Source organism: Cavia porcellus, unplaced genomic scaffold (genome assembly GCF_034190915.1).
Source record: "Cavia porcellus strain 051 isolate PalLab524CR breed Dunkin Hartley unplaced genomic scaffold, mCavPor4.1 scaffold_1, whole genome shotgun sequence".
NCBI classification, from domain to species: domain Eukaryota; kingdom Metazoa; phylum Chordata; class Mammalia; order Rodentia; family Caviidae; genus Cavia; species Cavia porcellus.
This window is the reverse complement of record NW_026947484.1, coordinates 214,580,143-214,724,321: the sequence shown is the minus strand read 5'-3', so window position 1 is coordinate 214,724,321 and position 144,179 is coordinate 214,580,143. Positions and strand designations below refer to the sequence as shown.

The 144,179-nt window shown below is 37.9% G+C and overlaps 2 protein-coding genes across 4 annotated transcripts in view; both read left to right on the top strand.

Annotated features, from left to right (window-relative positions):
• Nucleotides 1–32,736: 32,736 nt before the first annotated feature.
• Nucleotides 32,737–126,761, top strand: Ppm1b (protein phosphatase, Mg2+/Mn2+ dependent 1B). Of its 3 annotated transcripts, XM_063229186.1 has the most exons (7): nt 32,737–33,124; nt 77,372–78,231; nt 88,117–88,234; nt 91,308–91,419; nt 91,912–91,969; nt 115,378–115,426; nt 116,508–126,761. In XM_063229186.1, exons 2-7 carry the CDS (start codon nt 77,386–77,388, stop codon nt 116,543–116,545), a joined length of 1,221 nt encoding a protein of 406 aa, XP_063085256.1. In that variant the 5' UTR covers nt 32,737–33,124; nt 77,372–77,385; the 3' UTR covers nt 116,546–126,761. The 3 variants fall into 3 exon arrangements, with proteins under 3 accessions (XP_063085256.1, XP_003473104.1, XP_005005117.1); XM_003473056.5 differs by lacking the exons at nt 115,378–115,426; nt 116,508–126,761 and adding an exon at nt 101,764–102,793 and having other exon boundaries at nt 32,738–33,124; XM_005005060.4 differs by lacking the exons at nt 115,378–115,426; nt 116,508–126,761 and adding an exon at nt 103,752–105,500 and having other exon boundaries at nt 32,739–33,124.
• Nucleotides 126,762–138,747: 11,986 nt separating this feature from the next.
• The window catches only part of Slc3a1 (solute carrier family 3 member 1), a 49,669-nt gene continuing 44,237 nt past the window's right edge, over nt 138,748–144,179 (top strand). The window contains exon 1 of the mRNA XM_003472929.5: nt 138,748–138,763. The gene's annotated coding sequence lies outside the window, so the exon portion shown is untranslated. The remainder of the gene's footprint in view (nt 138,764–144,179) is intronic.

The window sequence follows — 144,179 nt, the reverse complement described above, 5'->3', positions numbered from 1 at the left end:
GGGATAAACAATAATTTGAGTTTACATTGTAATTAGCACCACCTGGCCGAGTGAGTCCAGATAGGTGTCAGTTGCCCAGGTAGATGGTCACAGCTTCTGGACCCATCCCTTCCCAAATGTCTTTGTTTTTTACATGTACTCTTGCAAGGTAGCCCACTTCCCTACTGGATCCCTACTAAGCATTTAAACAGAACTTGTAATCTTATAGGCTGACTGTGGTTTGACCTACCTTGTACCCACACTGTGACTTTGCTGGATAAATTATCTCTAACAAAGGGCCTCAGTGACAGCATACTTTCAAGACCCCTTCTGGAAATACAGGAGCTATTCTTCTCTTCTTATTTCCATTAAAACTCTCCTGACTTCTTCTGGTTCACGACTTCATTCTTTGATTTTGTGGGATCATAACACACATCTGACATCTAGCAGGTTGGGAGTTACATTTCTCCTGTATCATTATCCTGGAAAAAAATTTCAGAACATGCTAGTAAGGGGTATGGTAAATGTGTATTAGGCAGAGAGGTTGGGACATACTTGAGTGGAATGTGGGCACTCAGAGAAAGGAGGTCACTACAAGGGAAGCGGAGTATTTGTGTGGTTTTGGCAGTGATCTGGGTGTTGGTTTGGAGGGTAGCGGTAGTATTTATGGCCTAATCCCGGGTAAAGAGGTGGTCCAGCCACAGGTGAAAAGGGAATGGCTCCGTGTTCTTGCAGGTGGAAAGGAACTGCACAGGCTCACGTTCTGGAAGAGTGAGAGGAAAAACAATTAAACTGGGGTTGTGCCCTGAAGCTGCAGTTTTCACTCTTTAAATTATGATTTTCTTTGTCTCTTTTCAGCCTACTTTTTATGCTAGCTTACATCATTCTTAGCCACTATCTCAGGTCCTTGTCCTAGGCCTTGGCTATGGCTTGAATGTGGCTCAGTTTATCTCCCAAGGGCTCCAGTGCATGATGATGATGGGTTGTGGTGTGTATTATCAGGTCTCAGGGTGCTGGGGTCTCCCTAGAGGTGGTTTCTAGATTCTTTGTGTCCTGAACAAACAGTTGGTCAGTAGTGGCACACACCTGTAGTCTGAATTGAAGGAGAGCCCAAACTACATAGCAAGGTCCTATTTCAACCCCCAACCCATCATCTCCCCAAAAAAGAACTGGCCAAGGCAAGCCCATAAAGGTAACAAGGTTTTACATTTTATTAAAGGTAGGAAAAGAAATGTCCCGCAGAGTGAGACTGGGCCAAGCAAAAGCAGGAAAAGAAGTTTACCCTATGGCGGGAGGGCGGACTACTGGACAGGACGCAGTGGCAGAGGACTCTACGGCCACTCTGGTTTCAGCTCTCCCATGCCGCAGGCTGACTTAGTCTAGGCCATCCTCTTCAGAGTGAGAAGTCTGCGAGCAGAGCTTAGGGAACTGTCCTGAGCAGGTGTCAGGGGATTTTGCAATTAACACATCAGGCCCACTGGCCCAGCCAGTCTGCCATGCCCTCATGTCCACTCTCAGCAGGAACTTTATGAGGTAGAGGCTAGTGCTGAGCCCTCCTGACGCAGTGATCTCGGGTAGTAACATCTCAAAGATCCTTCAACACGGTTACCAATGTTGCAGTGGAGATTAAACTTCCAACACACGAACTTCGGAGAACACACATCAATCCTGGATTTTATGTACACATACACACAAATAATGATTTATATATATATATATATATATATATATATATATATATATATAATCTGTGCTGGGGTTCAAACTCAGGGTCTTACACCTCACGCACGCCAGGTAAGCACTATGCCACTGAGACACATGGCTGATCTAACATTAATTATAAGTAAATGGAGAGAAACAGCAATGAAGTCTGAGATACTGACCGCACTTTCATATTAGAAGAATTGGAAAGGCCAATATAAACTTTTTCTCTACTGAAAATAAGGGAAGAGACTTTCCCTCTGCCCCTCCACTTTTACCTTTTCCTTTAGGATTTCTTCCCCTGTCCTCAGGAGAATGTAAATCTTCGTACTGGCTCACTAAACCTCTGGTTAGTCTCAAGCTTAGGAGTATTTCTTCCTTGGACGCAAAGCTGTCTCTTTAAAGTATAATCATCAAGGAAGACATTCTCCACCCTGCTCAACCCCTTCTCCCGTTTCCAGGGAGATGATGGGGCCTGCCTGCTTCCTCACCTGATTCCAAACTGCAAAGCTTACCTAACACTTTGCTTGGGTTGTGTCTACTTAACTACAGAAAGTGTCACATTTCTTTTTGACTTCACAAATTGTTTGTGTATTAAATTCCGCAGTAACACTTACTCAGTATTAGAATTGTTTTCCTTCTCTTCTATCTTTGGGGAGAGATTTTCTGAGTGGAAGAGAGATTTATTTTTAATTTTGTTTTCCCAGTACGACTACAGGCTGAGCTGCTCTGGCAGCTGAGATGGTCGTTCCAGGTAGTTTTCAAGCACACCTTTAATCTACCTTCCTTCCTTAAGTAGCAATAGAGAGTGCAGCGCATGAACTCTGGAGTTAAAAGCCTTGCCTTCAAATGCTGGCTGTCATGTCTTGATTTTTACCTTGATTTGCTCGAGACACTGGAGAGATCAAACACCACACTTCCGGTGCATCTTGGTGGGTCATGAGAGGCATAATTTGGGGGATTAAATATGGCCCCCGGCCCCTTCCTCTCTGGCTGTCCTCCAGCTCTGTTTTCCAGATGCCTTCAGATTAGCCACTTTTTTCAGGCTCGCCAGCTTTTGCTATAATGTTTCTACTTTAGGGCCAGCCAATGTGGACTGAAACCTCAGAAACCATAAGCAAAATAAACCTTCTCTATTTTAAATTTTACATGTCAAGTATTTTGTCCCAGCAAGGAAGCTGACAGTTTGCTAGTAACCTGCCTTTTTGCCAGTCATGGAAACCGGCACTGAAGTGTCCTCAGTCTAAATGTTCTCATCAACATTTCTCCTATTTAAAACGGTGAATTATGAATAATACTCACTCTATTGCATTGTAAAACTTGGGTGAAACAATATGTGTGTGGCATAGAACCTGGTACACAGTAAGAAGTTAAAAGAAAGTTAACTATTCAATTTTGACAAGGAAATGTAGTAATCAAATTAGAGTATCAAAAGGACATTGTTCTCATTTCTAAGAAAGTGTTCAAACATCAGTTTAGTCTTCTTAGATTTTAATTTTTGGGCATGGCATAGTGGTGCACACATATAATCCCAGCACTGAGGCAGGACTGCCACAAGTTTGAGACCAAACTGGGCTATTTAGTGAGTTCAAAGCCAGTCTGAACTACACAGCAAGACCCTGACTCCAAAAACAAACAAACAAAACTTTAATTTTCAACGCTGACCAGAGTCATAAGTGATGTAACTGGAACCAGATGCAGTAGTACATAGCTATAAGCCCAACACCATGGGAGGCTGAAGCAGGAACAACATGAGTTCAAGGCCAGTCTGGTCAAACTGAAAGAAAAAAGAAAAGGAAAAGAAAGGAAAAGAAAGAAAAAGAAAATTGCTAATATGAATAGTGTGATCATATGGGAGGAGACCCTAAGCTTCTTTCCAGAAAGACACAGACCAAAGCTTAACTGTCACATCTAGAACTCAGATTAACAGCATCACTGCTTTAAGAATAAACTATAAATGGAGAAAAAAATTATAAAAATGTGCTTCTTCTTATATGGTACTGTGCATTAAACCCAGGGCCTTCACCTGAGCTACACCCAGAGAGTCCCCTTAACCCTTTTCTGAGACAAGGACTCTCTAAATCACTGGGTCATGGGAGTGCACCACCATGCTTTTAAGATGTAACGTTATGTCACTGATGTGTCTGATTGTGTGGATCTTTGGCTATAGGGTATGCAGTAATTCAAGTGTGCTTTGATTGGTTTAGCCATTTCCTATCGATGGGTCTTTAGCTTATCTCCAAACTTTCAGTATTTTACACCATGCTGTTATGTGTCCTTAGAGGAGCATTCCCAGCATTAAGTCTATCAGGAGGAGCGTCTCCATGTTTACACACCCACATCCCCAGCCCTCCATACTATTTCACAGTTGCCAATTGGAAAAGCCAACATTCTAATTTTAAAATTTGCATTTATTTAAATTTTCTGTAATCTAAAATCTGTAAAAATGCCTTTGGACACCTTCATTTTGTGACTTTCCTATTTATATCCTTTCCTTTCCTTTCATTCGCCTATTTTGTGATCACTTCTAGATTCTTCACATAAAATATCTAATGTTTTCTCCATGCTTTAGCTCTGTTTATAGAATCTTTAGTTCCACGGACTTTGGACTTGTTCTCAGCTCCAAAACTGCAGACTGCCTCTGGTTTCCATTCAGTTTTGCCCTTGACTGTGGTTTCCTGACCTTTCCCTCTTAGCTTGTTTAGGGCACTGCTTGTGGATTTCTACTGTTTCTTTCTTATTTTACTCTCAATTTCGCTGTCTCTGTCTCTCTTTCTCTTTCTGGTTCTCATTCTTGGTGCTGTGGGTGCTAGACAGCCAAGGCCCGGTCCATGCTAGACCACTGAGCTATGACCCTTAGGCCCAGAACACATAAATCCTAACTGAAAATACTTTGATGGAGTGCTGTGCTGAGAGGATACTAGAGGAATAAGGAAAAGTCATTTATTTTTTAATTTAACAAATATATGTTGAGAGCTCAAAGAAGATGCTGGGAAATTAAGAGGCTTTTTTCCCAACTTCCAGCTCCAGAATCACACTACTATTGCAACAGTGACAGTAATCTAGGGATCTGAGATCGGGAAGTAGATGGTCCCACAAACACACCACATTAGCTGTGAGTTAGGGCACCAAAAAGCCACCTCCAGGGTTTGTAGAAGAGATGAGGCCAATAATCAATGAATAAAGCAGAGGAGGAGCTTACAGTCTTTTTTTTTTTTTTTTTGAGACAAGGTCTCACTATGTAATTCTGGCTTTGAAGTTGCAGGCGATCCTCCTGCCTCAGCCTCCTGAGTGCTGGGATTATAGGCTTTCGCCCTATACTCTGCCTTGATGAGTTTACATTCTAAAGGAGAAGAAAATATACATTGATAGAGGAGGTTTTATATTAGGTAGGGTGGTCAGGGAAGACCTCAGTGAGGAGGGACCATGCGTCAGATGTCTAGATGGAAAGAAATGAGGAAATAAATCTCATTTGAGGGAATGTGTCTGGAACAGGATTCTAGGCAATGCAAACAGCAAAGCGGAATGTCTAAGAGTGCCCTTGGCAAGTTCAAGGAATGGCAAGGAGGCTGTGAAACGGAGCAGGGTGAAAAGGGGGTAAAAAGCAGGGCAGATAAGAGCGGCCTGCTCACTTGGAACTCATTTGGTGATGGTGGGTGCTGCAGATTGGATGGTTCAGCATCTTCTTTCTCCTGCCACCCCGTGTTTTAAAAATTTCCTTGTGTTTAGATCTTACTGCACCTTTTTCAGTCTATATTACTCTTTTTTTTTTTTTTTAAACAGGTTTTTTTTTTTTTTTCCCCTTTTTTGGTACCGGGGCTCGAACTCACGACCTCATGCTTGCCAGGCAGTGCTTATGCTGCTGAGCTGCTGAGCTAAACTCAGCCCAGTTTATTTTTTTCAAGTCCATTTTATTTCAAGGATAAAAGGGGGAAAAGGAGGAGAAGGAGGAGGGGGAAGAAGAGAAGAAGAAAAAGCACAACAAAATTTCTAAACACATCAATCTGGGGGCAACAATGGTACATATATTGCACATTGTCATCCCCAAATCAACCCACAGCACAAGACATCTGCATTCAATTTTCTGAACAACACCAACATAAATCTTTCTCTTCAGGGAACTCAGAGAAATCAGTAGTATAACTATCTTAACTATTTTTATATACATATACATATATATATATATATATATGTATACATACACATATACATGTGTTTCCTTTCAGCTTCTCACACTAATGGAGCAATATGATATTTACACATGTGTGTCTTATTTCACTCATGAGTATGTTCTCAGGTTGCATCCATTTACCTATAAAAGTCTCCAGTTTATCCTTGTTTTTGGCTGAGTGGTACTCCATTGTATAAAAATACAATCTTTAAAATCTAGAAAAATTAGAAACTGAATTTCCCAAGTCTTTGAAGTTTGGGGTCAGCTATGGTTTTAGTTTCACCAATCAGACACAGTCTTACCAAACTTGAATTTAGAGCTGAGTTGTGTGGACAGCGAGGTGACATAACAGGCAACCGGTTTGGTGCAGATCATAACAGAAACAAAGGAGATGTAGCCACTTGCTATAACTGCCCTAATAACACATCACAGACTGCTTTGCACAAGCAGAAATATATCCAGGCATAGTTCTGAGAGATGGAAATCAAAAGGCCAGGATGTTTGGAGGGTTAGTTCCTTCTGAGAGCTGCAAGGGAAAGATCTCTTCCAGACTGCCTCATTAGGTTTTAGAAGATTCCTTTCTCCCCATGCACTTTTTAAATGTTTGTTTGTTTTGAGACAGGGTCTCACTAAATTGCTAAGTTGTCTAGGCTGGACTGGAACTTATGATCCCCCTTAACTCAGTTTCCCAAAGTTCTGGGGTTACAGTCATGCACCACCATGCATGGCTTCCCTGTGTCTCTTCACACCATCTTCTCTATGTGTCTTGTACAAATTCTCTCTTCTTACAAAGCACCACCATGCTTCATTATGGCTCACTCTCATGACCTCTTTTTAACTTGACTGTCTCTGTAATCCCTCTCTTGAAATAAGGTCACATTATGAGATAATTGAAAAACAGAAAGTACAGTAGAAAATATGACTGAGATGTAGGTTAGGGCCATGTAGGCAGTGGGAAAGCTTAAATGCTAAGCTGAGGAATGTGTGCATGATCCTACAGCAAACCACTAAAATTTTATGATCTGTACAAATAATATGGTCAAAGAAAACATCTGAAGACTAAACCCACAGAATGTCTGGAATGAATTGGTGATACAGGCTGTAATTGAAGGGAAGTTCATTCTAAAGAATACTATGGGTCTGGCAGTGAACTCAGTGGTAAAGCATTTGTGTACCAATGAAGAAGCCTTAGGTTGGATCCCTAGAACCACACACATGCATGCATGCACGCATGCACTATGGTAATCATTTGATTACAGCATTAGTTCGCAACTGGGGGTGATTTTGTCCTGCAAGACATTTGATAGTACTAGGAGACCTAACCTGATTACACCATAGGATGTGTGGGCGGATGTGTGCCATTAAACAGTGGGTAGAGACCAGAGACGCTGCTGAACATTCTGTAGTGTACAAGACAGTCCCCACTACAGAGTTAGGAGTTATCCTGTCCAAAATGTCAATCTACTCTGTGTGAGCAAGCTTGGATTAGAGATAATCAGAACTGGTAAGAAAAGAAAGGATGGGTAGGCCTGAGCAGTACCATGGAAGTAGAATACACAGAATTGTGAAAAGGGATGGGGACGAGAAGGCAGGATTAAAACAATTCCCTTCCACGGGTTAAGGTCGTGCATGCCTATAATCCCAGGGACTTGAGAGGCTGAGTGGGAGAATTGAAGGGTCAAGGCTGGCCCGGGCAACTTTGTGAGACCCTGTTTCCGCACAAACTTAAAAAGGGCTGGGGATATAGTTCTGTAGTAAAGTGCCCCGATAATGTAAGCAGCGAACAAACAAGTAAAACAAAGTAAGTCTGGAGAGCGGATGAATGGGAAGACGGTGGTCCAGAGGAGCAAAAAAGATAGGCGGAGGCGTAAGGAATTTATTCTGAGTTTGAGGTATTAACTGATATGACAGTTTAGCTCTAAAGTGTCCTTTAAAATTTCATGTGTTCAGAGATGGGGCTTTCAGAAAGTTATTGGATTTTAGGGGTTCTAACCTGGTCAATGGATCAATCACTGATGAGCTCATAGCTGAATGGGTTATTAGGAGGTAACGGCCTACTAGGACCTGCGGAGCCCAGTTGGAGCAGTAGGTACTGAGGGCTTGCCTTTGAGGGGTTGAGCTTTTCTCCACTCTTTCTTTGTTTTTGGATGCCACGAAATGAGTAGCTTTGCTCTGCCGTGTCCTTCTACCATGTTATTTTATCTTATTGTATTTTTACTTTTATTTTTATTTTTTTTGGTTCCGGAGATCGAATTCACAATCTCACACTTGTCAGGCAGGTGCTTATGCCGCTGAGCTAAATCCCCAGCCCTTATTTTTTTTATTTTAAAGATAGTAAAATCCAACCAAACAAAACAGAACAAAGCAATCAAAACAAAGCAGAAAAATTGGTACAGAACTTCAAAGCAGGATACTAAGAAAACAACAATAGCTACCATTAGTATATTTTGTTATCTTCACAATAGTTGTCCATTCCATCAGGTATAACAAAATCAAACCAAAAACAAAACAGAATAAAACCAATCAAAACAGAATATTGAGTAAGGCAAAATAATCAGAACAAAGCAAAATAGTGAGAACAATATTGGACTTCAAAAACAAGCTAGAAGGAAATCGCCCATATTTGCTATATTGCATACTGTCATCCTCTCAAGAGATGCTCAGATCTCTCGCCCCAGGCCTGCAAAACCAACCAAACAATACAAGCATTTAGTTGCTATCAACTCAGCCAGTCCTCTGCACCAGCGGTTGCTTAAGGGGCAGGGGAGGGAGGGGGTGGGAAGGTTGATTCTTAGCCTGCCTGCCTGTAGGCAAACAGGGAGGCACTTACTCTTCTGGAAGTTGTCTGGCTTGCAGAACTTACCAGAAAGGCTGGCTGGTTGGCATCTTGTTGGATTCTTCCCCCTTCTACCATGTTTCTGCCCGGGAGCCAGCTAACTATGCACTGAAACCTCTGACACCATGAACCAAATAAACTTCTGTTAAATTGTGCACGTCAGGTATTTTGTCCCAGCAAAGGAAAGCTAATACCACTGGATAGCCTAGTGCAGCTTCTGAGTAACTGAAAATATGCTCAAAGAGTCACAAGAGAAATACAGCAGAGACATAGAGTTTAAGAAACATTAGTACTGAGTTTTTTGTTAAAGAAAGGGAATCTGAATAGGAAATGATGGCACACACCTATAATCTCAGCACTCAGGAGGCTCAGGCAGGATTGCCACAAATTCATGGCCAGCCTGGTCTACACAGTGAGTTCAAGGCCAGCCTGAATTACAGAGGGAGGTCTTGTCTCAAAAAGCCAAAAAGGGAGAGGGATCAGATGAAAATTTTGAAAAAGGTCAAAGAGGGAAATAGGTCTGAGAATAGAATTTGGAAAGACTGGGAGAGAAGTGCAAAAGTCTATTATTGTAAGGTAGTAGCTTTTATAAAATAATATTAGTTTTCAGACTATTTCTCCACTTTAACAATTAATATCTGCCCACGAGTTATCCTATCAGACTACCTGGAAGCATTTCTTAACTGTCCTAAACTCTTGCTAAATTCATATCAAAGAAACTCTTGTTCTCTTGCTTTTAAATTATTGTTTTATTTATTTATTTTTGTCTTTTTCCTTTTTTATCGGTACTGAGGATCGAACTCATGACCACACATTTGCAAGGCAGGTGCCAAATCATTGCTTTATTAAATCCTCAAATCTTATGAATCCCAAACATGTTCTCAAGCTAGACTCCATGGAACAGTGGTGTTTCAAAGCATTCTTCTCCTTTCATTCTCTGACTAGTCTCAACATTTAAGAATCATGGGGCTGGGGATTTAGCTCAGCGGCATAAGCACCTGCCTTGCAAGCAGGCAGTTGTGAGTTCGATCCCTGGTACCGATAAAAAACGAAAAAAGACCAAAAAAAAAAAAAAGAATCATTTAGAAATTATTGCCAAGGTCAGCCCTCTGCAAAATTGGGAAGTAGGTTATTTGATTCCAGAGCATAGTCAGCCTATGGCTCTCTTCCAGTCCTACAAGAAAGGAGTATGCACGAGAGTTTCTATCTCAGCTCCCTTCCTAGTAAGTGGGGTGTAATCTTTGGTGATTTTCTTTCTGTTTTTTGCAGTTTTCATTTAATTTGGTTCTGGGGTAGAGCTCAGTGGTATAATGCTTGCTAGGATGTGTTAGGCTGTAAATTCAATCCCCAGCACTTGAAAAAAGGTTATTGAATTATAGTACTCTTCTAAAACAAACAAAGCTTACATGAGTTTGTTTAACGTAAACATCTAACATGACTCTTGTCCCCATTGTGATATCATTGACCATACGTAGAGTGTAAGTTTCTAACCACAATTCAAAACATTGTTTTAAATATTCTGGAGTGCTTTATTTTTATTTTAAAGAGAATAAAATCAAACAAACCAAAACAGAATACTGCTAGTCAGAACAGAACAATGAAAGTGACACACAATTTCAAAACAAGATAATAGGAAATTAACAATGGCTACCATAATTTCTCTTGTTTTCTTCAAAATAGCTGTCTGAATCACCAGACATAATAAAGTTAAACAAAACAAATCAAAACAAAAGAATGAAAGCATTGTGGGGGGGGGGGGAGAAAGCATATTTTAAAGAGAATAAAACCAAACCAAACCAAACAGAATAAAGCCAATCAAAACAAAACATTGAAAGTGATACAAGATTTCAAAACAGGGTAACAGGAAATCAACAATGGCTACCATAACGCAGCTTGTTATTTCTACAACTGTACCACACCCTAGCTCCAAAATTTTCTGAAGTTTTTATTTTGAATAGTATTGTTACAGGCAGCTGAGCTAATTAGAAATACTATAGGCAGTCAGACAGGGCAAGGCCCTCGAAGAAGAAGCCAGCACAGAGGACCAGATGTCTGATGACCTTGGAGGGGACACATACCTCTTGCTGTGAGCCATATCTTGGGACAGAAAGCAAAACAAATGCAGCCACACCCTTAAGTATAATCCTTAGGGATTAAGTCTGGATGACTTTGAGAAGTCAGGAGTCACCATTCCAATCCCTAGGGAAGAATCACTGCTCTCTAAGAATGTCTGCTGTCTATGGACTCACTTCCCCATTTGTTCCCAATTTAATCAATTTTATCTGTCATTAATCTTATTGACTAAACATAGCTCTGTCCCACCTCATTCCTGTCTACTCAGGAATTCCCAGTTTTCTCCAATTTTAGACCTGCCTTACCTCATGATTTTACTCTATAAACATCCCAAGAAAATATAGAATCTTTGGCAACCCACTCAGGACCTCTTCTGTCTCTCTCTCAGACAGAAGCTTTCTTTCTATCAATGAATATTTCTGCCCTTAGCCTCTGTTGTTTCTAAAATTCCTTCTTTGATTTTAAAGAACATGAACTCATTCTGGACATAGTAGGTTGGGAGCTTCATCCTCCTATATCAATATAAACTACAAACCTTGAAAAAAAAGTACAACAAACCATATACTCTTCCATAATTTTTGCTTTGTTTGTCTTCTTTTTTAAGTCACTTAAAAAGGAGGTTGCAGGTATCATGACTTTGTCCTTAACTACTTTTACTTTCTTAAGAACAAGGACATTCTGAGATATAACCACAATACTAATATGTCACACAAGAAACAGTGATAGAATCAAATTATGTAATACATATTCAAACCTCTTAAATTCTTCAAGCAACCTTTAAAACTCTTTTGTAAATTCCATTCCAACCTGGGATCTAATCAAAGTTCATATTTTTCTATGTGCTTGAATTTAGAAAAGTCCTTTACTTTTTTTGTGTGGGGAGAGAGAATTGATGACATTAGCGCTTCTTGAAGTTTATGAGCTTGTTGTCTTATAAACAGTCCCACAATGTAAATTTGTGCTGATTGTTTCTCTCTGATTAGTTTCGGGTTAAACACTATCACAAATACACCACACAGAGGAAAACTCTGCAGGAGGTTTTTGTGAACCAAATTGCAAGTACTGCCTATCTCTTCTGCCCACATTCTGTTCACCAAAACCATGCCTCTCTGTAAGCGAGGCTAGAAATATGGTCAGGGGACCATACAACACGCCCTTGATGAGCAGCTGTAATCCTCTCTCACAGAGGCTGTGAGAGCTCTTCGAAAGCTCACTTGGGACCACGTGCAGTATTACAGGTTCTAGAGAAGTCTCAGGCGCTCATCCACGCAGCCTCGAATTCCCTGTTGCCCTTGGCTGCTTTTGGCTTTGCAGCTGCGGCCAACTTTCACTTGTATTGAGCCTGTCCTGAGGAGGGCTTCAGTTCACCGTGGCCCCGGCATTCACTGCTCTGCAACACTACTTCAGTCACCCAGAAGTATTCTTGGGGCTGGGGTGCAGCTTAGTGGTAGAGTGCTTGCCCCCCTTGAATGAGGCTCTGGGTTTGATCTCAGCACCGTGAAGAGCAGGTTAAAAGACAGAAAGATGGTGTCATTTCCACTTCCTTTGTAATATTCCTTTAGAAGCAGCCGGGTGTGGTGATAGGAGTCCCAAGTCTGAGATCAGCTTGTGCAATTTAGCAAGACCTTTTCTCAAAACAAAATTTAGTTAAAGGGCTGGGGATATAGCTCAGTGGTGGAGCTACCAGGTACGTGTGAGGCCCTGGGTTTAATATTTAGTACCACAAAAGAAAGAGAGAAAAGAAAGAAATACTACAGGCATTTTAGAGCTAATCACTTAATTGTGAAATGTGTGGTAGGCCTTTGGAAGGAGCTGAGCTGAGCTGAGCTACATGCAAGTAGGGAAGTAACTTCATTTGCTGTCACCAGTTTCAGTTAAATGTCCCTGCTTTTATGAAACTCATATTGAACCCAGTCAGCTCTCAGGGAACCAAAAATCTGGGTGGTTTCTTTTTGAGACAGGGTCTTGCTATGCATTTCAGGCTGGCCTTGAACTTGCAGCAATCCTCCTGCCTCAGCCTCCGGAGTGATGGGATTACAGGTACATGCCACCACATCTGTTTTCTGTTTACTTGTTTTGTCTCCAATGCTTTCAAACAAAAAAGACTCTAACCCAGATCTGCAGAAGCTGTTTCCGAGGAGTATAAGGACACAGGTTTGATGTGTATCTACAGTCTATAAGAGGTTTTGTAAACACTACCCACTTGGTGGTCCCCTTAGGGTAAGTTATTGAAAATAAATTTTTTAAAGGTCTTGCTCACTGGCACATTTATGAAGTGCCAACAGGAATGCTAAGAGACAGCATAAGTTTAGTTCTAAGGTTTCTGAAGAACTCTGGGGAGTTAAGAGCTTCTGCTCTGACATCTGCATGGAGTACATAGGACAGAAAACAGTACCTGTGGACTGTAGAACACAGTCCACTACAGGACACTCTTGGAACCACTACAGAGCCCAAAAGAAGCAAACTTGTCTCTCAGAAGTCAACAGCAGTAAGTCTTGCCTACCCTCAACTTGATCCTAAGTAAAGACAGTGAGATAGAATTTTTTTTTTTTTTTTTTGTCTTTTTGAGTCAGGGTCTCTCTACACAGTTCAGGCTGACCTTGGGCTCACTTTGTAGCCCAGCCAGGTCTCGAACTTGCAAGGATCCGCCTGCCTCAGGCCTCCCCCCCGAGTGCTGGGATTACAGGAGTGCGCCACCACACCTGGTTGAGATAGAAGAATTTCCCCAGGGCATGCTTTGAAAACTGGTCTCCAGGTTGTCGTTCAGTCCAAAAGCATGTTCCCTGTGAATACAGAAACCTTGAATGATGTATAACTTGAAGTAGATGGTAGTTCCCTTTGACAATAAGCAAGAGAACTATAGTTTTAACCTGGACTTTGATTTAGAAAAAAAATCCCACAGATAAAATGCCAAGGCAGTGATTCAGCTTTCAGAACAAAACCAAACTAAAAACACAAAACAGGACGAGGGATTTAGCTCAGCGGCATAAGCGCCTGTCTTGTAAGCGTGTGGTCGTGAGTTCAATCCCTGGTACCTACAAAAAAAAAAAAAAAAAAACACAAAACACACACACACACAAAAACACAGTAAAGTGCTAACAGAAACTGGGCATAAACTAGCAGAAATAAACAGTAGCCTCAAATCTGCTAGGACCTCATTAATTACAACTGTCATACCCAATACACAAAAACCATGTTTAGGGGTTGTAGAGGTGTACCTCAGTAGGAAAATACTTGTGCAGCACATATATAAGGCTCTTGGTTCAATCTCCAGTGTGGTAAAAATTATTGGGGCTTGGAGTTTAGCTCAGTGGCACAAGTGCCTGCCTGGCAAGAGTGAGGTAAAAAAACAACCTGGGCACAGTGGTATATGTCTCTAATCACAGCTATTCAGGAGGCCGAAGTAGCAGGATTACAAATTTTGAGGCTAGCCTGGTAATTTATCAAGATTCGATCTCAAAATAACTTTATTATTATTATTTTTACAAAAAAGAATGAGGGGAAAAAAGGGGATGATGATATAACTCAGTGTCTCCTGGATTCATTCCCTAGAAAACAGAAAATAAAAACAGTGAAAAAAAGACTTGAAAATATGAGCAAAGAATCCAAGACTATTAAAACAGGTTGAAAATGTGATCGAACCAAACAAAATTTCTAGAGATAAAATTGTTATCATTGAAATTAAAAATCTAATAGATGTCTCATGCATTAGAAGAGAAGTAGCCCAGGAGAGATACTTGAAGAATCCAGTCCAGACTTATCACTGATCACACCTGTCTTACGGAGAAGGGCAGATTCAAAATTCCCAGCGATCTCCACGCCAAGCCTTCTCCTGCCCTTCTCTCCTGCCACCTCCCCAACTTGCTGACAGCAGTTTCTGACCTCTCCGTCCTGTGCTGGGGGAAAGAGGATTAGAGGGAAAGGGAAATCATCCCACAGCTTCCTGCTGTCATCTGGCACCGGTGCCTTCTGGGAATGGAGAATGTCCAAGCTGATTTTCTCTTCCAAGATTTGATATCAGAGGTTGTCTTTCCTTTCCCTCTACCCTGGCTATTACTTCCCACACAGATACCACTTTGCTAGCTGCCAGATTTTGAGGGCTTGCTGCTCATCCTTGGCTCCTGTGGATCTCTTACCTACAAGATTCCTTTCAGATGATCCCAGGCAAGTACTGGGGGCGCATTCCACTTTGTTCCCTGGAACACTGTCTCCTTTGGGCACCCTATGTGGCTGCCTGCTCAGGAGAAGCTTCAGTTGCACCCCTAGTCCTCAGGCAAGGTGACACTCAGGTCTCAGTTCTACCTGAAACTCCAGGCAGTAAATTTGGAGAAATCCCCTTAAGGCAACTTTCATCAGCTTGGGAGCGGGAAAGGAGCCCCTCCTCCCTGACCTCAAGTGATGGTGGGCAGAGAAAGCACTTTCCAAACATCCACAGTCAGTGCTTTTTACCTCACCCTCTCTGCACTCTCATGGTCAATTTTGGCTCCAGAAATCCAGAAGTTGCCTGGCATGGTGGTGCACACCTGTAATCCCAACACTTGGTAAGCTGAGACAGGAGGATTACTGCAAGGTGAAGGCCAGCCTGGGCTACATAGTGAGTTCAAGACTGGTCTGAACTGCATGGCAAGACTTTGTTTTGAAAGATTGGAGGGAAGAGACAGAGAAAGCGAGAGAAACAAGATTTGTTGCTCTTAGCAGAGCAGCGTGACCAGAAGTATGGAATTCATTTTAGCTTTTGAGGCCTGGTCAAAGCAGACAGGCCATTTGGGTATCTTGTTTCATTGGATTTTATTCCAAATAATTGAAATCGTCATTTTTTAAAGGAGATAAAGTACAAATAAGATATTACAATTTTTTTTTCTATGTCAAAAAGTCAAAGCCTACAGTGCTAACCACAAAATTGAGAAGACACTGACAACGCATAGTGCTAAGGGCTGACATTCAGAATACGTGAGGAATTCCTACAAACCAATTTAAAATGGCCCAAATCTCCATCCTGAAAGAAGATATCCCAGTGATCAGTAAAAACGTGATCAAGCTCATTAGTTACCTGAGGAAAGCAGATTAAAAGCAGAGGGCTAAAATGAAAAACAGAAACCATGGAGTGTTGGTGAGATGATGGAGCAGCTGGAATGTCCTGTGTCAGCGAGGCAGAAATGTAAACGGACAATATCATGTTGAAAAACTCCACTAGAGATAGCTATTAACTCTGAGATTTTGGATTGGGGTATAGCTCAGTGGTAGAGCACTTGCTGGGAATGTGCAAAACCTAGGACTCTATACCAGCACTGCAAAAACAACCACAAAACAGTCAATGACAAAACCAAACCAAACCAAACCACTTGAACTTTTGACCCAGCAGTTTCATTCCCAGGTATTTACTCAATGCATATGGTGGCACAATAAGCAATATATTCATGAAAGTGCAAAGTTATATCATGCTTTGTAGCTCCAAACTGAAAATAATCCAAACATCTAGAGATGACACAATGGATACATAAATAGTGGTATATTCCAAACAGGAAGACGCTTGAACGTGCCACTGCTACACACAGCAGTGTAGATGAATCTCACATGAATAAAACAAGTTGAACACAAACATATTCATAATACATGGTTACATTTACATAAACTTTGTGTCGTTTCGGCTTTTTTTTTTTTTTTTTTAAGCCAGTCAAATTTAGCAGTGGGGGGTGGTATACCAACTTTAGTGACACTAATGTTAATAAGTTCTCGTTTCGGCTTTTTGAGACAGGGTCTTGCTATGTATTTCAGGCTGGACTTGAACTCACAATGTAGCCAATGCTGGCCTGGGACTTAGGGTAATCCTCCTGCCTCAACCTCCTGAGTGCTGAGACATATACATGAAACTTTGAAGATAGGCAGATCTATGGTATTAAAAGTTGAGAGATTAGCTGGGTGCACATCTGTAATCCCAGTATTCTGGGAGGTTGAGGTAGGAAGATTGCAAGTTCTTGCCCGGCCAGTGCAATTTAGTAGCTTTGTAAGACTCTATGTCAAAATAAAAAAATGAAACAAAAAGGGCTGGGAATATAGCTTAGTGAGAAGTTCCTGGGTTTCAACCCAGGTTCTGCTAGAAAAAAAAGTTAAGAATATGATTTCTAGCCAGGTATGATGACACCCACCTTTAATCCCAGAACTCTGAGAGACTGAGGCAGAGGGATTATAAATTTAAACCCAATCTGGGCAATCTAGTGACTTAGTGAGAACTTGTTTTAAAAAATAAAAATAAGCAGTGAGGATGCAGCTCCATGCAAAGTCCCTAGGCTCAATCCCCAGCAACCCCCTCCCACGCATGATTTACTTTGGAGAAGGGGGAAGGAGTGACACCGAATAAGTCACTTGATCTCTCTGAGTCTCCGTTTCTTCATTCGTGAAATGGAAATGATGTTACGATACTTCCTTAGAGAATTATAACGAAGGTGAAATAAGAGAATATGTGTAAATGCTTTTCGGGAACTGTAACAAACATCAGTTGTAATAACAAATGACTACATGACAACAAATTTCAAGGCCAATTTTTCTCCATAAATTGCTCTCTTTCAAGAAACTGTTTAACCTCCAACTGAGAGCCAGGAAATGGAGGCCTCCTATACTATTTAATGCACATGAGTCACCAACAGATGTGTCGTATCACCCCACAGATATGTGAGTCTGCAAGATAAATTTAGATTTTCATGGCACTGAAAGAAACATTGGCATCTTAATATGACTGGCTTATCTCAATGGACAAGTATAGGAAGGCTCTTTCTTACTTTAATCTGGATGTCTCAGTTACACTTATTTTGGTTGCAAACAGAAACCAACTCAAGCTAATTTAAGGGAAAAAAAAGTGTTTCACAGAACTCAAAAGCAGTGAAGTAGCTGGGTTTCTGGAATCAGAATCTGCTCAGCCTCAAAGGGCCCGGACTTCGGTCTCTATTCTGGTCCATCCATTTCTCTCCCTGTGTCTGCTGTACTCTTTCCTCAGGACTGATCCATGCTGTCTTCTTCCTTGGGCACAGCATGGGGCACACTGGCTTGAACTCTTTCCGAGTTGACAAATTTTTCCTCCCACAAGACCAGTCCATCCTGCTGGGCATTTAATCAAATTTCCCAAGAGAAAACTAGGTTGGTCTGACTTGGGAAGAGTGAGCATGCTGGCCTCATTAAATGCTAGCAGTACAGTGTGCATTAATATGTTGCAGTGTGTATGTTGAGATATATCCCAATAGGCAAGGGGGTCTATTTCTTGGAGAAAGTGGGTTATGAGCTGCGAAGATTTTTTTTTTTTTTTTGTCTTTTTGAGACAGGGTCTCACTATACAGTTCAGGATGGCCTTGAGCTCACTTTGTAGCCCAGGCTGGTCTCGAACTCACAATGATTCTCCTGCCTCAGCCTCCCGAGTGCTGGGATTATAGGCATGAGCCACCACGCCCTGCTGCGAAGATTTTTTTTTTTAACTAGGAGTTTCACTGTATTGCCCAGGATGCACCTGAGCAATCCTCCTGCCCCAGGCTCCTGGGTAGCTGGAACTACAGGCATGAACCACCTCACCTGGCTTCTTTCTACAGATTTTAAACTATAGTAGTTGCAGCAGTCATTTGCTTTCTGTATCTTTGTATTTTTTTCAGTACTTGGAATTGAACCTAGAGCCTCTCACGTGCTAGGCAAATACTCTGCCATTAAGCCACATTCCCCAGTCCTTTTTCTAAATTTTATTTGGAAACGAGGTCTTGCTAAATTGCCCATCTGCCTCAGCCTCCAAAATAGCTGGGATTACGATTGTGCATCACCATGCCTGGCTCTTCTATGTCTTCTCTTTCGTTTGTCGGTTTTTGTTTCTTGAGAAAGAGTCTCACTACATAGCCCAGTCTGGTCTCAAGCTCACAGCAATCCTCCTGCCTCAGCTTTCGAGAATACTGGGATTATAGGTATGTGCCACCAGGCCCAGCTTCTGTCTTTCCTTTTAGAGTTACTCCCAGATCCCTGCTCAGGATGGATGTCAAACCACATACCCTTGATATTCGGGTGACAGCTGATTATCTATCCCATTATAGGCCAGTCACATATTTTCTGCCAGAAACTTGAAGGCTGGGTCAGTTACCCTTGAGCCTGAGGCTGATGCTGCAGGAGCCCTGGAAATGCACACCAGCCACAGGAAACTTGGCTTCATTAACACACCAAGGCACAGGAAGCTGGAGAGAGGGATGGAGAAGTGAAAGATCACGCTGTCCTTTAGAAAGAGCCCTGGTCCCTGGTTTTCCAGTTCCCAGTTCCAGCCCTACTCAGTCTTCATGGCCAACACGCAGCTGGGTTGCATGAACTCTTCCTGTTTGGTTATTAGAGATCTAGCTAAAATGAAAAGTAGTTTTGTGTCCCTTGTAAAGAAATAATGTGAATGAATTTGAAAACATCAGTGCCCCGTGAGAGCCCTTTCTATTCCACACAGACCTGAAGTCAGGTGCTTGGAATTCTAGTCACAGTTGTGCAAAACCAATTGCTCTTCTGGGATGTCCTATAAGTAATAAACAAGACTCAACGGTGCCTAGCAGGTTAGCATAAAAGCAGTACCAGAAATATGACACATAGTCCTAGCTTCTGGGACTAAAATTTAGTTAAGAAGAAAATACGTAGCATGCGTAAAACAATTAGACACTAGCACAAAACAGCATATAATTAAGTATTAAATTGCAAGGCGCAAAAAAAAAAAATTGCAAGGTGCAGAAAGGGGGCTCCTGCAGTTTGGGGAAACAGAACAGGTCGAGGCATCAGTGGGCAGATGTGGGGGAGGAGGGAGACTGGAAACCAGTGCAGACCAGAGAAAGCACTCTGCTCACTGCCTTGTAGCACACTGGCTTCCAAACAGTTATCTTATTTCTGATTACTATTCTAGCTCAGGTTGAGCTGTAACGTTGTGAAATAACAAAAGCTTGCTGCTTTCATTGAATTTGTTCTTCTCTACAATCTTACAGCATTTTCAGTGCAGTCTCTTAGCACAGGGGGCAGTTTGATGTTAGCAGATTAGGGCTCCCTGTGGCAAATCAGCTCCTGATAAAGTATTTTGAAATGAACATTAACAATCACATCTAATTCTTCATGTTGGTTATTCTATGTAGTCCTGAATAATGGTGATGAATAGAAAACAAATCTTAACACAGTTACCCAAATATGAATAAGCACGTGTATTCATGCAGCAACTGAAATCCATAAAAGTGCTTAACTTTATAATATAATCAATCACCTTATACTAAGCAAATAAGAGCAATGCTATAAAATTACAGTAAAAGAAAATTGCTACAATAGTGCTACATAATCTTCTAAAATACACACAAAAAATATAGCCAGGAGAAAGAAACAAAAATATACATACATTCTTTTATGACTTGTTATTATGAAATTATTGTTGTAATTCTAGAATCGACATATATAATTATGAATAATGACATTTATTTGGTGTTACCTTGCTGTAGACCGACTCTATGAATTTAGTGTTAATAAAAAAAAAATCACCAAAATGCTTGTCCGTTGTGGATAAATGACTACTCTGATAGTTTGAAAATTATTTTATTGTTGGTAAATAATTGTATTATAAAATCATACAATAAAATTATACTTTAAAAGATGGCTGCCAAGTGTGGTGGCACATGTTTATAATCCCAGTACTGGGGAGGCTGAGGTAGGAGGTTTGCTGTGAGTTTGAAGCCAGCCTGGGCGACATAGTGAATTCAAAGGCAGCCTGAACCACAGTGGGACCCTGTCTCAAAAAAATAAAATAAAATAAGGCTGATCCCTCCTACTCTATAGCTATTTCCTGCCTCAAATTTAGTCTTAAAGTATAGTGATGAATACAAGGGGAGTCAAGTAGAGAGTTTTCATAATGAATTTTATCCATTTTGCATGCCTTTTAAAATGGCACTTGGAAAAAGAATAATTTTCTTTTAATCTTTAGTGTCTTACTTGATCCTTTTACTTCAAAGATAACCAATTAGCTTTTAATTGTTTTTCAGAAAATTAGAATGTTATGCCTTCTGTATCTCTTCAATTTCTTTTTAGAGTTAACACATATCAAAGACTTTTTTATTCATGAGTGACAGAACCAGAAATACATAAAGCTTGTTCAGAATACAGCTGTTTAACTTTCTTTTTCTTTTTGAGACAAGGTCTTGCTGTGTAACCCATCTTGCCTCAGCTTCCCGAGTTCTGGCATTACAGTGTGCAGCATCATGCCTGGCCTTTGTTTAATTTTTAAAAGTAGTTCTAGAGGCTAAAAGAATAGCTAAGTGGTCGAGTGCACCCCTCAAATGTGCCAGGTCCGGGTTCAATCTTCAGTACTTAAGAAAAGAAAAAATGGGGCTGGGGATTTAGCTCAGTGGCATAAGCGCCTCCCTTGCAAGCGCGTGGTCATGAGTTTGATCCCCAGTACCGATTTTAAAAAAAGGAAACAAGGAAATGAGTAATTTTAATATAATGAACCCAAGATGGAAATACACAGAAACTGCTTTTAAAAATGCAACTTCAAAGCAAAGCAAGATAAAAAATAATGTAAAACACCACCTTGGACTTTAAAACATAATGTTTTACAACGACTTGGCAACAAAATATTTAAAAAAAGAATCAAACTTGGAAAGTTTACCAGTCTGGAAGCTGCCCTATTCTTAAACCAAAAAACGACCAAAATAAAACAAAAAAAGGTGCGGTACCTAGAGGACAGAAACCAGCATTTACTGTGTTTCTCTTTTATGTTGGGCATCTTCATGATGGTCTCAATCCACTTATCCCACAAAGTGAGATCAGCCTCTCTTATATGTAGCAGAAAATAAGCTCATAGCAGCTAAATAACTTGCTCAAGGAGTTGTAGCTTATGTTGTTGGAATCTACTTATTACTGCAAATTCCTGCTTCTTTTCCGACCCTCCAATGCCAATTTTATTTGGAACTCTATCAGCTGATGATTAAGTTAAACTTCAATATCCTACAAAATGAACTTTTTTTGTAAAAAGAGGCAGTAAATATGTCTTCTCTCTCTCTCTCTCTCTCTCTCTTTGTCTTTTTGAGACAGGATCTTGCTATGCAGTTCAGGCTGGCCTTGAGCTCACTTTGTAGCCTAGGCTGGTCTCGAACTCACAATGATGCTTCTGCCTCAGTCTCCTGAGTGCTGGGATTACAGGTGTGAGCCACCACGCCTGGCCATGTCTTTTCTATTTCTATAGTATTATTTAACATCATTAACTGCCCCCTTCTCCATTTTTGCTGCTGGGGATGAAACACCTTCATACATGCTGGCAAATGCTCTACTATGAAGTTACATCCTTAGTCTTGCCTGTCTCTATGAAAGCTGGGAGGTGAATCAGGCTAGGTCGTCCATTCCAGCAATTAGGAGACTGAGGCAGGAGGATAGGAAGTAAAGAGACCAGTCTGGGCTACATAGAAGTCCTTGTATCAAAACAACAACAACAACAACAACAACAACAAAAATGGAGTGGAATGATTTTAGGTTAAAAGCACACAAAGATACATAAAAAGCACAACATAAAACTTTTTGGATCCAGTTAGGAAATACACACATAAACACATACACAGTCACTTATGAAACAGATCTGAGACAAGTTAAAAAGAATTGGATAGCAAATAACACTGTTGACTTATAAACTAGTTTTATTGAGAATGGTAATGGCATTATAACTGTGTAGGAGATGCTCCTTATTTTTAGAGATGCATGTTGAAATATCTAGGGACTAAGTGTTATGATGTCAACTTATATTTAAGTGCTTCACGAATGATACAAACGTATATAGATAATTGGAGAACAGTGAAATAAAAAAGGCACTATTAATCGCAGGTCCGAGGTAGAACATGTATGGATTTTCACAGTAATTTTCTTTCAACTTTGCTCAATGTATACACACATAAATGTTCATAATAAAAAGTTTGAAGGGAAGGGAGTATAGCTCTGTGGTAAAGTGCAGTATATACATAATTTAGGCTTTTTGTTTTGTTTTGTGGTCTTTCTTTATAGTGCTGGGGACTGAATCCCCAGGACTTATGGTGCATTATCACTGAGTTACATCCCCAATTCCTGATTTTTTTTTCTTTTTTTTGAGACATGGTCTCACTATGTAGCCCAAGCTGGCTTTGAACTCTCAGTGATCCTCCTACCTCAGCCTTCTGAGTGCTAGGATTACAGGTGTGCCACATGGAGTATTTTGAAGATTCTGGAAAGTTTTGACTTGGTTGAATAATTAATTGCAAGTGAACAAATGAGGAAAGTGTTTCTTTCTCTGAAAAGGTATTCCTTGAAAACTCTTCTTCTGGAAAATCCCTCATGCATCCCTCCATCTCTCCATCCATTCATTTAATAGATCTGTGTTAGGGTTTACTCTATGCAGGATTCTGAATGACAGAGAAATGGCCATGACCAATACGTTTAAATTACCCGAGTCCCTCATCTATCACATTGACTAGTTTAGTTGTCCTGTTTTAATTTTTGCAACTAATGATAATTTTATTAATGAAAAAATAAGAAGAAACCATTGAAAAGGCTCGATTAGGATGCTTTTGGTTACAAGTAATAGAAAATTCAACCAAAAGAGGCACAAAAGAAAATTATTGTTTGACTTAATGTGAAGCTCAGTAGAGAGGTTTCAGGGTTGTTTAATTTAGCCATTTGACGATATCATCAAGGTCCTTTCCTAATTTCTATTCCCTCATGCATAGTAATTTGGTCTTTTTTCTCAAGCTATCTTTATGGTCACAGAATGGCTGCCGTAACTCCACACATCACATTCTTACAGGATAATACAGTTAGCTAAAGTTTGCAAAGCACCTTTGAGAGACCTGACATGGCTTTACGCATTAATTCCTTTGGCTCTCATCTTGTTTTGTTTTGTTTTTGTTGCTGTTGCTGTGGTTTTTTTTGAGACAGAGTCTCTCTGTGCAGTTCAGGATGGCCTTGAGCTCACTTTATAGCCCAGATTGGTCTCAGTCTCACAACAGTCGTCCTGCTTCAGCCTCCCGAGTGCTGGAATTACAGGCATGTGCCACTGTGCCCAGCACTGGTTCTCCTCTTATGAGTAGGTTTTATTACCTCCATTTTACACCTGAGGAAACTGAGTTACAGAGAAGTTAAACAACTTTCCCATAGTGACATGATTCACATTCCACTGCTAGAATCTAGCTCCAGACAGGGAGTGAGAAATATTTTCACATTTTGTAAGAACAAGGAAAACTTGTCAGAACCCTGTTATCTCCTACAACTGCCATTACATGTACATTCCTGAGGCAATCATCCCAAGGAGGTAGGGGATGGAATGACAGGGACAACCTAGACTAATCAAGATTAATCTCTGGGCCTGGGAGGAAGCCCAGCTTGCCCCAAACCATGTGTGTGCCCTTTCACACCTCAATCTGGCCAAGCCTCAAGTTAGCTATAGCAAACTACAGACTCAAGGTAGGAAGGCTGCCAAGGGGCAGCCATGGACTCTGTCATGACACAAATGCCAGGGGACACTGAATGGGAGACATCCAGGAGGGCTGTGGACACACCACAAAGATAGGTCTGGGGCTCTACATGGGAGCGTCAGGTGCATTGCAACAGCAGCTGGACTTGTGAGAATATGGTATATTTTCAAGGAAGATGACAGAAATTGGAGGGCTAAAATCTGAACCTTAAAATAATTGGTGGCAGGGGCAAATGGTGCAGCTCAGTGCAGAGGGCGTGTCTAAAATGTGAAGGCCGTAGGTTTGATCACTGGCAAATCTTTCAGCAAAAGAAAAACAAATTGGTCATGCTTGGTGGCACACACCTGTAATTGCAGCACTCAGGAGGCTAAAACAGGATGATTGTGAGTTCCAGGCCAGCTTGCAGTATATTTTTGGAGTTCAAGGTCAGCCTGGATTTTACAGTATGGACTTGTCTTAAAAACAACAACAAAAAAAAATTAAAAAAGAAAAAAGAAAGAAAGACAGACAGAAAGAAAAAGAAACTAATGAGACGGTGGGTGAAGCAATATAACAAAAATATTGAGACTTGTTTATACAATATGATAGGTGTATAAGGTTCATTATATTACCATCTCTAATTTTATGTGCTTGAAGTTTTACTAATAAAATAGTTCGAGCCAGGTGTAATAGGCTGTACCTATAGTTCTAGCTACATGGGAGGCTAAAGTGATAGGACTGCTGAGATCCTGAGTTCTAAGACCAGGAGTTTGAGATTCCATTAGAAATTTAAAAAAAGACCCAAAAGTATGAAAAACTAAAATAAAAAACTAACCATGAAGCCTTGAAAACTCTGAAAGAACTCTCTGTTTTTTGGTCCCCAGTCCCTAGACAGTGATATAACTTAATCCTTGTGTAAGATTTGGGTCCATCCTCTTTGACTGTTTGTTTGAGACAGGGACTAACCATGTAGCCGGGGCTGGCCTTAAACTTGTGGCAATCCTCCTGCCTCAGCCTTCCAACCTATAGGTGTGGGGCCCCAAGCCCAGATCATCCTCTTTGAAACAAATTCTATGAGTATATAAGAAGCCTTACTGTGGCTTCCCATTGGCTCATTTTCCACCCATTTCTGCTAACATCTTGTCTATTCTGGAAGCCTCTGGTGTCTTCTCCAGTCACCATTTTTACTTGGCCTCAGAGCCTGAATTGTTCAGCCTTAATCTCCAATCTTCCTGTGGCCAGGTCCTGATGAGATACCTCTCTCCAGTTATCTAACTGGTAGGCCTCTGCTATTTGCCAGAGATAGTAGGCCTTTGTCTAAAAGACATTAAATGAGGGCTTTATTGTGAAACCATTTAGGCTTGTGTCTAAATATTACTGCAAAGCCTCATGCGCTCATAGCTGGGGCTTTTCAGAGCTGGGATTAAGGTGTGTGATGCTGAATTAGTCCACTAACTGGAATTAGCATAGTTCTGGGTATAGATAATGGAAGCCTACCCTGAGTGTGGGTAACACCAATCATAGGTTTATAGCCTGGATGGAATATGAAGGGAGAGAGGGAGGGCAGGCTTGCTGCTGCTGGTGCTTCACTGTCTCCTGCCTGCTTTGCCATGGACAGTTTCTCCTCTGTGATATCCCTCTGCCATGCCACCCTGCCTTGAAACCATCCAACTATGGACTGAATCCTCTATAAACTGTGAACTGAAATAAATCTTTCCTCCTTTAAATGTCAAATATTTTGTCCCACCAACAAGATAAGTAACTAAGAAAGAAACCTTTTAAACTAATAGCACTCAAGTCCTGCATTCTCATTTTATCATGAATTTTTCATTTGTACATTTTCTCACAACCATTTTCCTGAATGCCTATGCCTAGAATAATCCATCTGTGACTCAGTATCTATGTTCACCTCCTTGGTATCTGTTCCATCCTCACAGTCTGCTTAGAATCTTAAGATTAGCACTCAAGGCCAGCTTTAACAACAGGAGAAAAAAGAGCTTTTAGACACATAACTAAGAAAAGAGTAGTTGCAGATGTGACAGGAAAATAAAGGGAAAAGCAACATGTTTCTGAAACATGAACAAACCACCATCTTGCATGAGCAAAAAGTAATGCTAAGAAGCAAAGGGTGAAGAGCTGGTAAAAAAAAAAATGTGGTTTATTGTAAAAGGAAAACATAACAGAGGGAATGCATAATGTAAATGAACTTTCACATAAATGTTAGATGGCTTACATAAATAAATGGCTGTTATTATTATTCTACTGCCAAGCATATTTAAACACTTTGTACTTTGCAGCATTAATAGTTGGGCTCCATGTGAAAAATGTTCTGATACCACACACAGTGTTGTAATCAGAATCTTAATCATTGCATGTGCTTGATGACACTCACTTTAAAACACAACAGAGGATCTGGCTGTGGGGCAGCCAGTTTTGGCCGGGGATTATATGCAGGATGGAAAAAGTTTGATCAACTTCCTGTTTTAGCAGGAAGTGGGGCTGGCAGACCCCACTTTGGGTGGTAGCATTGAGGAAAGGGAAAATATTCAGCAAACGCAATTTAGCAAGCACTTACTGGACATCTACTATGTACCATGCCCAATGAAAGAAATATCTTTGCTGAATGATGCCACTAATGCTTGTTTGTATTGTTTTGGCATTGGGCCCCTTTGACAAGATATGTCTTAAATACATAAAATAAAGGCAAAACTATTACTATATATTGAAAGTTACCAAAGCATTATAAATTTATGATGCAGCAATACATAAGCTTATTAATGCATTAAATAACTAGATCTAATGCCTGGCGTGGTGGTGCACTCCTGTAATCCAAGCACTTGAGAGGCTAAGGCAGGAGTACTGCTGTGAGTTCAAAGCCAACCTGGGCTACAAAGTGAGTTCAAGGCCAGCCTGAACTGCATAGTGAAACCCTATCTCTAAAAACAAAAAACAAAACAAACAAACAAACAACAACAATAAAAAAAAAACAGAAAAAAACCAAGATCTAGTGGCAGATCTAATCTCATTTCAAAATAGTGATGAATATAAATGGTATTTCTAAAGATCTGTAACAACACTAACGTGGTATGAAAATTATCAGTAATTTTTGCTGGTGGTAATGTCACAGGTACTGTGTATGCTCCTTTGGTGTATAGTATGCATTCATGGTTGAAAGAAAAGCTAACTTTTAGGGAGAGGTTAGTAAAAATAAATGTGTATTTTTTTTTCCTATCCATGTTCTTAAACCCTTAAGTTCATTCACAGATCTCCTTGGACTTCTTGGGCCACAGAGTGTGTGCATATGTGTGTTTTTTGTGTGCACTCATGTGCTCCTAATATGTCCTTCAGAGAAGATAGGAAATCAGGACAGTAAGATGACCTAATAATTAAGATCTGGCATTGGCATTGGACAAGTGTTCCAGAACAGGAAGAGCAAAGCATTTATAGAACTGGGGGAGGGGCAGGAAATAAAGAGGAAAAACCAGAAAAGACTTAAAATGAAGTAAAGAGGAAGAAGACTGAGGCGGCAGGGTTGCAGGTTTGAGATCAGCCTGGGTGACATAGCAGGTTCCACTGGCTACATAACAAGACTATCTCAAGGTGTGAGAGGAGAGGGGAGACCATGTGAGAGGGGAGGCAGAGGAGGGGAGGAGAGAGAAAGCACCAGAAAGGAGACATTTTACCTGTGGAGGTAATTCTTTCTCTCTGGTCCTTCTCTTGAGCTCATGAAACTCAGAAAGCTTGGGCCTTTCCAACCTCACTTCATGTAGATTTAGACAAGTTCTGAATCTGGTTCCAGGATCTTTTGCACTCTTATACTGTATATTATTGAGGATCTCAAAGTTTTTGTTTATATACATTATAGTTATAAGCATTTATTAAGAAATTTAGTTCATGCAAATAATAATACACCCATCATGTGCCTACATAAATACTTTTCTGGTGAGAATAATTTTAAAAAATGAGAGAGAGAGAGCATAGTTTTGAATTTGTGAGCAAATCCTCACAAAACAAAGGGTTCCCAGACCATACTGTGTGGATTTTTGACTTAGGAGTTTATTCTTTTTTTTGGTCTTTTTCGTTTTTATCGGTACCGGGGATCGAACTCACAACTACCTGCTTGCAAGGCAGGTACTTATGCCACTGAGCTAAATCCCCAGCCCCTTAGGAGTTTATTCTTAATATTATTCCTTTTTGCTGTTCCAAGTCAAATGCTCTGTCAGGAGAAAGCCTATTTCTATAAAGATAAACTGTTTAAAATTTCAAATGTATGTCTACTAGGTATCTCTTTTCCTCATGTACATCCAGCTGCCTTCCTGTCTTTCTCCATCTTGCTCTGTGACATCTGTAGGTAAATTCAAGGGGCTCCCTGGTCCTCTGCTTCCAGCTGGGTTTGGCCAATGGTGACTGCAGGGAGAAGAATGAGGCTGGGGTAGTTACTTTCCAGTTGACAAAGGCTTGCTCTGTCCTTCACCCAAAGGTCGAGGTCCTTTTCCCGCAGACCCTCTGCAATCTGTTTCTTTCCCAGGAAACCCCTTCTGCTAGTTTTCTTTTCTTTTGGTGGTGCTGGGGATTGAACACAAAGTCTTTACTCTAAGCTACATCTCTAGCCCTTTTTAAACTTTTGAGACAGTATCTCACTAAATTGTTAAGTTGTCCAGGTTGCATGCAAATTTTCAATCCTCTTGCCTCTGTCCTGGGGGTGGAGGTCTGTTCTGTCATGCGTGCCTTGTTTACAGGTTTCTGTCATCCCTTCCTCTCCTTATTCCTGCAGACACAGCAATGATAACGCGCTCCCTGCAATTAGCCCTAAACTAGAGTTTAGGATTTATCTTTACTCTGACTATAGCTTTGGAAATAATTCTTTTAAACTCTTGTCAAAATTCCAAACGAGTATATCATCCATTTCCTGCTGGACTCTGATCTATTTAGTCAGAGGAATACCTTAAGTAAAAAATTCAGTCTAAGTATTATCCATAGCATTGGACCCCCTTGATTTTAATGGAAGCTAGAAAGCTGTAAAACTGGTATCTCAGAGAGTGTGGCCCTTAATGGTTCTGGAAAGAGAGGGATGGGTGCACTGAAGACCAACTGTTATCTGTAGGACTTTTTGATTTTGTGTCTGCTTGGTTTTACTTTCATTTGTACAAAGATAAAACACAAACATAGCTGAAAGTGTTTATAAATGCTAATGTGGCCATAATCTGGGGTAGCAGCATACCAATCAGGCAATGGATCATGATTAGTTCAAACCAGTGGTTTATTGTTTCATTTTTTGCTGTCCTGAGGATCAAACCCAGTACTTTATGAATGGCAGGCAAACTCTGCACTACTGAGCTCTCTTTCCAACCCAAGTCAGTATTTCAAGTATATTCCCCAGACCAAAGCACCCTAGTACTAAGACATACCCTCAGCCTTGACATCTTACTTTAAAAGGTATATCTATAGTGTAGTTAACATGAAAAAAATCAGAAAGTTTTTCTACATTAAGGTTCGTGTTATTTCAATTTTGCAAATTATGTATCCTGACTGCTTTGCATTACTATGAGAATCTAAATCTCTAGAGGAAGATTGTTATGATTCCCACTTTATTATAGAACAAAGCGAAGCTTGGAGAGTTTAGTAATTCACTCACACAGCTAGTTAGTTGTAGATCCCATTATGGTGATACTTAATGTTTATGACGCACACTTGTTTTCCTTTGAAAGTTGTAAATGTCATTGGACCTGCTTTAATGGTTTACTGTTTTAATAGTATACAACACACAACAAAGTGAATCTGTTTTTGGTGTCTCTTGTATTCTTAGCAACTAGAATAGTACATGTTACTTATTTTGGCAGTGGGATTGAAAGAATGAATGATATACCATCATCAGTCTATCCACATGATTGAATTTTATATAATTTTGGGGTCAACCAAAGATGAGTGAGAAGAAAATCAAGCAGGTCAATAAAACTGCTCTGACGCTTTTTTTGTGGTTGCTTGAATTCTCAAGACAAGAGTCTGCAGATATCTCCACTTAGTTCTTAATTCTGCATAGTCACTATTTTGGAATCTGAGGTCCCAGATTCCTTTCCACTTATATAAAGTCTGTCAGGCAAGGAAGTGTGATTTGAGGAAATATGTTCTATAAATCATTCAAATAGTATTTCCCAAGAACTGTATGATCTTGTACTACTAATAAAGAAAAAAATGGAGAGGTGATATCTCAATGGTTCCATGTGCCTTTTTTTTATCACACCTTGCCTCTGAACATGCAGACATAGGGAAAAGAGCTGGGCAAAATGGTACACACCTATAATCTCAGCCCTTTGAAGGCGGAGCTCAAGGATAGTGAGTTTCAGGCCAGTAAGAGCTACAGGGTGAGCCCCCATCTCAAAATAAATAAATGTGGAAAAGGAATTTTAGTTTATAGCTGTCTCCATTACTCCATGCCAGAGATTATAAAGCACGGGGGTGCATAAAAATCACTGGGGAACTATTTAAAAATTTCCTTTTGCCCCTGGATTTGATCCCTAGCAGCACAATTACAAACAAACAAATAAAAATAAAAGTTTGTTTTTCTGAGCTTGCAGACATGAAAGAACCTGGGAATCTAAACTCCAGGTGTTTCTGATGTTTGTTGTTTATTCACCATGCTGTGAGAAACAACACCCTTAAGAAATCTTGAGCATGTTTTAAAAAATCTGAATTGCAATTGTTTTAATTTCTACCGTTCTAAACATGTATACTGGAAATGTCTTATTCCTAAATTTGCCTTCCCAAAGCTGACTCCCTTGGGTCTAAGCTTAAATCACTTGCCCAAACCAATTTACACCAAAGTATGAATGAGGTTTAAAAGCTCTTTCAAAGCACTTGCTCTAAAAAAAATATATGTTTATATATAAATATATAAAAAATATATAAATATATATAAAATATATAAATGTATATATAAAATATGTAGAAATCTGTATACATCCTAAGGTAAATTACAGTTTTAATTGAGGGGAACTAATTGTGCAATACCTTTTGGTCTAATGCAACTGATAGAGGGATCCCGCCTGCTTTTTTCATCTACCTAACTGAATTACTATAATTTATTCTGGAAGCGTCCTGTGTCATTGTGAATCCTTCCTGTGATCCAAGGGGAGGATCTTGTATCTCATCATCATTCCCTGATCACACATCTCTTGAAACAGGAGTAATTTACTTTTGTCTCTGGCTCCGCATGCAATGCCTGGCAAATAGGCGCTCATTTATTGTAGAATGAATGATTGAATGGCAGAGCCTAGTCTGAGTCTTTGTAAAATCAATGCGGACTTGAGAAACAAAACATGGAAATTCCAAGGGCTGCACACTAGACAGTAAAGAAACAATCAAAATACCATCTAACAGCATAGAATCTTCCTGAAGGAATCGTATGTCTCACTTGCTCAAATCACTTTCCGTCCTTTTCTGACAGCCCAACTTCCCGCCCACTATTCCCTGCAGTAGACCTGTCCGGCAGGTATCCCAGTTCAGCGGCTTTGATTGGCCGGCGATGATTTCATTGTTCGGGAACATCCGGGCCTTTCCTCTCCTCGCAACACCCCCCCAGGGTCTTGCCCGCCCAGTATCTCACTCCCGCCTGGCCCCACCCGTTTCTGAAGCAAAACTACCGCCTCTTCCCAGTCCCACTTCTTGTCCTCGTCCTCACTATCCCGTTCCCATCTCTGGTCCAGAAAGGCACTTATTTCCTCCAATGAGGGCTTAGGGTGACTCTTGTGGGCCAATTACTGGCCAACTCTCTGCGATTCTGGGTGGGACTAGGTTCCGACACCTATAACCCGACAACCCCTGGGCTTTTTTATGGCGCTTGTTTTACGCAAGGCTTAAAGGTCAAAAGTAAGAGAACATGGTCCTCATAGAACGGGAAGAACTCGCACAGACTCCTCTGGGTTTGGCTGTTTTCGAAGACTAGCCAATCGCTTTTCGGATACTTCCCCGCCTTTTGCGCGTTTAAAAAAGGCCGGTGTGACGGACTTGGAAATAGGTTCCGTGACGGGCACGTCGAGCACGCCAATGACCGAGGTTTCAGGACACGTTTGAACCAATAAAACAAAGGAGTCCCTGAGGCTCCAGCCCGGCGAGGCGGAGCGCAGATGGGAGTAATTTGAGTGACAGATGATTCCACTTACGACTGGCACGGTGGGTTGGCCCCTGACGTCCAGGAGGTTAGTTGCCGAGCGGAGGTGGGGCTGAATGAAGTCAATGGTAATAAAGGGTTGGGCCTCACTTAGTGGGCGGATATTGATGGATAGCTGACCTTGCCAATTAAAGGTGATAACTGATGCCCAATGAAAAATTAGGAGCTCAGAGGCGGGGCCGTAAGGGCGGGGAAAATTGAGTGGACGTCACCAGGGGGAGATAAATTGGGAGGGATAACAGAGATTGACAGGCCTTGCAGCAAATCAAAGGCCACAGGAGGATGCCCCGCGGCCCAATGGGTGGGCTGTGGAGGCGGGGATCTCCGGAGGGCGGGGAAAGACGGGGTGCGGAGAGGGGGTTGCAGAAGGAGGCGAGCCGCTGCTGCTCAATGGCGGAAAAGCCGCCGGTGCTCTGACTGCCTCGTCCCCCTACAGTTGCGGGGGAGTTTCCTGCCGGCGCGGCTGGAGTCTCTGTTTCTCAGTGTTCGGTGGGTGGAAGATGCTCCAGAGAGACGAGGCTGCGGCGGAGGCGGAGGCGGTGGCCGAATCGGCAGCGACTCTAGGGTGGAGAGAAGGCGGCGGCGGCGGCGTGAGGGGCCGGGCGGTGTAAACAGCCCCGGTGGCGGCGGAGGCGGTAGTGGCCGAGAGCCGAGGGTTGAGCGGCGGCTGAAGCAGGGTCACGCCTCCGGCGGAAGCCTGGGCTGAGAGCAGCGGGCGCGACGGGACGCCTCAGACCTCGCCTCCCTCATTGGCCCAGGTGAGGTTGCTCGGTGCCCGCCGGAGGGGGAACGGCTGCCTCTCCGCCGGGTCCTCGCATCGGGTCGGGGCCTCGGGCTTCGGCGGGGGCCTAGGCAGCGGGACTCGGGGCCTGGTTCCCAGGTAGGCCTCTTCCCGCCGCCGCCTCCGCGCGCGGCCCGGGCCGGGAGAGGCGCGGGGAGGGAGTGGAGTTCGCTTCAACGCCTGCATCAACTGCTTCCCCGTCCCTGCTCCAGGGTGCAGGCACCTCGCGGGAGCGCCGGCGCTGCCCTGGGCCGGGGCTCTGGGCTGGGGCTCTTCCCTTCCTGGTGCAAGCGTGACTTGAGAACACCACCTTTCTCCCTCGTTTCCTAGTCAGCTTCTACCCTACTCTGCGTTCCGCTTCACTTCCTTGTTAAATCTTGCTCTTCTGTCTGTGGGTCTCCCTGTCTCCTTCCTCACTGGTAGTTTTAAATCCTTCGTCTTTCTCTTCTTAAACTCCTGGCCTTTCTCGCCTGTCTTTCCAGCATCGTTCTTTTTAAAGGATGTCATTCTTCTTAACAGTGAAGTTCTTAATTGAAGCTTGTCGTCGGTACCCCAAATATGCCCGAAGCTCATTAATGGTAGACCGATCAACTTTATATGGTAGATCACTTTCTTGTGTTGTAAGTCTAACATTCTTTTAAGAAAAGATTTGTTAAACCTAGAGTGAAAGTAACATTGAAATTATTTTTAAAACAAAGGGCTGAGTATTAGAAGTAGTTTCAATTTTTTAAAAAAGTTGCATGACCTCTAATGTCAGTTTTAGCAGTTCTGGGACTTCTGCCCAGTTTATTTGACAAAAATGTTTTTTAAACATTTGATAGCAACTTTAATTCATCAGTATGCAAGCCGTTCTAAAAACTTGAAAACTAAAAAAAAAAAAAAAAAAAAAACCATAAACTACTAGGAAGCTATTAAAGTCACAGTTAAAGAACTTTTAAAATAGGCTGCACATGTTTAATGTATCAAAATAAAGTTGGCAGCAATCTTAAAAAAGGATTATTTAGGAATTTGAGTAGTCTTAGTGTTATGTAGCTATTTTGGGAAAAACAATTTTTCTTCTAAACCTTTACATGTACTCTGATGTGAGAATTACTGAGGTTTATTGTGGGATTAACACAGGAACTCTATATTTGAGCTACTGCATGGATGGAGAAGTGGTAAATTGTTCGGTGTAAGTCACAGTATGTTCTCCGAGATGGGAGAAACATGTCGATGCCGAATGCTAGTAGATATTATTTCATTTACTTTCTCTTGTGTAATAGCGAAGTTCCTATTGTTGGCCTACTTTTAAATAGAGCATTTCTAAATAGTGAGGCTAGTTTTTCTAATTATGTCAGTAGACTTTTCTGAGGTACAGCATAGGCTTTTAGAAAATACATAGTTGAAGTAACAAAATGGTAATTGTTAAGAGAATGTTTCTGTAAGTCTCCCAAATGGACAGTGTGTTGTTATAATAGAACTTTAAAAATGTATTTAGGACAGGTTTTTTTTTTCAGGGATTTTTTTTTAACTTTGTCTTTTAATGACTTCTTTGTCTTTTTTTTTAATGGTTGTATTCACCTCTTCATTCGTTTTTGTTCTTCTAAAGTCTTCAACAGTTTCTGTAGTGGACCTTTATATTGTTGTGTTAGCAAGGAGTAGTCGTATGTTTTTATTTGAGCTTTCACATCTTTTAGTTAATATTTCCCCAGTTTCTTGTAGATTATTATGTGGATTTGTTGATAGGATTATTCTCAAAAGTGACTAGGAAACTTTCACTATGTATTCTTACCATTCTTTCCCTGGGTGTCTGATTTCTCTGAAGACTCTAGGAATAGGTGAGAAAGCTTTTCAGTTTGTCTGGTGGTTATGTCAGCAAATACTGTTTTATGTTAGTAAGCCACGGATTATAATTACTAAATCCTTTAGGATTACGTCATCCGAAGGAATGGTGTAGTGTCTTAATAGCTGTGCTTCGAAGAATAGCTGGTTCACAGGGTCAGAAAAAGTGGTTCTTGTTGGAGGTTACAGTATTTTCGTATAATGTACACTTTTTAGGGGGTCTTGAGTGAAGCTGTGATGCTAACTTTCTCTTGGCAGAATTAGCCATATTATCACTAAGTGATTATAGAGGTTCATTAAAAGTTAGTTGACCCAACAATGGATTGCAACCATACCCTTGTACCATGTTGGCCTACATTTATTGTATGTAATAGGGAGAGGGAATGTTACTTTGTTTTTCACATTCATTTGTGTTGGTTACATGTATACTCTGTATTTTATGAATGTTTATAAATAGTAACTAAAGTATTTTGGGACGTTACTTAGTATCAATAGTAAAATATAAAAGGATGGTCACTCATAAGATATTAATAAAATAAATGGAATTGACTTTTTTTTTTTGAGACAGAGTCTTACTGTGTAGTCTTAGGCTGGCCTTGAACTCACTATGTAATCCAGGCTGACCTCAAACTCTCCTGGATCCTCCTGACTGAGCCTTGAGTGCTGGAATTTACAGATGTGCACTGCAAGGCCTGGCCAAAAATGACTTCTTAAAATACAACACCTGATTTTTACGTTTTGCTGTGAAATATGCTCTTCAAAATTAATTGATTATAAGGGAAATTAATTGAAAAACAATCAGTGTAGCTGGGAGTGGTGGCTCACCCCTGTTATCCCAGCCAGCCAAGGCTACAAAGTGAGCTCAAGGCCAGCCTGAACTGCACTGCAAGACCCTGTCTCAAAAAGACAAAAAAAAAAAAAAAAAAAAAAAAAAGAAAAACAATCAGCGGTATCACAGTAATGTTTTCTTTTGTGTCTAAATTCTAATATGGAAATTTGTTCAAACAGTGGGTTAAAGTGTTAAAAAAAAAATATTAGTGGGACCCTAGCATGGTTGCACACAGCTGTAATTGCAGCTCGTGGAAAGCTGAGGCAGGAGGATTGCTCTCAGTTCCAGGCCAGCCTGGGCTACATAGTTGAGAGACTGAAAAAAACAAAAACAAACCAAAAAATATTAATGGAAAGAATTTGGGAGAACATAATGTTTCTGGATTTTCAAGTGATTCTTCACATGGTACTTGATTTTTTTTTTTTTTTTTTTTTTTTTTTTACTTTAGTGAACTAATTTCAGAGCTGAAACAAAACTGAATACTGCTATTTATTTTGGCAGCTTTAAAATTGTAGGGTAGGATATATCTAATACATCAGCAGAATTGTGAAAAGGATTGATTAGTGAAGAGATGTGAGACGAATTTCCTAGAAACTGGGTAGACCCCCGGTGGGTAACCTAGACTACTTCACATCTCACCTTCTTGTACTCACAAGTGAAGGTGGTAAACAGAGTAGATTTGGTGGGTGCTTAGTTGTAGTACTGTGTGCTGGACAGTCGTAAAACGTGGACAATGGCAGAGCTCAGGAGCTTCTCACAGCTGATCTAACAATTACAGAAAAAGTTCCCTGAGCTTCATAATCTGTTGTGCCTTTTTTTTTTTTCCCTGCTAATGTTGGGGATTGAATCCAGGACCTTCTCACTGACTTACTGCCCCAGCCTATTTTCTTTTTTTAAAATTTTGATACAAGCTGGAGTTGAATTTTTGCTAAATTGCTCAGGCTGGGATTGAAATTTTGATTTTTCTACTTCAGCCTCTCAGATGCTGGGATTACAGGCTTGTGCCACCACCTGGCTAACTTTTGGGCTTTTTTGGACCAAATGTGTTAATGTTGTTTTGGAATCTTCGTGCAAGTAATACATTTCTCATATGATGTTTAAAAATCTCTTTGATTTGAAAGATGAATTATTTTCAGCATTGTCTTTTTTTTTCCCCATGAAGAATACTACCCTGTAAGTCAACTTCAGTTATTTTACAAGGTAATTGAATCAGTGTTAGGATAAAAAGGCCCTTTATTAAATTTTTATATGTTAGTGAAATTCCCCAAAAGTGATTTATTTATAATGCATCCTTATGAGTTTGATATTTAATTTTTAGTGGCATTGTGTCCTAAGAAACATCATATGATGGCATATACTTTAAGTTTTCAAATTTTGGAGTGTTTTCTCTTCAATTTAATTTTAATAACAGACACCAACCCAATGCTTTTGAATTGTGATGTTATACAGGAAATTTTTGGTACATTTGTTCCTTTATTGTAGTTACTGTGTGACTAAATCTACAATATCTTACTATTCTTTTGGCATAGCATATTCCTTTTGTAATGATATATCTTGTAATAGTTTGTTTAACTTGAACTCAATAGCTTAATTTTTTTTTTTTAAATGGTAGTGGTGCTGGGGATTGAACCATAGACCTCCTGCGTGCACACATTGCTGTAGCTGTTTGCCTCAGCTACCAAATAGTTTTAATATTATTGTACTTAAAATTGATTCAAAATTTTGCCGAGAATATAGCTCAGCAGCACAGTGCTGCCTGACAAGTCTGAGGTTGTGAGTTCAATCCCTGGTACCAAACAAAAAAAATTTTTTTTGACTTTACATTGATTTATTTCTTTCACTTGAGCTTAAGATTCTGTCAGATATGGCCTGATACTTAGGGAAAGGAGACACACTGGAAGCAATCCACTGACTAACAAGGAATTTATCTTACTGTGTCATTAAAGGAAACAGTTACAGACATTGAGATAGGAAGAATGACATCTGTTTCTAAGATTGTTACGATTTTTGTCCATGTACAGTGTCCTTTGCTTAGGATAGGATGTAAGTGAGAAGGACATGGTATTGCATACCGTTAATCCCAGCACTTGGGACACAGAAGCAGGGAGGATTGCCATGAGTTGTAGGTGAGTTTGAACTGCATAGCAAGACTCTATATATAAAAACAATTGTATTACAGAAATAGGGAAAACCTTTTCTTTTATGGAAACCTGTTAAAGTTATGATCTTAGGTACAGTCACATTTTTAATACTGAGAAACTTAAGTTGTGTTTGATAGGCCTGAGCAGAAGCAAGCTCAACAAAGGACATGTAGATTGTTTAAGGGTTGAAGGAAAGCACTTTTAAACTTGGAGGTAATGTCACTGGTTCTTAAATCTGATTGCTTTTTATTTTCTCGATGTGGATGTTAAGAACACCTCACGTATTGAAAAGGGATAGTTACTAGATGTTTTTATGAATAGGAGAATCTAGGGTGCTTAAAACCTATCTGAACAGTTTTTTTTCCACCTCTTCTGACTAAAGCATTCAACTGAGATAAGGCATTAGCTATTGAACACAGATGGCTTTGTTTAATTGCCTTCAAAGAAATAATTTAACTCAAAGCAGCTTCTAATGAATGATAGGATGTATAGCAAATCAAGTTTAGATTTGGGAGGCTTGCTTCTGAGGAGCAAGAAGCTGAGCATATTAATATTTAAGCTGTGGCTCCTCATTCCCCTACTCTTTTTTTTGAGATACCATCTTGGGTATGTAGCCCAGGCTGACCTCAAACTAATCCTCCTGATTCAGCTTCCCAAGTAGGTGAGGTTGCAGTGCACCCACACTGCACCCCTCATCACTCTTGCTTTCACTGTGTGCCTTCTGTACGCAAGGCCTCATTGCAGAGTCTGAACCAAACAGACAGTACAGCCTTGCTCTTTTGGTGGCTGGCTTAAACTGAGTGGAACATTTGTATCATACGTGTTTTCTTCAGTACACTTTAAAGCTGTGATTCAAGTTTGACTGGTTTTTGTTTTGTTCATTGGTCAAGCTGTCCTCAAAACTCCTGGGCACAAATAAACCTCCTGCCTCAGCCATCCAAGTAGCTGGGACTAGAGGCTTACGTCATGGTGCCTTCTAATACTGCTTTACCAGTATTAATGAAAGGAAAGCAAGAAGAGTTTCTGGGAGAGGAAGAAAAAGGAAATAGTGTTGTACCTAAGAGAAAGAACATTGATTTCATACTAGAAGGAAACCCAAGGAGAGGAAAATCAGTCCTCACTTTAGGCAGGCATGAGAAAATCCCGGGGGTCTTTAGGTGTTTCTACTACTGTCCAGACCTGGTTAGATGAACAGTGAGTTCCTGGAAAGGAGGGTAGAAGATAAGGTGGGGTAATGGGAGGAGCATGATCAGGACTTTTAATTACTCTGGTGTAAATATCTTCAGGGGGTGTTGTATAAGTTTCTGGGAGGGTGTGTATTTTGCCTTCTGTAAGACCCTGTGTTCCGGTCCCCTGCCTCACAAAAATAAATAAATAAATTTATAAAATGTATGTTATTTGAAAAAGACCCTGTTGCCTTTTCTCTTCTCACATGAATACAGCTGAGAGGTGGGGGCTGACCAACAGTATGTGGTGGTACTGATACTACTTGTGACCACTGCTTTCATTCTCTGGGTATTTGCCAATTCTGCTGCTGCTTTTCTGTGATTATTTGCCAACTGATAATTCGTTTTAGTTGTGCTCACATTGTCTATATGCTTTCCACTGTCTCCCTGGATTCCAGAGTTGTGGTGTATCACCTGAAGTTGTGTCTTTGTTATTCCTAAATTTCTGTAGGAGATTGTTGGATTGCACTCAAATGTGAAGGAAGTGCTTTGTTTCTGCAGTATAGTAAAGATGTTTCTTCTTTTGTTTACACAATTGTTGCACACTTAAGCCTGAAAACCTTTTTGTTTTCTTCTCTTTTTTTTTTTTTGGTACTGTGAATCAAGCTCATGATCTCATGCTTGCCAGGCAGACACTTACACCATTGAGCTAAATCCTTAGCCCCTTGAGCTAAATCCCTGGCCCCAAAATCTTTTTTTTTTTTTTTTTTTAAAGGAGGGAAAAAATCATTTCCTCTTGAAAATTTCTTATGTGGGCATGTTTGCAGTGTGTAATGTTTACATTCCTTGTTAGAGTTGATACATATGTTAATTTATTTTTCATTACCTTTTCCTCCCCTCTACTGAGAAATCTTTGATCTTTTGATTTTAATTCTCGGTGATCTTTTGCTTTCATTTGTGAGTCAGTTTAATATGATTGTAATTGCTACAGTGACTCAAGATTGCATTTTTACTTTAAAGCAAATCCAGTTGTGCTTAAGTATAAAAATAAACAGCAGCACTCTTGACCCAAGAGACCCCATTTGTTGCACTCAAATATGCCATCAAATTAGTAGTTTCATTTTGCAAAGGTTGCTGGGGATTGAACCCAGGACCTCAGGCATGCTAAGCAAGTCACTGTAACTATACCTCAGACCCTTTATAATTTATTTGGTTAGTATAATTTAAAATTTTATTAAAGCTTCAGTGATTAGTGATCCTAAATTTAAGGGAACAGAGTTTCACTTCAACTGTTCTAGAAGGTCTTAAGTAAAAATATAAAAGTGAAATAACTTTGGCTTAATATATAATAGTTTTCAGTTATGTCCCCTCCCCTTTTGTTTCATGAACTGCCTCTAACTTATACAGGGTTTTTTTTTTTTAATTGCTTATGCTAAGAAGAGCCAAATTTATACAGGTTTTAATGATTAGTAATGATTAGTATTTCCATTATTGCTCTTACTCTACATCTTGAATTGTTTTTGCAGTGATTGAATATATTACAGTTCAGGTTATTTGATCTTCCCCTGCACTTTTGTATCATGTTGCCTTATTATCTGCTTTTGTCTTTGCTTACTTGATTTTTTATTTAAGTACAACATGGTCACTAAGTCTGGAAATACAGCTGTTTTAGAATATATCAAAATGATGTCTTACTTAAAACATCTACCTTTCCAGGTTTAGTGTTCAATGTATAGTTGGAAATTTGTGTAGTTGGGTCTTTGTGTCGTTGTTTGGGTTTGTGTTATATGGCTAAATTATGGAGTCAAGTATAAGGCATATTTTGAATATAAACAAGTAGAGAGGAGTAATTAATTATATAGAGTTAGTTGAAATCATATTAATCCTGCATTTTTAAGATGACTGAAAACAACCTAGTTGGTAAAAAAAGGAGGGATATTTAATGTGTTATCAAATATTGTGGCTAAAAAAGCTTTGGGAGATGCTAGTCGGCCATAGTTTTAGGAACATACTTTGTGGGGGGTGGGAGGCAGTGTTCTTGCTTGCTGATGAAGCTGGCCTTGGACTCACTGGGTAGCCCAGGCTAGAACTCACGGTGATCCTCCTGCCTCACCTCCTGAGTGCAGGAGTTGCAGACCTGTACTGTCACACTTGGCTTCCGGAATACACTTGAAAGATATTTTAAGGGGTTGGTATTTCTCAACAGCTTTTTTCATTGTTACTTTGTGCTTTCAATAGCTGCTTAACATTGTTTCTTTATCTATGGAGGCTTATAAATTTATATTAAGTATAAGAAAGCTTTATACTTGGAGTCGATTATATTTTTGGAAGATGTTCCAAAAGGAGATGTTGATTAGAAGCACTGACTAAAATTGATACTTGGATTTGAATTTCCTCTCCACTACTCATAAATGAATAACTTAAAACATGTTAATGTTTCTAGACCTCACTTTTCTTGTTGTAAAATGAGGGTGGTAACAGTCCATTTCATAAAATTGTTGGTTCAAGATAAACTAACGTTTTCTTAGAGCCAGGCACATTGCTATTGCTGCCTTCATTGAGTGTTTTCTGTTGTTTCTACTGTCAGTGTTCTTCCTGTGAATTGTTTAGTAAGTTTTAAAGTATACAATTCTGAAATATTGAGAACAGAAAAACAGAGGTTCCCACTCAACCACCGAATGATTCTGTGACTTCTGACTTCTTCATGATAAGATTCAGTAACCTTGACCACTGGAGTTAAAGCAAAGGGTTGGCCCATGTTATATATTGAGGGGTTTTTGATATAAAAATGAGGAGTTCTCTCTTTTTTTCTTTTTTCTTTTGTGTGTTTTTAATCTTCATTGAATGTTTATAAAGCATCAAAATTTTCAAAATGGACTGGGTTTGGTACACAAAGTCTAAAAACATTAGAATTAATGAGCTACAATGGAAATAACAATAGCACTCTACCAAAACAAATGTGTACTTCAGTTATCACACCTAAGGCTGTCCTCACAAGTGACAACAGCATGTCCCATACACATGCATTATTTACACTGACAGCACATGTACATGTCTTTTGCTTTCTTGCCTTTTTGTAGGAGATATTTGACATCTCAGTGGTCTATTTTGTCAGGTTTTTATTATATATTGTATAGGTAAGAGGAGTATAAAATAAAAATAAAATTATTAAATTCCTAATATGTATTGTGTGTTTAGATTAGGCATCAACATTTGCATACCTACTGTGTACTTCTTACAAAACCTGAAAGATAACATGGGGAAAAAATCCCGTATGTACTACAGTGTAAACACAAAAGTCTACCACAACTGTCACATGCAAGGCAGACTTCCTACATCACAACTTTGTTTCATACCCAAGTATCAACACTAGTAACATGTATGTTTTGTTTTCCTGTACTTTATTGTAGTGCACAGTTGACATCTTTTTGGTTTTCTTGTTGTTGTAGTAGGTCTTTGTGATGCTGTGTCTGCCTGTTCATCTGTCAGCTGACCAGTGTTCTCTACAGTTTTTTTGTGTAGTTCTGTGGGCAGAAACATTTTGTTTTTCCTCTGCTGTAAATGATCTCTTATGAACTCCAGTCCCAATCCTCCATGAAAATTTCTTTGTGATATTTTGCACTTGTTTTTTTATTTGTAAACTATCAAGATATTTGTATCACACATATTTAGGATCAAGTAAAACACAACCATTGACCAGTGTTTCGAATGACATAGTTGCTGTATAACTTGACAACAACATCTTCTCTACCTTTGGTTTTGTTGCTGAGGTTTTTCTCAGGCTTCCATTTGGTCGAGGTTTTCCTATCAATGTTTCCGTCATGGTGAAATGTTCCCATCAGCAGTACCAATTTCCTTTTCTTTTTCTCTCCTTTTCTTTTCTTTTCTCTCTTTTTTTTCAGTACTGAGGATTGAACTCATGGCCTGTGCCACTGAGCTGAATCCTCTATTTCTTTGTCATATTCAAAGTCAATGTTACATCTTTATGAAATCTAAAGATGTACTAAATCTCTGTTTTAAAATTGCAACATTTCATTTGGGCTTTCTGCTTTGTTCCTGTGTAGTTTCTACTGGTCAACTTGTGCTCCATTAGTGCATGTAACATCAATTGGAAACTGATAAACCAGCTGTTGAATGTTACATTCTGATTAGGAAATAGGAGCGACAAGTCTGTTCGCAGCATCATCAGTTTATTACTGTATGAATAAGGACTTGATGACTGAGTTCCAGGATAAATGTCTAAATTGAAAGCCTGATAAGTAAGATTGTCGGGGCTTGGGGTTTAGCTCAGTGGCACAAGCACCTGCCTGGCATGCATGAGGTTGTGAGTTTGATTTCTGGGACCAAAAAAAAAAAAAGTGAGATTGTTATTTTCTATCAAAGTATAAGCCACATGAGGGGAATCACTGTGTTAGTTTTATATGCTAATTATATGTGTATCTGTATTATAGTCTATAAATATTTGCTGATTAAAAGTTCCCATGGAGGGGAAAAAGTGCTCATAGAAATAGAATCTTTTAAAGAGAGCAGAGGAATAGTGGGCAGGCAGAGGGAAGAGGTTTACATTCCTTCTCAAGGACTTAATGCTTCTAAAGGTACCCTGCTGTCCATTTTATTTAGTCAATATTGTCAATAAGAGCCGGGCGTGGTGGTGCGCGCCTGTAGTCCCAGCTACTCGCCTGTAGTCCCAGCTACTCGGGAGGCTGAGGTGGGAGGATCGCTTGAGTCCAGGAGTTCTGGGTTGCAGTGTACTATGCCGATCCGGTGTCTGCACTAAGGTCGGCACCAATATGGTGACCTCCCAGGAGCGGGGGACCACCAGGTTGCCTAAGGAGGGGTGAACTGACCCAGGTCGGAAATGGAGCGGGTCAAAACTCCTGTGCTGATCAGTAGTGGGATCGCGCCTCTGAATAGCCACTGCACTTCAGCCTGGGCAATATAGTGAGACCCTGTTAAAAAAAAATATTGTCAATAAGAACTGGCACTTTGAAAACAGATTATTTTGAGACTGCAAACTGGGGAAGGAGGGAGCAGAACAAGTATGTGAATATTTATGTAAGATAAATTAAAAAGGATGGAGCAGAACTAGTATGTGAAGTTATATAAAATAAATAATGCTATCAAGGAATTATAGGTATATTGAGTAAAATAAATACAGATAACTATGGGTTCTACTCTTAAAGAGTTTGCCTCATTGCTGTTTTTTGTTTTTTGGTTACTTGAGGCAGCATCTTGCTGTGTAGCTCATGCTGGCCTGGATTTTTTTTTTTTTTTTTTATTGGTACCGGGGATCGAACTCATGACAGTGCGCTTGCACAGGTGCTTATGCCGCTAAGCTAAATCCCCAGCCCCTGGCCTGGGTTTTTAAAATCTTCCTGCCTTAGCCTCCAAGTGTTAGGATTACAAGGTGTGTGCCATCATGCCCAGGTTATTGTCACTTTAAGAAGCTAGATATTTGTTTGTTTATTTTACCGTTTTGAGACTGGTTTCTCTATGCAGTTCAGGCTGGCCTTGAACTCACTTTGTAGTTAAGGCTGCCCTCATTCTCACAGTGATCCTGTTGCTTCAGCCTCCTAGTGCTGGGATTACAGGTGTATGTCACCACCCCCAGCGAAATTAGATATTTAAAAAGGAAAAAATCAGTCAAGAAGTTTTGTAAATTTTCTTTGAGGGAGATTTTTATGTAGAACCTTTAGAACTTTGGGAGTGAGTTAGGACTACTATAGTATTTGAAGGGATGTGATGAGTAAAAATTAGTAAACTGTAAGTCACTTGCCACTGCCTTCTTTTTTGCCTTTTTTTTCCTTACTGGGGATGGAACTCACAACCTCAAGCTTGCAAAGCAGGCGCTTATGGCTGTTGAGCTAAATCCCCAGCCCACGTTTTTGCCTTTTTATCATGAAAAAAATTTAATCTTGTAGAATATAATAGTACACTGAATACAGTACCTATATGACAAGCACCTAAATTTAGCAGTATTTTGTAATTTTGTCTGTCTTAGTTTGGGCTGCTGTAATATGATATAGACGAGGCAGTTTATAAACTGAGATTTATTTTACACAGTTTAGTCTGGAAAGTTCTAGATCAAGGTACTGGCAGATCTGGTGTCTGGTGAAGTCCTTTTCTTGATTGGTAGATGGCTGTTTTCTAGTTGTATCCTCACAAGGCAGAAACAGCTAAAGAGCTCCTTGAGGTCCTTTTTATAAGGGAACTAAGTATATTATTCATCAGTAGCCTTAAGATCTTGTTGCCTACCAAAGACCCCACCTCCTAAAACCATCACATTATTTCAACACATGAATTTTGCAAGGAGACATTCAATTTATAGCATTGCCATATTTGCTTCATCTGTGCACATAACAGTTGTTGCTGAACCACTTAAAAATTATAGACATCATGTCACTTTCCTTCAAAATACTTAAGTATGACTCTGTAAAAGAAATTTCTAAAGAATTTCTTAAGAAAAATTCTAAAGAAATTTTCTTCTGCATCAATATTATTATATCTAAAAAAATTAAGTCCTCCAAATCACCTGAGCCCTAATCTATATCTACAGTTTGTCTTACGAATTTAATCACCCACTTAAACACTCGGCAGGGTTGGTGGCACATGCGTGTAATCCCAGCACTCAGGAGGTAGAGGCAGGAAGGATCACCTGGACTCCGTAGTCCAACGACAGCCTGATTGATCTACACAGCAAGACCTTGCCTTAGAAAAAAATTTTTAAAAGCTCTTTGAAGAGATAATCTGATAAAATGTTTTATGTTTAGAATTTTTTTTCCTATTGTTTCTTTGAGGTCTTGTTTGAAACTTGGTATCTTTGAGCCTGGGGGTGCAGCCCAGTGGTGGAGCACTTTACTAGGGTGTATGAGGCCCCAGGTTTGATACTGAGCACCTTCAGAATTTGTGTCTTTGTGTTTCTTTTGCCTTCTGTAAAGTGTTAAAATAGATCTAATGACTGTTATGTTAAAACATTTTTGGCCAGAATACCTAAAAGATTGACCTTCATATTGCCTGGTTTTCAGAGGTACACAGTTCCTGACTCTCGCACTGTTAGTGGTGCCCTGTTTGATCACTGGGTTATGGGTGGTGACTTGCAGGTGTTTAGATGGAAAAGGGACACTTTCTCTTTTGTAATTACTAGGCAATCTGTGTCATATTTTGTTATCTTCAGATTTTCACTTCACTGAAGCAAAACAAATTTCTTTTTAAAAGATGGATCTAGACAGAAGCATTATCAAACTATAATCTTGGTGAAATTTGATCTTCTGGCTTTTTTAAAAAAATGAAAGTATTGAGTGCCTTTAAAGCATTGGAGTATTAGACTCCCATGTTTTTTATAAATAAAGTTTTATTGAGAATCACCATGTTCATTTGTTTATGAGTTGTCTATGGCTACTTTTCCACTTACTATGGGAGAGTTGAATGTTTGTGACAGTAACTATATGATTCTGAAAAGTCAGAAATACTTATTATCTGGCCCTTTAGAAGAAGTTTATCCATAGTGGAAATAATGTCAGGACAGTAATAGTATTTGGTGTTTATGTGCAACTTCTCTACCCTGACATTATTCAAGAGAAAAACTACTGTTTTGTTTGTTTCTCCCCAATGTTGTGAGTTGAACCCAGGGCCTTACTCATGCTAGCTAAGTGTTTACCATTGAGTTACATCTCTAACCATTTGGCAACAACTTCTTGTGTGTGTGTGTGTGTGTGTGTGTGTGTGTTTGAGACTGAGTCACACTAGACAGGTCAGGCTGGCCTTCAATTCACTTTGTAGCCCAGGCTGGCCTTGAACTCGCAGCAACTCTTTTTTTTTTTTTTTTTTTTTTTTTGTCTTTTTCCTTTTTATCGGTACCAGGGATTGAACTCACGACTGCCTGCTTGCAAGGCAGGCGCTTATGCCACTGAGCTAACTCCCCAGCCCCTTTGCAGCAACTCTTGGAAGAGTTGCTTAGATTACCAGATATGAACATGCGAAATTTATCAAACTGTATGAGTATTAACTGTTCTTTTCCATTAACTAGTAGAATTAGTAATATAATCATCTTTGCTATGTTATCTTATGTGTGTGTCTATGTGTGTGTGTGTGTATATATATATATATATATATGCACAAATATATATCTTTTTTCTGTTCCCTTCTTTTCTCCTTTCCTCTATCCCAGTTGTTTTTTCCCTTTGAGCAGTTTCTTATCTTTTTGCAGTACCTATTGTAGATTTTGGATCTAATTTCTGTTTCAGTTTCTTACAGGGAGACAATATGGTACTTAAACGGCATAAGAATCTGATTCATTTCACTTATGAGTATGGTCTCAAGTCACATCCCTTTACCTATAAAAACCTCAAGCCAGTCCTTTTTTATAGCTAAGTAGTACTCCATTGTATAAAAATACATCTTTTTTTATCCATTTCTTGGTTGATGGGCATTTGGGTTGTTTCTAAGACTTGGCTATTACAAATTATGCTGTTATAAACATGGCTATACATATACTGCTGTGGTATGATATTTTCAGTTCTGGGACGATGCCCAGAAGGAGGATGGCTGTGTCAAATAGGATCTCTAGTCCTAGCTTTTGTGGTTGTACAAGTCTACACTCCCACCAACAACGCAGAAGGTTTCATTTTGCCCCCACAGCCGCTCTAGCATTTGTTATTGGTTGATTTCTTATCTTGGTCATTTTTTCTGGAGTGAGATGGAGTCTTAGCATTGTGTTAATTTGCATTTCTGTGATGGCCAATGATGTGAACTTTTTCACAACCTCACACTTGCCAGACAGTTGCTTATGCCACTGAGCTAAATCCTTGACTCAGCATTTTTTCATGTATTTTCCATTTGTATTTCTTCATCTGAGATTTGTGTGTTTATCTCAGATGCCCATTTTTGGATTGGGTCTTTGAATTGGGGGGCCGGTTTTTTCAGTTCTTTATAAATTCTAGATAGAAGTCTTTTTGTCTGAGACACTGTCAGCAAAAATGTTTCCCAATTTGTGGGAATTTTTTCCACTCCGGTGATTTCTTTTAATAAGATGAGATCTCAGGTGCTGATTCTTTGAAGTACTTTCCATGGGATTCAATTTTGCTCATGAACTCTCTGGCTACTCCTATGTCTTTTAAGATTTCTACCTGCTTTGTCTTCCAGTAGACTCAGCGTTTGTGATTTAATATTTAGATCCTTGATCCATTTTGACTTTAGTTTAATATATGGTGATAGGAATGGGTTTAGTTTAAGCCTTCGGCATGTGGAAAGTCAGTTTTTCCAGCACCGTTTATTAAAGAAGCTATCTTTTTTCCAGTGAATGTGTTGACTCCTTTGTCAAAGATAAGTTGAGTAAGTATGTTTGTAGTTGTGTCTATATCTTCTGTTTTCTTCCATTGATCTTCAGGTCTGTTTTTTTTTTTTTGTTTGTTTGTTTGTTTGTTTGTTTTTTGCACTACCTTGCTGATTTTATTGCAGTAACTTTGTAGTATAATTTCAAGTCTGGGATTATGATGGCGTCTGCCCAGGATTGCCTTTGCTATTCTAGGCTATTCTAGGTCTCTTCTGATTCCAGATGAATTTTAGGCATATTTTCTCTAGATTTGTTAGGTATGCTATGCTAATGGTGTTTTGGTTGGGATTGCATTGAATCTAGATGATCCTCTTCAATCTCCTTTTTCAGAAGACTTATTTTCAATATATAAATGTTGTACTTACTTTGTTAGATTGATTCTTAAGAATTTTTTTTTACATCCTTATGTGATTTTAAAGAATTTTTTTTTTGGATGCTATTGTGAAAGGTGTTGTTTCTCTAATTTTACTCTCATTAACTTTGGCGTTTGTATACAGAAATGCTATTGATTTTCAAGTGTTGACTGGATCTAGCTGCACTGCTGAATTTGCTTATTAAATCTAGTAGACTTTTGGTGGATTTTTGGGGTCTTCTATGTAAAGTGTCATATCATCTGCAAATAATGATAATTTAACTTCTTTCCTATCCTTATTCCTTTTATATCTCTTTCTTATCTAATTGTTCTGGCTAATGTTTCCAGAACTGTATTGAATAGGAGTAGTAATAGTGAACATCCTTGTCTTGTTCTTGATTTTAGGTTGGAAGCTTTTAGTTTTTGCCCATTTAGTATGATGTTGGCTGTTGATTTCTCATAGGTCGCTTTCATCAGATTTAGCTAGAGACCTTCTGTTTCTGTTTTTTTGTAGGATTTTTATTATGAATGAGTGTTGAATTTTATCATAGACTTTCTGCATCTATTGAGATGACCGTGTGATTTTTTTTTTGTCTTTTGCTGTGTTAATATGATGTATTACATTTATTGTTTTGTGAATGTTGAATCATCTCTGCATTCCTGAGTTGAATCCTACTTGGTCATGTTGTATAATCTTCTTGATGATTTGTTGCATCCTATTCACAGGTATTTTATATTTATGCTCATTGGAGAGAATGACCTGTAGTTCTTTTTTAAATTTTATTTATTTATTTATTTATTTTTCTCAGAGGACTCTGCTGGATGTAGTTCTCTTTTTTGATTGAGGCTTTTTTTTGGTTTTGATATTATGGTAGTACTTGCCTCTAGGAATGAGGGAAAATTGCTTTTCAGTTTCATTAAAGAGATTGAGGCATACTGATGTTAACTCTCAAAATGTCTTGTAGAATTCAGCTGTGAATCCATCAGGACCTGGGCTTTTTTTTTTTTTTTGGTAGGTTTTTTATTACGTTTTCAATTTCATCAACTGATACTAAGTTATTCAGAATTTTTACATAATCTTGACTTAGCTTTGATAGTTTATACTTTTTTTTTTTGTCTTTTTTGAGACAGTGGTCTTGCTATGCAGTTCAGGCTGGCCTCAAGCTCACTTTGTAGCTCAGGCTGGTCTCGAACTCACAACAATCCTCCCACCTCAGCCTCCTGAGTGCTGGGATTACAGGTGTGAGCCACCATGCCTGGCAGTTTATACATTTCTAGGAATCGGTTTCTTCTGTGTTTTCTATTCTATGCAGGTATAGATTTTCAAAATAGATGTTGATGATCTTTTAAATTTCCACAGGATCTTTGATAATCTCACCCTTTTCATCTTTCGATGCACGAATTTGAGTTTTCTCTTTCCTTTTTTTGATAAGATTGGCTAGGAATTTGATTTTGTTTATTCTTTCAGAGAACCAACTCTTTGATTCATTAATTCTTTGTATTGTTTTCTTAGTCTCAATTGAGTTTATGCTCTGATCTTTTTAATTTCCTCCATCTATTGGCTTTGGGCTTGACTTGCTGTTTTTCTAGAAGCTGTAGGTGTAGCATTGGATTATTTGTGCTTGTTCTTTTCCTGATGTGAGAATTCTTTGCTATAAATTTCCCTCTTAGTACTGCTTTCATTGCATCCCACGGGTTTTTGTATGTTGTGTTTACATTTTCATTTGACTGTAAATATTGTTTAATTTCTTCTGTAATTTCATTTATGATCATTGGTTGTTCAGGAGGGTGTTACTTAATTTCTGCATGTTTATGGAGTTTTTGCGGTTTCTTTTGCCATTAATTTCTGATTTCATTGCACTATAATCAGATAATATGCATGGGATAATTTCATATATTTTTTTTTATCTGATTTCCTCTATAGCCTCATGATTTTTTTGTCCAGTTGATCTGTCTGTGTGACAATGGAATATTAAGGTCCCCCTTTATAATTTGTTACTGCTTATTTGATTTTTCATGTCTATTAATATTTGTTTTATATAGTTGGGTGCTCCCTTATTTGGTGCATATATATCTATCTCTTCCTCTTGAATTTCCTCTGACAAGTAGGTAGTGACCTTTATCTCTTTTGATTATTTTTGGTTTTAAGTTCACAGTGTCTGCAAACAGGATAGCTACCCTGCTTTTTTCTGGATAACTGTTGCATGGAGTACTGTTTTCTTTATACTAGTTTTTTTTTTTTTTTTTTTTTGTCTTTTTCGTTTTTACCGGTACCAGGGATCGAACTCACGACTGCCTGCTTGCAAGGCAGGCGCTTATGCCGCTGAGCTAAATCCCCAGCCCCTGGAGTACTGTTTTCCATCCTTTGACTTTCAGTCTGTGCGTTTCTTTTTGAGTTAAATATGTTTCTTGCATACAGCGTATTGTTGGATCTTGTTTCTTGATCCATTCTGCCAGTCTGTTTCTTTTGATTGGTGAATTTAGGCCATTTACATTGATGATTATAATTGATATGTATTGGCTTATCTTTATTATGTTATTTTTCTGTTGTTGGTTCCTTGTTTTTTTCTCTATTTAATTGCTTGCCCTGCCTGTGGTTTCTTTCTGATGATCTTGGAATTGTGGGTTTTTTTTATCACTATCTAGAATATTTTTCAGTACTCTTGGTAGAATTGGATTTGTGCTCATGAATTTCTTCAGTCCTTTGTCGTGGAATTATTTTATTTATCCATTAATTTTAAAAGACGGTTTTGCAGGGTATATCAATTTTGGTTGGAAGTTATTTTCTTTCAGAGCTTGAAATATTTTATTCTAAGCTCTTGATTGGAGGGTTTGCATTGAGAAGTCAGCTGTGATTTTAATGAATTTTCCTTTATAGGTGATCTGTTTCTTTTCTCTGTCAGCTTTTAATATTCTGTTTTTATGCTGAATGTCTGGAATCTTGATTATTATATGTCTTGGTATAGATTATTTTGGTTATAACTGTTTGGGGTTCTATATGCCTTGCTTTATCTGTATGTCAGATTTTATTCCTATGCTTGGGAAATTTTAAGAGATCTTTTCTTTCATGGTCACTGGCCTCAAGTCTGTCTTCTAGGTCTGAAAGTCTATCTTTGGCTTCATTCATTCAATGTTTCCCGCGGAATTTTTAATTTCCCAAATATCTATTTGAATCTGTTTCATACATTCTATATAACTCATATGTCCTATATTTTTTTTTAACTTTTTATTTTTTGGTACCGGGGATCGACCTCACGACTGTGCATTTACAAGCCAGGTGCTTATACAGCTGAGCACAAAAACAGAATATATTGTATATTTCATACATTTCCTATATTATTCATACAAGATCCCATCATTTTCCCGTGCTCCTCTATGTTTTTGTCTGTCTTCTCTGGCTGTGTTGAACAATTCTTTCATTATGGATGCCATTTCTTTTTTTTAACCTGAGAGATTATTTTTTATCTGATTTCCTCTATAACCTCATGAATTTGTTACTTTACTTCACTTGCTATCTTTTCAGAAATTTCAGGTGTTTTCTTTGAATTTCTTCTATTTCCATGTCTCTTGTACTTGTTCTGGGAGGGCTGGAAGTCTCAGATTGCATTTTGCTTTTTCATTTTGTCATTTTCTCCTGTTGGTTTGAATTTCAGTCTTTTCAATACTGCTAGTTATGCCTATGCCTTGTGTGCGCTGTTGTCAGGGTCCTACTGTCTGGCTGGATTTCACCCATTTGCCATCCTTGGGTGGAAGGCAGGGTTACTGGTGTGGTTGCAGGCCCTCCACAGTCTCCTCTTTCTAAATTCTTTTGCATTGTTGTCTTTCTTTGAACAGCATACTTTACACTATCATGTTGGCCTTTCCTTTTTTTTCCCCCTCTGAGTGTTTTAATTGCAATAAAAAGTTATCCACTAAATGTAATATTGAAGACATTGTTGAGGGGGATCCTGGCTGGTGTTTTGCTATCCTGTAGTTTTTAATTATTTGGTCTGTGATGCATAATTTTAATTGTAAATGACTTTTTTTTCCCCCTTTGGTACTGGGGATTGAATTTATGACCTCGCATCTTGCCAAGCAGGTGCTTTTGCATTAAGCTAAACCCTCTGCCCTGTAAATGACTTGAGTCCCCTTATTTTGAATAAATCAAGTCCCATATTGTTTGGTCTAGAAGGTGCATAAATATTTTATAATATTTTCCTTACTTTTTGATCATAGGACAGCTTGTTAGACTGTCAGTCAACTCTGTCAGTACTACCCTACAGTTACTGTAAGCTTTGACCATTATTGGAATTTTCTTAGTTTTATTTCTCTTTTCAAGTCTGTCATTTCTGTATTATGAATAGCTGACGATAAGGAGATATGTTTTGTTTTTTGAAACAGGGTCTCTCTATGTACTGTAGGCTGACCTTGAAGCAGTCCTCCTGCCTCAGCTTCCAAGTTTTGGGATTACAGGCATAGGCCACCATGCCCAGGTGGAGACATCTTTTTTTGGTGTTCCCATTTCGTAACACAGACGTCTCCTCTGGTATGCTAGCATTTCTTCCTTGAAGGTTTTTCTTTTGCAGCTCTTTTGGCACTTTGTATTCAGTCTCATTGTACCAGCTGTGTCTGTTTTGTATTGGGAAAGAGTATTGCTGAGTTCTGGAGAAGTATAAAAAATTGTACCTAATGTACTTAGCACAAAATTATAGGTCGTCACAAATAAAATAAAACATGAATTAGTAAAAAAAACAAAAAACAAAACTGAAAAACCAGAACTTGTTATTAGATTTCACTAAAAATAAACATCAAAGGCAAATACAACATTCTAAATAAAAAGTATGCAAGAAATAATTGATATAAAACAAGCAGATGTATGAGTATATCTCATATGAACAAGAATCAGCTGCTTGAAATGATATGTGCTCAAATGATGCTTGGGATAGTAGGTAAACAGACATGCTGCCCGAGTGACCCTTGTGGTAAACTGAAGGGGTTTAGAAAGCTGTACATTATCATACATAGAATGTCTTCTCATTTATTGTTTTGTGTTTTTGACATGGGGTTTGCTATGTAGTTCAGGCTGGCCTGAAACTTGTCAGTCCTCCTGGCTCACCTCCCAGGTGCTGGAATTACAGGTATACACTGTAAAGCCCAGTTTACATATTTATTTTTGTGTACCAGGGATCAAACCCTCAGGGCTTTGTGCAAGCAAGTGGTCTAGCTCAGTAGTAGAATGAACTGTAGTGTGCTTGCTCTCTCTCTCTGCTGGTCTGTATATCTGTTTGTATCTATATAAATATTTAGATACAGACATAGATGTAGATTTTTTTTTTTGAGATGGAATCTTTAAAGTTGCCCTGACAGTCCTCAAATTTGTAGTCTTCCAGCCTCATTTTCTCAGGTAGCTAGGGTTACAAGGTTGCACCACCACACCATCTTGGAATATTATTTTATGCACTTGATTTTGTTTTTTGAACAGTGTCTTGGCTATGTAGTTCAGTATGGCTTTGAACTCATATACTTCAGGCTGGTCTCAGACTTGTGGTAATCCTCCTGCCTCAGCCTCCTGAGTGCTGGGATTACAGGTGTGTGCTAACACACCTGGCAACTGAAATTCATTTTAATAATACGTTTTATTCAGTGCAGTGCAGCCAAAATATTTCATCCAAAATATTTCAGTGTGTAAACAGAAATTGAGACATTTTGTATTTTTTATATTAAATGTTCAAAGCCTATTTTGTATTTTACACTTACTACAAATCTCAATTTGAATTAGAAACATTGCAAATTTTACTAGCTGCATGTGGCTGGCTGCTTTACTGGGAAGCACAGCTCTGTTTTCTTGTATACATTTGGTTTTGACTTTACCATGTACCCACTTACTGCCTCCGCATGGTTCCATTGTGACCTTATTAGAATATTTGCATATTGCTATTACTAATGAGGGCCGGTGAACATTCTTATATGCTTGTTGACCATGCAGATTACGCCTTTTGTTTATTTGCCATTATCATTTGCATTAGTTTCTATTTTCCTGATTTTTGTTTGGATGACTAACTCTTACAGGTGTAGAAAGGGAATTTCTTTGATGTTAGAATGGAGGTGTTCTTTTTGTTAATTATGTTCTGAGTTTTTAGGGATTTGATTGTATACATAAAGATATACAAGATGCTAAGAACTTTAACTTAGACAGTTCCAAGAGAACTCTGGAAGCATTTAGATTGAAGCAAATACTTGACAGGATAGTGTATGAATGGCAGTGACTGTATGTAGGAGGTGGGGTGATTGTGTTACACTTACGCAATCCTTTGAAAAATTTGTTCTGCGGGGCTGGGGATTTAGCTCAGCGGCATAAGCGCCTGCCTTGCAAGCAGGCAGTCGTGAGTTCGATCTCCGGTACCGATAAAAAGGAAAAAGACCAAAAAAAAAAAAAAAAGAAAAATTTGTTCTGCTTAATCTTGCTGGTGTTTTGTCAGCCTAAGCCTAAGGACACATAGAAAGAGCTAGGTGGAATGATTCTGGTCTAGAGACAAAGATGTTCTCTAAAAGGGATATTTGGCTAGACTAATGGGGAATAGAAGCTGCTTATCAGCAAGTATGTAAATTCATTAGTATGCCCCCTGTCTGCAGTAAGCTGGTGTAATTGGCTGGATGTTTTAATTGTGAATCCCCACCGAAGTAAAACTGTTGTGGAAATCAAGGAATGCTTGTATTTAATAAATGTTACAGTAGATGATAAAGGTTAATCAGTGTTCCAGTGGATTTTTAGGTCTCCGCCCATTATTTCTGGGAATGTTGTAATAGGACATCCTTTTTTGAAGAAATATCTTTTAAATTATCATATATTTTATTCAGTACCTGCTAGATACCAAATTCACAAGTCAAGGTAGGGAGGCAAAAATGTCAAGCAGAATGTAGATGATTGTGTAATAGTGTTGAAAGGATGAGATGAAGGGCTGGGGAAAGTATTATTTCAAAGACACCTTGAGGGATCTGGCTAGCTTAGTGAATAATTTAGTCGGGCAAATAGACCGTGAGGTGGGAATGAGCATGGGCCTTAAGGATGGCTGGCTAGAGATCAAGATTTCTGATGAGTAAATTTAGACAGGGATTTTGTGTTTAATGTCTTTTGAGGAACGGGAAGCCTTTACAACTCTGGATAGTTAGGGTTTGTTTTAGGGAGACCATGCTGTTGATAATGTGTCCTGTGAGTTGGAGAACAACAAGGAGGCATAGGTAGTGATGCTAGAGATTAGGATGGAAGGATGAGAGACACTTAAATGGAATTGATGGAGCTTAGAAACTTAATAAGTAGTAGTTTGATTTATATCAGAATAATTTTGTCTTCTACTCCAGGTTACAAAGAAGAATGTCATTATTACTACAAATATGTGGATTGGAATATGAAGATTGTTTGGGTACAGAGATGAAGTTTTTAGTTAGGCTGTGCTTGAAAAAATGTAGTATTTCCAAGCTTAATGGTTAAGAAGCTAGACTAAAATATATCTAAAAGTTCAATGTAAAAGTGCTAGCTGAAGCAGATTGTAGAAGGCAGTGTTTTTGGTTGAAAATTACCATATTGGGAGCTCAGAGGCTGAAGGAAAAAAGAATAAATATGAATGATTTCGAGTATTCTGAAAGTCAGTATAAGTGAAATGGTTTCCAAAAGGAAAGAATTATCAGTGAAATGAAGTGCCTTATTTGTGCCATACTAATATATGACCTAATTCTGCCAGGTAGCCCATTAGTGTTTGAGTTGTCCAAGCAGTACTGGTGGTTTGAGTATTGAAATGACTACATTATGAGAGAGAGTCTATGTGAAATATTCTAGACACGTTGGATGTTCTATCACCATATTCTCACCTAAAGTAAATTCTTTGGTGGGTATTAGAACTAAGTGTTAGAGTTGTAACCTGTCCCACTTCACTAACACAGCACTAAATGACTGAACAATCAAACCTACACTTATGGGTATGGTGGCGTACACCTGTAATCCCAGCACTCAAGAGGCTGAGGCAAGAGGATTGGTGCAAGTGTGAGGCCAGCCTGGGCTACAAAGTGAGCTCAAGGCCAGCCTGAACTGCCTAGCAAGGTCCTGTCTCAAAAAGACAGAAAAACAAAAACAAAACAAAAACTTCACTTATATTTCAACTAAAACATGATAAAATCCAGTTCACTTTTTCAGATTTGCTGGTTTCAGATATCAGAAGGATTTCAGAAATGAAATAGTTATAAACTTCAGGTATTTTCTTATCTGTCAGTTTGTATGTGGTTGGTTGATCTGGAACATGAAATTTCTATTTAAACACATCTGACTGTATGTATTTAGCTGGTTATGACAGACTAAGGTGTGATTAATGGATCATAATGGTAATGATAGTAGCTACTATTTTTAAAGGATTTTATGCTGGGCATTGATTTAAACATTTAATCTGCATCATCTGTTTCATTTACTATACTGGCTTTGTGAAGAACGTACTTTTTTGCCCTTGTGTTTAAGATGAAACGTAAAGGTTTTGAATAATTAAATAATTAGACCAATTAAATAATTGAGCTGGCGCTTGGATTCAACTCTGTTTTATGCTAAAGCTCACATCTGAAAAAAGAATAAGGAAAGAGGTATTAGGAGAAAAAAAGGTGGTGATTTGAGAGAGAAGGGCATAATTTGTGATGCTGCAAATTCTGTGACTCTAAGTAGGTCTTTTGATGTCAAAGAATCTGGCATTTCTAACTTTTGACAGCCTACAGTGGCACAGTTTTCAACTAATGGCCCTATTGGCCATTAGAAATAAGGTTTGTGCAACTCCGAAGGCTTTTCATCCCACACACTGGCCCACTGCCCTCTGTAGACCCATTCTTACCTCTGTTCCTGTGTGCCCACTTGTATTCGTCATTGTCTCCAGTTAGGCTCCTCTGAGAGTCCTCGTTAGAATAGTATTCCCTGAGCTTTTTTATATATTCATGCTAGTTGTTTGTGTCCTTTTACACTCGAAAATCAGTTTTGCTGGATGTAAAGTATGTGACAAATATTTTCTTTCATTGCAAGTCTTAAATTATTTATCTTGGTTTTCTGCTTCTGGCATAAACTAATGATTGCTGTCAAGTTTAGTGACAGTTTAATCTTGTTTCCCATATATATGGGTCAGTCTTTTTGTGTAAGTGAGGAAAGGATTTTTAAAAAAATTTATTTGCTAATTCTTTGCAATTCTGGGAATTGAACCTAAGACCTGTAGCATGGCAGTCAAATGCTGTAATACTGAGCTAATTCTCAGCCCTTTTCTTCTACTTTGCAAAGTCTCATAGTAGAACATGTCTTGATGTTCTTTCTAGATGAGTTTTTCCTATGATATGTAGTTTCAGGTGGCTTGATTTTAGAAGTTTTCTTAAATTACAGTTTTTAGCATTTGGCCTGCCATGTTTTGGCATACTTTTTTAGTGAATTTCTGTTAAGTCTCTGTTGTTCATCTTTGTTTTGTTTTGGTGCAGGGATCTGAACCTACGGTCTTACATATGCTAGGCAGTGGCCGTGCCATTGAGTACACCTCTAGCCTATGCCCATCTTTTATATTAGTTTTTCTCCTATAAATTCTTTTATTAGTTTAAAAATTTGCTAAAACGTTGTCTTTCTCATTAGACATTACCATTTGTGTTTATTTCTTCTGTACTGTTGTTTTGTCTTTTTGAAGTAATTTTTCAATTTTTACTCATTTCTGAGTTTAACTGTTTTTAATTTTTTCTCTAATTGAATTTCTGAGTTTTCTAATTGTGGTTTGGTTTTCTTTTTATGTTTTGTTCATTTCTTTTAATGTGTTTTAATGTGTGTGTGGGGGGGTACTGGGAATTGAACCCCAGGACTTCGTGAATGCTAGACAAGTGCTGTAGCTGTACTTCTGAAGCCCCCCTTTTTCTTTTAGTTACTTTGTATAGAATTAAGAGTATAATTTTTTTTTGCTCATTTTTATTGAAAATTAGTTTACTTGAACTTTAGGATTAGGTGGATGCTGTCTTGCATAATTTGGATTCCCCCCCCTTCTTGGCAATTTCTCTTTGGAGTTTTGTCTTGCAAGAGGGCTTTTTTCTTTTTGTTTTCAGAGTTTGTAGGTCCTAGATTGCTTTAGTACCATGAGAACTTAATGCATTGTGCTCCCCTTGCACTACTCTACCAACTGGATCTTGCAGAATTCTTTCCTAGTTTTGGCTATTACTAGATTGTTCCATCTGAGTCTCCAGGGAGAATAATGTTGGGTTTTTGTCTCATTGTGGAATTTTTGGAAACTTGTTGGATTTCCTTCTGTTTCCTGTTTCACAAATACTAGTACTACTCAGGTCTTCACGGAAGTTGGTGGTTTTGTCACTTAGATGTGGTAAATTTGTTCATAGTCTCTGTTTAGGGGAGGACATAAAAAACTATATTACTTTCATTGGTATCATTTTAGACTTTTTATTATTTTATTTTAAAGACACTAGAACCCAATGAAACAAAACAGAATAAAGCCAGTCAAAACAATGCAATGAAATTGGTACAGAATTTCAAAGCAGGATAACTAATCAATAATGGCTACCATAGTATTTCTTGTCATCTTCACGATAGTTGTTCATTCCATTAGACGTAGCAAAATCAAACGAAATTAAACAGAATAAGGAACCAGTCAAAACAGAACATAGAATAAAGCAAAACAGTAAATCGGAACAGTAAGAACAATATTGGATTTCAAAAACAAGACAGAAGGAAATCCTAGTATTTGCCACACTGCATAATATCATCCTCCCAATAAAAGTTCAGACCATCGTCTCTAGGCCTACAAAGTCAACCAAACAATACGTGCAGGTGCTTCTTGTACCTCAGTTGCTATCAACTCAGCCTGTCCTCCAAACCAAGGATTGCTTGCCGGAGGTGGAGGGCTAGTTCTTGAGCACCAGAAATTGGTTTCCTTTTGATGGGCTCCTGCCAGAGCCAATGTGTCTTCTGCGATTTATGGGAGGCGCTGTCTTCCTTCTTCCTGGCCCTGCAAGGCTTGCTTGTGTGGCTTACTGGAAGATCTAATTGGCTGTTGCTGCTTCTTGGTGGACTCCTCCCAGAGCCAGCGTATCTTCTTCATTTTAGAATTTTTCATGTGTATGTGTTCTTAATTACTGTCCTGTGGTTTCCTGCCAGATAATCTAATGAAATTTATGTTGAGTGTTCTAGAATTTTATTTTTCTTCTCTGTACAGATTACACTCTTTAAGATTTAAATGCTGTCAAACATGTCTTTAGCCTTGATCTCACTCTTGGACATTCATTATATTCCTGTATCCAGCTGCCTGATTTATTTCCACTTGAGTGTAATAGGGATCTCTAACTGAATGTGTTCACTGCCGACCACATGATATGTTAAAACATAGGCTTCCCTCTTCCTGCCTCAAGTTGCTAATCATAGACTAATTCAGGGTTTTTTAAACTGGAGTCTGCTAACCTCTCAACATGTGTAGAAAAAGAGTGATTGTATTTTCCTTTCTCCTTCCCCTCCTCCTCCTCCCCTTCCCCAACTCTTTCTCTTTTTTGAGACCCAGTCCCACTTAATAGTGCAGGCTGGCCTTGAACTCATTTGTGTATCCCAGGCTGGCCGCATACTCCTCGCAGTCCTCCTGCCTCATCCTCCCGAGTGCTGGGATTACAGATGTGAGCCACCATGCCCAGCTCCTGTTTTCATTTTTGTTAATCTCTAACTGAAATTTGTATTTTTTTCAATTATCAGTGAATTATTAGATCACAGTGTAGCAATACTTTTAAACTTGTCTTTAGATACCGTATTTCTGTGTCACATTCTAGTAGTTGCTGAAATCTCATAACTTGTTAAACTACTCATCACTTTGAAGTTACAATACTGTTAAAGGTGCCACTAGATAATGTTACGGTGTTAATGAAAAGATATTTGCCTATGTTTCAAGTAATGTGATTATTATATCCATTTTATGTATTCGTCTAACCCCTAATAGTTTTGCTTCTTTTCACATTTCATTACATTTACATTTCCTGTGTAAAATCACACAGCATGTACTTGTTTGTAGTGGTGGGGATTGAACTCAGAATGAGCTAAACTACATGCCAAGCCCCCTTAGTTATGTGTGTGTATATATTATGTGTGTTTGCATGCATATATGTACTAAGGATTGAGCCCATGGCTATATTCCCAGCCCCTTTTTACTCACCTGTCTAATAGTGATGAATTTCTTTTTCCCCTAGATAAAATTTGTGGAGAAAGCACAATCAGTAATGTTATATTTTTACTTTATGACTGATCTTTTTCTTATGGAAGGCTTGGGAAGGAATTAAAAAGTGATATTACAGCTTTGAATTTGGAATTTCTGGCCTGGTGGTATAGTTCAGTGGTGGAGCACTTGCCTGATATTTGCTAAGCTCTGGGTCCAATTCCCCAGCACTACCAAAAATAAAAAAGGAAATTTCTAGTTAATACTTTTGAGTTGGGAAAAGTCTAATTATTGTCATAGCTGATGTCCCTCACAAATTAATTTCTCAAAATCCGAGACTTACTAAATTGGCTTGTTTACTTCATCTTACTTTTGTAGGATTCATAAAACTTTTGGGCTTTTCCTATGAGTAGTATCTTTGCTACCTGAGTTGAGAATGGTCAGTGTCTAGTTATGTAGCTGTTACAATAAAACTGTAAATATCAATTACTTAATTCAAACTCTTTTGATCTTTCATCTCAAATCTTGGGTTTTTTTTTTTTTTTTCCTGGTACCGGGGACCGAACTCACGACCACCTGCTTGCAAGGCAGGTGCTTATGCCGCTGAGCTAAATCCCCAGCCCCCTGATCTTTCATCTCAATTCTTTCAAAAGCCTGCAAATGCCACAGGTGTTGGGGAAAACGGAGGATTTCTGCTACAATTCTGAAAATGTTAAGAATTGAAAAAAGGATGAGAGCCAGATATTATGTTTATTGATAGGAGTTCTTTTTACTTTTCTCATTCAAGCAGTTCAAACTTATTTAGAATTTGATGCACATATTTATGAGTGAGTATCGAAGCCCTGGATTGGTGTCAATAGTATGTTCCCTTTTTCCCCCCAGTTTTAAATTTTTTATTAGCACATCTTTGCAGTACATAATGATTGCATTCTTTGTGAGGAGTTGGTGCATGTAAAAACACATCAAAATTTTTTTCTTTATTATCTTTCTTTCTGTTCTCTTTCCCCTCCCTCATCCTTTGATCCCCTTCCCATTTTAAAAAGGTCTGTTTTCCTGTTTCCTATTACCTTTAGGTTTTTGTTCTTTATAACTTGAGTTTCTCAATAAGAGTAAATCGTACAATATTTAAACTGGTGTGTCTGATTTATTTCACTTAACATTATGGTCTCAAGGTGCATCCATTTTCTTACAGATGACTCGTTTATCCTTTTGTAATGGTATAAATTTTGTATAAAGACCACATTTTCTTCTTCTCAGATGTTCATCTATCAATAGATATCTAGGCCACTTCCAAGATTTAACTATTGTGGATTGTGCTGCTACATACATGGATATGCACATATCTCTGTAATATGATGTCTTTAACTCTTTCGGGAACACACCTAGACAGGGGTACAACTGGGGCAAACAGAATTTCTGCTTTTACATTTTTGAAGAATCCCCATACCAATTTCCAGAGTGCTAGTACTAGTTTATTTTCATTTTGACCTCTTTGAGCACGAGCTAATTTATACGTTTTATTACTACTGTTATTTATTTTGGCGACATTTTAGGAAAAGTAGTTAATCTAGTTATTTTGTTTAGCATTAGGCTGGAACTGAAGATTAAGTACTTGGTTAGGACAGAAAATAGGAAACATTGGGCTGAGGATATAGCTCAGAGGCACAGCGTCTGCCTGGCAAGCACAAGCCCCTGAGTTTGATTCTGGGTACCAAAAAAAGAAAAAAAGGAGACACCATCCTATGCACTTCTTATAACTGAACTTCTACATTGTCATTACTACTCTCTAAAGTTACTAGTTCCCATTTTATAGAGTAGTATCTTTTTTTGTTGTTGTTTTTTGGAACTAGGGAGCAAACTCATGACCTCATGCTTGCCAAGCAGGTGCTTATGCCGCTGAGCTAAATCTCTGGCCCCTTCTTGTTTTACAGAAACAGGCATTGGAAAAAATAACTTAGAGCAATGTCACCTAGCATATAGATTATATATCCAAATCCAGACAGTCTGGCACTAGAGTCCTTGTTTTTAACAGCAAGTAAGTGGATTGAAGGGATAAAGGATTTTAATAGCTATTGGCTGAGAACTTTCCAGACTCAGCGAAACCTGGATGGTCTGACTCAGAAGGGTTATCTGATTTGAACCTCAAAGTAAAGTGTCTAAAAATTAGGTTGCTTAGCCAGGGATCTAGCTAGATGCTACCATTTAAAATTAGTAACATTTTATAGGTTTTTTTTTTGCTATTGAATTATAAATTTTTAATCTAGCTAGTTTGAACACAGCATGTTAGTATTGCCACTTTGTGTTCTATAATTATTGTTTGTTATCAGGAAATATGCTTCCTTTAAATTTATTTCTAAAAGTCATTTTTAAATTACTGTTAGAATGTGTTGGCAGAGGCAGCTGGAACTTGAACCCATTCCAGGGTATGCTCCCCATATGTCTGCCACTAGCTATATCCTATCTATTTATTTAATTTTTGTTGAGGCAGGATTTTACTATGTGGTTCTGGCTGATCTTGAATTTGCTATGTAGGCTGGTCTCAAACTTGTGGCAGTCCTGCCTCAGCTTCCTGAGTGCTGGGATTATAGGAATGTGCCACCATGCCTGGCTTCATTATTTTTAACTCAGTCTGTACACAGCTATCCTTTCAGTTAAACATTATCATGTGATTTTCTACTTTGAAACCTTAATGAAATTTTCTGTCCTTTAATTTTGTTGATATTCTAAAATTTCCCCCATGCAATTTGGATTTGTGTGCAGATGACTTTCTATCCCTCAGAACCTTTTTTTAAAAAATTGTGGTAAAGAAACAGAACCTGCCATGCTAACTTTTCTTTTTTCTCTCTCTTTTTTTTTCGGTGGCACTGGAGATGAAACTGAGGGGTTCACATACGCTAAACACTCATTCTACCACGGAGGTACCCCTCCAGCCCTGTTAACTGCTTTAATTTGTTCAGTGGAATTGGTATATCTGACTATCCTTGATTGTCTGTTCACACTTTTTCTTAAATATGAATAAAACATTTCTCTTTAGTATCTTGAGAAAACAGCATTTGTGTTTCGTCTGTATGAGGAGAGATTGGGGTTGATGGCTTTCTATAACTTTTAGTAGTTTCTCGCCTGCTCTGTGGTGTGTGCTCCCATTTACTGTGACCGTGTGCATGTTCTCATTCGGTTGCGAGTTCCCTCCCCAGTTCTGATTCATTGAATTGCTGATCTTTCTTCCATTCTGTTTCACTCATCACCATGCTCCTATCTGCTTCATATATGTATGGACTCCGCCCCCACCCCCTTACCAGGGATCAAACTCATGACCTCGCACTTACAATCACATATGTGTATGATCTTTCTATCGTGGATTTGTTTTTTTGAGAAAGAATCTCGATATGTAGTGATGTAGTTCAGACTGGCTTTTAACTCACTGTGTAATCTAGGCTTGCCTTGAACTTGCAGTGCCATAGATTTTTAACATTTCTTGCCATTCACTGGCTTATTTTGTTCCTCTGTGTTCTTTTAGTTGTTTTGGTTTTATACTTTTAAAAAAACTCCTTCACCAACATTTTGATGGATTATTGAAAGGAATGGCTGTGTTCCATTTGTCTTGAACTAGAAACCCCTTTCTCAGAAAGGTAGTATCAATGTGGATGATCATTGTAACACAAATTTCACAGAAGTTTGAGCTTTAAAAAGAAGTTTAAGCTTCAGTAGAGTATTTGTATACAGATTATTATTTGATAAACCATGAATTTGATGCCCTTGATTTTGAGACAATACTGAATCTTGAAGTTTCATTATCATTTATGACTACTTTCCTTTTTTCTGTTTTTAGAGCAAATTTTTCTATTTATTTTGAAAGTAATTTTAAAGAATTCCCAGAAAATTTAGGAAGGACATAAATGTAAATGAGTTGGGTTTTTAAAATTTATTTATAAGTGTTAGACCAGGCATCTGTTAAAACAGAAGTGACATTTATTTGGGCTAAACAGTTTCTGTTTTACATATGTGTTTATGTAGTATTTTCACACTAATTTTGAACAGAGCAAGGACCTTTTGGGGGCTGGATGGTTGACAGAATTTACTGATGTTTTCACAAGAAAATAGGTATTAAGAATTATTAATAATGAGAAAAGTTAGTATAGAATTGTATTGAAATAGATTTTACTGAAACTTGAATTTTTAAACTGGTGTATGTGGCTTATTTGAATAGTGTTACAGCATGAAAATTTAAATTGATCCTTAAGGATCTATGTTTCCATCACCAAGACTTAAACAGATACTCACAGTTTGGTATTTGCTTCGAACTTCTCTCTAAAGGAAGGACAATGTTAACAGTTTTATCTAAATATTACTACTCCATCATTTTGCTTCCCCACTAGTAACCGCTGTCCCTTGCTTCATATACTTACCCCATTGTTTTTGCCACTTTCTGAGGCAGTTCTGGAAGTTATGAGTGTCTTTGGTTGTACTATCATGGGTGCCTTGGCATCTGAATGCATTAAGAATGTTTACCTTTCTGACATGATTATTTTGTCATTGGGGAAGAGCCAGAAGCCAGGTGTTGCCAGATTGAGTGAGTGATGTAGGTGAAGGCACATGAATGTGTTTACAAGTCTGCCTTTCCATTGGATGGCCCTCAGTACTATTGTTTCTTAGATTGTTCATTGAAAAAAGAAAATGTTTGATCTCCCATAGGCCACAAAAGGTGATAATTTCTGAAATAGAATCACTCAGTCAATTTACAATTACTATATATAATCATGTTATTTTTTAGGGTCCATTTCTCAACCTCCCTAGCATGCTTGGCAAAATCATAGATGGAGGGATTTCTCATGACCATTGTACCATTGTTTTATTCAACACTTTGATTGAAATGACTTAACTAAAGCTTTCTTTTTGCTTCTCATCTTTAAAGTAAATGGTCAATGTGAAATAATTTTAGATTTATAGAAAAGTTGCAGAGATAGTGTAGAGAATTGCCTCATGTCCCTCACCCAGTTTGCTGTTATGTTCTCATGTTGCTGTGCTATTTTTTTTAAAACTTCAAAAGCCCGAGTCATTACTATTCTTTTACTAAAATCCCAGACTTTATTTTGGGTTTTATCAGGTTTTCTAGTAAGCTTCTTTGCATTTTATTTTTTACAGTTGTAAAAAAATAAGACTCTCAAAAGTGCTAGCCCTACTAGGTTGTTACTAGAATTAAGTGATACAGTATATACCAATATCTGAATGTGATGCCTGGTATATAGATTTAGGGGAGGGGGCACTGGAGATTGAGCTCACAACCTTGTGCTTGGCCAGGCAGGTGCTTATGTTGCTGGAATTTATTTTTAAAAGCATCATTATTTCAGGTTATATTGCTTATTTAGTTAAAAGAACAACACAGTAGTCTTGTGAATGTGCTTGAGGCATCTCTGACACCACCTTACCCTTTTTATAGGAAGCAGGTGGAATTGACAGATTGTGTAGTTCTTAAGCAAGGCACACTTTTTTTTTTTTTTGTATTTTTCCTTTTTATTGGTACCAGGGATCGAACTCAGGACTGCCTGCTTGCAAGGCAGGCGCTTATGCCGCTGAGCTAAATCCCCAGCCCCAGCAAGGCACACTAATAGCTTTGTGAACCTCTACCAGAAAGTGTGCCAGTTGCAGAAAAAAGAATTGTGCAGTATCTGAATGTCTTCGTTGAAGTTTTACTGGTTTGCTTTGTTAAAAGATTTGTTTATATACACAGTACTGAGAGCTGAACCTATCACCTCTTGCATGCTTGGCAAGTGCTCTATCTTTGAATCATACCCCCCAGCCTTTTTCATTTTGTATTGTGGCAGGGTTTTACTGAGTTGCCTAGACTAACCTTGAATTTGTAATTCCCTTGTGTCAGCCTCCTGAGTACTTTGGATTACAGGCATGCACTACCATAACTAACTTGTGTAAAGATTTTTAGTTTAAGATCTTGCATGGATTTTTGATAATTTGTTTTTTCAATTTTAAAGTTTAAGTGAGTTAATGCTTGTGAAGCATTTACAGTAGTGCCTGCCATAGACTAAGTATTGTTATAGTTGGGTTTGGTGATGCACACTTGTAATCCCAAGCTTTGGGTGACTGAGGCAGGAGATCTGGAACGTTTGAGGTTGGCCTAGACAAGAAGCTCTGTCAAAAAAATAAAAAAGAACAAGTACTATAAAAGTATTTGCTTATTCTTTAGCACCTGGAATAAGATAAAAAGCACATTGTGATTGCATATTGTAATGAGCCTCTGGCACAAAATTAAAGGAAATTAAAAGAGGTAGGAGGACAATTAACTGTGTTGGGTGAGTCTCTTAGTTGTCCCGCAGAGGCATGGTTTCAGACCAAATCCCTCTAGAGTCTGCCCCATTATGCTGTTGAGATTCTAAGGTTCTTCCCTTTGGGCATACGGCGAGTAAAAGTGGGCGCTTTGTATGGCATTTGTAATTACAGGGGAAAAAGAGAGAATGAAATTGTCAGGGCAGTTTTTCCTTACATGCCCTATAATTTATATTTTTTTGTGACCCAGAGTATTCAAGAGTGAAAACTCAGAAAGAGGTTGTCCTAATTTTGGTAGAGCATATAGAGAGAGTTGAGGGGAAAAAACCTAACTTGTTGTTATGGACAATTTCAGACATAAATAAGGGAGGATAACGATAATAGTAGTATATATGGAGCCTCTGTGTGCCTATTACTCTACTCTAACAATTAGTGAGATACTGCCAGTTAAAGATGATATTTTTGAACCCATGTAAACACTCATAACCTTATTGTCTCACAGTAGCCATTTTGGGCTTTTGGTATATTTTTGTATGTACAAATTTTGCATTTTTATGTTATTATTTTATATTTTATGGTGCTAGGGATTGAATCCAAAATCTTATGTGTGCAAGGCAAGAGCTCTTGTCACTGAGCAACATCTCCAGCCTGTATTTTTAAATATGAGTACAAGTATTCTTGGTTTTTGTGTACCATTTATGATTTTTTAAAATGTTCTTAGCAATAATTTATCATTTTTAGTGTGGAGTCACAGTTCTGTCTTATTCCACCCAACCCTCCTGTCTGTTGATTTTTTTTTTTTTTTTTTCTTCCCATTTGCTGTTCTTGACTTTAACTTGGAAAGGGTTCTTTTGGTTTTTTTTTCTGTTTGAAGTGGTGGGGATTGAACCAGGTCCTCAGGCTTGCCAGACAGAGATGCTTTATCACTGAGCTACATCCCTAGCCCTGGCAGTCACATTTTTATGTTGTAGTAGATAATAAGATAATGCATATGGGTTTTTGTGTATTCATACACAGTAAATTTGTTCTAGCATAGAAGTGTCCTGCTGCACCTAAGCTAAGTGCATGCTGTATCCCCAGCCCCCTTTTTAAAAACTTTAAATTATAAATGAGAGAGGGTGAGTTATCCTGTAAGTTTTTTGCTAATTGAGTGATTGAAGTACATCTGTACTTCAGTTTTGAACTCAATTCCATCCTGTCCCTTAGCCTCTTTAATAAACAACATTATCTTTTTTTAAAATGTCATAGGGGTGAGGTTTCTTATGTGCTTTCTTTAATAAAGGAATAAATTTTTCTCCTTTTACAAGAATTCAGTGTTTGCCATCAGATCTGTCAGAAATTAATTTTCCCAGCTTTTTCAAAAAAGAGGGATGTTTATGAACCTTGCCCTAGTCTCATTTGTCTGCTTATGTATTAGTTCTATCGATTTCCCTGTTAAAATGTGGTTCTCAGAACTAAGTGCAATGTTTTATATGCTTGACAAGCAAGGCATTTGAACTAAGATTAATGGATACTGTTGGATTTGTATTTTTCAGTTTTAATGAGCTTGAGTTGAAAGCGTTGGTTCACCCATTTTTAATTCCAGTGTCTTCTAAAACGTGAGCATTATAAAATGCGTATTTTTTATAGTAAGCCTGCTACTTCATTTGGAGTTCACTTGCTATTCATTTATTCATGCCATAAATAATTTTGGGAGTGCCTACTATGTATCATGATTAGTGCCTATTGTGCGTCTTGATTAACTAGTAGTGAACAAAACAGATGAAATTCCTCTTTTTATGGAAGGTTACATTCTCAGTAAGGTAAAAAGAGTAAAGAATTTATGAAAGACATTTTCCAAACTGGGTATTGTGGCACATGCCTATAATCCCAGCACTTGGGAGGCTGAGGCCAGAGAACTGTTGGAAATTTGAGACCAGCCTATGCTAAGAAGTGAGCTCAAGGCCAGCCTGAACTGCATAGTGAAACCCTGCCTGAAAAATAAAAATTGAAAAAGAACAAAAGAAAGACATTTTGCTTAAACTCTGAGCAAAATAAATAGTAAAAATGAAGCTGGGTGTGGTGGCACTTGCCTGTAATATACCAGCACCTGGAAGGGTGAAGCAGGAGGGTTGCTTCGAGTTGGAGGCCAGCTGGGGCTACAAGTGAGTTCAAGGGCACCCTGAACTGCATAGTGAAACCTTGTCTCAAAAAGAAAAAAAAAAAAAATTTTGTTTTAAAAGTGCCAAAAAATGATTCTAGAAGAGAAAACAACAACAAAAACCGAAGTCCAGGAATGACGTACAGTCTTAGCTTACTGGAATAGTATACTGTAGTAGATGCATTGTGGCCAGAAAATAGTAAGTGTTACATGGAAGAGTTAAGGAAGTACAGTTAACAAAATAAGCAGGGGTCCGAGTATAGAGGGCTACAGTAAGTTTGAGTTTTCTTCTAAATTCAGTGGGAAGTCAAAAGAGATAAAATTCCATGACTTTCAAGAAAGTCACGGAGAATAAAGGCAGGCAAAACAGAAGCAGGACTACTAGTAAGAGGTTGTTTAGTGGTTGATGATGACTTCAGTGGCCCATTGGAATGGTGGAACTTCTGATGGGGAGACGTGGACTGATTTGGCTATATTTGAAGGCAGAATTGCTAATGAAATAAGTAGTATGTTTGAAAGAAAGAATAGAGGCTGTGCCAGAGAGCTGGGTATTGCAGTGAAATTTCTCTAGGTTTGTCTCTGGAGAAAAAAAAGCTTGGCACACTTTTAATATTTACTAGATTACTGTACTATGCTCCTACTGTATTATGGCGGTTGAGAATGAACTCTAAGCCAGATAAGCTGGTTTAGAGCAGCTTTGCTGCCTGCTTCAAATTGCCCAGCGTCTCTGTGACTCAGTGCCTTGATCTATAAAATGAAGGCAACACTATTTATCTTGTAAGAATGTTGTAAAATTAAATGAGTTGACAGAGGTGAAGTTAATACAGGCTGCAGTGCCTGGTTATATTCGAGACTATATCAGTGTCAGCCTTGATTGTTTTTGGGGTTTTCAAGGGTAATTTTGAATCTGTATAATGTTAACCATTTGGGAGAAATACTTTGTGTTTTCCTGTGGCTGTTTGTTGGTAACTGAAATCCGCACTTACATCAGGTTTCTTTGAGAATGTGCCTGTACTGGAGTTATCTCAAGACTAAAGAGCTGTCTTCTGAGACATCAGCCATTTTGAATTTTTGCCAACTTGCTTCATCGTACAGCATTTATACTGATGTCTAGGGGAGTATCTGTTAATCCTATTTCTACAGAATCATAAAATGTTTACTGCAAGAATTTTATTCACTTAGTCTCACAGAATTGCAATTCAATTAGGTAGAATTTGATACTTGAACTTACAGTGTAGCAGCACTAAATATTTAGTCTAGTTCTAAATATTTAGTCCTAAATTCTTTTTAGGAGGGAAAATTTCCCTTGCTTATTATGATACATATTTATGTCTTCATGAATTGATGATATAGTGTATGGTTGTTCCATGCTGACTTTTAAAGGCCTTTATTGCCCAATTCTTGTGGTCCAGAGGGTAGAGTTCGTGCTTTTCATAGTACTATAATAGCGAAATTCACTAATGGATTTGCTTCTTCAAGGAAAGGACAATAAATTTTCAAAGATAGTGTGTTTGTTGGCTCTCAGTGGCACACTCACAATGTCAGTCTAAGTAATTGTTTCTTTAATTTGTTTGCAGAGAAAACCTTGAGTATCAATTAAAACCTTAAGTAAAATACATTGGCCTCAGATATCAATTAGGTATTGATACTTATTTAGTACAGTGCTTTTGGGACTTTTTATAGATTATAGGTTCTGATTGCCACAAAGGGATTTAATCAAAAAACTTCCTAATTGAAATAATAGTCATTAAATGATATTAAATTTTTAGTAGTTTTAATTATATTCACATGGTTAAAGTGAGAAAGTTGCAAAATGGTATGTAATGAGAATTGTGTCTCCCAGCCTCTTGATCTTTCTTTTCCAAAATGTCTACTTCAGGTACACTTTCAGAGAATGAAAGTACCGTATACACAAATGCGTTTTATAAATTAATATATATATATATATATATATATATATATATATATATATATCCCCCCATTTGACACCAGGGATTGAACTCACAACCTTGTGCTTGCCAGGCTGGCACTTATGCCACTGAGCTAAATCCTCAGCCCCAAACTGAAATACATTTTTTATCATTAAATAATTCTCAGATGAGTGTTGCAAATTTTCTCTTTTTAGATTTTTGTTAGTACATGTTTGCAGTACATAACGCTTACATTCATTGTGGGGAGTTAGTACATGTACTTTGCACATCTTAATTCTTTTTACATCCCTCTCCTACTTCCCTCACAAGTATTGTTTCCTATGTTTTACTTTTGCTAATATTAATAGCCATTTTGTACATGTGAGATTAACCTGTAGATGAATTCTTAGAATTTGGTTGAGGATATGTGTAAATGTAGTTTTACTAGATTTTATTAAATTACCTTCCACTGATACTGTTCCAGTCTGGTGAAGCCTGTCTAATATAGTACATGAAAAAAATAAAGTTTGGCATAATTTAAAATTTGTTGTAAGTTGAGATTTTTTGGTCCATTATTCTGTTGCATTGGTCATTTTTTGATTGAAATCTCAAATCATTTTATATTGGAGAAATTAGCTTGGGATGTACATTGCAGTTTCTTATCTTATTATGTACTGTGCTATTGTACTTTATGCTTTTTTAAAATGGTTGATAGTGTTTGACAGGCGTGCTGGTGAATGCCTGTAATCCCAGCACACTGGGGAGGCAGGTGGATCGCTGTCAGTTTAAGGCTAGCCTGGGCTGTATAACCAGACCCTGTCTCAAAGAAAGAAGAAAAAATAAAAAAACTAAGAAAAATGGAAAAAAAAAAAAAGCTTGATAGTATTTTAAAATTAAAATACATTCACATAATTTAAAGAACCAGAGGAGCCTACAAGTCTTGGTAATTCTTGACTTATTCCAAGAGGAGTTTGCTCAGAAGCAACCAATTAGTTGGGGCTTTTTGATTGTCTGTTTTTGAGACAGGATCTGAGTAGATGGCCTTCAGTTCAGTACATAGCGCAGGCTGACCTCAGACTCTCAGCAGTCCTCCTGTCTCAGCCTCCTAAGTACAGAGACTACAGGTGTGTGCTGTGAAGCCCAGCGTAGAAGCAGCTGTTTGGAACGTCTGACAGTTGATTCCAAGTTTATTTTATCATCTTTAAATAACATGCTTCTATTGCTGCCTTTTGAATTTCCATTCTAGGAGTTCAGTATAATGTAAATTATGGAAAATGAGATTTAACCCACTTCACTTTCCTTCTTTTCATCTCTTGACAGCTTCTTGAGAGAGGATTGCATTTTCTTATCTGCTGAAGCAAGTGCTTTTCTGATTCTTCAGATATTGTGTGAAGCATTTTCTTCTTTGAAAGCTTTTAAAGAATCTTCCTTATCTCCAGTATTGTGAAATTTTTGATAATGCATCTTATTTATCTATTTTTTCTTTTGTCTTTTTTGAGATGGGGTCTCAAGTTCACTTTGTAGCCCAGGCTTGTCTCGAACTCACAATGATCCTTCTGCCTCAGCCTCCTGAGTACTGGGATTACAGGTGTGAGCCACCACGCCCAGCTGTTTTATATATTTATTTTCATCCAGTATGTTTGTCATGGGGCATCATGCCCTTTCATTATTAAAATTCATGCCTATTCAGTCAGAAAATTTTTTAGATTATTAAAAAACATTTTTTCCCTTCGATTTTCTATGTTTCTGTTTTTTGGATTTTTGGACGGTGTCTGCTGTGTAGTGCAGGCAGTAGGTCTTAACTCACTGCAGTGCAGGCTGGCCTCAGATGCAGCAGCAGTCTTCTTTCTTGCTTTAGCCTCCCAAGTGCTGAGATTACAATGTAGTCTGTTTCTCTTCTAATATGTCCTTTTCTGCTTACTCCAAGCTACTCCAGATGCTAAGGTAGTTGGATCATGAGTTTAAGGTCAGTTTGGGCAATTTTATGAGATACTGTGTCCAAAAAAATGAGATTAAACAGAAAAATCCAGGTCCAAACAGGTAGGAGCCAAGATTTTCTTTCCCAGCTCTCTTGTGAAAACCAAGAGTTGTTGCCCTTGTGGGGGACCCTAGATTATTTTACCTCCAATGTCCTATCAGATATGGGCTTGAGACTTTCTCCCATGGATTTAACTTAAGGTAATTGAGATAAGTTTTCATGTTTACTAAAGGTAGGGGATAATAACCAAATATGTAGTGTGGTCTATGGTCATATTCTGAAATGTACAACTTCATCTGTCTGACATGACTTCGGGATTGGTTCATTGTGGTGCATCGTGTGTTAGGGGCCTGCCTGTTCTACCTCCAGAAGTTTTGTCTGAGAGAACTGGGTTCCTCTGCTGCACAAGTTTTTGTTTTTGCCTGAGGCCTTTCTTTTTCTAGTACAAGGTGAGTACATCCTTTAGGGAGCCTACCCAGCTCTGGGGAGAAATGTGACGGTAACAAATTTCTTAACATTTATTGGGGTAAGAGTGTTTTTTAGTTAAACCTCTTTTTTCAGGCCAATTTTTAAAAAGCATCTAACATTTATTTTGAACTTGTTTTGGCAGAGAGAAAAAAGGAAATTATTATTTTGGGAGATAAAGAGATGTACATGGAAGGGCCATTAATTACTCAAAGTAGCAAGTGCTAATATTTGATGGTTGTACGTTGTTAATGAAGTTTTTGGTGGGGGAAAGTATTTTAAGACCTGAACCTGGCTTTTCAGGAAAATATGACTTTGCAGAACTGGAGAGTAAATGAAGAAGACACGCTCTAAAAAATAATTAATGTCTAAATTATAGTAAAAAAAATAATTCTGTTCTTGATTTTGAGTTATAGTAGAATTAGGATCAGTTACAAATATTTAGTACAATGCAATGAATGCATTTTCTTTACTTTTTGAAGTCACTTGATATTTGGAAAAGTTAAACTTTGTTTTTGTCTTTTTTGAGACATTAGAGTTTCACTATGTAATTCAGGCTGGTTTTGGACTCACTTTGTAGCCCAGGCTGCCTCAGCCTCCTGAGTGTTGGGATTACAGATGTGAGTCACCACACTTGGCCTTGAACTGTATTTTTGGCTCTAAGGTTTCCTACTGTGCTTCCTTGTTTTTGTCTGTAAATGTGAAATATAATTAGGTTGTTGATTGTGAACTGAGGGCAGACTTGAGGTATGTGTGTGCTTGAAAACAAATCAGCCAGTCTTGAAGTTGGATTTTAAAAAATCCTTTGTCAGAGTTTATCATCAAAATAAAAAAAAAAATTTTTTTTCAAGGACAGGGTCTCTCTGCATAGCACAGGCTGGCCTCAAACTCCAGAGTGCTGGGACTAAAGGTGTGTGCCACCACACCCAGCTGGCTGTGTATGTGTTACATTTAGTGCTTTTAGAAATAGTTGAAAATTTTATCCTTTAAACCTTCCTTTGTGTTTATATTGTTCTTAGTATTTGGTTATTACAAATATATATATATATACACATATATATATGTATATATATGTGTATATGTATTTCTTGCTCTGTAATCAAATTTAAAAACCTTCAGCCTTTCAAGTGCTGGGATCCTGGTATCTCAGGGGTGCACTACCACTTTTCTTCTCTGGTAACCATGAGTCCAGTTCTTTATTAAGTAGTAGACAGATTGCCATATGACTGGAGAAGCACTTGTTTTCCCACATTAGTCAAAATGATTAATACTTGGATGTATGACAAACAAAAGGCACTTTTGAAACATGTAGTAATAAGATTGTAGGAGGTTTACTTTAAGGTTGGTGTTTATATCATGGCTGCCATTATTTGCTAAGTTGTACCTCAGTAGGAGCCTATTTTTTTGTGTGTAAAAAGTGAAGATATGCTAGACACATACATATTCCCAGGAGCCAGAGGCTTCATTCATTCAAAACAATCTCTTAAGGAAGGAACAACATCTAGTCATTTAAGGTGAAAATCATTCACTGCCTCATTCATAGGCAGATTACTGCAACAAAGAAATTGAAGCCGGCCTGTAATCCTAGCTTTCCAGAGGCTGGGACAGGAGGATCTCTGGATCTGAAGACTGGCTTGGTCTACATAGCTAGCTTGAACTACTACATAGCAAGATCCTGTCTCAAAGATATAAAAGTTGTCAGTGTGCTTAATTTCACAAAAACAAGAAAAGACAGTGAGTTACTTGTAGCGCTTATAAATAAGATCAATGTGACCAAGAAAGTACATTTTACCACACACAGGTTTGCTCACTATCTTACAGTAAAATTCTTTGTTTTGAAGAGTTGTGGAACTTAAACTTGATTCTTCAGGAGTATGCAGGTACTTTTGTTTAACAGAAAACAGACCACACAATATATTTTCTATACCTTTACATTTAATGATAACAGTTACTTGCTTTTAAAAATTGTTTAAAAGAAAATGGTGTTAGAAAACATTTGGGAAATACGTGGTTGTAAATGGCCTAATTTTGGTGATTTTCGTTGATAGGGGAAATCATCTGTTAAATTTTTGTTATTGTAAGTATGTGACAGTTTCAGTGTATAAGAAAGTTCAAACGTGGAACGAAATTGTTCAAAAAAACATTGTTTACAGTAAAAGAAGAAAACAGGAAACAACTCAAATGTTAACTGATAGTGGGGTGGGTGAATGCACGGTGGTACAGACACAGAACAGTACAGTGAGTGAACTTCTGCTCTGTCAGTACAGACAAAACTCAAAAGTGTAATCCTGAGCAACAAAAGAAAGTATGAGAGTGACACATACTACTTTACATCATTATCAAATGTTCATCATATAAAACTAAACTACATATAAGTATGGCTAGTTGGTTGTAAAATTCAAGAGAGAGGAGACCAATAGGGTATATAAGTTTTAGCCACTAGCAAGGTTTTTTGAAGGTACATTCAAGATCTGTTTTAAACAATCTTTGGGTATAGGGTAGGTAGGACTTTGGAATCTGCATCATGAGCAATTAACAGTCATTTTATGTCATTACAGTGTTTCAAGTACTGCTCCAAGTACTTTACATGAACTCAATTCGTCATGGTAATCTTGTGACTTGTAGGTAAAGTGATTAAGAGATTTGCACCATGTTACAGCTAGAGAGTATAAGTAAGGTCGGGAATGTTTCTTATACTTGGTTTTGAAAAGCTACTACTCTAGTCCAAGTCACTGAAATTTGGAAACACTTTATATTCTTTAATAGTAGAGCTGGGTGAAGGTGGTGGAGGAGGTAATCCATACAATTCTAAGGATTTTAAATCTTTAGCCACTAACTCCAGGTAGCTACTTCATGGATTATAAAACTCAGCAATATAAAGTATGTTTTTTTAGCACTAAATCCAAGTGATGTTTCTTCTTAACAGAATCCAAGTGTTGTGAGCATAGTTTTCAAATTGGTGTACAGTGTGAAACCTTGATAAAACCAAATGTGCAAGGCCAGGCAGGTGGCATGCACTTGTAGTCCCAGATACTTTGGAGATTGATTCAGGAGGATCACTTGAACCCACGAATTCAAGGCCAGCCTGGGCATCATAGTGAGATCTTTTCTGTTTTAAAAACAAACATTTAATGTTTTTGTTTTAGTAGAATTTTAGAGTTATATTTAGGATCAGTAGGGAAGAACGTCTTAATTTCAATGCTGCTTTTAGAGATCTTTCTGAAATATATTAGCAGCTTTGCTAACTTAGTTTGTCGAACAAGATGCCTCATCATTCTGAATATTCCAAAGTCCAGTCTTGTACAATGTAGAATTGTAAATTAAACTTTTAAACATTGTTAAGCAAATTTCTTGTTTTTTCCTTTCTCTTACAACAGTAGTTCCCAATGTAGCTGCATATTCAAGTCACCTGAGTGACTTGTAGGAAACACTGGTATCTGATAACTTTAGAATTAGTGATTCCGTTGGTCTCATTCTAACATGGTAGGGTTGAGAAACTACTATTATAGAAGAAGCAGGTGGTGCAGGTAGGGGGAGCATATAGTAAGTTAGGGTATTACTGAAAAGCAAACTTGAGATAGGAGTTGGTTGGTTGGCTGAATCTAAACGTTTAACACTTGTAACTTTTTTTTCTTTCAGATTCATTAATAAACATGGGTGCATTTTTGGATAAACCCAAAACTGAAAAACATAATGCTCATGGTGCTGGGAATGGTTTACGATATGGTCTGAGCAGCATGCAAGGATGGAGAGTGGAAATGGAAGATGCACACACAGCTGTTGTAGGTATTCCTCACGGCTTGGAAGACTGGTCATTTTTTGCAGTTTATGATGGTCATGCTGGATCCCGAGTGGCAAATTACTGCTCGACACACTTGTTGGAACACATCACTACTAATGAAGACTTTAGGGCAGCTGGCAAATCAGGATCTGCTCTCGAGCCTTCAGTGGAAAATGTCAAGAATGGAATCAGAACTGGCTTTTTGAAAATTGATGAATATATGCGTAACTTTTCAGACCTCAGAAATGGAATGGACAGGAGTGGATCAACTGCTGTAGGAGTTATGATTTCACCTACGCATATCTACTTTATCAACTGTGGTGACTCACGGGCTGTTCTGTATAGGAATGGACAAGTCTGCTTTTCTACCCAGGATCACAAACCTTGCAATCCACGGGAAAAGGAGCGAATCCAAAATGCAGGAGGCAGCGTCATGATACAGCGAGTTAATGGTTCATTAGCAGTATCTCGTGCTCTGGGGGACTATGATTACAAGTGTGTTGATGGCAAGGGCCCAACAGAACAACTTGTGTCTCCAGAGCCTGAGGTGTATGAAATCTTAAGAGCTGAAGAGGATGAATTTATCATCTTGGCTTGTGATGGGATCTGGGATGTTATGAGTAATGAGGAGCTCTGTGAATTTGTTAAATCTAGGCTTGAGGTATCTGATGACCTGGAAAATGTGTGCAATTGGGTAGTGGACACTTGTTTACATAAGGTATGTAAGTTTTTTAAAAAAAATAATTAAAATACAGTTTTATTTTTGAAAAGACACAGTAAGTAAAATTTAAGCCAACTTATATTTTTAAAACTTGTGGGCCAGGGATATAGCTCAGTTGTGAGTTCAATCCCTGGTACCAAAATAAACCCAAAAAACAAACAACACCTTCATTGTTTCATTAGACACATGTTTGAAAATACTTCATCAGAAATGAATCCATTATTTGTCATGCCATACATTCAGCCTTGTAACTTGGAAATTAAGTGTAATAGAGTTGGTGTATTTGTTAGTGCAATTGTTATTTAAGAACTTGGGCTTGTGGCAGTGGCAAAGATGTTTGTACAGAATGTGACTTTTGATTCTTACTTTTTTTTGGGTGGGGGGTACCCAGAATTGAATTTAGGACCTTGTACTTGCCAGGCATGTTCTGTCCACTGAGCTCTAATCTGGGCCCTGTTGATTCACACTTTTTAACGTTGGTTGCAGTGTGGCCATCTTACATGTTATTTTGAGACCACCTGATAAAATATGTGATAAAATATGTATGTAGTAAAATTCTGCACTAGCTATTCTCAAAGGTCAAGAGCCACATGAAATATCAAATGATATACCAGAAGCCACACGTAAGTAAAATTTGTTTCCAATCTTCCTAGCAGCTAAGACTGGATGAAACAAGTTGTCTGTTTTTCATTGTCTAGTAAAAGTAGTCTTTTCAATCAATGAACTCTAAAAGAAACTTACATGTAATTCTATATAAGTAGTATCTGATTTAGTCAGGTACACACCTGTAATCCCAGCACTTGGGAAGCTGAGCAGGGAGGATTCTTGTGAGTTTGAGGCCACCCTGGACCACATAGCTAGACCCGTCTCGAATAAACAAAAAATAATAATGTCTGACTTTGAGGGATGGTATCTTTTGTAATGTTTTTTATTATCATGGATTAAAAACTGAAGGCTTATCTAAAATGAATGTGGAGAATACTAATTTGGGAATATTTACTTAGATTTATAATTTTCTGGCAATCTTGATATGGTAATACATTTTTAAAAACCAGAGTATCATAATTAGGAGTTGCTTTAAATGTGTTTAAAATACTCAAGCTTTTCAGGCAGGTATAGGTGTGTGTGTGTGTGTGTGTGTGTGTGTGTGTGTGTGTTGCACACACCAGGGATTGAACTCATGACCTTGAGTTTGCCAAACAGGCACTTATGCCACTGAGCTAAACCCCTGGCCCTTTCAGGCAGATTTTTTTTTATTATTTTATTATTATTTTTTATTTAAAGGAAAAAAAAAAAAAAAACCCAAAACAGTATAAGGGTACAAGTAATACAGAATTAAAAAAAAAAAAAAAAGAAATCACTAGTTAATAGATTACATATTATCATCTTAGAAATAGTTGTTCAAGTTAGAGGATTAAAGCATACATAACATTCAAACAGTGATACTGCAAACAGTTGTGTTCAATGATCCAACAAAAACTTAGCAATATGGTCATCTATCTTAACACACCTAGACACACTTGCAGTTGTATCCTTTAGAGCACTTTTTCACAACAACACTTACACATTTTGGGTTTTATTACTCCCATAGTTCTTATTACTTTTTTTTTTTTTTTTTTTTTGGAAGAGAATAAAACCAAGTATGACAAAACAAAGCAGTCAGTCAAAACAAAGGACATAGCATGTGATGTAAAAACAGAATACAAGGTAATGAACAGTGGTTACCATAATGCCTCTTGCTACCTTAAAAAGAATTGCCTATATCATAAGGTATAATAAAATTGAACAAAACAGTACAGAACAAGACCAATAAAACCTAAACATTGGAGACATTACAGGACTTCAAAAGAAGATAATAGTCAAACCAGAATGGGTGTCATAGTGAATCTTACTGCCTTCAAAGTAGTTGCCTATACCCTGAAACTTGATACTATCAAACAGAACAGAACAGTAAAATCAGGTGGGAGCAATGCAGGGCTTCAAGTCAAGTTAATAGGAAATCAAAAAAGTTACTATAATATATCCTGCTACATTTTTTGATTCCCCCCCTTCATTAAAAATAAATAAATAAATAAATAAATAAATAAATAAATAAAAATTTTTTTTTTTTAAAAAGGGGAGATTGAGATAAAAGAGGACATAACAATACAGGTCAAAGCATAACAATTTCAGCAACCTAATGCTTCACCACAAGATAACCTGACTTAATAGTAGTTACCATAGTGTCTCCTTCCTTGAAATATTTGAGTATAACTTCGTATACTATGGCTTCAAACGTATCAAGGCAGTGTGAAACCATTAAAGAGGATGAAAGTATTACAGGGTATTAAGAACCAGCTAACGGAAAATGAACAATGGTTTCTATATTATCCTTTGCCTATAAAAATTTTTGTTTATACTATCACATATAATAAAATCCAGTAAGATGCAACATGATAAAACCAATGGAGATCGAAGAACAACAATTTGGTAGGACTTCAAAACAAGATGATATTAAATAAGCACTAGCTATTATGATGTGTCGTTTTCTTCAAAATAGGTGTTCATATCATCACAGGCAATAATATCATCAGGCAGATTTTTGACAACATTTTTGTAGAAATCAATTAAAATTTGAGTTATCCGGCAGGTGCAAGTGTTCTATAACCAACTGAAAAGAGGTCAAGGCAAAATAGCTTGCAGAAAAGGCTTTTGACTTATTTATTCTGTCTAGATTGAAACCTTTGTATGTCTTCATTACAAAAGTTTTTGTAGAAAGAGCAGGTATAGCTAGAAAACGTCTCAAGAAGTATCCTGGGTGTGTGGAAATACCCAGGTTATGGCGAAATACCTAGTTTTCTATAAAACAGAAAGTGAAATTTCGAAATGAGAATTTAAGGTTTGGTATTACCACCACTTTAACAACATTATATCTGAGTTTTATTTTTAGCATACTGTGTCATTTTTACTTCTCTGGGTGAGTTCAGTATAGATGAATTGACAGTTGCCAATGATCAAATAGTAAGTGGCTCTCAAAATGTCTTTCTCCTTGCACTGTAAATTGAGTGAATTTGATCTGCACTTTTTTGAGATGAAAGGGACATAAGTTTTTTGCCTGCCAAGTAAATAAAAACAGAATTTCCACCAATTATGAATGAATGAATGAAGAAAAGTCCAGATAATACAGAAAACTCACAACCTCACAATTTTGCTACCTATTTGTCATCTATTTTGGTTGTTGTATATACCTTTGCAGATTTTTTGTTTTTTTGCCTTCCTGTGTGTTTTTATAAAAATAAGACTTACATTTACTGTTTTATGCCATTGAACTAAATCCCTGGCTCCTCTATAGACTCTTTTATCCAACAACATATTGCAGAGATCTCCAGATCAGGAAGTATTGTGCTGCAAGTGTTTTTCAGGACTGCGTAGCATTCTGTTTAATGAATAACATGGTTGTGAAGGAATAGCCAGAGAGCTAGTGGATCTAAAATTTGAACTAAGATATTTAGTTCAAATATCTTTGTCATACTCTACTATCTATAGAAGGAATGCTAGTTTTCTCTGCCCTTCTACCTGAGATTTAAATAATACTGGTGGTATGCCTTCAGTTGATAGCTCTTGTCATTTTTAAGTAATTCAGTATTCATGTCGATGATGAAAAGATAGTAGACAGTACTGAATCTCAGGAATATGGAAAGAAAAGTAATAGAGTCAGAGTTTATTTAGACTCCTGGGCCCCTCAGTTCTAGCCATAGCTGGCCATCATAGTTCCTTTGTATCAAGTTGGTGTCAGTTTTGATAAACTAGCTGGTTTGGTTTGAAACATAATATGGTTAACAAAGTTTTTTTTTTGTCTTTTTGAGACAGGGTCTTGCTGTGCAGTTCAGGCTGGCCTTGAGCTCACTTTGTAGCCCAGGCTGGTCTGGAACTCACAATGATCTTCCTGCCTCAGCCTCCTGAGTGCTGAGATGACAGGCATGAGCCACCATGTCCAGCCTATCATTCCAGTTTTTTTTAATTGTAAGTTAATTAACTATTAGACTAAAAACACTTGAAATTTAGGGTGGAAGATTAAATATTTAAAATTAATAGTCTGTGAAAAATATTTAGTTGCTCAGTAGGTACTGATCTTCTATAGCAGGAATGAGAGACAAGACCCAATTAAGTAGATGGTTCTCTAAGAGTGGCAGATGAAGTCAATATTTTCTAACACTTCTGACACCTGTTATGGCTTAATAATAGCACTTTTGAATGTTAACTATGACATCTTGGAAGTTGGTAGTAATAACCATAGTGATACCAGCAAGTTTGTTTTCTGTGAGCTATATGCTAGTCTAAGCAATGTATACATGTTTTAACTCACTTAATTTTCACAGCCACTATATGAGGTAGTTAGTAGTAGTTACTTAATGATAATTTTTTAAGATGGCTGATAAGTGTTGGGTAACTCTAGTCAGGTTATGTGCCATTTAAATTAAATATTTAACCCTAGAGATGAGTCCCTGTAAAGCAGCCTTCCCACTGTGTAACAGTACTGGCATTCATGGTGTTCACTGCCAGCTAATTTCAGTTTGCATAAAATATGTAAATAATACGTGTTTTATAACTTACAGAAAAAACATTTTACTAATTTTTAAGGTAATCTGAGGTAAAAAATAAATTTTTGTAATTTGTAAGTAAGGAAGTTGTGGTTGTTTAACATAAAGTCGTAAGGCATGCACTTGATGAATGTTGAAGCTGAAACTAGAATCCAAGTTTTCTGAATCAAATTTAGTATTAACAATGTTTCCCAGGCAAGCACGTGAGTTTGATTGCTGGTACTAAAAACAAAATAGTGTTTCTCAAATTGGTCTGATAAAGAGGGGTGTGTGTGTGTGTGTGTGTGTGCTTTTTGTTTTTCAGCTGAGATAGCTATTTGGGAGACTAACACAGGAGAGTTGCAAGTTCAAGGCCAGCCTGGGCACTCTTTAAGAAAACCTGTCTCAGTTATACAAACATTAATATATATTTCTGTAATAAATGCCTGGGGTAAAGTTACTATTCATCTTTATGTTCCTCCATATCTTCCTTTCCAGTGTTATTTCCCTTTGGTAACCACTGTTGAGAGTTCGCTGTGTATTTTCCAAATGGTTCTGTGGTTATTGGTGAAAAATATATAAGCATAAAAGGAGAATTTTCTCTGTTTTGCCATTTTACAGAGATGGCTTAGTTATGGATGTTACGTTGCAGCTTGTGTTTTTTTTCCCTTCATAACCCAAGGAAGTATTTATATTTTTTTTTTTTTTTTTTTTTTTGGTCTTTTTCGTTTTTATCGGTACCGGGGATCGAACTCACGACTGGCTGCTTGCAAGGCAGGCGCTTATGCCGCTGAGCTAAATCCCCAGCCCCAGGAAGTATTTATATTGTCTTTTTTTTTTTTTTTTTTTTTTTGTCTTTTTCCTTTTTATTGGTACGGGGGAATCAAACTCATGACTGCCTGCTTTCAAGGCAGGCACTTATGCCGCTGAGCTAAATCCCCAGCTTTATATTATCTTTTAAAAAGGATATTTGCTTTCCCTAAATTCAAATTATATACCGCATAACAGAAATTTATTTATTAAAACATGAAATAGGACCTGATCATTAGATAAAAGCGAGGGACATAATTTTCTGAAGGCAGCATGATTCTAGATTATTCATAACGATATTTAAAATATGAATTCTGGAAAATAATTCAGTTTATTTTCTTTTTCTTTCTTTCTTTCTTTTTTTTTTTTTTTTTTTTTTTTTTTTTTTGAGATAGGGTCTTGCTCTGTAGTTCAGGCTGGCCTTAAATTTACTGTGTATCCCAGGCTCACCTCAAATTCATGGTGATTTTCTGCCTCAGCCTCCCAAGTGCTAGGATTACACAGGGGTGTGTCACCATACCCACCAATATAGTTCTCAATTCTGTACTTTTTCTGTTGATGTTACTGAAAATACAGTCATAAATAACATAAAAATAGGTAATATTAGAGCGAAATCTGGTTGGGTATTTTGAAAGGAAGAGGAGGTGAAGACTGTGAGAAAATAGTGTATATGAAGGCAGTATACTTCAATTGTAGAGATTTTTCGTGCCTTATTTCCCTAATGTCTGAGTAATTTTTTTCACAGCACTATTTAATCCAAATCAATACCTAACAGCAGGAATTTAAGTGGTTAGTTCCAAACTTACACATTTCATATGTCCTAGGCCAAAAAAACAAACAAAAAAACCCCCAAATTATGTTGACGGTAGTGGGTATCAAACCCACGGCCTTCACACTGAACTATTTCCTCCACCATTTTTGTTGTTTGTTGGTTTTTGAGCCAGTGTCCTAAGTTGCCCAGCCTGGGTTTGATTTTGGAATCTTGTTTTAGCCTTCCAAAGTCCTGAGATTATAGGCCTGTACCACCGTGTTTGGCTAATACAGTGCCTTTTTTTTTTTTTTTTTTTTTTGTGGGGTGGGCTGGGTCATTTGAGTTGGGTTGGGTTAGGTTTGAGACACCATGCTACTATTAGGGTGGCCTCACAGCAGTCCTTCCTTAGCCTCCCAAGTGCAGTATTTAAAATTCTTTTAAATTTTATTCTTTGAAAAAATAATTACTAATGATATATGTATTCCCACTGGACACTGAACACCTTCTCAACCTTTAGAATCACTGAACATTGCCCCTTTTGTTTCTTGTATTTCATTGATTTTTTTTTTTTTGTCTTTTTCTTTTTTATCGGTATCAGGGATCGAACTCACAACTGCCTGCTTGCAAGGCAGGCGCTTATGCTGCTGAGCTAAATCCCCAGCCCCATTTCATTGATTTTTATGAAGACTTGCTTTTTATCACAGCATCCCGTGAAACTGGGATTTTGAGAAGAATATAACATTTGTTGTTGTTGTTGTTATTTTGGTACTGAGAATTGAACTCACAACCTTACACTTGCCAGGCAGGTGCTGTGCCGCTGAGCTGTATTCCTGGCCCAAATATATAGCATTATTTGCATCTTAAAATTCTGAACTTCAAGATATAATATATAGGATGTCCACATGTTAAGTATCTCACTGTAGTCATAGGTTTCATCTTTTCATGAGCAGATGAAAATTTGGTTTGTTCTTTCATTCAGCTTGCCTGGCATTTGAACTAAAATCACTACAGTGAGTGCCAGGTTTAAAAATAGATTTTAAAAATGAATAATGTCAGTTTACTTCTCAGATACTTATTTATTAACTTTGGGAGTGATAGAGAATTCTGTTCGCAATCTATTTCATATGCTGTGTTTAGGACTTGTTCCTGAACATTTCTTTGTAATTATGTACCATTCACTTTAAAAATAATAGTATCAGATTATTTTCTGGTTAAATTTAGATATTCTTATCTCTGCTAAGAGCACTGTCTTGCATGATTTACTGTTTCTTATTAATAGTGCTTAAAAAAATTTTTTTTAGTGTTTACTGCTGTGTTTTTGAAAAAGTAAAATGGTAACTGAAATATTCAGGTTTTATAATTAGCTTATTCCTTTAGCTGTACAGTTGTGCAAGCTGGGGATTATTTTTCTTTTTATTTTCTTTTCCTTGTTTTTTTTTCTTTCCTTTTTCCTTGTTTGCTGTTCTAGAGATCAAACGCAAACCCATGGAGGACCTTGTGCATGCCAAGTAGGTGTTCTGCCAGTGCCACCCCTCCCAGTCCACAGCTTGGAATTCCTTTTTTTTTAATGAGCATATTTCATTTTTGAACTTAATGAAAAACTTACACTGATTATTCAAGGGGATTTATGTCTCGAATCTGAAGAGGCATGAAAAGAAGGACCTGTTTGTATGTTTATTGAATGCTATTTATATAACAACTATTGAAACTTGGACTTTGGATTTAGTGGAAAGGCATCTTTACACAGAAATAGCATTGTTGAGGGGCTGGGGGTTTAGCTCAGTGGCATAAGCACCTGCCTTGCAAGCAGGTGGTCGTGAGTTCGATCCCTGGTACCGTAAAAAAAAAAAAAAAAAAAAAAAAAAAAAAAAAAAAAAAGAAATAGCATTGTTGAAATTGCATTTATCTGAAGTGTATAATATACATTACTTCCTTTATTGTGTTTGGAGGGCATAAACCTTTTGAAATAGTCTTTCAGTTGATTTTCCAAAAGATAGGGTTTATGATTTATAAAAACAAAACAATTTAGATGTGTAGCCTCTTGCATAGGAATTGTTATACAGTGGTCTTACTAAAATAGTGTATAAAATAGTGTATAAAGTGTTATACAGTGGTCTTACTAAAATAGGAAATGGTTAAAAGAAATTAGACTTATAAAAATGTTACATGCTCTCTCTATTCAAGTGATTCCTTTTTTTTAAAAAAATCCATTAATATTATAATGATATTTATATTGATGCTGTTTGAAATTTTTAGACTTTAAAATATTTTGCTTGATCTGAACTTATATATGTGTATTATTACAACAAAAAACGATGTTTCTAATGTTGTCATGAAAGTTTTGGTTGGTTTCATTAAGAAGTGAAATTACTTTGATCAGTATTAAAATCTAGATTTTCTAGGTATTGATAGACTGGTTGTATATAACCTTGATGGCGCTTCGAGCCAAAGCTAAAGAATCTGTAGGGAGAGAGTGATGTCTTCTGAAGAGCTGACATTCACTGGTTTCAAAATTTCCTCCCGTTAAGGTAGAAGGTGGAGGCAGAAGTTGAAGGCCTGCCAGTCTTTTCTGGCTATGCTCTGTGGACTTTGTAAGTGGCAGGTCTGAGCCAAGCGACGCCAACTAGATTCTGACCATAACAAGTGCAAAGTCTGGAGAGCCATGGCCCTGACTTTCCACTTAGGTTGGCAAACCCCAGTGTCAGAAAAATAGCTTACCACCTCCGTTGGTTGAGCTTTTCAGGGTTATGAGTGCCAAAAGTAGAAAAAAAGTCATTATTTAAACAGCAGCTTTGTGTGTTCTAAGAAATTTTACATTTGTTACTCATAATCATAGTAGTATCCTCTTTTTAAGATAATTTGTCTGTAAGGGTATGGTTAAAGACTACAGTAAAATTTATCCTTAAACTGTTTTTACTTGTTCTCTAAAGATCCTGAAATTATTTGTGATACTGTACAATATGGTAGGTTTTCTTAAAGTTGCCTATATGCTGGGTTTGGTGGTCCCTGCCTGTAAGCCCAGTTACCTGAATGCTGAGGCAAGGGGATTCCAAGTTTGGGTCCAGCACAGGCACCTTAATGAGACTGTGTTTCAGAATTAAAATGAAAAAGGACTGGGAATGTAGCTCAGCAGCAGCACCTGTGGGGTGGGTTAATCTCCTAAACCAAAACCAAACAAACAGTTTGCCTATATAGATGTATCTCAGCTATCCCACTCACATACCTCTGTTCAATGCTGTACCTTCAGAATAGTCTGACTTAACTGATTTCTTCTTTTGGTTGCAGTTGTTCATTGTAGCTTCTCAAGTGTCTGCTGAGCAATAATTTTCAGCTACATTAAGTTCAGTAGAGTTGTGGTACCATTGTTCTGAGGCAGATTAATTAGCAGGAAAATTCTATGGTGCTGAATAAGTTGCATTTTGGGCATAAACTTCTCTTGGGAAAATGTAATACTGAGTAAGAAACAGTTTCAAAGATTGAAGATATCTTTACTTTTTAGGCTGTGAAATGGTGATGGGTAAGAATAGTTACATACAATTAAAATTCAGAAACAACTACAGATCTGCCCATATATAGGCGCAGTATTTGTTGAGGTTGAATTTTAGATGGTTCTTTGAAATAAAAATGAGTATGTTGGAAAGTATAAATTCTGGACGGTTAAATAAACTATACTTGCTTAAAGTTATTAACTGTTTAAAAGTTAAATAGAAAGTTGGTGGACTATAGAAATGTATTTTTTCTTTTTCTTTCTTTAATATACAGGGAAGCCGGGATAACATGAGTATTGTATTAGTTTGCTTTTCAAATGCCCCCAAGGTCTCAGAAGAAGCAGTGAAAAAAGATTCAGAGTTGGATAAGCACTTGGAATCACGGATTGAAGGTAAGAAGATATTTTTTTTTTTTTAATTTAGGAGGAAAGGAAAGGAAAGGAAAAGTGTTCCTTATTATTTATCAGATGATTCTTTTAAAATTGTCTTAGGAAAACTTACTTCAAAAGAAAGCCTTAAAAACAAACATCTGTCTGCCTAGATTGACTATCTTGAAATACTATATATAGGTTTGAGGATAGGGGATTTTTCTAGCTTTATAACTATCTGGCTGTGGATCCAAAACAGTGTGAACCTTGCGAATAGGTCTCTGTGAATCCTGTTTTTTTATAGGATGATGAGAAGACAGAAACATGACAGCATCCTTTGTTAGAGGCACTCATTCCTTTTGATAAAACAGGAGGAATTGCGTATCAGTGTTGTTACTAATTTACATTTCCTGATAAACTCCAGGATGTTAGGGTGGGAGGTTCTAGCTCTAGTTTACACTAGGGAGGAGGAATATTTTCAGTGTTCCTTATACATAAAGAAGCTGAGAGTGTTTATTTTGCAGAGAGCGGTGCCACTTTGGCAGCACTTTTTGTGAAGAGCTCATCAGTTGGTTAGCTATTTGTTTTTCAGTCTTATTTGACTTCTTTAATGTGTCATGGACACTAAAGATAAACACTGTAGAGAGTTGTTTTAATATTATTAAAGAAAAGAGCTTTTTCTGGATATTTGGTAAGATGGTGAGACAGGCTTTATTCAAGGAGACCATACTGAAAAATAATAACCACTGCATGGGAATCTTGCAGTGACAGAGAAAGAGTGAACTCTGCTAAGCTGAGGACATGGTGGGGATTTTGTAATCAAGGAGTGAGGTGGTAGTCAGTAGATGGAAAATTTTCTAGGGAGAAACATGAAGGATAAGGAGTTTGTGGGTACCCTGATTTGTGGTAAACTGATTTGATAGGATGATTGCTGAAAGTGGACCAGAAAGATAAAATAGAGTGCTCAGATACCAAAGGAGAACGATTTTCCCAAACTGTCTTCTTCAAGGAGAGAGAAGGAAGCCCAGCGTTGGCCTCATCAGGACTCAAGAACCTAAAGTTTTGATTAAAGGAGAGAATTTTATCAAAGTAAATAGGATATTTAAGTACCAGCACACATATTCCCAGCAAACTGTAGCCTATATTGAGTCCTAACTTTGTAACACCTAAATTTTAATTTCTCAAAGCTCCACTTAATTCAGTTCACATGAATTATCATTTAATGTTTTTCTTATGTAATTTTGCAAAGTATGTATTATATGGCAAAAATGAGATAGGTACCATGATGTTTGGGGCCTGTGCCAAATACATTATTATATTTTTTGTTTGTCTACTTTTTGTTGTTGTTTTGGGAAACAGGGTTTTGCTGTGCAGTCTAGACTGGCCTTGAACTTATTATGTAACCCACACTGGCCTTGAACTTGGGGCAGTCCTCCTGCTTCAGCCTTCCAAGAGCTAGGATTACAGATGTGTGCCACCACACCTGGCCCCAAAAACTTGATTGTAGTCACCCAATCAGAACATTTAAAAATGCTTGGCAAGACACCCATTGCAAATCAATTCAAGTTGGTACTTAAGAGTGACATGGTTTTTGTGAAAGACGTTATTCTTTAAGAGTAGTTTGTACTAGAATTTTGAATCATTAAATTTTTAAGCTAAAAGCTTCTGGTATGGGGGCTGGGGATTTAGCTCAGCGCATAAGCGCCTGCCTTGCAAGCAGGCAGTCGTGAGTTTGATCCCCGGTACCGATAAAAAGGAAAAAGACAAAAAAGAAAAGAAAAAAAAAAAAAAAAAAAAAAAAAACTTCTGGTATATCAGGCAAGACTGTTATATGTATTTTGCTATTCTGGGGAATCAAACCCAGGGTCTCACCCATTCTTTACAAATGCTTTACCTTTGAATTATATCCCCAGCCCTTTGCTTTTGGTAGGTGCAGATGGCTGAGAGAAAATAGTGTTAAACAGGAAATAGTATTTAACCTAAGACAATTAGATGTGTAGTGAATGCTTTCTACTTATATTTATTCATTCAAACTTCATTGAGCACATATATCATCATGGTTATACCAAAAACCAAGACAAGCCTCCTGCAGTTTATATTTTATCAGGAACCATACTTCAGATTTTTATAAAAGGAAAACCCAAGTAAACAGAATTACAAGGTTGGTTACAAAGTCTCCGTTAGCAGTGGAAACTGAAGGGTGAACAGGATTTAGCCATCCAAAGAGTTCATTGACTTGCATGAAAAGAGCTCCAAGCCAAAGAAAGAGAAGTATGGTTTGATGAGAGCTTTTGGAGATGAAGCAGTCACAGCAGAGGTGAAAGGTAGCAGTGAAATGAAAGGTTTGGGATTTACATTTAGAGGGCTGCTTAGGATACTGTTTTTTTGTTGTCCGAAAAAAGTTGCCATTGGAGCCAGGGCTGGTGGCGCAGGCCTGTAATCCCAGCACTTGGGAGCCTGAAGCTGGAGGATCATTGCAAGTTCAAGACCATCCTGGGCTACAAAGTAAGCTCAAGACCAGCCTGAACTGCATAGTGAAACCCTGTCTCAAAAAGACCAAAAAAAAAAAAAAAAAAAAAAAAAAAAAGTATCCATTATTTGACTTTTGAGGAGTTTGTTTTTTCATTGTCCAAGTAGTCACTCTTTAAAAAATTTGTTTTCCCATTTCTACACATTAACAGGTACTGAGATTTATTTTATTTTATTTATGTTATGTTATGTTATGTTAATGTTACTTTATTTTTTTTATTTTGGTACAAGGATCAAACTCATAACCTCGTGTTGCCAGGCAGTCACTTACGCCACTGAGCTAAATCCTCAGCCCCTGGGATTTATTCTTATCGATTTTAAACCATTTCACTTGGTGACTATATTAACTGTTCCCTTATGCTGAGACATTTAATTCTAGTTTTTACTTTTATGAGTAATAATATTCCAATGAATATATGTATGCTTTTGGTTCTCTGTTACTGTTAGCAATTGTTTTGTATTTTAAAATAAGTACACCCACACAGTACCTATTTTCACTTCTTTGAGACTACTGAGTTATTTGTCAGTATTAATTAAGGAACTTTTTTTTTTTTTTTTTAAACTACAGAAATTATGGAGAAGTCTGGTGAGGAAGGAATGCCTGATCTTGCCCATGTCATGCGTATTTTGTCTGCAGAAAATATCCCAAATTTACCTCCTGGGGGAGGTCTTGCTGGCAAGTAAGTAGAACAAAAGGTTTGAACATACGGTTTGAAAAATCAAACTTAGGGTGCCCTGCCACTGAGTACTAGTAAACAATTAATTTGGGGCAAAAGTATAAATCAGCAGTATATGTCATCTAGAGATTAAATGAGTTAATGTTTCTTGTTTTAAAGATCTTTAAACTTAAGGGGCTGGGGATTTAGCTCAGTGGCATAAGCATCTGCCTTGCAAGCAGGCAGTAGTGAGTTCGATCCCCTGTACCAATTTAAAAAAAAAAAAAAAAAACTTAAAAAAGATTTCTAAACAATTATCATACTTTGAGGATGAAGATTCTTTTCTTGCTAAATGAGAACAAATAGATTATGCAAGATCAAATTCTGAGTGAAACATAGAAACTATTCTTTGGAATATTTAGTTTGACAGTTTTGTATAGTTCAAAATGAAGTATTATTTGAATAACAAGCTTAAAATTGTAGTGCAATAAACTAAAGCTCTATTTTTTTCATTAGGCGCAATGTTATTGAAGCTGTTTATAGTAGACTGAATCCACATAGAGAAAGTGATGGGGTAAGTTTTATTTTATTTCCTAAGCATTTGAAGTAATTTTACAATATAAATACTGTATGAACCCATTCACATAGTAAGGTTGATAATAAATTATTATTGTTTTGCATTTTACAGAATCAATTAAAAGTTTTGGAAAATATATTAAAATAGAAGTAGAGACACAATTTTGTATTTTGTACATTGCTTTGTTGTCCCTTCTTGGAATCAGGTCTTTTAGGGGGTTATCCCCATTTCCTCTCTGTATGTCTTCCTTTCCTTCTTTAATTTTATCTTAATTTTGAGTTGAGAATGTGCTTTTTAAATATCTCAGTTTGTCCAGCAGGCTGCTCCTAGGGCCAGAAATTAGTTATTATTGTAACAAACAGTCCTTTAAGTACCCCTGTGTGCTCAGTTCAAAACCTGAGTATATTTCATCCTCATATTCATGATTCCTGCTGTCTGAATGTTGAATCTGCAATAAACCGTTTTTGTTGTACTCTTGTGCTTCATCAGAGCAAACTCATTATCCCTTTATGTTTTATTGTGCTGTCTCTGAGTGTTGATGAGCTGCAGCCTGCTTTTCTGTGTCGTTTGTTTTAATACTCATACCAGAATTCCTTTTCTTAACATGGCATTTCATTTTAGAATTTATAGTATAAATGTAAGTTTTCAAGCTTTGGACCAAATAGAAACAAAAAGACAAGTCTTTTTTGAAGCATACATAGAGAAAATTACATATAGTAAAACTCCTTGAGAAGAAATAGACTCCAGGTCTGTAGCTCTTTTTGGCAGGTCTTGAGAAACAGTGGCCCTTGAGTAGAAATTATTAGTCATCTCAGTTGCACTGTCTTCCAGGACTTATCATTGCATAGCAATGAGTTTATTTTTCTTAGAAATAAAAGTATCCTGGTATAAAGGAAGATTTCATAAGTGCTGTACTACACAGTGTTAGTGGATTGAATAAGTGATGCCAAATACTATTAATAAAGTATCTTAGTCTAGAGCAGTGGTGGTGAATATGTGGCACAAGTGCCACAGGCAGTTCTTCACTATCTCTGAAGGCTCTGAAAAGTTTGCCATCATTAGTCTAGAGCATTAATTCTGAGTCTTTAATTGGTATCTCAACATATTAAGCATTTTTTTTCTAAACGGTGACTATTAATTTAAAAATAAAGATACATCATGTAATACATTAAGAGAACCCTCAAGCAAATGAGTGTAGGATGTTGACACAACTAAAAAGTGGTGGTAATCTGAGAGGTGAGGAAGTGAGAATCTTACCTGTCTAGGTAGATCGATTCTGCATTGCATCTACTACAGTACTCTGATCAGAGGGCAGAAATCTGTGCAGATAGTTACCAATTCCTTATGAGCTGTAGATGTGCTCCCATTTCCTCAGGTGTCCAGAATCTAAGCCCATTGTGTAATATAAAAAAAAAATTATACGTTGTTGAATCTCTTGGTCCCTCAACGATGCTTTTCCAAGATTTTAAAAATGCTTAAACAACCTACATTTGTTTTTAATTATACTAAACTTTTTAAAGAAAGAAAATAATGATACCTATTAGTAAGGAAGCAGAACTATAAAACTAAGGGCAAATGCTTAAAATACAAAAATTATTTTAAATATCATTATCATATAAATTTAGGGTTACATACTTAACTCTCTTTATGTATGTCTTAGTTACTTTTCTCTCATTGCTGAGACAAAATACCTAATGCCCAAAATCAAAGAAGGAACGGTATATTTAGATCACTGTTTGTGGAGGTTTCAGTCCATAATTAGCTGACTCCAAGGCAGAGTGGTTTGACGCAGTGTCAAACTTCGGAGGACTGCAGAAGACAGCAAAAGCAACAAGAGCAAGAATAGTGGAGCAAGCCTCTTTTCCTCTATTATATTGTAAACAGGCTAACCTCCCCACCCAGGGCTGGTATATTCAATCTCCCTGCCCTTCTCTTGCACAGGATGAGAATGTTTACAAAGATGGGACCCTGGTTCCTTGCTGAAGTACTTAAACTTCTAAACTCAAGTTGATACAATGTATCAACCATAACAATCAACTTTACAAACAGATACATTTCTTTAAATTCATTGGCAAATACAAAGACATGCTTATTCTGTTTTCAACCTAAATGTTACAACACAGGTTTAACAATCCTAAAGAACCAGTGTTAAGTCTATCAACATTATATTATGTAAGAACCATAACATTTTGTCCTTGGCTTCTTAAAGACTCATGCATATCCCTTTATGCAAAAGGCATTTAGTCCATCTCTTAAGAGTTGCCAGTATTCTAATAGTTTCAGTGTTGCTGAAAAGTCCCAAGTCTTTTCTGAGATTTAAGGCAAATTCTAAACTGCTGGCCCCTGTACAAATGAAAGGAAAGTTAAACATACAATGGCACAAAGTAAACATTTTCATTATCAAAGTTTCAAATGGGGTTACAAAGGATTGGGACCAAGCAAGTCCAAAATCCGTCAGGGCAAACATTAAGTTCTATAGTTCCAAGTCCAGCATCTAAAGCAATCTTTGATAAGTTATGCGCTCCAGAGGACTTGGGTGATTCCACCCCTACGGCACATTTGGTTGGTTAAAGCTCCCACAGCTTCTCTCATAGGCCCATTTTGCTCCTCCTTGCGTCTGTCTTCAGATGATCCACATTCCTGGCTTCTCCAAATTTCTGGGGTCTCCGTTGCACCTTCAGCTTCACACTTCGTTTCACACCCTGCCCTCTCAGGCACACACTGCCTGACCTCCCAGGCCTTTGGAGAAGCCTTAACTCCAAAACTCCTGTATTCTGTGTACACCTAAAACTGGCGCCACATGCTTGATGTCAGGCTCTGCTGCAGCTGGAGCAGGAGCCAAGCTTCCCTTTCTCTTAGCTGTAGGGGTTGAGTGCCTGGATCACTGGGCACTTTGAATCCAATTCTGAGGAACGCGTTTTCCCTGCTGCACTGTTGTGGATCATAGTGCTGTCTTGTCTTTCTCCTCACAGCTAAGTTTTTCATTTTTGCAGTTTTGAGGTTGCAAAGGGTAGAAAGTTGTTTTTTGTGATGCTTTCAGGCCATCTTTTCTGTTCTCCTGTTCCTTCTCTGCAGTCCAGATTTCCTCAGCTCTTTTTAATCCACAGCTTTATTAGAGCTTCTTTCTGGCCAAACTCACAGTGTTTTGAGTCATCCTGTTGGGTTCTTTGCTCTTGATTTGCAACATAAATCTGGCTAAAGTCCTCCAAATATAGCTATGCCAAGCCTCAGTATTCAACTGCCTTGAAATTTCATTCTGCCAGATTAATGAATCCATTGCCTTAATCTTAGTCTCAGACAAAGTCTCTGGACATGAGCAAACTGCAGACAAACTTTCCTGCCAAGCTGGAGTCCAGCAGCTACTGCAGCCTTGCCCAGCAGAAACCTCACAAACCTGGTCTTTACCAGCAGGATTTCTATCACCCTGCTGGTCTTCTGAACTGTGACCAGAGTCTCCCACATAGAACAGTCTTTCAGGCATAGCTGTACCTTTCCAAATCTTCCCACAAGCCATTCCCAAAGGCTCTTGAACCACATGGTCAGGTACAGTCATAGCAGTGAGCCTACTTCTCTGCTACCAAGTCCTGTCTTAGTTACGTTTCTCTTGTTGCTGAGACAGAATACCTGACTCACAACACCAAGGAAGGAAAGGTTTATTTAGTTCTGTTTGTGGAGGTTTCAGTCCATAGTCAGCTGGCTCCAAAGCAGGTTTGCTTGGCACAAGGGGCAATAGTTCAAGGGCCCACAAAAAGCAAAAGCAACAAGAGCAAGAAGAAGGGAAGAGAAAGCCTCTTTTTCTTCCATATATTGTAAGCAAGCTACCTTCCAGGACAGGTGTAGTACTCATACCATCTGTGTGCCCTTCTTCTGCACAAGATGAGGATATTTAGGGACCCTAGCTCCCTGCTGAGTCCTTTAGTTAAACTTATAAACTTCTTAAGTTGACACAGTGTATCAACCATTACAGTATAAATTTTCTGTTAACCTCAGATTACCCAATGACAGTCTGCCATGTGGAGAATTGATGAAGGGAGGCATTGATGAGGTGTGGTCCCATGTTTATGCTCATGCTATACACAGATACTTACAAATACACAAGGAAGAAAAATTTTTTTTGTAGATTAGGAAAGAGTTAAAGAATAACATAATACAGAACGTACAAGCTGAAACAGTAGTTTAGTGGGAGGGTGAGTGCTTTCGTAGCATACAAAAGACCATGGTTTTGATTTCCAGGACTGATACATGTGTGCAGATTAGTTATATATGGAGGAGACAAATGTAATTGTCATGAATCATACAGGGATGGCTATGAAACTTGAACTAAAAAGCAGAAGTGAGACTCAGAGAATAGATGAGATCTGAAGAATGACTTGAATGGCAGAAATGTGATGAGGCAGATGTCATTTCAAGTGGAGGAAAAGAGAAAGAACAGCATAAACTATCTTTTCTAAAAGAGGTATATTTTTCGGCTAGTGCAGAGAATTGATATGGTGAAAAATAAGAAATTGGGCTGCAGAACTATTTGCTGAAAGACTGACCTTTTCAACTTTTATTTTAGGATGAGGAAACACAATGCTTAGAACTTAAGAATGGTAGGCTTACTGGATGCATATGATCAAAATACATACGCATGTATGAAAATGCCACAGTGAAACACAATGTTTTGCGAAATTAATAAGCGTTAATATATTTCCATAGATAGGGATAACAGAATGATAGGCTTGATGGAGTATCCCTCTCACTTTTTGATAAAAACATCAGTAATAGACTGAAGATACTAGAAATGAAGCAGTTCTGAGTAACTGCAGAGATGAAGTAACTAAACCAAACTTCATTGTTGGTAGGTCAAATACATGCATTAGAGCAACTTTCTCACTCAGTATTAAAAACTGACTTTGCAGCCCAGAATTCTGTTTTGGGAAACATTATTGTAGCCTTTTTAGAATGATCACTGCCTTAAAAAAATGTTAAGTAAGCAGCAGAAATATATTCAGTATCCCAAAGAAGCATTTAGAATGAAGAAAACACAAACATTTAATTACATTCTTAACTCTTAATGCATTATAGGAACCATTTAGGCACAGTCTGCTTAATAAATGCAGAATGAAAGATGTTAGGTGGCCCAGTGGCAGGGACTGGTAGCTTGCCACAGTATGATAGAAATACAAGAGGAGGAACAAGTTGAAAAGTATTATAAAAATTAAACTTTCTAAGGTAACAGGCGTATCTCCCTACACAATAAAGCAGGTTGTGGAAAGAGGCAGGTAGACACTGCTCTGCTCACTTTCCCCTCTACTTCCCCTTGTCCCGCCATTCTTCTCTCTTCTGTTTCTCCTTCTGTCTCCTCCCCCCTCCCCCAGCCATTTTTTTTTGGAGGGAGGAGGGTGGTTGAGATGCCCAAGAACCTGGAATAATTCTTTTCTTTTTTTTTTTTTAATGAGAAAAGATTCAAAATCCAAAATAAAATAAAATAACAGGCATATTTTTTATTTAGATACTAAAAAGTGACATTCCAAGTTAAATCGGTGATTGTTTTAGACTCTTAAGATGTCTGATTTATGCCAGAGCTAGAATTGTCCTGCAGTAAATAGAAGTAGTATCATTGTTCGATCCCTGGTACCAATAAAAAGGAAAAAGACAAAAAAAAAAAAAGTAGTTATCATTAGAAATAAGGTTTCATTCATTTTTCTTGCATTTAAAAACTTGATAATACATGTCAAAAAGTTGAATTGAGTCTAAACTAGTAATCAAGTAATTTTCAATATATTCAGAAAGTCTAGTGAAGATTTAGGAGAATCTTAAGTTGTTACGTAAACATGTTATTTAAGTTCAGTGTTTTGGTACATATTCATATAAACAATATTGATCTTTTCCTAGTCTTTAAAATGAAATGTGAAAGAGTGTAGTAGTGATTCTTAATCAAGCTGTTATCTGTAGTATTTGGCAATTTCTCAAAGGCGTGTGTGACCCCTGTAGAATAATTGCCTAAAAGATAGCCCCATGTACCAATAAAATCTGTGGAAAAAGTAAAACCACATTTTGTCATCAGTTGCTCTTACATTAGACAGGACTCTGATATCATAGCATTTTCCTTTTTCAAAAATGCTAGTTTTGTTTTTAACTAAAATACAAAAATCTGTGAGAGCTGAGATTTTATCTTGATTTTTTTTTAAAGCTTATCGTCCCTATACTCATAACAAGCTTGCATGTGTTAAGACCTCATTCTTGGGTGGGGGATATAGTATGTAGTTCAGTGGTAGCATAGCATGTGCCAGATACGTGTCCAGCCCCAGCACTGCAAAAAGGAACAAATTCTTTTTTGACTAGTAAATACTTATATTTAGTTCATTACTGTACTATTGATCAAAGTAGTAGCACTGTAAGTGATTTTCTGGGGGTAAACTGATATTTACCCAATTCCTGCTGTGCCACATCGTATACGTGTGTGGTTTACACGTTGTCTCAACACCCTTCTTTTACACACGTAACTGAGAATCACATAGATGAAGGAAGCTGTCTCCAAAACAATTCTCCTCACTCATTTCATACTGCCTATGATATTTAGAGATTGTGATTGTATCCTACGTCTCTACCATTAGAGCAAAATTGTTTTGTGTTTCATTGTCTTCATATATTTCTTTTTAATGAGAAACATTTTAGAAAGTTGTTTAAACTAACCATCTATGCCTGGTTCCTTTTCAGTTACGTTTTATTTAAATACACATTTTTGTTTATACTAACCTGAAAACTTTTAAAAGCATTTAGATTAAGGAAGGAAAACAGCACAGATTGGTCTTTCTTAAAACTAAAAGAACCTCCATATTCTGTTTTTACATTATTAAAATGTAGTAAACATGGCTATTCTGACATACTTGAATTTCAGTTCTGAAGGTTTCTTAAACTGATGAATGAAGCCTATGTCTCCACAAAAACATTTTTAAGTAGTTGTTTTTAATTTTTTCCACTGTTCTAATAGCCATTTGAAAAATTTTTCTTATGGGAGCTATGCTTTTAAAAATTATATATATTGTTGAAAATAAAAGTTAAATTTTATTGATTTATTTTTAAAATATGCTTAGATCTTCCTCATCCAGTTTGCTCTCTACTTGATTTATCTATATTCTTATGTCTCACTTGGTGTAAGGTAGTGTTTTCATGACACTTAGATATTCCATCTGATTTTTAAAAATTTAGCAGTAGTAGTTTCCTACAATTTTATAAATCTTTCTTGTATTTACATTTTAGATTTCAATATGAAATAATTTTCTGCAATTATTTTCACAAGTGTTTCCTTAATAGTATGTTAGGTGTGTGAGGCACTTTCACATGCAGAAACCATTAGCATAGTATACTCAGGGAAACATTCAGATGGACATTAAGGTTAGTTACACCTGTGTACAAATCTGAGCTCTGTCACTCATTCATAGTATCTAACAGATCTCTCTGAGCGTTGATTTCTTCTCTGGTAAAAATGGCAATTTTAGACATTTAGTTTATTTCATACAAGGATTAAATGAGAACATACACAAATGTTAATTTTTGTTATCTGTGTAGTAGGAGAATATAGAAAGGAATGTGAAATTATCTTTAAGAGTTTACAACTAGGTGTGGTGGGGTACCCCTGTGATCCCAGCACTTAGAAGCTGAGGCAGGTGTATTCCTGAGATTTGAAAGCCTGCCTGGGCTACACAGTGATACCATAGAGACTTGTGAATAGTTAACAGACGGGAGTTAATTACTGTAATAGATGTCTAAAAATAAATGTACTGCATGAACTTTATAAGTTCAGGTAAAGAAAGTGCAGGAACCTAGATAATAGGTTCATCTTCTGGTATTAGCAAAAGCCCATGAGAGAATTATGTAATGGTATTTTGAAAAATCTAATGTAATGTCTGGGAAGGTGTTTCAGCCCACCTGTCATATGTCTAGCAGAGTGAAAAAATGTAGTTTTGTCGCGAGGTTAAAATTCCTTTTAAATGTGATTATTAGGTAAAATTCTTTTTCAATATCAGCCATTGGAAGTTCTTCTATTCTTGACTTACTAGTTTTGTGTTTAGTGTATTTTTTAATACACTACTACTACCATAGCAATTCACAGAAATAGAGATGATTCTTGCACAATAAAGGATGCAGATGGAGAATTGTTTATTTGTTGAACCCACCAAAATGGACTCAGATAATACAAATACAGCTTTTTTAAAAAAAAACAAATACAGATTTTGATCCAGACTTATCAATAAGTTTAGCCCTAAGTAGAGTGACCTGAAGTCCTGATAAAAGACCGACAAAGTTTGTGATGGGGTACAGATAGTTACCTCATTCAACTTTACTTTTCCTGAATACATTCAAACAAGAAACTTTAAGATCCCCCTTTTTTTCTACTGTAGGGCAAAAAATAAGCTTTAACAAAAGAATATATTTTACTGTGTTCAGATGATACATTTTGCAACAATATTAGGAGCACTCATGTACTTCTTAGATTCATTAATTAACATTTTGCATAATTGCCCTGTCTCTTTTTATATGTGTGCATATAAACACTATTTTTATCTTCTGACTAAACTCTGAAAGCAAATTATATCTACCATGTTTACCTGTAAACATTGCAGCTTTTAAAAATGACATTTTTCTAAATAACCATAATGATATTATTATACTTATGAAATTTAATGATAAATTTTGTAATATCAAAGTAATACTGAGAATCTAAATTTCCTTAGTTGTGCCTAGAATGATTATAAGGTGGTTGTTTTCAAATCTCAGCAACCAAGTCAGGTTAAATCAGTAGTGAAGCACATAAAACAGATTTTAGTTACCAAACCACCACTTTTTGTCTTTACACTTACTTTAAGGAATCCGAGGCTAGTTTTTGTAAGAGGGCCTGCTTTCTGAGTTTATATAATTGCTTTCTTAGGGTACCCCTTAACTTGGTTTTCTGTTAGCTGTTTTCTTGTAAATGGGAAGTTAGCTTTATTAGATTCTTAGTAAACATTTTTTGGCATGAATGCAGCATTACCATATTTCATAATGCCTCATTCAGGAAGCATATAATGTAGACTTGTCATGATTTTAGTTTATCAGCTTAATTACGATCTGCATGGATGATTAGAGCTTGTTCTGCTTACAAGATGAAATAGCTATTATCGTAGAAACCTATAAGTTTTCTAAAACAAAAGGATTGAGTAGATTTACTATTCATATTTGTATCTTATAGTACTTAAAATAATCTGTATTTTATCTAGAGATCTTTTATTAAAATACTGCAATTAGAGATAAAAGTAAATAAAATTGTTATCCTAACAGTTCTCCCAGAAATCTAGTTTAATTCATACAGTTTTGTGGTTTATATCTTTTTTCCTACTTAGCATCTAGCAGAAATGAAGAAGCTAATGTTTTGATGGCCTGCATTTCTTTATCCTTTTCTAGCTTTGAAGTCTTAATTTCTTTTTCATTTTAGCAAATGATTTTTTAGAAAGTAAGTCACTTTTAGGAAATGCTTGTGTTATTGAATGCTAAAAGCAGAGTAAGTTTCAGATTACATTTCAAATAACAATTGAAATGAAGCATAAACTAGTTAATGGTAATTTGTTAAAAATAATTTTTAAGGTACTATAATTAGAAGATTTTATTAATTTACCCAGGTAAGAATTGATACTTATTTGATAAAATGTTTTCATGCCTAGACTACATTACTCATGGTAGAAAAATGAGAATTTTGTGTAATGTGTTATGAAATACATGTGATATCCTAGTTTGTCTACTGACACTGGGGTCTTGAATCTTAAAAAAAGGCCTCCGATGAAGCAGAGGAAAGTGGATCACAGGGAAAATTGGTGGAAGCTCTCAGGCAAATGAGAATTAATCATAGGGGAAACTACCGACAACTTCTGGAGGAGATGCTGACTAGTTACAGGCTAGCTAAAGTAGAGGGAGAAGAAAGCCCTGCTGACCCAGCTGCTGCAGCTACTTCTTCGAACAGTGATGCTGGAAACCCAGTGACAATGCAGGAAAGCCATACTGAATCAGAAAGTGGTCTTGCTGAATTAGACAGCTCTAATGAAGATGCAGGGGCAAAGATGAGTGGTGGAAAAATATGACTTTTATGGGGGTAATATTTTTGTGATCTTTGATTTGGTTTACTTAGGAAGTATAATGTGTATTTATATAACCATTTTGTTATTTGAATCTTGGAAAAAACTAGTTTTATTATATTCATATAGCCTTGTTTTTTAAAAAGGCCTTTGCATACACCTTTACAAGATAGTTTTAAAGATTAACTATTTATAGAACTTTGAATTTAATGAAGTTATATGTCAATTCACACTGTATGCCAGATACTAGGTTGCCAATTATTATAGTCAGTAAATTTATACTAGATAGTATTAAAGATTACTGCTTAAAGAGATTACATTGTGGAAAACCTTGTAATGTAGAATTATACTGCTCCTTATTTTATATATCAGTACACTCATCGTTAGCTTTGTAATAAATTTGTGTTCTCTTTAGTAACTTTAGCCCCTCAAAGAATGGCTGATATTGGTGTGTAATTTTTCTTTCAAGGTTGACAATTTCTGTGTTGTTTGTTTATATTTTATATCTCTGTAGTTTTATTTTTAGAAGTTGTGAGATACTGGATGTGTGGTTATTTTTTCTTTCTCTGTATTCTTTATGAAACATAATTTTTGAAAACCTGTGTATTATTCCTATAGTTTTGGTTTGTATATTCTGTATAGCCTAACTATACATATCAAAATGTATGTCAAATAAGTGTTTAGAATGAAATTATAAGTCCAAATAAAGCATGTCATATGGAATAATCTATGCATGTTGTACTTATTCTTTAATTTTTTTTAACAACCAGGTTTGGGATGTTGAAAAACTACTCATTAGAAATTCATTTGCCTTTATATTAAAGCTAGAAAACTTTTGACTTAACTTTTTGCATTAACAAAAAGGGAAAAAATTTTTTTTAATATAAAACCTGTAAGTCTTACTCAAAATCAATTCTGTTTTATATCCTTTTTGATACAAAATATTCACGTACAGGTAGTGTGGGCATGTGAAAAAGTGAGAAAATTATCACATGAGCATTTTGAAAATGGCAGCAGTGTCAGTTTTTGTTACAAGTATTAATCAAATATTAAAGCAAGAATTATGGGCTGTTTTAAAAAAACAAATCTTTTCTTTTTTGAAAACATTTTTGAATTATGCATGGATAGTAGTTGTGGAGAATTTTTTTTTTTTTTTTTTTTTTGGGTCTTTTTCCTTTTTATCGGTACCGGGGATCGAACTCACGACTGCCTGCTTGCAAGGCAGGCATTTATGCCACTGAGCTAAATCCCCAGCCCCCTGTGGAGAAATTTTTAAAAAACAATTTTTTGATCAGTAAAACATTGACTTTTTCTCTTGCTATTTGCATATCATGTATTTAAAGTCAATTAAATTACCATAGTTTGAGACTTCAGAATCTTCAGATGTTGTAGTTGATGTCTCGATCTATTTTTCCAATGCCAGAATATTTTTAAGTATTTTGAAAAAGAAGGCGGCATTCGGTGGAGAAGAGAGAAAAACCCCAAGCAGTTATCGATCTACATTAGTTAGATCCCTCTGTATACACACAATATACGTGCAATACACATACCTCTTTGTAAAAGTACCTTTTCAGACAAAGAAAGGCAGGTAATTTGTTCACCTAATTTTGTTTTCTTTTGAAATTCAGTCCAACCTGGAAGTAGTATAGGTAAATAATAATAATATTCTTCCTTTTCTCTTCCTGTAGGGTGCTGGAGATCTAGAAGACTCATGGTAGCCTTATAAACCTTCTAAAATGCTTTTGATTCTGAAAATTGGGGGAAAAAACTTTTAATCACAATTTTCTTCAATACAAGGGAAAAATATTCTTGTGGATTCCCAACGTTTTGTGATATGATCAGAAAATCATTAGCATTTCCCATCATTTGTTCATATTTGTGTTTTCTGATAATTGCCACTCATAGCATTGCCTGTACAACAGTATTTTTTGCCAACCTCAGGCATAACGGTTATATCTGTATTTGAACTTTTTACCCTAGAAACTAATGGAATTATTTTACCACAAATCAACAAATGTGCCTGAGGTGCATGGGAATATAGTTAGCTATACTCTGAAGATACATTATGGCTTTTTAAAAACAGCACACAACATATAAGCATGTAAGAGTAAAGAATTGTATGAGATATTTCTTTTTTTGATTCACAGAGTTGGAAGCCTATTGCAGTTCTGTAGCTTGGAATTTCATTTGAACAATTTACTATAGAATATGTATTTATTAATTGTTATTTAATTTTTTTCCAATTTTACCTGTATTACCAACTGGGTTCTCTGATAATGTCCAAATTGTATTGTTGCCTTGCTTCAAGATACAGTGTATTCGGCAATAATATTATAAACCTTTACAAATTTTATGCATGTATCTCACTACATCCTTCAACTTTTACTAGAAAATCTTTTGAAACAAATGGATTAATTTATGCCTATTTATAATTTGCTTTGACATCTCACTGCTGCAAATTCTTTTAAATGAGATTTGCCTTTATAATGTAAATTGTGATTATTTTTGTTTTACATGTGGGTTTCTATAGTTTTAATTTTTTCAGCTTTTAAGATACAAGTTTTATGTAATTTGGTATAATTTTTAACTGTATGTTATTTTAAAAGCTCAGAATATCACATTGAAATTACTATAAATACATTTAAAATTATCTATTTTAAATCTAAGGAAATATTACAGAGATATTTTCATGGGTTCAGTAACCTTTCATTTTATAACATTGGGCACGGTACAGAGTGGTTGTCACATAAGGTACTTGAAGATTATTTAGTTTAATTCTATTTTTACAGTAACTTTGAATTCTTAAATTCTTCTAAGTTTTGCATGTATTAAATCTGACTAATGCTGAACATGAAGAGTAAAGTATTTATCTAAGAGTTACTGGGGCAGAGGTCATGAATGTATCCATTTATACATGGTTTACATGTTGTGGATGCTTTTGTAAACATTTTCATATATGTTTAAATTGTGTTTCAGTAAGTTGTAGTAGCCTTTGTGTGTAGTTTAAATGAGTCATCATTTGGTCCTGTGTGAAACGGAATTCATGGTATTTTCTGTAACATTTTCCTGAAACTGTTTCTGGAGAGCCACACATTTGAATACAGTCAGCTGTCCTGATCACTTGATTTATTGTATATCTGATTTTTTTGGTCTCAAAGGAATTACTGCCACAATATATTTTATTTATTCTTTAGATTTTAGCTTTGTAAGTTAAAATGCTTTACATGATGGTGTTACAAGCTATTTGTCCCTTACTGGGTTTGGGGGGTTGGTAAAAGATAGGGAATGAAGAATGCAAAAATGGTTTATTGTTCCTACTGTCCACTCTGATCCAACCCTGTACTGATAGTACTTTCCAGTATGATATTGTGATGTTTCATACAATGCAGTGAACATAACCAACTTGTTACCTAAATAAAGACTTGATTTAAAAAAAAGTGTGACATTACTATTTGGTGTACACGTCAAAGTTAAAAATCTGATTTTGAATGTTATTTCAGATATCTTACATATTTAGCATAATTGTCAACATTTCCATACAAAACCATATAGATGAATTCTAACTCTAAAGAATTAGCCAGACCATATAGTACAATACTAAGTAGCTCCTTGTCCACTCCAAAGCCTCTTTCTCAAAGCTGTGCATGGTGGTTCATGCCTGTAATCCCAGCGCTTGGAGGCAGAGGCGGAAGGTGCAGCCTATCCCGGTCCCAGGCCAGCCCAGGCTGCGCGGCAAGCTGAGGCCAGCCTGAACTACAAAGCAGGACCTTGTCTCAACAAACAAAAAAACTCTCTTTTAATACTTGAGGGAAAACAAAGCTGTCTTTCAGTGGAGTTAGTGGCCCTCAAAACAGAAATAATGTATGACTTAACAAAGAAAAACCCATGTTTTGTGTTTACTTATCTAAATTCCCTAGTCCAGCTGTTCTCAAACATTGTGATCTCAGGGTCCACTTAAAAATTGAATTTTCTTAAAGAACTTCTGCTTTTGTGGGTTGTAGCTATTGTTATTTAATATGTTAAAAGTTAAAACTGGGAAATTTTGTATATTATTATGAAACTTACATGGTAATATAAAATTGTTTTATGAAAAATAATTTTCCAGTTCTAAAAAATTTAGTGTAAAAAGTGAAACTGGTTTTTATTTTTATTGTTGGGTTTGCAGTCTCATACCTGCTTTTGTGTTTGATTGGTTGCAATGTGTTACATTGTTTGAAGTATATAAAGGAATCTGGCCTAACACAGATACATAGCATACATACGTGTTTTACTATTTTCTTTTTTGGTACTGGGAGTCAAACTCAGGGCCTCACCGTTGCCACGTGGGTGCTGTGCCACTGAGCTACACCCCTGGCCCGTGAAGATATTTTAATAGGTCCGGGTAATGGTGGATATCAAAATTTGACAGCATAGTTTATTGAAGATTATCATTGGCAACAAATATTGTCAGTTGTTTTCCTTAAGTGACAGGCATACTTCATTTATTTTAGAGGAAATGTCTTCTGAATAACCATAGTCTGCCAGTCATTCTTTGAAGTTAGTAATTATGTTCTGTGAAAAGTGGCTAGTTCAGTTCACAGCTCAGATAATAGCACAAGAGACAGCATTGCACGTGGTTTTGGATATGCTTTAGAACCAGGACTTATCCCATAAGGTATTCAAAAGCTGTTTACCCAAGAATAGAGTTCAATAAAGTAAATTTTCTCAAGTTTCATCAAGAGCCTTGTTAACTCAAACTGTCTCCTACCATATTAGTATATGGCTAACCTAATTATATAGTTAACTGATAACATTATTATGAGCCATTGTCTTGATTCGTGCTCTCAGGTACTTGCACTTTTACCTACTGATTATTTTTTTACATAATCAGAGCAGATGTCAGTGTGTTAAAAAAATATAAACTGTTAGAATTACTTTAAAAAATGTTCTTATTTCGTGGACTTCCTTAGAAGGTTCATTGGGGTTTCCAGTATTTTATATTTGCTTGCTTCCCTGGTCTTTTTTTAAAGCTTCATCATGTCTTAATCATGAAATATCAGTGTGTAATGGGTACATCTTAAGACATCTAAGTATGATAAGATTTACCAGAGGTGGCTGGATGTTCACTCTTAACACTGGAACTTTGAAAGCAAGATACGCAAGGTGGAAAATTTAATGGTTTTTGAAAGATTAACTTTTTCTAGAAGATTTTTGTGATATATTTAAATTCGAGAACTATGTGATTTAAGCAATAATTTAAACAATTTAATTTTGTATGACATTTATATTGAGGTAATTTTTAATCTTTCGTCTTCAAGTCATGATCTGTAGATATGTGTTATTTCCTTAGAAATTTCTCACCTTTGGGAATTGAATGTCTAAATTCATTTACCATGACTGAGATGTTACAGCAGGTCAGCCAGTTAAAGGTTAGTGCTTGGACTTAAAAAAAAAAAAAAAATGATGTCCACAGAACCTTACAGTGAGTATTTTTTGTTAGGTGTTCCATTTTTTTTCTGAATAAAAATAAAGGATAATTTCCAAGAAGTTGTAAAGTTTTTAGAAATTTACTCAATCTCTGTCATATGTAGGTGTTTTTTGCCCAGTGGTGAATATGTGTTGAACTCAGTTTTATTTTCAGATCTGTGAGATTTCTTTGAATTTTGTCTTTTTAACGTGGTCAGCCATTAGTTCTCTCAAGAAACAAAGCAAAATTTAAAACTAGATACTGATATGTCAAATTGTTTTCTAAGATTTGTTTTTAAATAACATCTCGTGAAGGAAAAACAAAGCATCTTAAGTGACAGATGTGCCTGTGCCACTTGTATATAGTCAATCTTCCTCTCCCCTCCCCCTCTCCTGCCCTTCCTTTACTCTCCCCTCCCCCCTTTCTCCTCCCTCTCCCACCTTCCTTCCCACCTGCCCCTCAAGGTTGTATTGAAGATTGAAGCTGGAGCTTTGCATGTGGTAAATACCCTTCCATTCAATGACACACCCCCTTTTTGTCTGCAGAGTCTTGCTAAACTGCCTGAGCTGGCCTTGAACTTGGAATCCTCTACCCTCAGTATCCCAAATAGCTGGAATTATAGGTTGTAACCCGATGCCAGCCAGTTGTAATTTCTTAATTCCCAAATTAGCAATTTTTGAGAGTTGTGTATTCTTAGAAAAAACTTAGGGATTTTTCTTCCTGTATAAAAATTCTTGTGCTGTCATGCCCGTTGAAATCCTTTTTCCTATCTAGACCTAAGAATTACTTGTTTTAATCACAACGGAAGCAATAACACTTTGGTTAACCTTGTTTCTATAATATTAGCCTAACATTTAGACCATAAATTAGAGCCTCTTCGCATTACAAAGTGCTTGAAATGTTGGGATCAGACCAGATAGAAATAAGTATTCTGATGTATGAATCAAGTCTTTGTTTCAAACTATGAATGTCTTACAGAAAACAAAGTGTATTTTCTAAAGCCTTGAAACATACACAAACCAGAGAAGATATGTTACCTGTGTTAACCTGAATTGTATTTGCTTCTGTCATTGAAATTTACCTTAGGCTGGCCATCAAATTTCTTTTGCTTTCCTAATTTTACTTTATCTTGATTTTATATTTCCAAAAAGAATTTAAAATTGTATTTCCTTTTGTTGATATTTCACTTGTATTTGAAATAGTCTGGCTTAAGTATTGGGGAGAAACATTTGATGAGTATTTTTTCAAACATTTTATTTAGAAAGCTGAATATTGTATAATGAAAAATATTATAATTTATAGTAGCTGATCCCTAGATGTGCAGAAAATTCATCGTATTTGCAAGACACTAAGCATTATGACCAGTTTCAGGATTTATTTTCATTGCAATTGTACACTTACTTGCTTAGAAGCATTTTAGTGGGTGTGACTGGAGTTGTCACTTTTGGGGAAGGGTGTAGCAGGATTGAACTCAAGACCTCTTGCACTTGCCAAGGCAAGTTGTCACTTTTTAAAGCTCATTTGCCCTTTTTTGTTGTCATTTGGTATTTTTCCTATTTTATTTTGGGAGTTACTCTGTAAACCCTAAAGAAAACACTAATTGTCTATTTCTTGTGATGCTGTTAACTGAACCTATGGTCTTGACTATATTAGCCAAGCACTTTAGCACTGTGCTTCACCTTGTCATAACTGTTTCTTTTTCCCATTGTTAGGATGATTTGTGTGTTAGGTATGATGTGATTTAGAGAAGTGTGTATAATGACCTGGCTCGCTACTAACAGAATAAATTGCTTGTTTGGGCAGGATCACCACTTCCTACTGGCATTCCTGCCTGTGGTATTTTCTGTTTCAGTTTTTTTCTGCTGGACAGATGCTTCTGTTAACTAATACTTCGTTTCATGCTCAAGTATAACAGATATGTTCTCCTAATTTACAAGTGAGGGTGCTTAGTTTTAGAGTTAGAGGACTAATTGTTTCTGTTATCTATTGAATATCCACAACACTAGTGGAAACTGAAATGTCTTTTACGTATAAACCAAATCAGAGGTTTACAGTTACTTCCCCCTCCCTTGACTAATAACCATTGTCTAGAGTGTTGGAGACAGTGATTTCTGTGGTGATTAAATGTGTTAATTATCTCCATATTGAAAATACTTGGGTATGCCGTGGAGGTGAAGAGGACCAGTGTATGGGTCTGATACCGCCCCATGTGAAAGTGTACACTTCCTTCCGGTGGTGTACTCAGTATGAAGAGATGATTTTGCTTCATTCTTAACTCTTGAAGGCATAAGTTACGATTTATTTTTGACAAAATTCTACAGTAGCATGAGTTAAAGGACAGTGGATTTTCGTGGGATTTTACTTATTGCTGAATCCAGGAAGTTGATGTAGTATAAAGCTTATTTTAAATATTATTTAATGTTTGCTATTTTAAATGACCTCAGATAAGACAAGGAGAGTACTTTGGCTGTATTGAGGTACACTCCTAAATCGAAAATTACTGGATTTATTTAATTCCTGGAGTTAAAAGTTCCTTAGGAGTCTATAAAACTGTCATAAAGACTTCATATTTTAGGATTTTTATACCCAGAAATAAACTAATAGCCTTAGGAATTCTCATGTATCCCAGGCTTTCTCTAAAGTGTTATTTCCAGAGGAAATTACTGGGATTTCAAATTTCAACCTCCAGAGCTTTTCTGCTTTTTTTCTATTTTATGTGTTTGGCTTGCATCTAAGGTTTCTTTTGAATCAAACTTCTCGACTTTGAAAAGTTTGGAAATCTGCAGGCTGTGAGAGTGTATATATGACTAGACAAATGCAACGAGACTTAGAAGAAAGGAAAATTGGCAGAAGCATGTGGCTAAGCTGTGAGCGATATTTGCAGATTTGGATTTGGTGCTCTATCCAAAATTGTGGTAGGTGAGTTTGGTGCCCCATGAAAGGAAAATGGGTTTGGAAAGAGTCAAACATCAGCAGGAAATGTCAATCACTATTTCATGAACCACATGTCTACCCACCATGGATGGTTGTAGAAGGGACATTGTGGGAAGGAAATTAGGGTTTTTTTTTCTAACCCCATTTTTAAATGTGTGTGTGTGTGTGTGTGTGTGTGTGTGTGTGTGTGTGTGTGTGTGTGTTTGAGGCAGGGTCCTGCTCAAGGACTGGCCTTCAACTCTATATAGCCCAGGCTGGCCTTAACTTAAAAGTGATCCTCCTGCCTTAGCTGAGTGCTAGGATTACAAGTGTGCACCATCACACCGAGCTTTCAGCTTACTTGCTAACGTTACTGCTTTTCTATTCTCTTCTGTAAAACAGGCTAGTTGTTATATACAATAAAAACCATACACTAGTCCATTGTGTGGTTGTTCCACCATGTAGTTACTTATTTCCCCACTGAGGTGTATGAAGGCTGATCAAAAAATAGTATTTAAAATTTCTTACAGTAAAAGTTGTTGCCATGAATCCCCTTCAAAATAGTCATCTTTGCTTCCAAAGCGCTGCATCCTTCTTGCCACTCTAGGAAGCAGTTCCGGAAGCCCTCTTCCCTGTCTGGGGGGTGTGATCAAAACATCAATGCTGCTGCCCAGTGCCGTCCAGTGAGAAGGCAGGCTTGTAAAACATCACTGTGTGTCCTTATCCGCCTTATTCCCTGGGACTGGCATCATGCAATTCTAAAGTCAAAGTGACCACAAGAGGTAATTGTTTTAAATCGACTCTGGACATGGAGGCAGCTACAGCATTGTTACTGAAGACACTTTAAACCACTGCACAGGTTATCCTAGCATGTAGTGTTTGAGTACAGGTACTGATGTGTCCTCTAGACTTGGTTTTTCTGAAAACAAGTCATTGGGTATGTACCTCTAACACAAGTTAGCATCGCAATAGCATTACCCTAAACTTTCTCCTTCCATCTTGTCTCATCTTCAGTAACTGATGTTGTTGCACTTTAAATTTGCCAGTCAGATGTGCATACAATAATGTTTCAGATGCTTGTGTCTGTAATCCCAGAATTTGAGCCTGAGGAAAGAGAATTGAAAGTTTGAGGTGAAACTTAAGTATTTTAGAGAGACCCTATCTCATATAAAGAGCTGGGGATGTAGCTCAGTGCAGAGGTCCTGGGCTTAACTTCCAGTACCATAAAACTAATTTTTAAAAAGCCCTCATACAGTTTGCCTTTTTGATTACCTCTGAAGAGCATCGTTTTCTGCTTGTGTTGGTCTTTGAGCTTTCTCTAAACTGAATTGTCACATTCTGTGCATAATTTTCTTTGGAATTTGTCTCTTTCCCTTTTATTTGTAGTACTGTTGTTTGGGGATCAAACCCATGTCCTCACATCTGCTAGGTGAGGTCTTGTGCTGTAGTAGTATTTTAACATTCTGGACACTGATCCTTCCCGTGTGAGTTGCAAGCCTCTGTTTTTGTTTTCATGTGCTTATTTTCACTTAGTATATAGAGTGTTATTAATCAATCTTGATGGTTTAGTTATTTTTCTTAGGAAATCATCAGCGGAGCTGGGGATTTAGTTCAGTGGCCTAAACGCCTGCCTTGCAAGCATGCGGTCATGAGTTTGATCTTGGGTACCAAAAGAGAAAAAAAATTCATCAGCGTCCCACACTCATGTAGTCTTTATTTTTTTAACCTTTGCACTTCTAAAGATATAATCAGATGAGCATGGTATGAGGCATTTTATGTAAATTTAAAGTTCTTTGGAGTAAAATGGGCTCTTTACTGTTTAAGATTATTCCAGAGTTATAAAAATTCTGTGTCACCTTGGGTTTTTCCTTTTTGTTTTGTTTTGGGATGTGTGAGTATGTGTGTGTGTTTTGTTTGTTGTGCAGTATGGAGGACTGAACCTTTGCACTAAGCCACATCCCCAGCCCTATTTTTTGTTTCATGACATGATCTTGCTTTAGTTGCTACGTAGCCTGGGTTGGGTTCCAATTTATTATAGTCCTACGCAGCCTCCCAGGGATCAGACAAGTGCCACACATGGCCTCTCCATGTTTGCTCCACTGTTCTTCCAGCCTTGGCTGCTGTAGTCAGACAGGGAAGAAGGACACTTGCAACTGTAGCATAATCCTTGGCCCAGATAGCAGTTGTCCCGGGCGTGATACAGAGTCATTCCTGCAGTATTAGAAAAGTGTTTTTTTGCCTCAAGCATATATATTTAGCTTTCAGATCAGTCTTGAATTTACTGTTGTGTAATGTATAAACTCAGGATTTTTTTTTCATATATCTGGTAAATTGTGTCAGTACAGTGCTACTGCTGTCCAAAATCAGTTTCCCAACCATGTGTCAGCCCTTTCTAGTGTCCATGTTCTGTGTCTGTTTGCCTAACCTTGGACAGATACCACGCCATATTAATTACTATAGTCTTGTCAGCATTAATTCCTGGCAGGCAGTATTCTATTGTATTTACATCTAGTTTCTGTTTTTATTGTTATTTTGCTTATTTATTGGTACTGGGAATCAAACTTTGGACCTCCAGCTTGCTAGGCAGGCGCTGCACCACTGAGGTAATTCCCTGGCCCCTATGTAGTTCCTTTTAATAAAAATTAATAATCTATATTATTTCTAATTTGTAACAGCTTGAATCCATTTGGAGATCTAGTATTGAAAATTACTCACCTCCCTATGATAAAGTACTTTGTGCATTCCACTTGTATATTTATGATTCATGTTGCTCCTTCCAAAACACCTACCAGAACTCCTTTCCTTTCCCTATAAGGCTGAGTTTGTATCAGTGCTGTGCTAAGGTTCTTTGGAACTAAAAGGAAAATTCAGTAGAAGTAAGTCATTTAAAATGCTGATATGACAGTTTTTATTTGCTTTGATATTTTTGGATGCTGTATTGACACAATCACTCCTTAAATTCTGTCCCCAAGGCAAGCACTCTGTGTGGTTCCAGCTGATTAGTATGTGAATTCCTAGGCCTTTGAAGTGACTTTCCCTAGCTTGAGGCGGTTGTTACCAAGAAAAGATAACTGGATCTGCTAGCATCCTTAGGGCAGAACAGTTTTTCTGGGGCAGTTTAATGAAGAGAGAACTGGGCTAGGACAGAGCTGAGCTTTGGCAGCAACCTGTTGCTTGGCTTTGCTTCCTTAGGCAGTGGCCTCTTTTCATACTTTGAAGATGCAAGGCTAAAAGAAACAAAGCAAGTTGTAAAAGACTGGCTTTTATGTAAAAGGTTGTTTCCAAACTCTGCTCATTTTAAAATCTTTGATACTGACACACGTCCGAGTCAGTGGCATCTTAACAGCTAATGGGTCAGGCGTGCATCACAGTCATACCTGCTTGTACCAACTTGGCCATAACCAACGGACGTTTCAGTTCATGGTGGAGGTGTGTACACTATTGTGTTTTGTTATGACTGCACTGATTTAGCCTATGCCAGAGCAGCATTAAGATCTTTGAAATGGCTAAGCCTTAAATTTAAAACCTGTTACAGTTAAGCCCAGTGTGATGGCCCACCTATTATCCTAGTACTCAGAAGGCTGAGACAGGAGGATCACAGTGAGTTCAAGGTCACCCTAGGCTACTTAGTGAGTTTTAGGCGAGCCCGAATTACGTAAGACCCTGTCTGTATAACCAAAACAAGAACTTCAAGAATAAACCGAAAATGTTGGTAGAGTACTTTGGTAGCATTTTTATGATACATAAAAAGAATGGTACCTAAAATAATGGGATCAGAGTTGAAGTATAAAGAATTTGAGTATATAAGGTGGCTGTGCTAAGACATGCATGAGAACAGTGTGTATTAACTTTGGAACAGTGGTTACTTCCTGGAGTCCTTGGGAAAAGCTTTTCTCTTATAAAAAGATAAAGACAACCAGGAATGGTAGCACACATCTGTAATCCCAGCACTCGGAGGATTGTACATTCAAATGCAGCCTGAGTAATTTAGATACTTGGCAAGACCCTGTGTTTAAAAAAAAAAATCTGTTAAACGTCTTTAAAATCTAGGTAGAAAATATCTCATTTTAAACATTTCTGTATGCTTGGATTTCTAGTAAAGTTTTGAATTAAAAAATTGTAAAGATTACTTCATGGTTCTAACTTGTCTGCCACGAAGAGGGTGCTGATTTACAGCCCTGATAGTATGGAAGCCCAGCCTTCCCGCTTTCTCATCAGTGTGGCGTGCTGCCTATCTAGTGTATTTTCCTGGTTTAATTTCCATTTATTTGATGATTTGTGAGTGAACTTTGCGTTTCACATTTATCTAGATATATGTCACCTTTTATTAAAGAATATTCATATATATTAATTTTCTATTTACAGATCATTTTTCCTTTTGATTTCTGAGCACACTTTGTACTGAATTAAATATGACTGTGTTCCATATGTCCTGAGTTATTTCCTCCAGCTCGCCGTTGGCCTTTCAGGAGTGTAATACTGATCAGTTTGTTGTTGAAAAGGAAGGATATTGAGGGATGGCACTGAGAAGAAAGAACACCTATCCGTTCAGAAGTGACCAAATTCCTGAAAAAACACAAGCTTGATGCAGGTTCCCCACAACGCACACCCCGCCCTGCCCCTCTGCCACCCAGACTTCATGTTGTGATACTATTTCTATGGCTTTTCTTACACAAATAACTTTTTGTGCCTATTCTCATTTTCCTACAGGCAGAATAAGTAAGGGCTTTCAGTTCACCACAGTTCATAGAGGGTAAAATGCTCTAAGGTGAAGATTATTATAAAGTTACCTTTGGTCAAAAAAATATACTTTCTTCCCCCTCAAGTCAAATATAGTAGGGGGGTCTGTTTTGCTTTTTAAAAAAACGGAGTAAAGTTTAAATACTTAGATCTTAGGTGTTAAATTTGATGAATTTTGAGTAACATTCAAAACGAGAATTTTGTCATTTTTTCAGCGGTATCGGCTACCTTCAGTTGTGTACAGTGACTTTTTTCACATTTTGAGTAAGTACGTTATTTTTCTGTTATGACTTTGAACTTTTAAATAAATATAATGCACCTGGAACTGTGGATCAAAAATCTAGAATAACTTTCCCTTAACTTTGTCACTGTCTCCTTATGGCAACTATTACATAGTCAATGTTTTCTCATTCTTTGGAAATGTACTTCATTATATTCCTACATATACATGTATTTTGTGGGCATTTTGTTACTGGTTTCATGCCATCTTAATGAGCATAATTTTATCGTGCATTTTATTTACTGTCTAGTAGAGAAAATGTCCAATTCTTAGAAACACGAGTATAATCCTTCAGAACGACCTTTTTTGTTAAAAGGGGAGTAAAACAGAACAGTAAAGGGAAACAAAACAAACAGGAATAGGACGATAGGAAATCCTCCATCGTTACTCTATTGCAGAGTGTTATCCTCCAAATAGCTAGCCAGCCCACCCGCCCCAGGCCCGCAATGTCAGTCAGACAACGTAAAGGTCAGATCGCTTCAGTTGCCATCTCAGGCCGCGGCAGCTCCTTTGCTGTTCTTTCTGGTGGCCAGCAAGGCCTCTGCCGGTGCTCAGGGGGTGCTGGCCGTGCTGCTCCCCTGCCGATTGCCCCCAAGACCGGCCAGGCTTCCGCTGGCGCAGGGTTGGGGCGGGGGTTTGGGGGGCTGCCTTGCTTCCCTACTGCTTCTCCTCGAGGCCTGCGGGACTTCCGCAGCACCTAGAATGATCTTTTGAATAATACAGCCAATATTTCACTACCAAGTAAAAATCTTGTTAATAGCTGACTGTGTGCACATATGTATGAATTAATTTCGAGGCCTGATGCAGAGAGACGAGTTCCATTTTTGAACATGCTACTTTTACAGAAATGTTTATAAGACTCACAATGCTCTTTCAAAGTTTTCTCCATACAGTCTATGCGTTTTTTAAGTCCATCGGTTATTTTATATTTCTTACTGCTGTTATGAACTCTCCCCACTCACAAAAGCTCAGTTTCCTAGTAGACGATTGACTTTGTGCATTTATTCTCCACCCCCCCCCACCTCACCACACAAAAAGCGTTTCAATTTTTGTCATTCCCACCAGATGGCAGTCTTGAGCGCATCTCAATGCAAAGCGGCTGAGAACTGGTGACAAGCAATGGCTGGCTGGCCTACCAAAGAAGTCGAAGGACAAAAAGATGGTTTTATTTTGGCTTTTTTTTCTCCTCCATAAACTTAGGACAGAAATGATACCAATGTTACATATTGTAAAATTTAACCTCCTCTTAGTCTTTAATCTACAGAAGCAGAGAAGAGCTGTCACCGTGGCCTTCAAAATCACCTCTTCCCTCTTCATGCAATAAACGCGTGGTTCCTTAGCAGCACTGTGGTTCATTCCAGGGACTCTCCGGGATAAAAGGATCGCTTCAGTGTCGTTTCCCTTCTCCTGAAAGGATCATTTAAATTAGAATTACTGGATTTCTAATGTGTCTAGAAAAACGTCTTGGATTCTGGTTTTTATCTTTTCTAGATGGCTTCTGAATGATGTAGTGTTTAATGTGAATGGAAGTAGGTTTGTGACCAGTTTGTTCTACATCAATCCAAAACTTAGTGATCATCTTAAATTAGAACCTTTTTGGTTTAATTTAAGTGACTCCCAAGATCTATAATGAGGAATACAGGAAATAGTAATTACTTGGTCAGACAAGGAATTGACTCAAATATTTTCTCATACGTACGTACTCTTCCAGATGGCCAGAGGTTGTGCTTTGGGACAATACATCACCTACGCAAGGGCCTCCTCTTGTCTTTATTACAGTTCCATCGTTAATGTGCTTTTATGGTCAGAGAGGTAAACAGTCCCCCTCTCCCCGCCAGGAAGTAGATACATTCTCTATCTGAGAGATGGTATTCTTACCGCAAGAAATGTAAGAAAAAAGGGCCTCATGTTTGGTCCTGAGCACAAAAGGTACACCATAGTTAATACTTGCTATTTCAAAGGAAAGCGATGTAAGTATTCTAGGAAATTACACAACAAGCATTTTGAAGTTTAGTACATAATCTCTTAGGGAAAACCATGGAAAACTTCCCTCTCATTTTTGGATCCCTCAATAATTATGTCACGTAGTTATGTGGAATAACACACTTCTTTACTCAACTGGATTTATTCATGTTTTCTTTGATCTGAGCGTGATGTTCAGACATACTGAAATCTCAGCTGACTTGTCATGTACTGAGACAAACTTTTTTTTTTGTCTTTTTCCTTTTTATCGGTACTGAGGATCGAACTCACGATCGCCTGCTTGCAAGGCAGGCGCGTATGCCGCTGAGCTAAATCCCCAGCCCCGCTGAGACATCCTTCTTAAGAGTTCTCTTTAAGTATGATAAAATTTAATTCATTAGAATTAGGTACTTCCCACATGTTTTAGGTAGTTAGGGATAACCAGTCATAAATAAAACCATCAGTTAAATACTGGAAGGTTGACTATAAGATTATCTTTGAAAAGGAATTCCTTTAATAATTCACGATTATATTTTTTATATACAGTAACATGCACATATGATATATACATATTTCTATTTGCACATAGATTTTTGAGGACTTTTGGCTTTTTCAGAATGGAATAGACATGAATATGAAAAGATAGACTGTTTCCTATTAGACTACAATAGTATGTTTCTTTCCCAGTGTTTCTGGTAGGGAAATGTTATGCTCTTTAATGTAAGAAAAATGCCAACATCATACTTTCTAGACTGATTTTACATCGAAAATCAGCATACTACTGCTTGCCTATTCATATGAGATGACCAGGAAAAAGCAAAATGCATGTCTTGTAGTTTCACGTAGTTTCAACATGACAGTTCTGAAGATTTTACACTTGTGTGTTGTTCAGAGACAAAGGTAATGGGTCTTTTTTTCTTTTCTTTTTGGACTAGGAATCGAACTTGGGACCTTGCCCTTACTAGGCAGGTACTCGTGCCGCTGAGCTATATCCCCCACTCTTGGCCAGATCTTCAGATGTGTATTTGTGGAATCTCGACACTTGAAATACCTGAGTACAAATGCTGTCTCCCAAGTCTCTGGTCTGTCTCAGGCAAGAGTCTGTTTCCATCTTTGGGCAACTCTGTCTGTCCCAGTGGCTTCTCTGTTTCTTCCTCTCATTTACCTTGTTAAGTTTGGGGCAGATATTTAATCAGCTATTACGGTGGTTCCCCAGCCTCCCTCTGTGTTCATTATATAATCATGGCTTCAGCTGTGTTTACCATCTAGGACACTTCTCTAAACATACTTTTATTTTTTTAGTTATATACGTACTGATAATACTACAGAATGGATATGTTCATTGTGGTGTGTTAGTACATATACATGTCACATCTTAGTCTTTTTTATTTCCTTGAATCCTTCCTACTATTCTCCCCTTATCCTTTCCCATCTGCAAAATGTCTGTATTCTGATTTTCTTACTCTTAAAGTGTACAACACAGAAGTTAACATTTATAGCTAGCAGAATACTCATTCTTTTTTCCAGTTAATTCTCTTCTATTCTTCTATTTCAAAGTCCAGTGCATTAGTACTTACAAGAGCTTACAGGCCTGGGGCAAGGCTCCTCAAAAGACTGCACATGCTCTAATGAAATTTAAATCAGGACACAGAAATACACAAGATTAGCTGGTAATATCTGCCCACAGAGTCAAATGTAGAAGAGTGCAAAAGATCTCTCCACATACCAGAGATCTAAAGAATCCAGCCTAAGGCCTGATCCCACAGCAGCATCGGGTCTGTTTCTGAGGCATGTGCGATGGAAGACAGGGTCTGCGGGACAGCCCAAGGACCAGTGCAGCAGGCTAGAAAGTCTGCTGTGGCCAGCCCAGAAGCCCAGGCTGCAAGCTGCATAATTATGCTGAGAGCCAGGAGATGGCACTCAAGATGAAGACAACAGCTGCTCCAAGGAAATAACAGCCATGCTTGACAAAGGTGAGGACTGGAGCGCGTCTGTCTGAAGAGAACGGCCAAAGCTCCTCCGAGGAAAATCACAGGAAGATAGCTGAGACTTTCCCTCCTCCTCTCCTTACATATCGTCCTGACAACTGTCAGAGTGGGTCTTCCACTCCATTCAATTGGGTGTTGACAATCAACCACTGTGTCAGTATTGTACTAGCTTTTCTGACAACCAGAGTGTACTGTTTTGAGTCCTTTAAATGTAATTGTTTCTGTTGCTTCTTTTGTTTTGTTTTTGATACTGGGAGCTCAAAGCCCAGGGTCACCCGTATGCTAATAAGCTCAGGCTCCGCCAGAGCTCCACCTCCAGCCCTAACTTACTGTTTCTGTTATTTTTAGGGACATCTTACTGTTTTTAGGTACATCTCCAGTCTTCTTCTGCAAGTATGTTATGCTTCAGGAAAAGGTATTTTGTAAAACAATCTTAACCCAGCATGGTGGTGCATGCCTGTAACTGCAGCACTCTGAGAGGCTGAGGCAGGAGAGTTGTAAGTTCAAGCCAAGCAAGACCCTATCTCAAAATACACAAAATAACAATGGCAGAGAACATAGCTCAGTGGGAAGGCCTTGAATTCAATCTCAGGACTCCCAGAAAAAAAAAAGAACTACCAGTTAATCTGCAATTCGAGAAGCGAATACAGCAGTGTAGGGTGTACAGGACAGAGCAGGCCTCATCCAAGACATGTGGACTGAGGTGGTACCGCAGCTCTCCAGCAAAGTGCCTTCTGTTAAAACCAGGATAGCTAACACTGCACCAAGTGTCTGACCGGAAGCTAAGTGACTTAAGGAAGGAATGCTTTTCCTAGATTACTAGAGATGACACATGGGCAGTGGCAGCCCTGGAGTCCTCAGTTGCTCTGGGATAGGAAAGGATGTAACCTCGGTCTTTATATCCACCTTTCCTTAAAAACCGCTTTGAGAGGAGAGCAGCGGTGCTGAAGATACAGTACGGCAGGGGACTTGCACTGCACCCAGCCATCTTAAAGGGCCAGCTTTGGCTTGCCAGCTTTGAGCTCGAAGTTCTTGCAAAGGCCAGTGACATAGTCCAAATGCCCCTTTAACTCATTCTTCTGATTTCTTCAATCACTAGGGCTCAAAAAGTAACAAGTGAAAGAAATAGTTGAAAGGAGAATACTATTTTATAAATTTCTGCAGATATATGTGTCATATATGATGCATACATTGATGGCATATTCTGCACACTTTCGTATTTAAGCTATACTTTTAAAGGCTTTTTTTTTTTAAACAAAAGACCTTGGCTGGTGAATAACCCTCAGATTTGTTTACATAAGGTTTCTCTGTGTTAGTAGAACACATGAAAATAGTTGAGTAGATGTGGTGGACATGCTTTACAGTCTGAACTCAAATACAGATTACATGTCATATTGGGGGGAAAATCACTTTTGGGGAGGAGGCACCTTTGAGAAATAGGTAGCTGTTAAGTAGGAGTGAGCTGATCTGCCACAAGGAACAAAATCAAGCCTGTAAAGTTTCAAGCATAATAGAAGCTTAATCCTTGCTCAAATATGTTCCCGCCCCAGTATTCCAGATCAGTGGACTTCTATGAAAAACCGAGTTTTACCTTAGGTCTGAGCTTTGTCCGTCTGTCCTCCGTGTAAGCCAGAGAGACAGAAGGTGCTCCTGCTTCTTCAAGCTTCCCCCTGACAGTGGTGCACTCTGGTTCTGTTCACACAAGAAGGATGAGAGGGAGCCTCACTGTCACACTTGCTGTAAGTGCGTGGCTGTCTCCGCTATGACACGATTATCGTGGACGAGGACAACTGGCCATGTCTGCCACAGGCAGCTGTTCTTCAGAGCAGGAAAAACAGGTTCCACTATTTGAGCACATTAAGGGACTAGACAGAGAAAATGGATACTGATTCAACACAAGCTTCAGAAAGGCTAAGTCCACACAGCGGCCAAAATTACTAAAAAGAAATGGCAACACCATACGTTGGCAAAGATGTGTAATAACTGAAACTGTAGGAAATGTAAATGACACAACCACTTTGGAAGGGTTTGGGAGTTTCTTAGGAAAAAAATCCATACCTGTGTCATGCTGGATCAGTTCCACTTGTAGACATTTAAATAAAAAGATCTGTGCAGAGAAAGGGTTCATACAAGATTGTTGAGAGCAACTCTTCTTAATACTCAAGAGGGAAACAACCCAGGTGTTCACCACTAGAATCAAAAGTTAAAAGTAGGGTCAAAAGAAAAGATTAAATTTAGTGATCAATCTTAACTGGCTTTTGCTTGTGATTCTAGGATTGAACAACACAATTAGTGTTCTAATGAGCTCAGTAGAGCAGGATTGGCTTTATAGACAGGCAGAAGAAAGACACAACAAAAAGCAGAGTGGCTTTCTTCAAGTTATTGTCCTTGTAAGGATTAAAGCAGATAACTTCATTATTCCATGCCAACGAGCCCTTCCTGTTTGGGAATTTGGTTTTATCACTCTCCTGGTGTCTTAAAATGTCAGATAAGTAATTTTGACTTGGTGATAGGAATCTTATCATGAGTGGCTCTATTTTGATTTGGTCTATTGAGACTGGTACTGGAGTTCAGTCCAAACCAAAGACCTCCAAGAAATTTTACTTAACAATAGGTAAACTGTTGTGTAATCACACAAGAGAATGCTCTTTGGCCAGGAGCAGGGCAGGGTGTGGAGAGATTATTAATATGTACAAATTCATGTATGAATCTCAAGTCATCCTGAATCAAAGATGCTTTACACAAAACTATACACCACATGATTGTGATTAAATTTTTTTTAAAGCATAATAATTCGTGGTGGAAAATAACCCACAGTGGGTGTCTCAGTAGGAGAGACTGATTAGGAAGAGGGAGGAAGAAACCCTCTATAATGACAGGCATACTCGATACCTTCATGAGAAGTCTGGGTTATACAGATGTACACATTTGCCAAAATACAGCACAGATTCACTTAAGATTTATGTATTTTGTTGGAAGTAACTTTTACCTCAAAAGATAAAATTTATAAACAATATTACTTAAATGATATGGTTGCTGAAGTGTTTAGGAGGGAAATTAGGTATCTGCAGTATATTTTAAAACACATAAAGAAGTGATTTGGGGTTGTGGATGGGGTTTCAATGGTAAAATGCTTTCCTTGTATACACAAGGTTCTGGTTTTGATCCCTAGCACTGCGCGCGTGCACACACAAACTAAAATAGGCTGATACATGGAAGGATGCGTAGGTGGACAGATGCATGACAAAGTAGCTATATAATAAGTGTCAAGAGACTTAACAACTACCCAAGATAGAGACATGGGGACTAACTTACTCTCCTACATTATACAACCAGAAAGCCAGGCAAATATATTATGAATCAAAGATCTCTCAAAACAGTTGAAGTGTATTGGTACAATTTAGGTACACACGGTGATCACATTCATCATGGGGAATTCGTACCTCTTGATGATTTGTCTTTTTCCTTCTCATACCCTTCCCCTCCCTTCAACATCCTCTTTCCCTCCTTATTTACAAAGCTTTGTTTCCCATTTTAGCCTCCGTTTCTCAGCTTTTCTTTTCCTCCCTTCCTTTTTATCTCCTTCCCTAGTTCTTCTTTCCTTTTGAACAGACTCTTCCCAATCCATATCTTTTGTACCATTTGGTTCTTAGAAACAAAGCTTTGTGTGAAATCACCTGGGTTCTGAAACAGTCACTAGAGTAGGCAGAACAATTACAAGACATACTTAGATTTGAGAGCATTTTGTGTTTCCATAAACCAGAGCAAAACAACTTCACAGTGCAAAGGGCACTAAGAGGAATCCTTAAAAGAATGAGGAAATAGTGGTGAGGCTAAGTTATCCCCTCATGAAATGGACCTCTGGACCCATCCTTGCAAATTCTATATCTGTAAGTCAAACTGATTTATAGATTAAATGAAATCCTAATCAAAACCTTAGCAGCCATTTTTTGGTAGAATCTGATGAGCTGATTTTAAAATTTCTAGGAAAATCCTTGAGTAGCTCAAACAACTTTGATGAAGATTAAGTTAGAGGGCCTATACCATCTGGTTGTAAGAGTGACTTACAGAGCTTTAGTAATTAAGACAATGTGAGTGGGCCTGGTGGTACACATCTATAATTTCTGGTCGAGGCAGGAGGATCACTGTGAATTCAATGCCAGCCTGGGCCACGTACTGAGTTCAAGGCCAGCCTGAACCACACAGTAAGACCCTGTCTCAGAAAGTAAAAACAAACAAAAAGACATGTGATTGGTGTCAGGCTTTATATAGCAATGGGACGTAATAAAAGTCCAGAAAGAGACCCATCTATGTATGTCACTTGAATTTGAACAAAGATGACAGGAGAACTCAAGGGAACAAAAGCCTGCTTACATATGGTTTGGAACACATATTAACCATATGTAACCACACCAATCACAAAAATAAACTATTTTTCCCCGCCTCCCCCCATCTCATACTACACAAGAATGGCTTAGAAGTGAATCACAGACTTAACAGAGCTAAAACTAAAATTTCTGGATGATAGAACTGGAGGATTTTGGGTGGCACAGCATGTAGGTAAGACAGCATAAAAATAATAAGCATAAAAGTAAGTGGGTAAAATATTGAATTAAATGGCTCTTTGTAAGGAAGATATATATATATATAAATGCAAAATAAACACTAGCTCACTGTTATTAGTTTCTCACTTGAGAAATATCTAATGCAAGATATATAAATATATCAGGATTTACAAGATGGGCTTATAATGGCCACTCACAGAGCCAGGTGTGGAGAGTGTGAAAGGGCTGTCTGCATGCTGGAGAGCTGAGCTCCAGACAGAAGGTGAAGGCCTGAAGCTCACTGTAATGTCCTATGCAAGCCCATATCAGGAGGCCAAAGGGTGTGCCCTGGGAGGCTGGAAGCCGGAGATGATATCCCAGGTGAAGGCAGACTGGAGCGCCTCTGAAGAAGGGAGCCTTCTTTTGTTTCCCTCTCATTCCATTCAGGCTACAAGCCTAGTGGTTGGTGCCACCCATACCCAGAGTGTGCCTTCTGTAAATCCTTTCAGCCACACCCAGGAATATGCTAATCTAATTTAGTAGAATGTTTCTTAATCAGTTAACTATCACATTCGTTATTAAGGAAATACAGGTTATTAAGGAAATGCTCACTAGAAGGAAGTTATTGAAAATTGGTATTACCAATCAGCAAGATTTTGGTGTAAATAGACCTCTCATACCTTGCTCACAGGGAGATATAAAGTTCTAGCCACATTAGGAAGCAATGTGGTAGTTTCTTATAAATGTCAGCCTTTTTTTCGATTCTGGGGTTCTTTAGACTTTTCAGGTCTTTAGTGCCCTGAACAAAGAATTGGACAAGACACACAAAAACAGTAATGAGGTTTTACATTTATCGAAGGTAGGAAAACATGTATGCTCTGCAGAGCGAGAGCAGGTCACTGTGAGAGTTCACAGTGGCCATGAGGCTAATGGCAGAGGTCCTTTGAATCCTTCATTCTTCAGGCTGAAGTCAGATCTAGGCTGTCTTATCAAAAACCTGCTTGTTTTCACATCAGAACAATTAAAAACAGTCCTTCACCTGATTATTCCCAGGTGAAGGACCTGGCAACTCTATTCCACGCACTTGACGTGGATCTCTGTGATGGACACATCATGCCTGCCTGCTCAGCCAGCTGGCCATGCCCTAACCTCTGGCTTCATTATAACTCAGCAATTCTACTCCCCTTTACCTAAGAGAAATGAAAACGTATTCGCACAAAAGTTGTATACGTGAATATTGGCAAAAATTTGTGAGCTGTGTACTTGTGTACATGAATATTTACAAAAACTTGTTCATAGATGTTCATAAAATCTTTATTTATAAAGTTCCAAATTAGAAACACCCCAAAAATCTGTTAACTGGTAAATGGATAAACCATATCCAAACAATGCTTATTTAGCATAAGAATGAACAAACTGCGAATACATTCAGCAACCTGAGTGAATCTCAAAAACATCCTAGACAGACACCATGGACTAAGGACTACATAAATTTATGTGTCTTAAAAAACTAAAAAAGACAAAATTGTAGTGACAAGAAACAGATCAGATGTTTCCAAGGGCTTTGCTAGAGGAGGAATCTTTGAAAATTGAAGGAACTGTTGTAGATCGTGGTGGTGGTGATTACATATCTGCACCCTTGTATCAAAACTCAGCCACCAGGTGTGGTGGAACACGTCTGTGATCCCAGCCATCTGGGTGACTGAGGGAGGACAATAACAAGTTTAATCGAATCTGGGCAATTTTTTGAGTTGATGAGACCCTGACTCAAAATGAAAAAGGGCTGGGGGTTTAGCTTAGTGTGAAGGGCCTGAGTTCAATCTTTCATTACTGCCAAGAAGAAAAAATTAAAAAATCATACATTTCAAAGTGATAAGTATATATTTATACCTCATTAAGTTTGTAGTACTTTAAAAAAAGAATGTAGATGTTGGGTTTATAGTATTCATTATAAATTCTTCTAAATCTACCCAATAAAATTTGATAATTTTCTTTTAAAATATGCCAAGAAATAGGAACTTGAGATGAAAGCCAGAAGAGTGCTACATATTTTATGCCTTGAGGGACTTTTCATGTGAAAATTTTCATGTGACCTTGTTTAAGGTAAGTCGCCACAGAGATTTACTATATATATTTATTTGATACTTATGTAGCTATATTTGAATGTATTTATTAACTTCAATTATTTAATGACTTTCTTGATCAATTGTTGGGACGATGGTGTGGTTGGAGTAGGGAACAAAGTTAACAGAATGCTTTAGCAAATAACCCATTTAAATGGGCTGAATTCTATGATCATGAAATTCATTGAGGCCACTTTTATTTTATAATCTGTTATGGTTTGTGACTAGATTTCCCCCCAAAGTCTTGTGCAGTCATGGGGGCAAGGTTTTTGGAAGTCACTGACTCCAGAGTGTGTGACTGATTTGTAATGCAGTGCTGGGTTAATGGTGCTGGCATTATGGGTGTGAGTGCTACCTCTACCCGAGGACAGGAGCCTGCATACAGTATAAGGGGCAGACCGAGGCTTGTCCTGTCTTCTGTCTTGTTGCTTCTGCTGTCTTCCACTGCCATGAATTGTTGCCTCTGTGCCATGTGCCCTCCTACCTTGGAGCCAGCTGGTTACAGACTGAAACCTCTACAAACTGTGAATTAAATAAACCTTTCCCCTTTAACTTTAAGTATCAGGTATTTTGTGTCAGCAATAAGAAAATTATCTAAGGTATAATCTTATGTGCCATCCTCACTCAACAATCAGGAAGACCTGACGATGAAATCTAACTTCAAAATATTGTAAAAGTAATTAAAATTGTATTGGAATCCTATTATACATGTTGTCTGTAGTTTTCTTCTTCTCAAAAGCCACTATTTTGTAACCTTTTAAGAGAATGTGTCATAGAATCTTCTCTACTGCCCAAAACAAACACTTTCATGTGGTACTAAAATGCCTTCATTTTATTTAATATTCATTCCAACGTCTCTTCAAGTTTAGGAGTGTAGAATCCTAAGTAAAGATTGTTACCCAAAGACTGATCATGCTATTAAACCCAGCATCACATACTTTTTTTTGTTTTTTTTGTTTTGCTTTTTTGAGATAGTCTTGCTTTGTAATTCAGTCTGGCTTTAAATTCATAGTCTAGGCTGGCCTTGATTTTGCAGCAGTCCTCCTGTCTCTGCCTTCTGAGTGCTGGGATTACAGGTATGTACCACTACACCTGGCTGGCATCACATCCTTAATCCCAGCGTGACATCTCTAGACCAGCCACCTCCTAAAAGCCCCACCTTGACCACATGATGCTTTGGGGGGACATCCAGGTATAAGCCATAATAAGCAGTTAGGGCACAAGTAAATTTAAAATATACAAAGGGAAGGGTAGGCAAGGAAGTAGAACTCCTGGCAGCTGGGAGAGGGTCCTGAACAGGGCACACACAAATGCTCCTTGTCTAGGATTTTTTAAGGAGTTTAGAAAGGGGCTTGGGCTTGTAAATGATATGATCTCTAATCTCCACCCTATAGGAGACTACATACTTTCAGGGTCCAATCACCCAAAAAGATGACCCTATCTGCCATTCTATCTGATTCCTGCTCCTAGAAGGTGTTGGGAGTCAGGAACATTCTCTTGAAGGCTTATCTAGTGACCTGTGATAGAAGTCAGGTAGGATCTCTCCATGGCAGGTTCCATCCACAAACAGACACTGCATGAAAGGAGAGTAAACAAGGAGATTGAGTGACAGGGTCTAAAAACACAGAAGAGCAGCAGGAGTATCAACTCTGGTCTTCGGGGCCCATCCCCACAGGGGAATTCAGCCAAGTCTCTTGGTTAAGGTTGACAGTACTTGCCATCTTCTCTAGAGCTGGTATTACCAAATGTTGGCGAGAGCCTTCCTAATATAGCTCCAAAGGGGGGAAAAAGGAAGCAAAGGTTGGGTTCCAGCCATGTTGTCTAGATAAAAAGTAGCAATTGAATCATCCCCAAGGTAGGGTCTACCCATCATTAGGATGTAGTGTAAGACTGTTCATTCACCATGATAGCATATTAAGTGATTACATCCTCCCACACCCCAGGAAGTGGGCATACCAGGCTGAACCATTGAAAGGTTAGAGTAAGTATGCCTTTGAGTACAACTAGCTAAACAGGAGATAAATTAGATCCTCTTTATCATGACTTATCATTTGAGGAGTCAAGTGACTATTTTCTTTCTTTCTTTGTTTCTTTCTTTCTTTCTTTCTTTCTTTCTTACTTCCTTCCTTCCTTCCTTCCTTCCTTCCTTCCTTTCTTTCTTTCATAGTTTTTTGAGACACACTCTCACTATGTGTATTTACTCTATTTACAGGCTGGCCTTGAACTCACAGTGATCCTCCTGCCTCAGCCTCTATTATGCTGGGATTACAGGGATGTGCTACCTCGCCAGTTTAGAAGAAGTGTTTCCTTGAAGAGTTTAAGGTGCTCTGATGGCTCATAGGTAGAATGCTGAGCCTCTTCATCATTGGGTGGTGGCAACATCCAGAATTTGAGTCAAGAATGTGTATCCAGGGACTCAGTTCCTTCTACTTTGGTAACTGTTGTGGTGGACAGGGTCGCTGTTTGTGGTCCCTCCAAGATGGGTTCTCAGGTCACCTTTTTCCCCACACTGAAGGATAGGAAGACCAGTACAGCTGCAAAATGTCAAATTATATTTTTCAGGATCTGTGGATCAAAGGAATCCCGGTTGTTGAGAATAGATACCAAAGGGACAATGGGAGTTGAAATCAAACTTCCCGTTAAAAAACATCAAATGAGGTGAAGATGTTCCTTGCTTTTGCTCTTGAAGCATTCCATGGCCAAGACATCCCTTGACTGCCTGTGAGGTTCTAGTTACTACAAATTGCAAGCTAGGATCAAGAGTGTGTGACACTACTGCTTGCTCTAACTGTCATGCCATTCACCCTCTCTTGTGTCCCTAAAGCCCTTTGGTTGTGACCAGTAGTTAGACTTCCTTTATTCCCCCCTCCCACAATTAAAATACTCTGTAAGTGAAACTGCAGATCAACTTGTAGACCCTCTATTATATGCAGAAAAGCAATCAAGACTAAAGTGGGGCAAAGTTCCAGCACACTAAGAAGGAAAAGCAGTCATTTAAGTATTTTCTTTGAGTCACATTTTCCATCAAAGCCCAACTCAATGTGGAGTCTCAATTAGACCTAGGTGGTTGTCTGTCTGTCTAGCTGTTACCAGCATGTGCTCCCTTATATGATTCTCACCTAAGAAGATGGAAAACCTGCTTGACTGCTGTGTCCTTTGTCCTTGCAGTCCCAGCACAAGAGACAATGAAGAATGGCCAGGGAGGAAGTTGGGACCTGGGGAGGAGTGATTGATAATCTGAAAGTCAGTGCTGTAGCTTTTCTAAGAACCTTGGAGCAAGAAGGAGGTTTAGAATAAACTTCATGAGCCCAGCGGAGCCTGCTTTGCTCCATTCCATGTCCAAGTTTTCTCTTCATGGGAGTCTAAATTGCTGCAAGCTCTAATGGCTTTAAAAGAGTAACCAGACAATTACGAGGAAACCACAAGATGTGGGGTCTTTCTTACCTCCTGGTATGACTTACCAAGAAAGTTAATCATGATAGTGGGAGCAGATTCCTTCCTTTTCATACCTGTACTGCGTGAAAGGGCTGTGTCTTGACTGAAAGGCCAAGAGCACCAGGGGCAGGGATCGCTCCCCGCCAGTGGAGAGGTCTAACTAGCAGGGAAACTGAGGAGAGACTGGACAAAGTAAAGTAAAGAATGTGCGAGAGCATAGACTCTCCTCACCTCCTCTCAAGATCCCAGGCAAGACCCAAGCATGTCACCAGAATGCCGGGGTCAGGATCTACTGTGATAAAAAAAAATGAAGCCACGAATGGAGGAGATAAATAGGGTGCAAGCAAATTTGTAGAAAAGATCTAAAGCAAGGAAGTAGAGCTCCCACTAGCCAGGAGGGGGTCCTGAGCAGGACACCCCAAAATCTTTGCCTAGAGATTTTAAAGAGCTTTGAAAGGCAGCTTAGGCTGTTGTGTAAGCAACATACTCTATCCTATAGAGTCTACATACTTTTTAGGATCTAATCTACACAGCGTTCTCACAGACCCCAAGCAGGCCCATGCGTGCTTGAGCCAATGGCCTTCTCATCCTGCTCTGGGAGGGTTCAAGACAGTTGCAAACATCTGCCAGATGATTTGCCTTTGATTTATGTTTTTGAGAGAGAGTCTTAGTAGGTAGTAGGCGTCCCTCAAATTCATAGTGAACTTTCCTTCTCAACCTCCTAGTGCTGGGATTACAGGTGCGCACCACCACACGTGGCTACCTGGAAGATGTTTTTGTAAGATCTCTGGAAGGTGGTGACTTTGCTGACTCCATGTTGGGCTCCCAACTTCTTTTGGGGACCACTGTCTTTACTGCTTAACATAACCCTAATTTCCACCCAGTCTCAATTTTATGGCCTTTGGGGTGCTATCCTTTGATATCACTTTAAGGTGACATCCTTTGAGACTGTTGGTGTGACTTTTTTTGTGTTGCTCTCTTAACATATGTGGTTATTTCTCTTTATTCTGTAGGTAAGGAATTGACAAACTTTGTAAAAGGCCAGAAAGTAAGTATTTTATACTTTGAGGACCATGTGGTCTCTGTGTCTCCACTCTGCTGCTGTGAAAACCAGCCATGAAAAACCCAGAAATGAGTGAAAATGGCTGTTTCTCTAAAATTTTATACACAGAAACAAGTTTGGGCTGGAATTGGCCTGGGCTGAAATTTTTTAGGGTTTAAACATCACCCAAAACAAATATGCAACTTGTTACAACCAAGTCTGATAACTTGGTATTTAATGTTACTAATACTAAATAATAAAGTGTTCAGTACCACATAATAAATTTTCCTGTATCAGAAATTTGGAATATACACATGCTGGGTCTCTATATGACTCACTGATATGCAAAAGAATTTCTAATTTATAGAAAACATAAATATGCATTTATCGAACATAGCTTTTAGAAATGTTTCATTAATTAGAATACCACTTCAGCTGATATAGTATAGTTTAGTAAGAAATGTAAAATTCAGACTATATATACACTCCATGTTTTCCATTGATTTAAGGATCCCCACAAATCAATGGAAAATATGGACTACATATAAGCTGAATTTTACATTTCTTCCTGTGACTAAAATTGATGCAGTCTACCATATTGCCTATATTTAGATCATTTCCTTTGAATTGAATAAGAACCAATGAAGGGTGTCCACATGGTCACTTAGGACTTAGGATTTAAGCAAAGGCACTATCATTAAATAGAGCTTTAAAAAGCTGAGAGCCTTTTTCCTCATGCTCTTATCATTCATATTGAACAAATCTATTTTAAAAGGTAGACATAGGATCAAAAAGCAAATTATAGTGGGCACTGTCTTCCGCTCTCTGTCCAGCAGTGGTGAGCACACAGCACACGTGCGTGCTGGGCCGTTTGTATCGCTGAAAGTGCTGAAAGCTTTGCCATCGCTGCTCTGGCCTTTTCCTACTCAGTGTTTGCTATCAAAGAGAACTAGCATGTATGTCTTATTGAGAGAACTTACAAGCTGCTTCTTAGGATAAGTGAAAACAGAAAAACCACTTCTGAACAACTCTTCTTATTTTGTGAAGAATACTTTGAGAAGTTCACTTTAATCCTGTAAAGGCACCTCTGAGTACCCCACATTGTTCTGAGAGATGGACCTTAAGGCTAACTGTAATTTTTATTGTGTAATTATATTACCAATAACAACTTTATGACACAAGTTTCACTACGCGAAGTTCTTTGTGGAGAGGGAGCTGATGAGTTTTTACAAGAGGAGCCCCTAAATACTAGTTAGAATATGCATCCCTGTTCCATTCAGTCCTCACAACACCCCTGTAAAGGAATTACAAAGGCTGTCATCCAGAGAGACCAAGTGGTTTTCCAGGCCGCAGAGCCCCCAAGGTGCTGGTCTAGGGTCAAGCCTGTGGACTGGCCCAACATCCAAGCTCTTCCATCTCGCTAGGCTGGCTGAAGATGAACTCCTAGAAACTGTCACTCTGCTAGCAAGAACAGCAGGGACAGTGTCCAGTGACTACCACTGCCACGTAAGACAAAAAGCAAGCCATATTGTCACATAGCGTCTTAGGCATTCATCAGGACTTGGATCAAAGTTTGCTCTTATCAGTTGTAAAATTAGGGATAGAAGGACATATTGTTCTCATAAAGCTGCGTTTCACTGTATTTAAAAAACTGTCCTTTGATCTAAGGTTGTAGTTTTTAGTTCTTTTTTTGGTGCCAGGGACCAAACTCACAACCTTGCCCTTGCCAGGCAGGAGCTTACACCACCGAGCTGAACCCCTGGCCCGAAGGTTATTTTCTGACATGTTTTGCTGTTAACTATGTTCCTAAGAAGTAGATAGTAAATTACTTTTCAATATTCTCTTTTTTCTTTTTTTGTCTTTTTCTTTTTTATCGGTACCAGGGATCGAACTCACGACTGCACACTTGCAGGAAGGCGCTTATGCTGCTGAGCTAAATCCCCAGCCCCTTGAGCGACTAATGTTTGTGTCCCAATCAAATTCTAACACAGTGTTCTCAAATCATTTTGAAAGTAACATGGGACTATATGATTCATGGCTGTATATCAAGCAGCGCTATATTTAAAGTTTCCCAGAATGCATGAGTATCTGAATTGGTAATATTTGTCACAAAATAAATGTCTTAGTTCATTCTGTGTTGCTGTAACAGAATACCCGAGATTGAATAACGGATTAAGAACAGAGATCTGTCTCTGGGAAGTTCACTGCCGAGGGGTCCTCATTTCATTAGGGTCTTCTTGCTGCCTTGTTCTATTTGAGAGTCAGAGGGCAAGAACAAGAGAGGGCTGAACTCATTTGCGTGAACCCACTCCCTGAATTACTAATGCAGTCCTGCGAGAACTGTGTTCATCCACCCAGGAGGGGCCCTCATGGCTTCGTCTCTTCATAAGGGCTCCACTAATCCACACTGCTGCTTTCATGAATAGTTCTGGCTCACAGTCTTTGAGGGAACACAGGGATGATGTGGTGTTGAGATGCTGCGTGATGTTTTTCAACAGAACTTTGGTAAAGACGAGACATTATACGTCATTGTGTCTTTTATGATTCTGAGTTCTTTTTATTTTTTTTATTTAAAAGGAAAAAGAGAAAAAAAGCAGAACAAAACAAAACAGTGTAAGGGTACAAGTAATACAGAACTACAAAAAACAAAACGGTAAGCTATCACCAGTTAACAGATTACACGCTATCATCTTAGAAACAGTGTTTCAGGTCACAGGATCAAAGCATACAAAGTGAACATTCAAACAGACTGCAAATAGTTGTGTTCAGTAATCTAATCAAAAATATTAATATGGTCATCTATTTAACACACCTAAACACCCTTGCTGTTGTATCCTTTAGGGCACTTTTTTTCCCCTCTCTTTATTACAACAAAATTTACACATTTTGGGTTTTATTGCTCCCTTAGATCTTATTACTTTTTTTGTAAGAGAATAAAATCAAGCATGATAAAACAAAGCTGTCAGTCAAAACCAAGGATACACATAGCACATGATGTGAAAACAGAGTACAAGGTTATCAACAATGGTTACCATAATGCCTCTTGCTTCCTTAAGAAGAATTGTTTATCTCATTAGGTATTATAAAGTTGAACAAAACAGTAGAGAACAAGATCAATAAAACCTAAACATTGTAAATCTTACAGAACCTCAAAAGAGGGTAATAGTCAAACCAGAATGGGCATCATAGTGAATCTTATTGCCTTCAAAGTAGTTGCCTATACTCTGATGCATGATACTTTCATACAGACCAGGATAGAGTCTAATCAGTCAAAACAAGATATCGGGGGTATTACAGGACTTCAAGTTAATGGGAAGATTCTGAGTTCTTTGAGAACAAATCTTTTTTTTTTTTCTCTTTTCTTTCTGACACAATCTCACTATGTAGCTCAGGCTGGTCTTGTATTTGAGATTCTCCTGCCTCAGCTCCCCAAGTGCTGGGATTTCAGGCATGTACTGCCACACTTACTAGGATGGCTACTGTCAGAGAAACAGAAAATAGCAAGAATGAGTCGGGATGTGGAGAAACTGGAGCCCCTCCACATTGTCGATGGATTGTAAAATGATGCAGCTGCTATGGGGAAAACACTATCAATGTGCCTGAAAAATTAGAAATAGAGCTATCATATGACTGACTGTAGGACATATAGCCAAAGGATTGAAAACAAGGCTCAAAAAGATTTGCACAGTCATGTTCAGTAGTCGCCCTCCCAAAGCCTCAGCACCTCATAGGTGGGGCTTTCGGGAGTGACTGGGTCATGCGTGTGATGTTGGATTAGTCCACTGCGCGGTCTAGCTTAGTTCTGGGTGAGGACGACGGGTTTACTGAAGAGGAAAGATCCATCCTGGGTGTGGATGACACCAACCGACAGACTCTTAGAAGTCAAAGGGAAAGAAGGCTGGCTCCTCACTGCCTGCCACGCCATGAGCTGCTTCTCTTTTGCCCTGACTCCCTGTTTTGGAGCCAGTAGACTATGGACTGAAACCTCTAAAAAACTGACCTAAGATAGACCTTTCTTTCTTTAACTTGTGGGTCTCAGGTATTTTGTCCTAGCAATGAGAAAGTAAGACAGCAATATTATGCACAAAAGATGTAAGCAAAGTATTTGGCAGATGAATGGGTGAAATATAGTATATACCATAGAATATTATTCAGCCTTAAAAAGGAATGAAAGTCTGTTCTGCTATGACACGGTTGAAATTTGAGGACATTATGCTAAGTGGAGTAAGGCTCAGACAAGTACTGTATGATTCAACTTAAATGGTCTTCTACAGTGATCAAACCCATAGAAACAAATAAGAATAGTGCTTGTTAGAAGTCAGGAAAAGAAGAGTGATTTCATGGGCATATAGTTTCAGATTTGCAAGATTAAAAAGTTCTAGAGATCAGTTTCACAACAAATTAAATAATACTAATGAACTAGTACTTTAAAATGTCTAAAAACTGGTAAATTTTATACCACAATAAATATTTTTTCCATAATACATATCTTAAGATACAAAATAGATTAACTGCATGAGAAGTCCAGTTAACATTCTCCTATATCCATGTTCTTTGCCTTGTAACTTCCTAGTCTCATCACATGGACTCTAGGCACATAAAATATAGTCAAAACATGCTATGTGGCTTCTAAGTCACAAGAAGAGTGAATCTCAGTCTCTCTCTGTCTCTGTCTTTCTCTGTCTTTCTCTGTCTCTCTCTCTGTCTCTCTCTCTCTCTGTCTCTCTCTCTGTCTCTCTCTCTCTGTCTCTCTCTCTCTGTCTCTCTCTGTCTCTCTCTCTCTCTCTGTCTCTCTCTCTCTCTCTCTCTCTCTCTCTCTCTCTCTCTCTCTCTCTCTCTCTCCTCTGTCTCTGTCTTTCTTTCATTTTCAGACTGGTGATTGCATCCAGAGCCTTCTTGCTGGGCTGCATCCCCAGCCCTTTTTTATTTTTTGACGCTGGGTCTCACTAATTTGCCAAGTTGCCTGGGCTGGGCTTAAACTTGCAGTCCTCCTGCCTCACCTGCCCAGAGTGCTGGGATTACAGGTATGAGCCATCTTGCTTTTTCTCTTTGGGATACACAATTGAGACCAAAGTAGCCAACCTAAGATAATACATTGAAGAAATCCATGAGAGAACTAAAGATTCCAGCAGGCTACTAGCATCAGCTTCATTCAGGAAGATAAAGGATGGTGAGCCAGCACATGAAAAGGTTGTCAGAATTACTAGTCAGCAGGCAAGTATGAACTAAAGCCATAATGGGATGCTATTCTCCACCCAGGAGAATCGCCAAAGTTAAACGGACTTAGCAGCAAATTCTGGCAACGATAGGAAAACTGGTGCTCTTATATCCTACTCAAGACAGTGCCAAGCCACACAACCACTTTCTAAGACAGTTTCACAATTTCTTAAAGTTGAAAAGATACACTTACCATACCATCTGGCCATTTCATCCGTAGGTGTTTACTGATGAGAAAAAATAGCTACATCGTTTCAAAAACACGTGTATCACTATATGTATCAACTAACACTTGCAGACTGGGGGAAAACACTAAGTGTACACTTAGAGCCTGTGGTGTGTCCTTAAAATGGAATACTACTCACCAATAAAAAGAGTGAACTAAATAGGATACCTCTATATTCCTGTCATAATGGCTAATATCCAAAACACTGGTAACACTAAATACAAGACGGTTCCATAACAAAACTAGGTTAGTCTCATGATTCATCTATTATATCCCTTGATATTTACTCAGATGAATTGAAAACTTAGGTCCACACAAATATTTGCACACAGATGTCTGTGGAAGCTTTATCAAAACTGCCAACACTTAGAAGCAGCCACAATGGACTTCAAGCGATGAATAAACTGTCCCTCATCCATAGGCAATCAAAGCAAATGAGCTACCACACTAGTAAAAGACATGAAGGAAACTTAAGTGCATGTCCCTAAGTGACAGATGTCAGTCAGAAGGGCTAATATATACAATTTCAACTGTGTGACATTCTGGGAAAGGCAAAACTATAGACAGTAAAAAGATCAGTGTTTGCCAGGGTAGGTGGGGGGAGGAGTCATGAATAAGTGCAGCAGAGAATTTTTGGAGAGGTAAAAGCATTCTGTGTGAAGCTGTGTTGGTGTGGTATTTGTTATAAATGGTGTCTGTCACTGTACATTTGTTAAAAGCCCCACAGAATGTTCAGCACAGAGAATAAATTACATACATACAACACATGTATATTTACCATGTAAACACTGGTTGTTACTGTGTAAGTAGTTAAGGTGCAGAATAGAGTATTATAAAATTTGGACATTAGTTAATAGCAGTGTATGGATATTGGTTTGTCATTAAATATCAAATGTCCCATGATAATGTAAAAAGCTAGGAAATGGCAGGAGTGAGGAGAAAGCAGGTATTCAGGAATTCTATTTTTTGCTCTTTTATTTTGGGGGAGGGATAAACCTGAAACTGCTCTTTCAAAAAAAATTATTAGTTAACAAAAACAAAAAACTAGCGATACACCTAATAAAATGGCTAAACCTCAAATAATTGTGCTGAGTAAAAAATCAGATCATAAAGCGATATATACTGTGCATATGATTTCATTTCTATAAAATTCTAGAATCTTTATCGACAGAAGGCAGACGAGGCTTGAGGATGGGGTGGAGGGGATGCACGGCAGGGAGAGGTTCCAGAGGGGAAGAAAGCCTCACTTTGGCCATGGCAGTGACGTTATGGGTGTACACACAAGTGAAAATGTGTCAGCTGTGTGTTTAAATGTGTGCGGTCTGTCATTCATCAATTATCCTTCAACAAAGCTGTTTCTGAGATGCTGAAACAAAGCAGCCTGGCCATTTGTTCTGTGCTCTGACAGCAGCTGACCAGGCCCTTGGGTGGTGTGGGCTGGTCTGGGGCCTCTGTGGTCACGGGATACTTTTGGTGGGGTTGCTTGTTGTAGGAGAACTCAGCACTGTGCCCCATGGCTCTAACATCTGTCCCCCACGCTCCAGCAAGTCACATGCTAATGACCGGGGTTCAAATTTAAAGACAGAAATGCGTGTCATTTTAAAATTTTGTTTTATTTTTTGAGACAGTGTTGCTGTGTAGTTCAGGCTTGCCTTGGCCTATGTAGCACAGAAATCACAGACATGTGCCTATCTAATTTTTAAAAATTCTCTAAGTAAAAAAAAAAAAATTTTCTATGTGCCCAGTTTAATGGCGCGTACTTGTAATCCCAGCACTTGGAAGCTGGGGCAGCTTCACTGCAGAGAAGCCATTAATGGGGTTGTTATTTGCAGCTAACACACTGTATACCTTAATAATAGCTTAATTTGTATTTCATAATTCTATTGGGGAAGTATTTTTATGTCATGACATTGTATGTTACTTTCTTATATATAATTTGGCTATCTCTTTTGGTCTCATTGATACCACTTGTCTATACTGATTTTACATTTGCATTAATTCTATAGAAAGGAAAAAAAATTCTATAGAAAGGAATAGTCAGGTTTTTGTAGTGACATTTATTGCATTTGCATGTTGTATTTATAATTCTTTGACTATTTCTTTTGTTATATTCAGTTACCAAAATGTTTTAAAATAGTTTGACTCTTAGCAAACCATTTTAAAACATTCTCCCTTGATTTCAATGGTTATATAAGTTTAATTTCTTTTTGTACTTAATATATGTCTTTTTTCCCCTGTTTCCTTGCAAAAGCTGTTTTTGCATTATTTTGTGGTGCTGGGATTGAATCTAAGGCTGTAAACATTGTAGGCAAATACTCTGTCACTGAGATGGACGACTCGCCCCTTGGATCTGTTCTAAAATTACATTATTCTAGACTATATGTGTAATGTTAGCCCTGCTACCAAATTAAATTTGGCAGTTGTGGCAAGGGAGCCTAAGAGAAGCTGGCAGGTCTGTGCGAGATCACTTGGGGAGCAAACGGAAGCGGGGCTTGACTCTCACTTCCTGATTTACATGTTCCCATTAAACCGCACCATATCGAGACCGCATGGCTGATAGGAGTGATAGACATCTGCACTTCTGTGCAGAATGTACTTTCCATTCTCCCTTCACTTATTTTTCTTCTAAAGCAAAAGGTTAGGGTTATGAATTTTGAGACAATCATTCTTTTTTATTCATTTAATAATGTACCAGGCACTGGGCTAGATAACCATAAATGTACAGATGACACCGTGCACATCCTGCGCTCTGCTCGTGGCCTCCGTGACCCAGTTTATACACAGGTAAATGCGATATAGAAAGTGCTTTTTCATTCTGAGTACTGACAGATCTGACATTTGGTACTTTGGTAGGATTGCCATGGAGTGGAAGTCCTATGATGTGATGGCTCTGAAATTCATCATGTATTAATTTTCATTTATTATTGCTTTTTGTATGTTCATTTAATTACAGGAGATCTCTGCTCCCTGTCCTGTCATATTATCTTTTTAGCTTGATCGTATAGTTCATGTGGGGTTTGAATTTTCTGAGCAGGTTTCTCTTTATTATCTCTGGTTCTTTGTTCTAATTATCCTGCTTTTTGTCCCATATTCATAATTATACGTTTTTTCACTACCGTGTTCCACGCTCTAGCAATCAGAATTTTCTTTAAATCTCTCTGGAAGTGAGTAACAGTGATACCTTTGCATTTAGAATTCCTAGCTTAGTGGTCGTTTTCTCCAAATTACTGCCAGCTTCCTACTGTTGTCCAGGGATCGAGTATTGGTCAATTAAATATGTATTTTCTTTCTTTTGTTTAACATGGGTTTTTGTGAATGTGAATGGCTATTTTTCACAAGAATTCTCTTTCACAGACATCTACCTAGGAATTTCTGGACAGACTCCCAATTCAGGACTTTCTAAATGATTATTTTCTAGATGAAGAGAAACATACATCTATTATATAAAAATTAGAAAAATTAAAAAATCAAATGAGTATCATCCTTAATCCTAGAACCTGGAAGGGCCAGGAATGTAGCTCAGTGGCACAGTGTGTGCCTGGCAAACACAAGGTCCTGAGTTCAATTCCCAGTTCCAAAAAATAAAATAAAATAAAATCCTAGAACCTGGAGATAAGCACTCCAAACTGTTTCCTAATAGGACTTCACAAATACATGTGCAATTTTTTTCACATAATTACGACAATTTATTTATGTTATACATTTTTCCATTCAAAAAATTATAATATGAACTTTTTTCATGTCATCAAAAGTCTTTCAAAGCCTGATCAGTGGCTAACATCCTATCATATGAATGTGTAATAATCTATTTAGCTAACTTTTTTGTTTTTGAAGAAGTTATATTCAAGATATATTGCTAGGGATTTAGCTCAGAGGCTTAAGCGCCTGCCTGGCAAGTGTGAGGTCCTGAGTTTGATTGCAGGTACCACAAAAAAAAAAAAAAAAAAAGATATATCATGTATCCATATGAATATTACCATTATATATATCTAAAGTGTACTAGTCACAGTAATTTAACATTATAATTAATTGCCAGTAATACAACCATTTTATCTAGCTAATTTTGTTTCACTGATTGCTTGCATATTTCAGTGTTTGCTGCTTTATAAATAACACTGTAATAAATGTATTTTTAGGCACAAATCTTTATCCCTTCATTAGATTATTTCCTTAAACTTGATTTTTTAAAAGCAGAATCATTGAATTTAATGATATAGGTGGCTAGGGATTTAGCTCAGTGGCATAAGCACTTGCCTTGCAAGCAGGCAGTCGTGAGTTCGATCCCCGGTACCGATAAAAAAAGAAAAAAAAAAAAAGAATTTAATGATCTAGACTTTCCCTCCTCCCTTTCTCTTTATTACAGTTTTATATGCCGAAAACAAATAAAAAAAAAAGTCAATCCGGGTGAAGTCAAAAGTCAAGGTCCCAGCTCCTCACCTGCCTTCTTGTTCTCGGCCTGCAGTCGGCTGCTGGCCGGAGACAGATCCCGCGTGTCTCGCTGCATTTGCCGTTTGGTCACATAACTCTGATGATCTTAGGCTTACTCCTGGTTTCCATGTCACAATGTAGTGGGGGCATTTTTCATTGCAGCTCAGATGAGTGAACCCATTCTTCTAGGAGCTCTGTGTGGTTCCATTGTATGGGTTCCTCATGCTCTCCCTAAACATCATGGTCATCAAGTCTGTTGATGATATCATCATGGTAAGTTTTTAGCAGCGTAATTTTGGTGTCAAAAATTATACAGTTCATTTATATATTTATGATCCTCAAATTATTCTGTGCAAAAGTTGCCCTAGTTTGGTTTCTTATCCATTTTCTGGTTCTGGGTATTCTCAGATTTTCTCATTTAGACCAAAATGATATTTTTTAAAATTAAAAGGTATTTAAGTACCTTTTGATTTACTTAATTTTGAGTGGAATTTGCACTTTATGTTTATTTACCACTTGTATTTTTTTCTTGTTAATGGTTTGTTTATACCCTTTGTTCTTTTTTCTACTTTTCTGAGTTAATTTGTTTTTGTTTTTTTGTCTTTTTGAGAGAGGGTCTTACTATATAGTTCAGGCTGGCCTTGAGCTCACTATGTAGCCTTGAATTCACAGCAGTTCTCCGCCTCAGGCTCCTGAGTGCTGAGATTACAGGTGTGCACCACCACACCTGGCTTTCTATGCTAATTTATAAAGTATATTTCTGTGTTATGAAAATTACCTTGTTAGCTGTGTTACAGGCATTTTCCTCTAGTTCGTCGTTTACTTTTTTCTCTATAGATTTGTCTGTTCCTTTCATTTTGTTTTGCTCTATTTTATGGTGCTGGGGATTGAGTCCAGACCCTTACACTGAGTTATATCACCAGTGCTTTTATTTTTTTTAATTTTTATTTATTTATTTTTTTTTTTTGTCTTTTTCATTTTTTATCGGTACCAGGGATCGAACTCATGACTGCCTGCTTGCAAGACAGGTGCTTATGCCGCTGAGCTAAACCCCCAGCCCCAGTGCTTTTATTTTTTGAGACAGGATCTTCTTAAATCACTAAGTTGGCCAGCCTCTGCTTGAATTTAGGACCCTTCTTCCTTCAGCTCCAAAGTCCTGGGATTACAGGAGCTCCAAAATCCTGGGATTACGGGTGTGCACTAACATACTCTCTTGACAGTTTTTTTGGGTTTTGGGTGTTTTTTTTTTTTTCCTTTAAATCTGATTCATAAACTGAGTGTGGTGGCACAAGCCTGTAATCTCAGCACTCAGGAGCCTGAGGCAGGAAGATTGCTTTGAGTTTGAGGCCAGCGTAGGCAACAAAGTGAGTTCAAGACCAGCCCAAACCATGTACATGTACATAGGGAGACCTTGTCTAGAAAAACCCCAAACCCATAACAAAGCAAATCTGATTTACACAGAACTTGTTTTTGATTTAAGGAATAAAGTAAATTACAAAGCTTTTATTTTTTTCAAATAGCTAACTAGTTGTCCAGTATCATTTACTAAATAATCTTTATTCTCTCAGATTTGATTTCATTTTTTTCTTTTTGACATAGGATCTTATTATATAATTCAGGCTGACCTGGACTCACTACGTAGCCCAAACTGGCCTTGAACTCACAGGGATCCTCCTGCCTCAGCCTCCTGAGTGCTGGATTACAGGCATGTGCCACCACACCTGGCTTTTTACTTAGATTTGAAATGTTGCTTTTCTGTATTTTGAATTCCATTATATATGTCCTTATATTCTATATGTTAAATTCTGTTTTATATGTCCTTATATTGAAAGCTAATTTTTCATGATTCTAATCTGTTTAATTGTTGATCTTTTTTTCTTTGGTCTCAGCTCCATTTTTCTATAGTTTTTGTTTTAAAATCTAGTAAAGTTATCCTCACTTAATTGCCCAGAAAGATGTTAAAGCTCATGGTGTGAAATATAAGAATTATCATGTCAATGTGTTGGACTTTTACCAGGGCTACTTTAGCTCTGGTTGGCCTTGAACTTGCGATTTCCCTGCCTCAGCCTCCCAAATGCTGGGGCTAAAGATGTGCATCGTGACTCCCAGCTAATTCTAAAACTTCTTGGCCAATGTGATTGAAAATGCTTGTTTATGTCTCCAATATAAGTGAATTGTTCTTTGTGAAATGTTTGTTTACATTTTCCCAAATTTCCAGTTGTTGTTCATATTTTTTAATTGATGTAAATTTCTATATATGTATATATAATGTTTAAAAACAGATTCTGCCGGGCATAGTGGCGCATGCCTGTAATCTAAGTATTCGGGAGGCGGAGGCAGGAGGATCGTTGCGAGTTTGAGACCAGCCTGGGCTACAAAGTGAGCTCAAGGCCAGCCTGAACTGCATAGAGAGACCCTGGCTCAAAAAAAAGAAAAAAAAAAAAGATTCTTTGCCTCTGTGTGTGTGTGTGTGTGTGTGTCTGTGTGTGTATGTGTGTGTTATCCAGGGTCCTCCCAATGAGCTACATCCCCAGCCCCTTTTTTAATTTTAAATTTTGAGACAGGGTCTTGTTAAATCTTTAGGCTGTTCTGACTGGCTCAAACTTGCAATCACCTCAGCCTCCCAGAGTCTGGGATTGCAGGTATGTGCCATTATGCCTAGCTTTTCTGACATATTTATTTTTAAGTCTATTTTTATCACATAAATACATGCTACTATTACAGACAAGTCACATTCTGTTGATTGGTTGTTATCTCTTGCTTCATACCTTTGAGACATTATGTACTGTTTGGACTTCATACCACAGCTTTGGAGAATTTTAATCTTTTCCTATACCATTTTTATTTCTCATATAGTTATAGCATAATTCTTGTTTAAATGATTGAGTTGATATTTCCATTGCTGATCATTGGTAAGCCAAGCCGGTCCTCTAATGATATTGGGTTGAATCACTTGGCATGGTCTGTATCCGTGTGCTCTGACTTGTGAACATGCCAGCTTCTTATCATGTAGTCTAACGGCATTAGTCAGCTTTCCTGTAGCTGGGACAAATACCTGATATCCTCAACATAGAGAAGTGTCATTGGCTCACAGTTACAGAGGACTCAGTTCATGGTTGGCTAGCTCAGTCACAGGAACATGGCGGAATGTGTGGCAGTACAAATCTGCTCACCTTGTGTTATCTGGGAAGCCAAACAGGAGAACCAGGCTAGAGAAGAAAGAAAGGGGTCAGAACCATATAGAGCACCCAAAATAACACTCCACAACCCACCCAGACACCAGAAGTATGCTTTACTAACCTGTTAGGCATTTCCTAATCCATTTAAATTGACATCTCATGGTTAACAAGTACACTAACTTTTAACATGTTTTATTTATCTTGGAGTTAATAACTGATGCATTAAAAAAAACTGCATGAGTTTCTTGTAATTTTTAGTTAAAACTTACTGTATCTTGGGCCAGGGATATAGCTCAATGGCACAAGTGCCTGCCTGGTAAGCCCAAGGTTGTGAGTTTAATCCCCAAGTCCACACACACTCACACACACACACACACACACCAAAAAAAAAAAAAAAAAAAAAAAAGAACAAAGGTAAAAACTTACTGTACCTTTCAGCAGCTTCATAAAATGTTCCTAATTGGAGTCTCTTCTTCAGCATATTTATTGCAAATATATTTCCCAATGTTCTTCAATTAATATACTTCATGATATTGTAAATCCAAAAAAACCCCCAAAACAAAAAACCTAGTGAAACAAAAAAGAACCCCCAA

Excerpts from the sequence above, each read along its gene's own strand:
- Ppm1b (XM_003473056.5), top strand. The coding sequence starts at position 77,386 with ATGGGTGCATTTTTGGATAAACCCAAAACTGAAAAACATAATGCTCAT. Across the intron at positions 78,232-88,116 it reads TGGACACTTGTTTACATAAG|GGAAGCCGGGATAACATGAG; the intron begins GTATGTAAGTTT and ends TTTAATATACAG. Across the intron at positions 91,420-91,911 it reads GGGGGAGGTCTTGCTGGCAA|GCGCAATGTTATTGAAGCTG; the intron begins GTAAGTAGAACA and ends TTTTTTCATTAG.